This window comes from Seriola lalandi, unplaced genomic scaffold, assembly GCF_002814215.2.
Source record: "Seriola lalandi dorsalis isolate HSWRI2012SDOR001 ecotype SW California unplaced genomic scaffold, Sedor1 jcf7180002054422, whole genome shotgun sequence".
NCBI classification, from domain to species: domain Eukaryota; kingdom Metazoa; phylum Chordata; class Actinopteri; order Carangiformes; family Carangidae; genus Seriola; species Seriola lalandi.
Genome location: NW_019524975.1, coordinates 1 through 122,608, shown reverse-complemented (window position 1 = coordinate 122,608; position 122,608 = coordinate 1). Strand labels below are relative to the sequence as shown.

At 40.1% G+C, this 122,608-nt stretch overlaps 6 protein-coding genes, 1 long non-coding RNA gene and 4 other non-coding genes across 14 annotated transcripts in view; 6 read left to right on the top strand and 5 right to left on the bottom strand.

Moving 5' to 3' along the window:
• The window catches only part of actn4 (actinin, alpha 4), a 60,679-nt gene extending 53,375 nt beyond the window's left edge, over nucleotides 1–7,304 (bottom strand). Inside the window, exon 1 of one of the 2 annotated variants that reach the window (XM_023410344.2) lies at nucleotides 6,978–7,304. In XM_023410344.2, the coding sequence (XP_023266112.1) occupies nucleotides 6,978–7,103 (126 nt within the window). In that variant the 5' untranslated portion in view covers nucleotides 7,104–7,304. The remainder of the gene's footprint in view (nucleotides 1–6,977) is intronic. The other variant, XM_023410343.2, reaches the window with a different exon arrangement.
• On the top strand, nucleotides 7,305–15,673 carry LOC147818875 (uncharacterized). Its single transcript, XR_015437507.1, has 2 exons — nucleotides 7,305–7,442; nucleotides 15,526–15,673. It is a non-coding gene; the product is annotated as an uncharacterized LOC147818875 (long non-coding RNA).
• On the bottom strand, nucleotides 10,914–31,453 carry LOC111657953 (calpain-9). The gene is made up of 20 exons (XM_023410303.2): nucleotides 31,130–31,453; nucleotides 27,079–27,148; nucleotides 26,160–26,278; nucleotides 25,868–26,001; nucleotides 23,672–23,843; nucleotides 23,451–23,522; nucleotides 23,130–23,221; nucleotides 21,894–21,968; nucleotides 20,778–20,938; nucleotides 19,623–19,780; nucleotides 18,248–18,456; nucleotides 18,072–18,117; nucleotides 16,792–16,866; nucleotides 16,384–16,444; nucleotides 15,531–15,595; nucleotides 15,349–15,417; nucleotides 14,566–14,644; nucleotides 13,474–13,590; nucleotides 11,805–11,863; nucleotides 10,914–11,592 (listed from the first exon to the last, which is right to left on the bottom strand). Exons 1-20 carry the CDS (start codon nucleotides 31,376–31,378, stop codon nucleotides 11,566–11,568), a joined length of 2,109 nt encoding a protein of 702 aa, XP_023266071.1. The 5' UTR covers nucleotides 31,379–31,453; the 3' UTR covers nucleotides 10,914–11,565.
• Nucleotides 17,430–17,502, top strand: trnak-uuu (transfer RNA lysine (anticodon UUU)). Its single transcript has one exon. It is a non-coding gene; the product is annotated as a tRNA-Lys (tRNA).
• On the top strand, nucleotides 17,882–17,954 carry trnak-uuu (transfer RNA lysine (anticodon UUU)). The gene has a single exon. It is a non-coding gene; the product is annotated as a tRNA-Lys (tRNA).
• On the bottom strand, nucleotides 18,630–18,702 carry trnak-uuu (transfer RNA lysine (anticodon UUU)). The gene has a single exon. It is a non-coding gene; the product is annotated as a tRNA-Lys (tRNA).
• trnak-uuu (transfer RNA lysine (anticodon UUU)) lies at nucleotides 19,270–19,342 on the bottom strand. The gene has a single exon. It is a non-coding gene; the product is annotated as a tRNA-Lys (tRNA).
• Nucleotides 31,454–32,670: 1,217 nt separating the features above from the next.
• On the bottom strand, nucleotides 32,671–37,516 carry eif3k (eukaryotic translation initiation factor 3, subunit K). 2 transcript variants are annotated; one of them, XM_023410304.2, is made up of 8 exons: nucleotides 37,329–37,516; nucleotides 35,964–36,062; nucleotides 35,390–35,510; nucleotides 34,795–34,872; nucleotides 33,966–34,032; nucleotides 33,697–33,774; nucleotides 32,993–33,118; nucleotides 32,671–32,813 (listed from the first exon to the last, which is right to left on the bottom strand). In XM_023410304.2, the coding sequence occupies exons 1-8, from the start codon at nucleotides 37,388–37,390 to the stop codon at nucleotides 32,782–32,784; spliced, it is 663 nt and encodes a 220-aa protein (XP_023266072.1). In that variant the 5' UTR covers nucleotides 37,391–37,516; the 3' UTR covers nucleotides 32,671–32,781. The 2 variants fall into 2 exon arrangements, with proteins under 2 accessions (XP_023266072.1, XP_023266074.1); XM_023410306.2 differs by having other exon boundaries at nucleotides 34,795–34,869.
• Nucleotides 37,517–44,964: 7,448 nt separating this feature from the next.
• Nucleotides 44,965–78,992, top strand: map4k1 (mitogen-activated protein kinase kinase kinase kinase 1). The gene is made up of 32 exons (XM_023410309.2): nucleotides 44,965–45,308; nucleotides 60,451–60,508; nucleotides 61,909–61,999; nucleotides 62,089–62,153; nucleotides 63,390–63,445; nucleotides 63,656–63,703; nucleotides 64,553–64,595; nucleotides 65,208–65,280; nucleotides 65,751–65,882; nucleotides 67,138–67,200; nucleotides 67,534–67,615; nucleotides 68,666–68,782; nucleotides 69,068–69,149; nucleotides 69,575–69,627; nucleotides 70,539–70,585; nucleotides 70,670–70,714; nucleotides 71,248–71,265; nucleotides 71,355–71,394; nucleotides 72,134–72,284; nucleotides 72,853–72,953; nucleotides 73,246–73,287; nucleotides 73,778–73,856; nucleotides 73,969–74,045; nucleotides 74,329–74,389; nucleotides 74,864–74,966; nucleotides 75,099–75,157; nucleotides 75,403–75,506; nucleotides 76,385–76,562; nucleotides 76,732–76,800; nucleotides 77,535–77,627; nucleotides 77,710–77,836; nucleotides 78,308–78,992. Exons 1-32 carry the CDS (start codon nucleotides 45,201–45,203, stop codon nucleotides 78,402–78,404), a joined length of 2,562 nt encoding a protein of 853 aa, XP_023266077.1. The 5' UTR covers nucleotides 44,965–45,200; the 3' UTR covers nucleotides 78,405–78,992.
• A 587-nt stretch (nucleotides 78,993–79,579) lies between these two features.
• On the top strand, nucleotides 79,580–92,037 carry LOC111657976 (WD repeat-containing protein 20). The gene is made up of 4 exons (XM_023410338.2): nucleotides 79,580–80,431; nucleotides 83,286–83,468; nucleotides 84,259–85,668; nucleotides 86,515–92,037. Exons 1-4 carry the CDS (start codon nucleotides 80,021–80,023, stop codon nucleotides 86,560–86,562), a joined length of 2,052 nt encoding a protein of 683 aa, XP_023266106.1. The 5' UTR covers nucleotides 79,580–80,020; the 3' UTR covers nucleotides 86,563–92,037.
• Nucleotides 92,038–94,696: 2,659 nt separating this feature from the next.
• hif1al (hypoxia inducible factor 1 subunit alpha, like) lies at nucleotides 94,697–116,001 on the top strand. 2 transcript variants are annotated; one of them, XM_023410318.2, is made up of 15 exons: nucleotides 94,697–94,854; nucleotides 106,084–106,274; nucleotides 107,242–107,414; nucleotides 107,562–107,646; nucleotides 107,938–108,050; nucleotides 108,835–109,019; nucleotides 109,416–109,522; nucleotides 109,933–110,080; nucleotides 110,352–110,629; nucleotides 111,445–111,608; nucleotides 111,701–111,811; nucleotides 112,355–112,500; nucleotides 112,755–112,866; nucleotides 113,414–113,537; nucleotides 114,323–116,001. In XM_023410318.2, exons 1-15 carry the CDS (start codon nucleotides 94,820–94,822, stop codon nucleotides 114,388–114,390), a joined length of 2,040 nt encoding a protein of 679 aa, XP_023266086.1. In that variant the 5' UTR covers nucleotides 94,697–94,819; the 3' UTR covers nucleotides 114,391–116,001. The 2 variants fall into 2 exon arrangements, with proteins under 2 accessions (XP_023266086.1, XP_023266085.1); XM_023410317.2 differs by lacking the exon at nucleotides 94,697–94,854 and adding an exon at nucleotides 97,071–97,224.
• Nucleotides 116,002–122,608: the final 6,607 nt, after the last annotated feature.

The window sequence follows — 122,608 nt, the reverse complement described above, 5'->3', positions numbered from 1 at the left end:
ACCCAAGACCCATAGGATAATGATGCCCCCACCCTTTACACACATAAACACAGGCATTTAAAAACACACACACACAGCAACACACACACACAGCAACACCTAAACACACATCCCTTTCTTCTGCTGCTTTCCTACAAACACCACCCCCTCCAACTTCTTGTAAACACAGAGTCTGCATTAGAACACACGTATTGTCACACAGAAGCATGAGACAATCAGCGCAGTCACAGATTCACAACAGCCCAGTAGGAAAACAGACAGGAATGAACAAAAAACATGTTGCATTTAACTTTCTAGAGTTATTTGTACAATGAGAAGACGGCCAAGTCTGAGGGCTGCAACAAAGGATTATTCATTATAGACTACTTCTTCCACTAACTGTTTGATCTAAACATGTAAACATGCCCATTACAAGTCCCCTGTGCCCAGGGTGACGTCTTCCAATCAACAATCGAACTCAAAGATTTCAGTTTGCAACAGTTTGTACAGAAATGCAACAAATCTTCACATCTCAGAAGCTGAAAACAGCAGATTTTTGCATTTTTGCTCAGAAGTTGCAAGTAATGATCAGTTTCATATCTATTGACTAATTACCAATTGTCTCAGCACAAGCAGCAGCTCTGTGCCCTCACAATTAAATGTGAGAGATGATGCAAATCTAGCAGTGTACTTTGACTGAGGTCAACAGAAATACAAGGCGCGCACAACGGAAAATGGCAAAGCTCTTATTCCAGAAAAAAGTCAGTATAGTCCCGTAAATACCTTTGTCAAGGATACATTTGAGGACATGTGAACGGAGGACGGGTGGGGTTGGAGCCAGGGGGTGTCTAAGATTCAAGCTAAAACTATCAACATGAATATTGGCAGACGACCAAAAGGAAATTCTTAGTCCCTGTTGTTGCCAATTTCAATTCATCAGTGGGAAATGCCATTTACTAATCCTCATAACTATGCACAATAGCCAAGAAGAAAGCTTGTGAACAGCCGTAGTTAATGAGAGAGCTAAGGTTATGTCAGCCATGCACTGAATCCAGGGATTCATGGCTTCTATGACATTCGGACGCACCGAGTCCTCCTCTCTGCCCCAAAGTGCTACGCTTTCCTCACACACAAAGAGAGTGGGAGAGAAACAGACCGTGAAGAAATCTCTTTGAAAGAGAAACACATTAGACCTCACCACCTCGACACACAGGCCTCCAGTCGACCAATGTCAATACCAGCATTGGATAGCTACAATCTCTCATCTGATTGGACCGTGTGTTCAGGTTTGCTGCTCGGTGTGCTGGCCAACTCTGGCCTGCACTTTGAACTTGCCTGCCATGCCGAAAGCAAAGTAAACTATTCAAAGGTGCAATTAATCACAGGGTGGTGAAGTCTGAAAACTTTTCCGCACACAAATATTTGGAGCAACTATTGGCGCCATAACTTCCGCTACATCATAACCAGCTGGAAACTCATGCCCCACCCCCCCAGTGAGCACCCTCTGCCCCCGAGGAGGATTCTCCCTCTCGTCTTCACCGCACAGACCACATCTGCAATCCTGCAAACCCCCCCCCCAACTCTTTTTTTCCCCTTGTGGGGCAAAAAACAGGACACCCCACCCCCCTTTAGTAAAAAAGTCCCCTCCCATCATTGGCCACCAAAGGAATGTCTCCCGCTGCACGCTCTCTCGCCACCACCAAAGGCAGAACAGAGAGAAAGACAAGAGGGGAGGCTGCGCGGGGTTACATTCCTCTCTGCTCTGTCCTCTCACTGGCTGCCTGATTGACTGACTGGTTCGTTGTTTAGGTCCACAAGCTGATTCTGGATCACGGTCAGCTGAGGTGGAGGGCTTTCCCACAGCTGACCTGGAATCAGCTGGCAGTGAGGGAATGACCGAAGGCTAAACTTCCATTATCTCACATCCCAAAATATGTATAGACATCTACTGTTAGAACTAAAAGTGCAAAAAGTGCACTTCTCGGAATTCTCTTCTGTGTGAAGTAAACAGAAAGGAAGAGGAAGTTTCACCTTGAATTTAATCCAGTCAAGCCGAAAGAGCCTCTGAAAAGGCTCTTTGATCATTGATTAGGGTAACTAATGATTAATTTCATTATCAGTTAAAGTGCTGATTATTTTTACAATTACTTCACACGTTCCCAGAGCTCCTGACAATTCAATTCAGTTCAGTTTTATTTGCATAGCGCCAAATCATAAAATACATGATCTCAAGACACTTCACAGGGTCACATCGTCAAACTGAATTGGAGTCTGGGGAAGCTAAAAATGATGAAAGTTTCGCATTTTGCTTGATAAATAAAGTAAATGATTTTCTGTAATAAAATACAATAAATTGGCATTGACTAATTGTTTACTGAACTGAACTATCATAGCGGATCTCAAAACTGTGTTAAGTTCAATTAACTTTTCAACTTTTCTCCTTAATTTTTATTCTTGTAATTACATTTGCATAACCACGATCATCAAAAATATCTAATGTCAGGTGTCTAGCTTGCAACCACTTAATATCATACATTCAGAGGCTGCAACTCAGTGCATACATATCTGTGTGTGATGATGATTAAACTGACTCACTGTTCAACATGGTCACCTGAGGCAGAGAAAACAGAACTAACAATATTTCAGTTCAACCTCAGGCCCAACAGCCCGTAATAACAACTGCTTTAATTCAGCAGAAGAGTAATTTCCACTTGTATCTGCAACATCCCAGTCAGGTTGGTCCTGCTGCGCAGTACCAGCCCATCACATGCACACAAAAAGACAGACAACCAGTCAAAGCGATTGCTTCTTTATTCTCTACAAACAGACCTATTGTCTATTGTTGTTTAGCAAGCAGGCTATTTAGTCAATCTTCCTCAAACATTTTCAGCTCTCTTCATTCTTTTAAGTGTTGTTTTGGAACAGGAAAGCAAGCTGGGAGAGGAAAAAAAGTTGCCTGGCAGCTTATTATGCAGCCAGATGTTAGCCAATGTAGCAATGATTGCAGGACGCATTGTTTGGTCCATTTTTCCTGACAAAATGTCACTCACAGCTCATCCTGAGCCAACACGGGCCATCTCAACTGGCTCCGCCTGCCAGCCAGTCACACAGAAAGCATGTGAAAGTGGGCGGCAAAAGAACAAATAACATTGTGTCCAGCTGCCCACCTTGCCAGCAATGGAAAAACATTGGTGTGTGTGTGTGTGTGTGTGTGTGTGTTGCAAGTCAGGGCACTGGTGGGGTCTGACAGGCTGGCTACAAACTAATTCATGCTGCTTACTTTGAGACATAAGAGGACAAATTTACACTAAACACCAGACTAGAAAAAAGTGATTTCTTGTGTGATAAAAACAATTGGGTGTTTTTATCCAAGTAAGCACAAGCTTAAATTGCACTGACTGCACAGGTCAGGCAAAACAACAGGAAAATTATCTCAAGTTATAACAAATTATCCCATCTACCTCCCCATCTTTCCATCAGTTACAGTTGTTAAGTGAATAGTCTGTTCAGCTGTGGGTCCGCATCACCGCTCAGCTTTAATCACTTCTGTGCAAACAGACTGAGATGGTTGTCAGTATAGGAAAATGAGCCACAACTGACTCTGCCACTGTAACAGAAGAAATGTTCCACGATCAGTGCTACACCAAATACCCAAACTGTTATGATTTGTATGCTTATCTTGGGCCATTAATTTTGTTGCATTAGTTGCATGAATGACAATTATCAATGGTTTTATCTTTTTTGGGAAGTAACCCAACACTACTGCTTCAGAGGGGAACAGCGGAAATGGATCACCTCGACAAATAAGAATAATCAATCACCAGTGATGCTGACTGTTCCAGTCCAGGCCCTTTGGCTTGTGTACTTTACTGCTTTCCTTGTTAGCTCATCCACCCACCTCGCTGTACTTTCTCCCTGCCTCATGTCGCTGAGAAGCAGGATTTGCATGTACCGCCTGCCATACTGCAGAGAGTTACAATAAAACCTCTGGTGGCGTCACCGCGTACTTTGACATGTTGGAACGTGTGGTGGATCCCTGAGCACAGAGGAAGACTTAATAACATGTTTGTCAGGGGAGGAGCTTCGCCTGTAACAAACGGCACTTAACTGGACTCAACTGGGCTCAGTCCAGATACTCTGGGGTGTTGAGTAATGTAGCTCAATGGACAAAATGGACAACTGGAACACACTACAAGGACAAACTCTGACAAAGAGAGTTTCACTCTGGAGCAAGTAAAGTAATAACCTGACTGCTGTCAAATGTCCCCTTTTAATCATTGTCATTTTTAACTTTGAAAACTCTTTCGTTTGCTGAAAAGATAGAGACGGGGCATGTCCATACAGCAGCAGATAAAGCCCCAAACTTTTGGGGATCCTTGTGGCTCCATTAAATAACATGAGAACTATGCAGTGTTCTCTTTTCCAATGTTAACTGAAGCCTTTGTCACATGACATCTCACTGCCTCCTCCCTCGGTTTTTCCTGTCTATCTCTCTACTGTCAACACCAAGTAAAGACAACAATGCCAAAAAAATTGTTGAAAGAAAAAGACAGCGTTGCTGTCTTTTTCCCCTCTTGTATTACTCAACATGGTAAATGTGCAACAGTCAGCGTGATGGAAAACTCTGCCCCTGACAAACTGCTCCTGTCTTTGACCTTACGGACTTGCCCCTCACACACACCACAAGGACAAACCCATTCCCACACTCATTATATCCACTTCTCTCTTGATATTCCTGCGGGAGGCATTTGCTCACTTTTGCGCAATAACTGGCACAGTGAGCGTGAATACACCGCAGGAATTTGCCCTTGGTTCCCTCGTCTCACTGCGGCCTGCACAGCTCAAGCTTGGCAGTGGGACATGTCCCCAGCTTGTACTCTTCCCAATCAACCAAACACCTATAAGGATCCACTGATGAGTGCAGATTCAGGAATGCAGAGGAATGGACCTCACCCCAGGTTTGCACAACAAGCCCTACTCTGTTAATGATTGGCAGGTTGAATTCTCTTTAAGGAAACTTTGACCCGTGTGATTTCTAGACAAATATGCAGAGCGTCCACACAGTTCACTAACTGGCATGAGGTACCAGCGGAAGAGTCGACCTGCCAGGTTTGATGGTAATCAACGGCAGGAATGCTTGATGTTGACGGCTAAAATGCTGAGTGGCCTAATAAAAATGCACAATTCAATGCACGGCATGCTGTCACACCACTAGAAAGTATGTCAGTCATCTGACTAGTTAGTGAATAAGATGTTGCGTAGCATGGTTATCACTGCACACACACCCTCCTCATCATTCCAAACTGTTAAGTAATGGCTCTTTGAATTGCTATTCATTATACTTCCTCTCCACTCCCTTCTGAGAAAATAGAAGGTAAAAAAACTGACGTTAGAGTGGTTTAGTGTTGTATAACAGGGCCGTGTAGTCATGAGGGTATGTGTGATGTAAATGTCATCATCAGGATTACGTGTCAGTCCATTTCCAATTTGGAATATATAAGATCTATATATTTTAAGAGATTCCTTGTAGCAGGTATAACTGTTCAGTATGAACACTGGGTAAAAAGCTAAAAAAGGTCACCTTGGTCTGGTAAATATTAGTGGACGGCTTTCATTGCCATCCTAGGAGAAAACTGCACAGGTAGTGAAGTATCTCTATGCACATTGGTATCAGTCACAGCTTAAAAAACATCTGAAGCAGGAGGAAGGATTAGGGGATGAGGAGAAGATGGATGGAGAGTTGATGAAGATGGTCGAGGGAAAGTAGAGTAGTGATATCTGGTTCAAGTCTGATTTAAGCAGAATATTACTGCAGCTGGTTAAAATGTGCAGCACAGCAAGTGGGCGTTTACTTCTGTGCAGTGAAATGAGTGTGGCTGCAGAAACTTGTATGTTCCAGGGCTGTTGTAAGAATATGAGAATATGTGATTGTCACACCAGATATAACAGTAGTCTGCATATACAATGGGTTTGCTGATATAGTATTGCTCATGATAGCCGTCTTGTTTAGTTTCAAGATCTCGGACTTGTACACTGGTTTTGGTGTTACATGACTTTTCTCTTCCACTGACCTGTCAGACAAGCACAGTTACAGAACCCCTGATTTACAAATGAATCTGTTGACATGCTGTACCCTCACTTACTCTCTCTGTAATGCTTCAAATACACTTAAGGTTTGAAAAAGTTGCCAAGCATGCCAAAAATTTCTCCAGCAGATCATGGGTTTGAACTCCTGGTTTTTCGACCTGCCAAGATTTGAACCTTGTGAAAACAATCAGTAAGTCCTTTCAGTTTGATACAAATGATTAAATGTGGACATAATGAACCACAGCTGCTTTAAAGTTAAAGTAACTATATATTGGCCTTGAACACAAGGTATCGGTCAGACTTTCCAGTAGTGAGCAGCAGCAGTAACTCGCCTATCCTCCGCCAGTCTTATCGGCCTTCAACCAGCCAGTCAAGCAGGCAGACAAGTGGGACAGGGCGCTTGATAACGCCCTAAACCCGTCCAAAACACCGTTTGACGCACTGTTTCATATTATCTGCACAATGACAATTTTGATTTTTTGCAACAATGTGGCGCCCTATTTCCGCTCGGGGAGGGAAAAAAGTGCCGGGAAAAAATACCTTTGACAGAGTGAAAGCAGCAGCTAATGTTAGACACGGGCTTGGCTCTGCACACACACCCCAAGACTTTTTCATTCAGTGAATTAGAGAGGAGGTAATCAGCATTTAATCAGTGAAATGAAACAGCTTGACATTGAGGAGAGCCTTCGGACGAGCTAAGAGGAGAGCCAGGCTGGGAGGAAATATGGATGACATGAAGTGGGGCATAGGGTGCAGCTGCGGGGTTTATAGAGCAAAACCAAGGCCCATACTCGGTCTCTGACCTCCACTCCCCATCCCATCCCTCCCCTGCCATTTTCTTTCTGCCCGCCGCCGCCTCCTCTTAGCCCGGCTCGACTCGGCCCAGCTGGGCCCGACTTTGGTGGCCTTACCTTCCTCTGCTGTTTCTCCCAGGCCGGGTCCAGCAGCAGGTCCCGGTCCCAGTCATTCTCTTGCTCCATGTAGGTCTGCACCCCGCCTGCCGAGGATTGGTTATTGGCAGCGTGATAATCTACCATGTCAGCAAAAGAAACCTGAGTACGCCACAGAGATACTGTCACGGGAAATGAACCTACAAAAATAAAAAATAAAATTGAAAAAAGCAACGACGGCCCAGGTCAGAGAGGTGGGATAGGGAGCGATACACGACCGAGGAAAGTGTCCGTCTTTACCCGCCGCTTCCAGCCGTGACTATGTTTTTTAATGTGATGAATACCCGGTGTGTGCAGTCAGAAAATCCTCGCTGCTGCTGTGAGAAGAAAAGCTTTCCCTCAGAACGGTGTGGCTGCTGGGAGGAACCAGCCGCTCTGACAAGCTCGACGCACCGAGGAGCGACGCTTCCGGTGAGATCTTTAAAGGTAAAAAAAGTAATTCATGTGCATGTTTTAAGTTTATTGACCACACCACAACTGACCTCCACAAAACACATCTGTAGACATTTTTTGTGTTTAGCCTTTGATTAAATTTTCTCTATATTGTTGTTTTTGTTGTCATTGTATGTTTGTTCCACCGGTTTTCACCCTTAATGAAGTTGTTTTTTGTTGGTTTGTCTCACATTAATTTCCCACAGTTTTTGACCAAAACATTTTTATTTAACCGTACATAAAACAAAAAATAAAAATATATTTCATTAGTTAATGAATAGTCCTTATACTTCCCCATCCATAATAGCAATTTATATGGGTTCATATTTTATTATTAATTTTACAGAAGCTTTACTGTATAGTTAGTATAACGTTCAAAATTCAATTTGAGATTTCTTTTTCAAATACGTTTTTCTGTAAATCCTCTGCCTTTAGCGTTGGGAGGTTTTATTTTGAAGGCATCATCGCCTATTTCCTGGTATGAATATGTGTACTTCTTTTCATCTCCAGGAGCTTCCATAGGCCCAGACATCTCATGAATATTCATGTCTATTTGAATGTGAGCTGCTGAAACAATGAAACATTATCAATCTGAAATATTGAAACGGTGAAAAACTGAAAACAATAAAAGTGTTTGATCATCTCTTGGTAGGTTCCTACACTTTTTAGTGTCGCTGTTTTTGGAATTGTTTTGATTGAATGTTGGGCAAGTTTTAAAGTATTACAAAATTATGAAAGTTTCTGATTCAAGATTTTTTTTTAATTAATATATTTGATACAAATTTTTATGTTGGAGTCAAACTCACTGTGATATCTTCCTTAAAGGGGAAGCTATCAAATCACTTATACTTCAAATCACAACTAACCAGTTTGCAAAGTATGCTTCCACCAGCTTGGATTTAATTTTCCTGCTGCTCCAGTCAGCCACTGGTTTCCATTCATTTCTTGCCAATATGAAAACTCTTAATTGCATCAATGGGTCAGGTCATTAGTCAAAAGTTAACACTGGTTGTATTGAGAAGCTTTCAGGTATGGTTTTTGAATAAAAGTGCAACCAGGTATTTAGGCTCAGAAACCACGCCCTGAAGTGAGAATATTGGTTTCAACAAGAACTTCATCAACTTAAGAAAGTAGAATAAAATTATGTGTATTTAAGCAGCACATGGAAGAATCATAATTCGTCATGACTGTGTCACTTTGGTTAAAAGGGAGGTACAATCAGTGGTTCTCAGGGTCGTGAGCATCACAAGATAATGTTGCGTAATTGGACAGGAAATGGAAATTTTATATGGTCTAAATTATTTTGTTCTGGGTTATTCTCACTTTTTTTTCCTTATACAATATCAAATAGTGCCCAGTGGCCCTGCCTCCTCTGATAGTGAAAAAAATGAAACAACCTTAAGAGAGAAAATCAATCTTTAGATGATTCGTGTGCAGCCTGTAACCATCAAAGGTCATGATTCAAACCATTTAAGAACCACTGACCCAAAGAACTGACATCATAAAAAATGAAAGCCTGAACTGCAGTGTCATCCATTACATCTGCTGTACAGAGGCTCAGGCTGGTTTGGAGAGTGACTGTCCTGCCTGCAGGAGCCACCTACAGAAGTAGGTCATCCTCAGGCTGTCCTGGTTGATTAGCGTCACCGCAGCCCAGAGCAGCATATAGACTGTAGCAAGACCATGCTTCAGCTTTGATGCTGTCATGTGATGCCATATAGTGCAACTCTGCTACTAACATCTCTGTGATTGGTCAAAACAGGCCTGAGTCATAATTACAGTCTGGTCTGGACTCATTAGCAGGAACAAGCCACTTATGAATGGACTGTTTTAATTTTTCTTTTTTTTTTACAGAGGGGTTGAACAAAAGGAAACTGAGTCTCAAATGTAGCTGGTGATGTTTACACAGGGGGTGATGATATGAAGGCTGAAGCATATTCTCATGACTATTAACTCCAGTTTGCACATATTGTACCATATCACATTTGGTCATAATCCTACAAAAAAAGAGTTTGTTCACCCAAATTATAAAAATTATATTACCTAACTGTAAAGCTGAATCTATCCTTGTCATAAGTTTTCATGAAACCAACCTCTTCTGAAGAAATAGTCCCTATGAAAACTATCGCTAGTTAATTTAGTTAGTTATCTAGTGCAACAGGGTCACCACTTCTTGAAATAGATGCTGCTGTGTAAAATATTTAAGTGTCACGTGACAAAGCCGTGAGCACTAAAGTCAGTCCTCCTCTATTGTATTTCAGAGGCTTGACTTTAAAGAGGAACATTTAAAGCAACCAAAGGTTCTTTTAATGTCCATGTGGGCATATGAACTTAGTTTCAAGACATACTTGAAAAAAATATGAACCTATCTTTTTACAATTATAGTTTGTTGTTTTTTTGGATTATGAAATGGTTTTGGTCTTGATTTATCTCATGTTTCTGTGAAACCACCCACTGGTTGAGCCCACACAGCCTGTTATGTTTTAAATGTATTGTGAAGATGGCTTTTATTTTCATATGAACATGTGGTGGTAGACAAGAGCAAAAGAAAGACAAAAGCAAAACAAGAAAATTATCAATATTCATTTCAATAAAGCAATCTCAGAGGTGAAAGAGACAGGAAGAGAGACGGAGCGACAGGGCGGGGCTGATGTATGACTACCACATGCTAGCCTAAAAGTCAGTTTGAACTAACACAGCAATCAGTGCAACAGGATATTGAACACACACACACACACACACACACACACACACACAGCCTCTGGTATGTGTATCTCTGACTGTTCTCACTTTAAAGAATGATGCTGGAAGACGGATATTTACACATACCAGACTTTAGCAAAGAACAGAGGATCATTTCTCAAAGTATCCCCTGTGGTCGGGGGTCCCTCACTGCAGAGACAGAGCCTGCAGAGAAGTTGCAGAGGGAACCTCTACAACCAATCCAGTAGATCTAACTTTTCCATCATGGCCTGGTCAGAGGGAAAAGGCCACATCATGAGGGATTGCTGCAAAGGGAGACAGAATATACAGGACCAAAGAAACTAATAAAACTGAAACATTAACACACAGTAGCATCAGAAATGTTTGTGATATTCCTGTGAATATCTCTGAGGTCAGAGGAAGTCATCCTTATTCATGACAGAACTCATCATTTTTTGAAGTAGTTCATACACAACCAGACCTACAAAAATGGGTCATCTGATTTTATTTTAAATAAATATAATAATAATAATATTTTTTTTAATTATTATGATTATGACATACCTATACCTTCTTATACATTTGCATATCCCGTTGGACATTCTCTATGCTCCTAAAATTGAATTAATTTGAAAAAACAATTTAACAAAATATGTACATACAAAAAAATGATGTAATAAAGCCAAAGGAAAAGAAAAGAAAAGGAAAAGGCACAGAAACCTGAAAATACTGAGATAAAGAAAACTGGAGAACCACCTTACAGACTTTGACTCAATATTCTTTATTGAAATTGAATTATGCTCAAACAAAGCGCTACATTTTGTCAGAACAATCATGTATATGACATCCTACAGTAGAAATGAATCACTGTTTAAATGACAGCATGTTGGGAAGAACTGTTTTTCACTTCAGCTTTAAGGCATCACAATAATAAAGGACATAATACAGGATCATTCTGAATGATTAATTGAATAAATGATAAACTGCTTTGTATGGATATAATTGTTTGAAGCCATGATTATGGGACCATTGATGAGAGTAAAGAAATAACGTCAGAGGTCAATAAATCATTCACTGAATCACTGAGGTGACATTTGCTGAAGTGTCACCATGACAGTGAATCATAAACTTCTGTTTTCGTCACAGCAGCTCATCTGCATTCCATATTTGACCCCAGATGTTTCCATGACTGAAGAGAGTTCTTATTACTGTTTGACAATATGATGACACCATACAAGAGGGGGATTAATGGCACAAGATCTCTTAGTACAAAGCCTGTTTTTAGTTTGCTACATGTTTCTGTCACATATATAAAATAAACACAACATATTAAGATCAAGCGGGAAAAACAGAAGAGCAGAAAACACTACATTAAGCAAATCCTGCTGAATCCGACTGAGTGGACCAGGTCAGGTCAGTTGTACATGGTCATGTGGAGCCACTGGAACCAATGAGAAAACATTTAGTTGAATTCATCTGCTTCAATGACAACCCTTTATTTCAATTTACAGGACTTTATTTTCGTGTTTGAAAGGTTTGATAAAGAACGTGCCAAACTGAGATGTATCAGTTGAAACATTCATATTATAAATATATAAGAAATATATAAATACGTCTGTTTAGTGCCATATGTATGTATATCTGTGTTCATACCTGTCTGTAGCTGACAGTTACAGTTCCCATTCCCACCATGTCGTACGCTTGAAATTTGTCTGCAAAACAGGACAAAAACAATGTACAAATCAGACACAGTTCAACTAAGATGGCCAATAAATGTTTCTATTTTATTCTAGCTGTAGGACGAGGTGGATGGAGTTTACAGTGTCAGGACAGTTTGCATTAGTTTCTGTAGACTGAGTTGACTTTCAGAAGCTTTTCTAAACTTTTTCTGAACGCTCATTATACTGTCCTGTCCTGCCTGGCAGACACCACCCATCTGGCCATGATATACGCCAAAACAAATTATGTAAATTTTTTCACATCGCTGTTGCCAGGTCAAACCATAATGATAATTTTGGCATCTCATTTTAACTTTGTACATAAAAATGTACGGCAGTTTAAATGTATAAATGTCAGATAGTCAGTGACTCTTACTTTTAGTTTTCTAATGTAGTAGTAGCCAGGAAGGTTGTTACATTCTGATGAAAGCACATAATAAAATAAACTGAACCAACTCACTGTCACACATCTCACTGTCAGTGTTTGTTTGTTTGTTTTACAGTGAGACAGATAAATTTGCATCTTAAAGTTGAAGTAAAACACTTTTATACTGCTTGCTGAGCCACTTTGTTCACATGTGTTGTATTTGTGTATCATGAGATTAGCTGAGCAAGATCTGGCTCTGTGTGTTTACTCATACAGCTGACTGTCTATTATTCATTGGCCTTTCACATTAGCATTTAGTTGACAAAAAGTAGACAAAAATGTATCATATTCCTCATAGTTTCTACCTTCAAAGGTTAATGTTTATTTAGTTACAGTTTGAATGACTGTAAAATGTACATCAGCAATACTTTTGTTTTAGTTTGATTTGACAAACCTAGCCTGAAACCCTGTAGCTACTAAAATTTCTTGTTTATTTATAATTATTTATTTAAGTTTATGATTTATAATTTATAATTCATGTAACAATTTTTTTGTTTGTTTTGTTTCTAAAAAAAATTCAAAAATTGTTGAATTTTTGTTATCTCCAAAAATTGGAGATAAAAAATTTGAAATACAAGCAGCAGCAAAACCGTTTTTTAACACAGGTAGGGTGTGGTGACAAACTGTCATATAAGCATGACTAACACTGCACACATTCGCACAAAAATAATCAGTTGCAAAGACCGTGCACAAAAACCTAACTCTTCAAATATTCCTGCTTTGCAGTTTTTCCAGCTTTCAGCATCAAACATGGTCTCTGATGTTTTCTGTTCTAACTTGTACTTGAAAACATCTCTCTATCCTCTGCCATTCTTCTTCTTATCTTTTCCTCTTGTATCTGCTCCCATCTGTTTCCCACGCCTCCCCTGTCACCTCACACATCCTCCCATCCCCTCTGTTTCTCCTCTTCTGTCCCTCTTTACATCTTCTTATTGTTCATCACAGACAATAGACTATTACTATAAAGAAACTCCTTACTGGTAAAAACTGCACACGATAGCCTTATAGTGGTAATTACCAGTAGGATATGCTAGACTGAATTATTTGGGATGTGAGCATTTAAGTGAATTAAACAAGCTATTGTTTCTAATCTCCTCTGCATTTTGCATACTGTGACAATGCGCCACTTTTCTTTTTCCTAATCCTCCTCCCATCTTCCCTCATCTCCCTCCCTTACGGATCATGCTCTCCAGTTTCATCAGCAGGTACAGGAAGCCAGGGTAACTGATGGTCAGGTCAGGCTCTGTGTACCGCAGTCCAACCAGCTGCATCACCAAATCATCCACCATGATGCCTGAAGCAGAGACAGACTTAGATCAGAATAAATCACTATTTTCAACAGGTGCAGTGACAATGGGCAAGGACATTTTCTCTTGTGAGACATACAGCTGCCAGTGAACCTCACATATTAAAAATTCACATATTTACAGGCATCTGCCAGCCTGTTGTAAATGTGCTTACTGTTCAGTTCAGTTTACCTTCCAAAATGTTACCAAACAGAACAGAAAACAGAGGAGGAAAGAGTGTTATGAGTAGTACTAATCACCTCTCGATATCTTGCTGACTTAGTGTTTTACTTGAGTGGAAGTAAAGGTTTAATCAAGCATTTATTTGATAAAAAGCAAAAAAAGCAATTTAAAATGAATTCTTATTGATTGCCTTATTAGAGGTGAACCCAGTGATGAAAGGGATTTTTATGATTTCAAAGGGCTGCTAGGACAAAGTTCACACTAAATTATTTAAGCGTAAACACCAATAGAGAAAGGCCAGAATACTCTTTACCGACTGACATGTCGGTGTCTGCACACACAGTTATCCAGCCTTTGTACTGGATTTGATGTAACCTGTCGTAAGGTTTCATACCCTACCAGTTTAAACTGGATTATTCCATGCAGAATCTGAATAATCCAAACAATTATCAAAAAACTATTTTCAATCATGCTCAATTGAGAAACATGAAAAATGCAGATTGATGATCTAATTCAAACACTTCAGTATAATATGTGACTGTATCTTTAATGTGGTGAAACCAAAGTAAACAACACAAGCTACCCCCGCCTTTATTAAAGAACCATGTTAAAAAGCAGAGGAAGAGGAAAAGAGAGGTGGTTTGGCTCCCCCTGTTGGCCAAATTGTTCTTGACTGATATGGAACCTGAGCACTAAAATCATGCACATGTGACACATGAGCTGCTAGAAACAGCTCAGAAATGTTTAAAGTGTGATTGAAGTCCATATTTATTTATTTCACCGTGTGTTCTCAGTCCTACCTGCTGCCTTCAGAGCAGGAGCGACTTCCTGATACTCGAGGCGCTGGGTTTTGTTCTTGTCAAACACCAGGAAGATATCCTGAGGAGAGATTAAACACAGCATACTGAGTGCATGAAAAACTGCCACGCTCTGACATAATATCTGACAAGACAAGTTCAAGTCTGTGGTCCTGTGGTGCATTTTTGGTTGGAGCTGTGTGAAAACTTGAAATTCAACTATGGCAACCTATGAATGTTAAATGTTTAAACTACATCATGTTTTACTAATTACATTGCTGCTAAGTAATGGAAAGATTTTTGTCAACATTCATTTTGTGTAGTTTTTGACCAACTGAAAAGCACAGTGCCAGTGAATATGTTCAGTATTTAAATGATGATAATGCAAATTCGTTGAGTTTTTGTGTTCACTTGAGGGATTTTGGATAATCTCCTGAGCAACATACGAGTACAGCATGGATGGTTTTTATCCAGAACAATGACTTGTAACATGGCAGTGTTGTTGTTGTGCAGTCCCCAATACACAGCATCACAATGTTCACAGTACACAGATAAACACAGAGGGATTAGAAAAAGAAAAAGTCAGAAAACAGGAAAAAAAAAACCATGCTGGAAACACTGACACCATTTGATAAATTTTCCCTCAACCAATTTTCTGATTCACACACAACCACTCTGAACATCTATTCTATATTGTTTTTGATGATTTCAGCCGTGTTGACTGATTTGAGCCATGTTTTTTAAATTGATGTTACTGTTGTGGAATGTTGATGTTGATGAGCTTACCGTCCATCTCCTGATCTTGTCCCACATACTCTGGAACTCTGGCCAGTTTAGCTGGGCGTTGCCCTGGGTCTGGATAAAACACTGAGGTCAAGGAAATTAACCAGACCAACCAATAGACCTCAACAGTTGTTCTCATTCATTCAGTGCTTTGTCTTTTTTTGTGTGTGCTTTTTCAAGGATACATCCATGAGGACCACCAGGCTCTTGCAGTGCTCCAGAGCCAGGTTCTTCTCACTGCCGGCCAACACTGAAGACAACAAGTAACATCACCAGTGGACATTTTAACATGCATAACATCACATTAAATCATGATGATGTGAGATGATGAGATGAGATGTTACTAAAGTGTTTTTAAAGCGTGACGGTGAGCCTGTTTTCTAATTAATGGCCTTGATTTGCACACTGCGAGTTGTAGATTGCATGTTAAGGCAGGGGTGGGGTCAGCAGCTCTACCAAGCAATTAGTGTCATGAATACTTATATTCTTATGATTAATGAACCCCAAATAGCATATTTCACATAGGTGGGCGTGTTCCCTCTGAAACACTGACCTGTCTGTCACCATCTTTGATCTCCTCAGCTAATCCTACACATTTGCCATGAAACTTCAGGCAAGTGCTCTAAAAAGGTCAAAACAACAAAAAATAAATTTTTACTCATCTAAAGACATACGTTTAAGGCAGCTGACTGGAGGATATAGATTTGGCCTCAGCTCCGCAGATACATCAGATTAAAAGCTAGATGGAGCGATTGCAACAAACCAATCAGCTCTGGTTTTAACTGTTTGTTACTGGATCAGCTGTAGATGTCTGTGGTATAACATGACTCCACATGAATCCCTGCAAAACGTGATACTAAAATCAAAAGAGAAACCCTCTGTATAAATATCAAAATCAGACATTATTTTATTATGACTTTTTGACTTGTGACTCCTCACTAAAGGAATTCAATCGTTGAATACAATCTCCTGATGAAAGAAACACGACCGGGCGAGTCTATTATTCCACCCAAGATAAGAGACAGAGACATCACTGACCTCCTCCCTGTATGGCCTCAGTCAGGAGTCTGTGGAGGTGCACTGGTTTGCAAACCCCATTCTGATGACACAAACCAGGAAACATTCACAATACAAGACATAACGGTCATTGTAGCACTCACACAGACACTTCAAAACACAGGCAGACTTTTGCGGTTTAAACCAGTAACTGCACATGAGGCTGGGGTTTACCACACACAGCAGGACTGACAACTGCCATTTAGTTCAGGGAACACATTTTTAATGAATTCTTGTGATTGTCTAATCTGTGTGGGAATGAAGGTGTTTTCCAGTGCTGCAAACATCCATATGGCACTTAAAGTAGGTTAAAGCTCAAAACTATTTGCAGATGTTAGTCAGGCCAGCTCTGTTTTTGATGCACAACAGCTGCGTGGAGGTAAGTCTCACCTTGTTGCAGTGCTTCTTGAACAGTTGTCTGGTAGATTTAAGAGCAGGAAGAGCGGCCTGGTGAGGAAATGAAGGCTGCAGAAAGAAAATACAGACTGAATTTAAAAACAAGCCTTTAATTTTTACAAACCAATGGCAACTTCACAACTTTTTAGCTTTGCAGGGTTTTTTTAAAGAAATGTTTTGAGGCAGAGTCTGGAACTTAAACTAAATCAACCCTCTGCGTCTCAATATGTTGAACATTTCTGTTTTCCACACATCATTTAATTTTTGACTGCAGGGATTCAATACAAAAGCACTGTTCTGTCACTAGATCAGAATTATAGCAACTTTGTGCGGCAACACAGTGCGGGGAAAACTTCTTTTTTTTTAATTCAGTTGTCAGTTAACATCAAAATCAACTACATTTATTCACCCGTTATCTAAATCATTATTATCTGGCACTTATCCCAGCATGCACTGGGTAGGAAGTGGGCACACCTTGAAACAAATCACTATCACAGGGCTAACACAGCCTAACAGACAACCATTCACACCTACAGGCTTTTTAGAATCACAAATTAAACTGATCTACAAGCCTTTGGACTGTGTGAGGAAACTGGGGGATGAATACACACCTATGTTAACATGCATATAGAGCCTGGATAGCTCAGTCGGTAGAGCATCAGACTTTTAATCTGAGGGTCCAGGGTTCAAGTCCCTGTTCAGGCGATAGTAGTTTTAAGGTGTTGCCATCAGGTGTCACAAAAATGAAAGAACATGTAGTTAGATGGTACCTCAACATTACTACTGTACTCTACTATGTCTCACATTTGAGTTGTGACTGTAGTGGGTAACTAAATGACTTACAGAGTAGAGCTGTGACTAAATACACAGCCCAATAATGAACTTCTATACCATATACTGAATGTGTTTCCTGTTTTCATCTTCATGTTAAATTTCTCTCACCTGTACAGGGACTTGAACCCTAGACCCTAAAATTAAAAGTATGTTGCTTTAGATGATTTTATAATAAGATATACTACAACACCAATACAACAGAAAAAGTTAATGTATCTGAGAAAATGGAATGCAATGGGAACACACTAGAGCCTGGATAGCTCAGTCGGTAGAGCATCAGACTTTTAATCTGAGGGTCCAGGGTTCAAGTCCCTGTTCAGGCGACAGTACTTTTAAGTTGCTCCCTTGTGGTCACTTCTCTGACTGTTATTTCTAACATAAACTTCACTAGGTGAATAATAACTAATGGTGAATAATGTGTAATTTAACTTGTCTCTTACCTCTGTTATGTAAGAGCTGTCTTGTGGCGATGGTTTGTGAGCTGGACTGAAAACAAAGCATTAAAACATATCATCATATTTATAATCTCTAATCTTAAAGCCTCAGATCTGTTAAAAAACAAACAAACCCCTCTACCATCATGGTATGAGCATGTTGTTTTGAATCCATGACTCACGTGGCTGCGTTGCCCTGTTCTGTCAGCACCCGGAGGAGAAATGCTCCCTGCTGATTGTGCTCGGCGGTGGAAGGGATGATGACGTAGCGACCTGGTTTAAGGGAGCCACGAAGAACAACTTCCCGACGTGAGGAGTAATGAGGGCTGCAGAGGACGGGGGGACTAGCACGCAGCTCCTCAGAGGACAGGTATTTCCTTGTAGGATGGGCCTGGAGAGAGAGCACAGAATTATAACACATACATGTACCCCATCTCTACTAGCTACTGAGCTACTGTTGTCAAGTTCTAAACTCCATCATGAGCAATGACTAAACTTGAATGCCTACCTTTACATTGCCTTGTCTCTTGTTGCTGTCTGCTTCAAGCAATTTAAAACTACTGTCGCCTGAACAGGGACTTGAACCCTGGACCCTCAGATTAAAAGTCTGATGCTCTACCGACTGAGCTATCCAGGCCCTGGCCCCAGAAGTCCACATATTGCTTTCTGTCACTAATATTGACATCTACACTGTATTACTATGAGAAATTTTATAAAAGCACAAATTCTGGGATTTCAGAGGGGAAAAGGATGAATTACAATAACACAACAATATCACTTCAACAGCCACATAGTTAAACAAAGTGAATATTACACTGCTCACTGACTGAAGAGGCTAAATTGGTATTGTAGTCCACAGTGAGGCTCCAGGAAGATACTTGGAAAACAGATTAATATAGTGTATATACACTGTAAATCGGAGACACAACTCTCGAGTCTACATGGGTTTGCTTTGCTACCTGTCTTTCCTCTGCTACCTGTCTTTCCTCAGACCGTCCAACCAAATGCAGGTTAATTTGTGACTGTAAATTGCCCAGGTGTGTGAATGGTTTTCCGTATGTATTAGACGTCTGACAGACTAGTGAACTGTTTAAAGGTCTGTGTACTTCCCCATTACCAATGTGGAAAGACCAAACCTCAACGGCAGCAACGTGATTTATTTACGTCCACTTCCTGTCTGTTGCAAACAGCACAAAACTTCTCTCGCCTGAACAGGGACTTGAACCCTGGACCCTCAGATTAAAAGTCTGATGCTCTACCGACTGAGCTATCCAGGCTCTTAGAAGAGCATTTCACCATGTTCAATTGTGTCATTGTTAAATCTACTTGATTACTGGCTCAGTGATTTAGTTTAGGGTTAGGTCAAAGTTAGGGTAAGTTTAAATGGATATTTGAGGATTAAGACTTGGTTTTTTTAGTAGAATTAGCTTTAGGTTAGGATAAATTGGGGTTAGGCATTCGGCTGTGATGGTGAGAGTTATGGTAAGGGGTTAGGGAAGGTATTATGTCAATGACAAGTCCCCATAAATAAACTACAATGTGTGTGTGTGTTTGTACCTGGTATATATGCAGGGCCATGGCAAGGTCTATGCCTCTACGTCTCTGGTGTTTCTGCATCAGAGCCAAAACAAAGGAGCAGGTCTTGTGGGAGTCCGCTCTGCCACCGTCCACCTCTGACAGTACGAGGTAGAACTGAGGGTTCTGCCAATACCAACCTGCACACACACGCACGGTTTTAGTACGGCACTTTTCTTTATATAGTACTACATCAATGACAACTGGTCAGCACAAACACTTACAAATACCTTATTTATACACTAATTTCAAATCAACACAACATACATATGGGAGTTAATATGTTATCAAGACATGTAAGGTCTCTCAGAGCATGATCACAGCTTCTACAAAGACTGAACAAATGTTTGGTGGTGGGGTTTTATTTTTTCAATGTGAAAGCTTCACTGTGTGGACAATAGAGCTGGGAATTGATAAGATTTTATTGATACCAATGCCATTATCCATTCTGCTTATCGATCTGATTCTTTATCAATTCCTTTATCGATTCCTGTGGATTTTCTGTGCGGAAAAAAGTAGGCCTATACAGGTTTTCAGTGTCAACGACACAAATTTTATTATGAGTCTCTGAACACTGAACAAGTTCAATCCCTCAAGGATGGGATGCTGTTTGCTTCTTTAGGGCTGCCTTGTATTAATATACAAAAAAAAAAACTGCTCTCGGACATTGCACGTTGCGCTGTTAGCGTCATTTTGTGTTAAATTAAACCACACTTCCTCGACTCCTTCGTTATTGTTCACGCTGACTGCCTCTCGTGAAAGTGTGACGTTATGTTTTGCAAGGCAAGTGGACCTAAGTGGAAGGCATCGATAAGGGAATCGTTAAGCATAAAGGCAAATGATGTCGATGGATCGAACCAGTTGGAACCGGTTCTTGACTGGAACCGGCTCTCAATTCCTATCCCTAGTGGAAAACCATCTGCTGATTTTACCTGCTGACTGGCAGGTACAAACTTTGATTCAGTCAGAGTCAATGAACAAAGATATATGTAATTAGAAACTGAATTTGAATCATTTATATTTGAATTTGAATTGCTCAGCTTGAATAATTACAATCAACACTGAATTTGGTTCTCAATGAAAATTCAACTCTCTCGTATTTGTATTTATCTGTAGTTGTATCATCATTTGCCTTACCCCCTTGGGGAGAGCCTCCCGCTGTGACACTTGGCACCCAGTTCCCGTGATGCATTACATAGCTCCACGGCAGCACGCCGGGGCCTGGTTCTCCGAGAGTGTCAGTCAGGTGACACACCTCCATCACCTCAAATTGCTGTCGGAAGTCTGACACTGACATCCTGATTGAAAGAATGAGAAACGGGTAAGTTGAGACATTTCATGTGTATATTTTCACAATATGTTAACAGACTCAGAGTCAGTAGTGATGTAGCAGTGTTGTAGCAGCTGTGTTTGGGTAGCTTTGTATCACTGTCCATCAAGATGCCACACTGCCTGCCTGTTTCTTTCTGTCTTGCTTTGATAAATGACAATAACGCTAGAATTACCACCTCGTGGTTGTATGCCTCCGCCAACCAACCAAGTTGCAGGAAATATGATCACAAGCTTCCCTTTCTGAGGTACAGCACTGAATAATAGTTTGCAGAACATTATGATGTCACTGTGAAGTTGACCTTTGACCATACCATTTGGGTATAAAATGTCATCACTCCATCATTTTATCTTATTAGACATGTTAAATTGTGTCATAATAAATGTATGAATTTGGGAGTTATGCCCAAAAAGTCACAGTGACCTTTGACCTTTGCCCACCAAATTCTAATCAGTTCATCCTTGAGTCCAGATGAATGTTTGTGCGAAATTTAATGAAATTCCCACAGGGTGTTCCTCACATATTGCATTCACAAGAATTTGAGTTCACAGTGACCTTGACCCCTACACCACCGAAATCGAATCAGTTCATCTTTGAGTCCAAGTGAATGTTTGTGCCAACTTTGAACAAATTCCCTGGAGGCGTTGCTGAGATAATGCATTCACTCGAATGGGATATATGGACGTACTGGTGTATAAACAGACAACCCGACAACATAATGCCTCCAGCAAAAGCATGTGTGCAAAAGAAAAAGAGATGTCAAGGTAAGTGGACTTGTTTGCCCTGTTGTTCTTGTTGTCGTGGAGACTCACGTCAGAGTGTTTTGTTTCGTGTTTGCAGGAGGCGGACATTAAGATTCAGAATCAGCAGTGATGCATGTCACAGACAGATGTTGCTGATACACAATGACACCACAAACTCACCAGAACTCCCCGTCTTCCCGGCACACTCTCTCCAGTCTTCTCTGCTCCTCAGTGCTCACTGTTCTCCACTCTGGACTGACGACAGAAACAGACAGAAAAGCAGGGACACTTTTTATTTTTATGCAGTAAAATACTTATTTCCCAATTATACCACTTTCTCAGGAAAACAAAAGGTACTGCGAAGTTGGTTAATACCTTTGTCCCATAACCTCAGAGACATCTTCTGCATTATTGAATTCTATAAGTAAACACAAACAAGTGGAGCTAGGATATGAGTCAAGACGCATGGACTACAACTTTTGTTCTTTTGATGGACCAATTCTTTTTAAATTTGATTTTAAAGCCAGACAGAAATAGGTGAGACACCTGAGACTGAGAAGGCCTAGACAGGTCAGTGTACATCTACAACCACAATCACACAAACTATCTCAGGTAGTTCTAGAGGGAGAATATCTATTAATCTTGCAGGTAAACTTCAGGTTTTTTTCATTATAACATTTTCATCCCACACTTAACAAAGTCAAGTTATAAAATCAATTGAAAATCTGGCTAATTTTGGTGTGTACCAAACAGGGTAGAAATTTCATGGTGGCCACGCCAGCCATGGCCGTCGTTGCCCCTGCGTGGCGTCTGTGACAATGCTACTGCCAAAATCTCAAGGTTGCTTTAAAAGCGTCCCTGGAGCAGTCTTTGCAGCTTGGATTGGTTGTGTGCATATACTAAACTGCTAACTTCTAACTAACTAGTTAACTCTGCTCCGGACGCCAGCATCACTGCTCCCTCTCTCTCACCCGCTACACACACAACCTACATACTGATCTATTCCTGAAAGGAGCTGCTCTACTCCTGCTACAATAATCTGTCTCAAACTTTGCAAACTCACTGCGGCTCTTGCACAGAGACGATAAATCAGTGTAATCAGCTTGTTTGCTTTCTACTGCTGCCTCTTAACGCTTAGTGTGCAAGTTTTGTTTCCACACACGTCTGCGCAGGTGAAGTTGAGTCAAGGACAAGCTCCCGTCCTTGTTAACGGGACAAGGACGGGAGCTTGTCCAATAGTTTTCGATTTTCATGTGACTTGTGTAATTTTTTTGTTTTTTTTCTCTTATCAGAAAGTCAAGTTATTTAATTGTACGCACTCAATCACTCAATGGCCTTTTCCCTAAAAACATATGTGACACCGAAGGCCAAATGACCTTGTCCCTAAAATCAGGAAATTCCTGGCCTGGTACCAACCCTTTCAAGTCACTCCAGGGCCCCTCCCACTCAGTGTTGCCCCAGGGGTTGAGGATTCGTACCAAATCCACGGTGCCATGTGTTGTCTTCACCTGTCAGAGAAGGAGAAAGAATATGTGAAGCTGTGGTCCAACAACATATCAAAAGCACGCTGCTATGAGGATTGTTTTTATGATATCAACAATAGTGTTTTTGGAATTTATGTGAAGAAATTTATGGTTATGTGTTTAATTTTATCTATTTTTAGGTAAAGTCTGTGAAAATTGCCTGAGTCAAACTCTGTGAGATATACAAAATATGACAATGTTTAGGGAGAACTACCTTCTCTACTGCGGTCAGAGAGTAGGCATGTCTGAACATGATCCCTAATGCATTCCTTTGCTCCAGAGAGCCCTGGAGGGAAAAACACAGAAGTAACAGACAGTATTACATGTCTCATCACATACACATAAGCCTCAGTGCAAACATGTTTTGTTATACTAGTCTAAACTAGCCTAAAACCTCTTTCTTTACCTGTCAGGTCGCTAACCTCCTTACTGTACCTGGCTGTTGGCGCAGTTGATGAGTGCTCCTTTAGACAGCAGGTATCTGAGGAAGGCCGGCAGGTCTCTGGACAGCGAGCCAATGTTCAAAACCTCAGCCACCCCGCCCGTCATATCAACCATGGCCTCATGAGGGAAGCCCATGTCCAGAGCTCTGTAGCCACCTTTCAACCTGTGACAAAGACACAGGGGGGACAAAGACATCAGACATCAACAGGTACCTGGACAAAGGTTTATTAGCCAAAGTTTTATTGAGCATACAAAGGAAATGCATTTCCTAAAGAGCAGCATAGGTAAATAGATGTACAGCTAAACAGATTTAGAGGGACAAAAATAATCAAATCTATTCCAGAAATAAGGAGGTATTTTCCAGTATGCCTGAATTATTTCTGGCGGCATACACTTCTGTTGTGAAGACTAGAGAGGAAGATGAGTCTGACCTCTGTGGTGTTTTTCAAGCAAAGCTTCTGTGGCAACATTTTAATATGTGTAGGTGTTTCCATGCTTCATATTTTATCATTAAGATGATTTCTGGTTATGTGGTTAGGTACATCATTTCTTTCAGCGCTACATGGAATTTAATAAACCAAGATTTTAAAAATTAAGAAAAAGACGCAAAAGATGTTGAGACAACAGTGGAAGCGGTAGGCAGGTTTCCCTGTTCTATACTGGGATTATCCTGACAAAAAGCTACTTGTAAAGTGTCATTGTGATACATTCTATGCTATGTGCTAAAGTGTATACTATTTATAGTATATCTAAATCTGAAAAGAAGAATGCAATATGTTATTTTTATGTGAAAAATAGAGGTTATTATACTGTTTGTGTAGCAGTTATTCTATAGGGAGACAACCTTTTTTCTCTCTGTCTTTTCCATAGGGCAGTGTTGAGTCCAGGATGTAGCATGACTGCAAAAAGGCAGAAGAATAGGTGGAAATTAACTGGCATTTGTTTTCAGCTAAGGTGGAGTTGCCTGATGCAATCCAAAACCAGAGAGGAGGAACTGGCAGTATGCCAAACTTTGGGTTGAGGAAGAAAGTGCAGACCTGAATGGACAAGAAAGGGAAGCCATCTTGAATGATGGACAAGCATACTTGACATACTGTAAATGTCAAATGGATGAGTAATAGCTTTGTAGGGCACTACTGTTGTTGTTGTTGTTGTTGATGTGCTTAATAAAGGGCAACAGAATGTTTGATAATTTTGCCATTTTATGTGTGGTTTGGTAAAGAAACACTTAATAATTTACTTTGATTATACGATTAAGAACACAGGTAAGGTAAGTGCATTTTAAGATAATAAATACAGTTTTAACTATTTCTGCCATACATAAAATGTTGAGGCTATGACATAAAGCAGAGGCTAATTATGTTAATTAATATGTTAATATGGTTTTAACTAACTACTCCTGCCCTCCGCATGTATGCTGAGATTGCTTGCATAGTTCAAATATTTATTAGCCTCTTCAAAAGATCTTCAGGTTTACAGTACAAGTAGACACATCAGCTTCTTGTGTCATATGAAAAAAAATGTTCCATATTAAATGTCATCTGTTTGCACAAAAATACTGTTATACTCTTCAAAGGTAAATTATGTATGAGAAGTGTGTTTGTAAAAAAAAGAAAAAGACAGGAAGAGAGGAATCAACAAGCTTAATGTTTTTCTATGAACTGATGTCCCTAAGCTTCAGTATATGGACGGAGTTTATGCCCTTTTTGACAGAATAATGTGATGAATGTGTAAATAAGATACGGTTGCTATCAGAGTTATTGAATCGGTATGTGTCTACACTGATGTAGATACCCGTGTTATGTGCTACGTAGACACAATAGGCAAAATCAACATGTATGCTACATTAAAAAAATTAATTGTTTATACGTTAAAATGGTGATTTACTTACATATAAATCAACAAGAAAAGTGCTTCCAATGGAAGTGTCTACACAACAGACTGTCTTGTAAAAAAAAAAGGTTTATTCTGAGGGTGTTGCCAGAGAAGCATCACTGGCTCATTAAAAGAATTTATCTCCTTATGAGAATAAATAATTCACAGTCTTCCCATTGGATTTTGAAATTCCTTGTTTACAAGTGGATGTTTCAACTTGACAAATGCCAAAGGGGATCTCCTGTCCGATGAAGTGGCCGTGAGATCATCTTTAGATAATGTGCACACACCAACTGATTGACAAGGACTCACTTGGCATAGGCCTTCTCCAGCAGGGAGCTCCAGAACTCCTGTTTGTCTGGGGAGCTGAGGTAGATCAGTTTGTTGTTCCAAGTCGGCAGCAAGTCGTCTATCCTTACCTCCTCCCACTGCCCGTACTGCCAGAACTACAGCGACAGAGAGCGGGGGATGTTTTTGTCACAATGATTTCACCAACTCTACAAAGGCCACAAAAGTCCTTTAGAATAAAGAAAATGATTCCTACTCCTATTCACACTATAATTAGTATAAGTACGGGCGTGTTAGGCCGTGTTTAGTTATTTACCCTGAAGGTGAAGCTACCATTGTATCCATCCTGGAAGCTCTGTTCTAGAGGCATGACCTTGCTGAGGAGAGATCGGTGCACAGCGAGAGATGCAATAGCAGAAAGTAACCAGCAGTCATCTAAAGAAAGCAGATTTAGGTTATCAGGATTGTGGATCTGCATTTACACACAACACAGTCACCCATAGTCCTTTGTGCACTGGACAGTTGTGGTGCATGGTGCATGGAGTCAGAAAATATCATATGACCAAACTGGATTGAACAGGTATTTGTCCTCAGGTGGAAAATACCACCTGAGAAGTCACTGGTAGATAAATCTACTACAGGATGTAAATAATGGGGGTGAGCCTTACTGTTACCTCAATGTTTGTTCTTGTTAGCACCCTGGACAATCAAACACAAGGTTTTCATTCTCTGCAGTGCCACTGGACCATTGTATTTGTGGAGGATGTGAAGGTTCAACATAGTCTTAAGGTTCTCATAAGGACCTACCCTCATGGGCTGCACCCCACAAAGCATCAGGCCCCTGACTTTGGACACAGGTAATGTTTCAATATAGTTATTCCTAGTAGAATTGTTCTAAGTGGGGACATGGCTGTACAAAGAGAGCTGGATACAGTGCATCTGTCATCTTTCATCACCTGCTGGTGCATCAGGTTTTATTTATGTACCTATCAATGGATCTGTCACAGACATTTACCCTAATATAATCCCACTTTGTAACAGTGTTAAAGTATTGCATGTGATTCAGTTACTTTAGATATAAGGTTATATGGCTTTGTCAAACCCCAGTAAACATAAAAGCAACAAAAAATAACATGAAATATACCATGTGTTTGAATAAAGTGTACCATGTGTTTTGTGGAGTCATCAGAAAATGCTGTGTTGTGTAACGATACAGTAGCTGTCCGTCTACTTACTGAGTTTTCCCTGGCAGACATCCAGGCGTGTAGCTCCATTTGTTATGAACTGAGGTGATGGACAGAGTTCCTAGGAACAGCAGGGAGTTTGTTGATTGAATCGACACCAAAAGGAAAGAAATGAGAGAGGGGGTGGAGAGGGAAACAGTCAAATAATAAAAACGAATTTTGCACCTTTGGAAGGACCATGCAAAAGGGAGTGGCAGCTAATTATTAAATCTTAGCTATCAGAACAACATGACATAAACTTGGCACCGTGTCTGTTCTCTTGAATACTCCAGCATTGCTGTTTTACCCAGAGTCAGACAGAAGGACTGATCTTAGTTCCATCTCAAAACCTTAATATATATGATTATGACTTAGCCCATCCTATTTATTGTGATAAACAGAGAGGAGATAAGACTTGAAACAATCCAACAGCACCATAAACTGCAGCCTCTTAAGTGGACTTACAGTAATAAACCTGCAACTGAGAGTATTTTGTACATGTCCTGTTGCAGTAAATGTTTTGACCTGAACTGCTCTGTCATCGCTTCGCTTTGATGATGAACGATGGACAAATCGGTCTTAAAATCTGCTTTTATAATATGAGCTGCTCTTTTATTTATATTTTTGTTTTTGCTGATCGCTGACACTTGTTTTTCTTGTCCTGTTTTACTCACTTGGAAACTCTATAGAAAGGTTAGTATTAGTAGTGGTATGAAGAATGCAAATCAGAGACTCAGTTGTGAAAGTCCAGACTACATAAACTGGAATTACAGCGATCTCAACAGTCAGATATGTTCAAGTACCTTTGAGATTGCACAGAAACTTATGGACTAAAATGAAAAACGTGTATAGATTGTGAAATTAAAACACATGTTGAAATGACTGCAGATAAAAAGTGAGGATGATAATTCTGCAAACTGCAACCGATAAACTACAAAGTTAATTCAGTCACACTCTTTGTGGGATTTCAAGCTACAGCTATTGACAACTCACTTAGTAAACCTGTGTTCCTGCTGCTCTGTGTCTCCCTCGGTCCTCCTGCAGTCTCAACAAGAAGAAAATACCATAAAGGCAATGGATGCCCAAGTTTAAGAAAATCAATTAAATACCAAAATATGTCCTCTAATCCACAGGACTCACACTTTTGACTGACTTTTGGAATCCTGTGAACCCAAACGGTTTCCCACACTGCAGAGCAGGGGTGGGAATGATTAATCGATGATCTATAACTGATCGTTAAGAATTTTGTCGATCACGTGGAATCTGATTGATCTAACGTGTGCATCAACGAGGTTGTGTTGTGTGTAGTGTGTTTTGAAGCACTGCAATGAATTTCACTACGTGGCAGCAATTTAAATTTTCAGCAGAGAAAAATGAATAGTCAGCTGCCGCCGCGCGGGCCGCCGTGCGGGCCGCCGTAGGCATCGCAGGTAAACATGAAGAGAGCCAGGCGAAGTTGGGTGTGGGAACACTTCGAGCTATAACGATAATTTCTTATTTTTCAAGTGAAAATTTCTTCGAGTGCCCATCCCTACTGCAGAGATATTTGGCTTTGGGTCAGTAGCAGAAGGGAAGACTGACTGTGTTGTGTTACAATCGCAATCAGGAATCACAGTCCCTGAGGAGAAAGCCGAAGTTAATCCGGTCTGACACTGCAGAGGATAAAATATGTCTCCTCTGTGTGCATTGGCACTTTCGTTTTTCATTGCTTTAGTAAAATAACTTTTGAGTTAAAGTGAAACAAGTACGCAGGGTAAAGGGTTATCAGTCTAACACTTAAGCTATAAATGCAACCCACGTGAATTCATTGTTGTTGAGTGTGCGACAGACAGTTTTCGATTTCAATCAGAAAGTGCGAGACTGTATTACACTGTAATGTAAAGCGATCTTGTTGTTTTGTCCATTAAGTTACACAGCAAATAGAAAAAAATACTCACTAAACCTAAAACATTTCACATATTACACAATCTGGAACACATTGTAAAAATGTACTATTGCTCTATCACAAATAAGAGTGGACAGCTCAGTGGCAATGAAACAATAAAATAAAACTGAGCTGCCAGTTGCATTATACTTTGCACCACTTGTAACCCTAAATAATATCCTTCATTCCAGCACATTACAGGAGCTGTTTTAATTTCATGTAGAGATGTCTTCAATTGATATGTCACTTATATTTACTCAACACAGGCCTTGGGTAAATATACCAGCAGGTTTAGTCTTATCCCTTACTCTGTCCTACCTTGCCCTAATTCAAGAGAAGTGTCTGTGAATGGACAAAGCATTCCTCTTTTTCATTTAATTATTTTTTGGGAGCATTTTTATGCCTGTATTTGATAGCAGCAGGGAATACAGACAGGAAATGTGGGGAAAGAGAGTGGGGGAATGACATGCAGCAAATGGCCCAGCTGGTCGGGAGTTGCGCCAGGGACTAGCTGCCCAGGGCATTTACCCCCATGTGGTACACGCCCTAACCACTTTCACTCCTGTTGCCCTGCAGGCCTTTGTTTGTCTTCTTTATAGCACCACGTGATTTCTTTGAAACACATTACAGTAACTGTCCAGAGGACAAAAATGGAGGTAGCCTGGCCAGTTAGCCCCTCTGCCACAAACTGATCATTATAAATGTTATGTCATGTCTTGCTCACAGAGGGATTCAAATGTGATTAAATGATATTACATTTGAATTTATAGGGCTTTCAGTATCAACATCCTCATGTAAATCGTTTTAAACTATACATTACCTACAGTGTTTAACTTTGAGCATCTGCTATTGCATTTACTTTGAGATTCTTAAAACAGACATATAGTTTGTTTATGTTTGAATCTCTGAGGGAATGACAACATTACTGCTGTTATATTGTTGTGAGGACATAATAGTGAGCCAAGTATTTAGACGTGATCACTTATGACATCACACTGGTGGCCTAGGAGTTGAAGGAACCATTTTTTATGAGATATTGGATCATTTGAACATGTATTGAAATGCAACCATGTGAGAAGTTTAGATGTAAAGTCACTATCTGGTGGAGCTGTTAACAGCTCATACATCTGAAATGTGACCCAGATTAAACACTGAGTTTTGGAAGATGTGAGAAGTCAAAGTAGTGGAGTGGAAGTAAAGTAGCTTAAAATGGGAATATACAAGTAAAGTGCCCTGTTTAAAGTACTTTTAATCACTACAGGAAAAGCGTTAAACTGTAAATGTGACCATGTTACTCAGTAAGTGTTTTATAAGTACTTTATATTTGGACTTAGTTTTATCAGAAACAAAGATCTGGTTTATTTACAGAAATAAAGCTTTACTTTAATCATTCAATTTTGTCATGTGATATTTATGTCCTACTACATATTCTTTTCTACAGTGGAGTACAACTATTTCCAGTATACTCATTTTGTGCAACTGTCTATTCAGTGTACCTGATGTTTTAGAGGGTAATATTACCACTACATTTATCTGGCAACTGTAGTTACTTAGCAGATAAAGATTCACATGCAAAACGTGATCATCTCATAAATTATTAACTATTACCATAAAATAAACTATTCAAGAGCGACTGTGAAAGAAGTACTTCTTTCTAACTTCAGTAAAAGTAGCAAGCCACAAACATACTGGTCAGTGGTAAAAAAAACAAACGCTGCACTCAAATCTTTACTCAAGTAAAAGAAGCGAAGTCAAAGTACTTGTTGGAGAGTGTATTATTATGTATTGCATGTATGTATATATTAGATATTGAAATATTATTACTGTTTGATTAGAGGATTTAAAGCTAATTTGAATGACCTCATAGCCTATACTGTTTGGTACTTTCATCTCTAATGATGCATCATATTTTATAAGTTGATTATAAGTTTTATATGAACAACTGTAATTTGCAAGGTCGTTTCTGAACTACAAAGAAACTCACATAGAATTCCTGTCAAACAACAAACACCAGACTTTAGAGGATAAACAAATTCATTTTCACATCACTTCTTGCATGATCAGACTGACAACAAACAAACAAACAAACAAACAAACAAACAAAGAGATATTTAAGGTTTATTTTCATCTTGTCTTTACCTTCGGTCGTTTCCAGGTGACCCCGGAGTGCATCTCCAGCTCTCCCAGGGGAAAGTGATAGTCCACGAACAGCCCGTCCCGGCCGACCGTGTGGACGTCCACGCTGTCCGGAGGCAGATCCTGGTTCACCAGGTCCGCCAGCCAGCGGCGGGACTGGGAGCCCAACAGCTCGTCGGAGCAGACCGACTCCACATCGTCCTCCGACGGAGGGAGGGAGCACTCAGACGACACACTCAACGACTTTATCATGTCAAATCCAATATGTCCTCTCCTCTACTGAGACCTCGGTGCTCCGAACTGAGCTTCGACTTGTCTGTCTAGCTGTCACTTCAGCACATAACAAATCCACAGAGGCCACGCCCTGTGGGAAAGGTACACAGACAGATTCTCACCTGAGCGTGGGAGGAGGATGAGGGAGGAAGGTGCTGCGGGGGGATCCAGACGTATCCAGACGCATCATTGTGCTGCCACGTTTTTAAAAAAAACCCTTTGTGTCTCAATGTTTTGTGCAGATTTTGCAACCATTGAACGGAGCCAAGTTTTCCATTCTTAATGCTAAGACAATGAGTGATATCAATCTTATCATCTAACTCTACTTTAAAGCAAGTAAACATATTTCCCAAAATGTCGAACTACTCTTTTAAATTATTACAGCTAAGTGTAATATCTACATTGTAACAACTACATTATCTAACAGTGCACAGTGTTTGATGACAGTGTAGCATAGGTTATGATTCAGATCTATAGTGATTATTAAGACTATATTTATTTGTGTATATTTGATTCAACTGAGCTGGACTATAGTGAAGTATGTTTCTAATTTTTCCCACTACCTTATATGGTTAAGTGTAGGCAGTACTGGATAACATTAACACATTCATCAACAGAAAACACTTTAGACCCCAGTATCAAAAACTGTTCGTCACCCATGGAAACCAGATGTTGACGTCTGTAGGTGACGAGCAAAGATGAACCAGGAAAATCATTCTGAAATTACATCAAATCCTCCCTAAACTGCCCCGAGCTGCTCCCAAGGAGTTGCCCAGACTCACTCTAATATGAGGGGATTTCCGTCAGTCTTTGTAGGTGTGGAGAGACCGAAGCCTCGTCATCCTGACTCTCTCTCTCCAGGTCAGTTACAGCAGCAAAATTCATTTGATCATTTTCCTGGTGGACACCGGACACAGAGCCCCTGTATCCTGGTGGACACCGGACACACAGAGCCCCTGTAATCCCACTGGGCCTGTGAAACATGGGAGCTCACCCATCCCGTTATATATGAAACCACTGCACGCTCCACGAAGAGGAAAACACAATGCAACAAGCACTGTTACACTGAACGTGATGACTGACTCATGTCAATATTTCATTTTGCTGTGTACAGCCAACACCCTGACTTAAATAAACAAGGAAGTTAAATAACTTCTGGGAAGAACTGGCACATTCCCACTGCAAGGAGTTTAACATGTTACCACTCATACAACCTGGCAGCAACTATTATGTTCCCACAGCAGCACAAAGAGCCAAACACACACACAGGCTGTAAATGATAAATTACTTTTATTGAGAAAAGCGTGGTTATGAAAACAAATTATGTGGTTGAATCTGTCACAACTGATGAGTGTGTATATGTGTGTGTGTGTGTGTTTGCATCACTGAGATGTGGCCATGATGCTGGATACACCTGTGAAAAGAAAATCAGGATGAGAGGTGTAGAAAGAAGTGGAAGACAGAAAGAGACAGAACATCAACCTTTGGCTTCACTTCCAGTCACAGACAGTAAATACACACAATGTGAAACATCAGACATGGCTGTTATGATCTCTGGTATGATCTGGTATATTTCTGCTCAGCAACACTCACTCTCAAAGTCGATCTTCTCCACGATGTTCTTGGGCTTGACGCTCTCCTCCTGGTTGAAGATGAAGATCTGTCCATCCTCGTTCTCCGTCCAGCCGTACTTATTCATCCAGACCTTCACCTGTGTGTCTGCACAAACAGAGTGTCTGTTAGGATTGTCGCTGTGTGCTCAGCGCTCCCCTGTGCTCTATTATTGATAGAAAATATAAAGGACTGATTAGTGGAGCTTTAAAGTTAAATCGGATCATCTTTTCTTAGTATGAAGGTTCTATCGCTGTTGAGTTACTGTCTTCTCAAGACTCACTGAACTACACACACGTCCAACGCACACTATCGATCAAAAGTTTTACAACATCCTGTTTTTACAGTTTTTATTGAGACTTCACAGTTTGAGTCCAGTGAATAACCTGAAGTTAAAGTGGGAAACTGCCACGGGTAGAAATAAAAAGTTGAGGTCTTTAAAAAAATAAAGTACATTTCAAAGTTCCGTGTCTATCTATATAAAGTAATAGCTTAACAACTAAAAGCTTCTCTGCAGCAGTGAAAGTAAATTAAACATTGAAAGTTCATGTAAAAGTGTGTTCCTTGCTTTTATACGACACCACATAGACGTGATGGGACATGGAGGCGTTTTATTGTCTTAAAGATTCAGTTCACTGACTCTGCGGCAGGTTTGTGTTTTTCTGGACTGGGGTCTAAGTTCTTACCCAGCGGGTCTCCCAGCATCTCAGCCAGTAGCCGGTGCTCGATGGTCTGGTAGGTGATGCCCACTACATGGCAAATGACTGAAGAAGAAGAATCAAACAACAGATAACGTTAAAGTCTTGATAGAGTTTAAACAAAAGACTCGTCTTGTTCATATAATTTGCTTCTTCTCAATTGGGGTGTGTTTTTTATCCTGGCCGTTCGATGAGACCACCTGCTAGTATTGACTGTAAGGATTTCTGTCCACTGTGCTTCATACAGTGATACTCACACTTGCGAACAGAGTCCTCGAAACCAGTGATGCCGTCGATGAGCTCTCTGTTCTCCTCAAGACTCGTCTGTCATCAAGGCAGAGAAGAGGAAATGATTAATTGATGTCAAATAAACAAAGTTTATTGCACAAGTTTGGAAAAGATGACAAATGCAAAAGGCATCAGGACAAGAAGAAGAGAGATGTTGCAATAAGGAAATCAAGGAGTTCCTGGGCTGATCAGCAGGAATGCCATTAAATGATGGATTAGTTACTTTGTTTATCCCAGATACACCAGATTAAAGAACACACACTGTTAGGCTTGTGTCATTTCATTTTGTGACAGAATAATTACATTTCCTTTGGTATAAAAACAGGAGCTCTCAACATTGTTAAAATGTAGATGCTCAAAAAAAAAGAAGTGGGTGTCAGCTGTGTTAATGTATTAACATGCCGTCGAGTGTCTTCAGGCTACGTCGTTATTATTTTCTGCACATCCACCTAATGTCACCACATCACGGTCTCCTCGTGACCCAACTGCTACATGTCTTTAAACAGTCCATTCAAACAATCAATCAATTCATACACCCAGCTTTCTGATCATTTACAGATCAGAAATTGTGTGCAGTCTCCCTACTGTTGTCATTCTGTGTCTCCAGTGTAATGTTCTGTTGTTGCTTCTGTCTGCTCTGTGCACACGACATCTGTAGCATCACTGAAGAAGAATTCCTCCTCTGCTGCTTTCCCTCAGGTTTTTTTCTGTTCAAAGTTTGATTTGTGGAGCTTTTCCTTATCTAGACTGAGGCAGCCAGTGTGTGTGTGTGTGTGTGTGTGTGTGTGTGTGTCGTACCCAGAAGCTCTGGAAGTGGCATGTCTCCAGCAGGTTCCCCAGGTAGAGGATCTGTCTGATGGGGCGTTCCTCTTGCTGCGACACTGTAGTCAAGGAAACACCCCGACCCCCAAGACACACCCCTTCAGACCAATAGCCCCCCCCAGCCAAGACACGGTGGCTCACTAACAGTTTTCTTCTACTTCTTATATTTCTAATCGCGTCTTTGACAGATGTGGATACACTCCAGGTAAGGAGGAGTCTCGATGTAAATAAGGCTTGACAGAAAAATCATTTAGAGGGTTAGCGCCCGGTGGCTCGCCCCGCCATTAGGGCTCAGTCCTACCTGCGGCGGCGCTGGGTTCCAGTCCAACCGGTGGCCCCCTCTGCTGCATGTCATCCCCTCCCTCTCCCTGACTTTCCTCTTTCTCTCTCTCACTGTGGCTGTCAATAAAGGCAAAAAGAAAAACCTGACCAAACACTAGGCGCTCAGTAATAACAGCACACAGAGATTTCTAGAACTGCTTTCAGAGAACAGTGCGACTTTAAAACTCGGCCTGAGTGCGACTGTCAGATGACATCACTGTAGACAGATGAACAGGCACCAAAAGGATACGTGTGTCTGGTCGATCATGCACTTGCAGAGAGTGAAGTCGGTGTGTGGCAGGTTGGTCAGAGCCTTCAGCAGAATCTGTGAGGTCACCTGAGTCTGGAAGTAGGCGGGGTTAAACTGGTACCTGCAGAGGGACAGAAGTAATGATTAGAGCTTTCTTCACTGTGTATTTCACTCCACAGTTTTGTTCAGCTCAACTCTTTTCCTGGTCTTTTTCTTTTATCCTTGCTTTGGTGAGTAAGTATGAAAACTGTACTGGAAACAGACAGAAGAAACTAAGGGCAACAGAAAATAGTTAGACACAATCACAACCCTTTACTGTTGATGCCAAAAATATCACACTCAAATTAAAGCAACCAACCAGATGTTCAGTCATTGAAAAGGTGGGGAAAACGAATTAATCAAACCACCCAACATTCTGGTTCCTGTGACGGTGCACAGCGTGTCTTAAAAGAAGCTCCCGTTAACTCTCAGTGTCTGGTCGGTCAGACGAACTCTCCCGAGTCAGCTAATGTTATTTGCCTGTGTTTGAATGGCGTCTGCTGTTGGGTGCCCGCACAGTGACAGTGTAACTTACAGCTTCAGGACAGCAAGGTTGGCTTCCAGGTCGTAGGAATTTTCTCTAGCTTGCGTCTCCACGTAGCGCTCCAGCGTTGCAAGGTTTTCTGGGTTGTACCTGAGAGGAGACACAAGAAGAGACTGTTACCTACAGTATGAATCAAGTGTTTCTGTTATTAAGAGGTTTATTCTGCACGACAGGGCAGACGATTACTTCCACCTTTTCATTTAACCAAATGTGGTTAAATCCCATGCAAAGCAGTCACTGTAAAGTTTAAAACCATGTAAGTTAGGGGTGAAGATAAGTGAAGGATTGAATCTTGATCACTTTAATTAGTAGCAGACAACTAACTATACAGTTGCTCTCAGTACTAAGACGAGAAATACTGTAGGACTGAACAAAGTGCCGATATATGATCAAAATCACAATATCCATATCACAAAAGCTGCAATTTTTTTTTTGATAAAGATAAAATGTGTCACAACACGCCATAAATGAAGCGCTGTGGTGCTACAGAGACGCCCCGGCCGACAAATCATATTCTCCACATGTAAAGGAACATTCTTGTTTGGTACAAGCCTCAACAAAAATCACATCATCATCATTTTAATATTTTTTTTAGGGAAACAAAATGCAAAAATGACCATTATAGCTGAAATTGTGACTTATACCGCAGTCACAATGTCTGCCAAAAATAATCACAATATGATTTCTATCATTTTGTCCAGCTCTAATATTCTGTCTGTAATTTTAACACAAGTGTGCAAGACAGTTAGAGTTCTTCCAGACTTCTGTACAGTTTATTTAGTGAGTAAGACAAGGGTTTTGCTGCTTAACTTTGTCTGTAAGACAATATTCCTGCCCACACTGACACCATGTCTTATCTCTTTGTGAACTCATGTCTGTGCCCATCCTGTCCCACTGAGCCATCAGTTTATTCCAGGATCCATTCATCAGCAGTCCTTACAGACGTCTAAATACTGTTTAGTTAAAGGCAGGGCGAGTGGAATTGCCATCCGGGTAAACCTCTGTATATATGTATGTAGTAAAATCTGTCAACATCTGTGTAAGAATTCCACGATGTGAAAGCAGCTGTGAAAAGGAAAAGCTTCAGTCACTGGCTTTCACCACAACATTTGACTGCCGGTGAAGTATTAACCTTCATCTAATCAGTAGGCCACGTGGCTCTTTATATGTAAATATTATTAAGGCACAGAGGTAAGAATGTCTTATCGTGCAACCTTTCAATGTCTTAAAAGGGGGAAATGTTTGTAGTTAACTCGAGACAACCAAGCTAACGTTAGCTTGAATATTAGCAAACAGGCTAAGCTAATCGTTAGCTTGTCAGCCGGGTTATCTGTCTGTTATGAGGATCATCCCTACCGATCGATTCCCCGCAGGAGCTTCCCCACGTTCGCCCTCATCTGCTCGATAGTCGACGACATTTGGTCCAAACTTATATGGCAAATTTTAAGGTGAAAACCGAATTTAATCCACACGTGGGCCACGGAGTTGAGAAGGCACCGGGGCGGAGGGAGAAAAAGGTCGGAACGGAAAGAGCGACGCACAGGCGGACCGGAAGGAGTACGGACCCAAACTATCCAGGGACCGCTATGCTGAGCTGTGCTATGTTGTTAATTGTTACACTGGTGATGCAGAAGTTTTCACGTAACCCTCGCCTCAAAGTAAAGCGACGTTACTGTGTTTTATAATCGACCATTCCACGACATGCCATATGTTCGTTTGGATCGCGTCAGTTTTTTCGCCGTATTTTGAAATTATGTACCGGAAGTTGTAGTATGCTGTCTTGAGGATTAATGCTAATTTTACTATTTTAATTGGTTGCAGTTACAATTGTGACCACAGGGGGCGGTAAACACGACTAATCCTACGGTCTAAAGTCCAAAAAAGTCAACGTCAATGCACACATGATAGCAGACTATCACTTCCGGAAAATACTTTCATAGTAAAAGGACAAAACTGAAATCAGAAATCTGAAATAGTGTTAGAAATGATCAGAAATTATCATTTAATCATTTTATTAATTTCTGTTATGAGAACTACAACTCCACATTGTGCTATTATTCTCTATTAACGTATATATTAATTTCTTTATACTATTAACTTTTGTCTTTATCATTTGTTCTTTTGTTTGTGACCACATTGATTTACCCTTTTTCTCTATTTAACATTCATTATGGAGGAGACATTAAACTTGGAAATCAAGAAACTCTAATATTATGTTGACATTGAATAACACACCGACATCTACTCAATAAGGTACTCACATATACATTATAAAATAACATTTTGATTCAGATAGTGACAGGAAATTAAATACAAAAATAGGCTAAATGGTGTGAATAGTATAGAAAAAGAAAGGATATCCTGAAAGATTTCGTCATAGTAAAAAGTTTTGTGTGTTTTATTTATTAGTATTATTATTCATTTATTTTCTTATGTTTATTTTATTGGTTACTGCTTCAATAAAATAAAAATAAAAAGTTCAGTTGGTTGTGAGACAGATGTTTATCTCAGGTCTCTACTTGGTCACTTTCTGGAACTGCAGCACATTATATTCGTAATTGAATTGGGCTATTTCAACCCACCAGAAACGAGCTAACAGAAACACTTCCTCTTAATCTACTGTTACACCCTCGTAGCCAGCCTTAATTCACGCGAAGACCATCGAGGAACCCCTGTTGGTCACAACTGTGAGTACCCGTTCAAACTGTTAATATCTGTTGTGCTGTAAAAAGAAGGTGATGCTAAGTGCTAACATAGAAGACCGCTTGCTCAGGAGCTAGCTTGACTTTCCCCATTCACAACGCAACCCTTGCTTCCTGTAGTAGCAGTTGTCCAAAATGTATTTCACAATCAACACAATAATTTCAATGTCACAGTGTTTTGAAAGTATTCTTCGTACAATTATATTTGATCAATTTAATGTTGTGCGGTAGATACACAGGTGATTCTCCATAGCAATCATCAGTGTTTACTGCCCTCTGGTGGTCATATGGAGGAACTGTAAAGTAAAATTAGCGTCAATGTACACAGGGTAGCATTCTAACGTTTCCGGTGAGTACTTTCAAAATACAGTAACAAAATGGAAGCAATCTAAAAAATAAATAGGCGATTATTATGAAAAGATGATTTAAATTTTTTACTGGTCACATTCAGTAACTACAACTTTATTTTATTCAGTGGTGGTTGCACAGATATATCATACCAATTATTTGTAATAAGCTACACTTAGTAATTAAACAGTATGAAGCACTTATGTAATACTGTAAGCCAGTAAATGGCTGCAATGTACTGAACGCCTTAAGTTTGTGCGAAGATAGCAGTACATAACAACCCTGATCACTGCCCACCTGTTTTTGTTTTTTTTTATACTGATCATATATATTTTCTCTTATTTATTCTTCTTGTACTGTATTATTTTCTATTTTTGTGTAATTTAATTTACTTCTGGTATATGTATTTTATGTTACTTCTGCCTTTATGTTGGTATTGGCTAAATAATAACTGGCCAAATATTGTCCCCCCTACAAAAATTGGGGGAGCAATATTTGGATGTATTGTTATTGTTACAGAAGCTGAGAAAAGTCTGAAAATATGTGAAAAATTCTGGTCATTTTTCACGTCTTTTCAGCCCTAAATTTTGTCAGATTGAGTTTTTCTGTCAGTTGTTAGTGGCCTGTGCACTTTTTGAAGATTACTAAAGCCAACAGTATCTGAAGTAAGAAGTCACTGACTTGAGCTTCTTCAGGAGATAACAGCTGCATTAATAACAGCTCAGAAGTGCTAAAACATCAACAGACCATCATGATTGAAGGGAAGTGTGAGCCGCCACAAACCACAACAGATCATCAAGTTTTCTCGATTAAAAGAGCGTTTTTGTTTCTACTGACTCTTCAAACCTTGTGGTAACTTTCAGCAGCCAAATGCTCCTCTGAACAACTGATTGAGGATCTGAAAATGAAACAAACTGATATTTACAAAGCAGGGGATGCTATAAAGACATATCAAAGTGCTTCCAGCTTGAAATTTTCACTGTTGGAAATGTCATTATGAAAAGGCCGTCAAGGGGAACTGTGGAAGTCAAGACCAGATGCGGAAGATCATGAAAACCAGAAAACCAGATAAAACTGCACCTCCGCCAGGTGAAAGGTGAAGCAGATATCCCCAATGACAATGTTTGACCTGCTTTACAAGTCCTAATGAGTCAGGTCAGGCCTAACGAGTTGGGGAAGTTCTGAGTATTTTACAAGTAGAAACCTTTGCACATGCCGCTGATGAACTTTTTTTCTATTTCTGAAGTTCATGAATTAAACAGTGCAATAATGATGCACTTTAATGTCTGTTTGCTGCAGGGGGTGTGTTTACTTCTTTTCACTTCAAAAATCAATAAAACGTGATTGGCCCAGAGGCAGCCAAATTTATAAACAACTTTATACCTGCTGTTTACAGCCAGTATATGTTATAAAGGGACACTTCCGGCTTTCTCATTTGCCATTCACAAGTTGGCTTGTTTTACGCCCTGACGCCTCCCCCTTCAACACAGAAATGAAGAATCACCTTTTATTTTGTGTTTTGAGTGGATCTGACCTTTGCCCACAATCAGAATAATGTCACGACAGCAAACTTTCTCTTTCCACCTAACTCCAGCCAGGGAGGTCAGAGGTCAGGACCAGCTACAGAGAAACCCTGCTGGAGCCTGTGAGGGTTCAGTGTCTTGCACACGAGCACTTCAGAAGAAAGCTGCGTGCTGATAGAGGTGAGTGTAACACCGTCCTGCAGCTGAGGCATGGCTCAACTCTCACTGAGCGAGTGACCGTGATGTCAAATGTAAATGTCATATCACATAATGTAATGTAACATAGCATGAGGTGACATAATATAAACATGACGACACCACGTGTGTGACGTGACATAGAATAGTCCACTATAACTTTAAATTAAATATGTTTCTGGACAAAACAATTTGAAGATGTCAGTTTTGTTTTTTTTCACAATCTGCTGTCATTTTATCAATCAGATAATTAACCAGTAAACCAAGAAAGTAACTGAAAGTTGCAGTCCATTAACATTACATTAATAAGAGGACATAACATGGTAGAGCATAGCATCACAAAACGTGATGACAAAACATAACATAGGAGCTATCCCAACATGCACTGGGCAGGCGTTTGTGCTCCGTGTTGATGTGACTGCATCACATCATGTCTGTAGATTTGTCAGCACATTCATGCTGCCACATCACAAAGGTTTTCTCCTGGATTCAGATCTGGTGCCTGGGGAGGCTGGAGCGGTGAAACACAGCAGACTCCATCGTGCTTTCAGTTTCATACTTCATACTACACTCATTCAGGTGTTAAAGATGTTTGAGGATGGTTTATTTGAGCATCTTTATTAATAACCTCTTCAGCCCTTCTCCTGTGGCAGTTATTTGTGGTTAATTGGCCTCTATCGTCTGTCTGTCACTTGTGGGTGGTTCGCGAACCATGTGATAGATATGAGAGTGTAGGCAGAGAACCTTTAACAGCTGGGTCGTCTGCAGAACAGAGAGAAGAGGGTGGATAAATGTCAAAGGTTGAAAATGGTGGTGTCATATAATGGCAAGAGAGATGTTATCTTTATTTTGGTTTGTTATTATATTTAAGCCTTTAATGAAGAACTCACTGAGCTGCTTTATTTTGCTGCTCCTTATAATCTTCATAATGTCGCTCAATGAAAGAGGATCTTTTTAGATCAGTGGGTTATTCATAGTACCCAGCAAGTACGCTTTGCATCTGGGTTTTATTGTCTCTCAATAAGACATCTCATCTTTCACAAGATGAGATGGAACTTCAAAGATCCTGCAGCAGCAACTTGGTGCAGCAAACAACCATGTAAAGAAGCACAGCATCAAACAGGAAACCATTGAGAAAATACAATCAATATGTTCCCTCCAACAGTTTGTTCAGACTGAAATATCTCAACAATGTCTGGATGGATTTCCATTCATGTTGTCCAGAGAATAAATCCTAAAGACTTGAAGCCACCCTGAGGGTCACATTTATGGGTTTCACTGACACCTATGTGCTTGTCATTACACTGACTCACACATTCATCCAGGGTGATTCTATAACGTAGATCTAGAGATGTTATCAGGTTTTAAATACCTGCAAAATGAACGACATTCATCAGCTTAGTGCTACTTAGGAAACGTTAGCATGCCAACACGCTAATGCTTGATGATGGAAATTGCAAGTATTATACCTGCTTAGCATCAGCATGTAAGCATTGTCATTGTGAGCGTGTGTTGCCAGTGTTCTTCTTCTCTGGTCCAATAGCTTGAAGAACATTTTACACATCAGATTTGGGGGGAAATTTTGTGTCTGACCATTTCTGTGACTTTATGAAAATGACAATCTGACATTCAAACTGACTTCTGGTCAGCTGTATGGAGGTGAGAAGGGAGTCACTGTTTAAACTTCAGTTTGTTCCTGTTTTTAAACAGTATTGCTTCTCATGCCTTTTCTGTGTGGGCCGGCCTTTCACTCTTTTTATGTCTCTCTTTAAATGTGTTTGTGTGAGGTGCTCTGCTGATGCATGCTAACTTTGTCCATGCTCCTTCTCACTCAGGTGCTTGAATTAACTGTTTTAGTTTTTTAAAATCAGGCTGGTGAATGAACCTGCTGCAGTGCTGTAAGATGCTACAGATAATGAAGGATGCCAGCATGTAACCACAGTATTCAGTCCATACACATTTCATTTTTTTTATTTAGTCTTTATTTAATCAGTCAGTCTTATTATTATTCAGATCTCATTTTCAAGAGAGACCTGAGAACAAAAAACAATCCCAGAACACAATTATCAAAACAAAAACTGCACAATAACACAATACAAGCAACTGAGAAAAAACAGTCACAAGAATCATAAAAAAACATCAGATAATAAAGTTGTATAATCTCCAGGGGAAATGTAAGACTCTAGTTTGAAGGCAGGTTGCAGTTTGTTCCGCTTAAATTGTGCCTAGTATTGATCAGGAACAATTGTGTTCTTTATGTATATTGTAAACAGGGACGGACCAAGGATCGACCCCTGTGGCATCCCACTGACTGAGAACCATGAGCAGCAACAGTCTGAGTTCTGCCTGTGAGGTAAGACTGAAAACACTTCAGCGTGGCTTCATCGAGACTGTAGTTTGTGGAGCAGGATTTTATGATCAATGGGCCTCATTCACCAATATCTTCTTAAGTATTTTCTTAAATTCTTTCTTAAGTTGTTCTTAAGAAAGCCCTTAAGAAAAACTCTTAAAGAATTGTGCACACCTGTGTTCTTAGATCGATGAATGCCAATCTCTCAATTGAAAGTGTGTGACATTTGTGTGTGCCAGTTGGCCCTAATTGGGCCAACTGGCACACACAAATGTCCATATAAGGGCATGAGACTGAAGGGTCGTGTGAAGACACAGACAGAAGTCACAAAGAGATACCGTAAGGGAAAGTTGAGAAAATCTAAAGACAGAGCACCAGAATCAAAACGCAAAAGGAACTTTAGTAGTTCTGAAGTGGAGAAACTGCTGAGGAGGTGAGCCGCAAAAAAGCGGTTAAGTGTGAATGTAGCTTTCATTTATTTTAAAAGACCATAATGCTTTGTAAAACAACAAAATTTTTTTTTTTTTTTAAATGTTATAAATGTGAAAAATATTGTATTAATTTAAATAATATAATATTATATAACTGTAGAACAGAAGAAAATGCAATAAGCACTTATTTTGCTCAAACATGTCAGCACTCAAATGTGTGTAAGAGAACTCTTGAGTGTGTGCAGATTCAGTTCTGGGAACAAATCCCAATAAGAAAACATTGATCAATGTCAGAATCTTTGTAAAACGTGCATAAATGGGTTTTAAGAAGAAATTTCTTCTTAAGAGTGGTTGGTGAATGAGGCCCATTGTTATCAAATGTCCTTGAGAGGTCAATGAAGAGGGCAGCATAAAATGTATTTTTTTGTTATTAAGGTAGAGGAGACAAGGTTATCAATGAGTGAACCTGCAGCTGGTATCGTGCTGTGACCCAGGTGAAAACCAGCCTGCTGTGGCTGTATATGTTTAGTGGGCCAATAAAGGGCTTAGCTAAGAAAGGCTAAGAAAGTTTAGATATTGGACAGTAGTTGTTGAGATCAGAGACAAGAGTACTAATGAGGCGCTTTTCCACAAAGCTGGAATCATGCCTGTTAAAAAAAGCCAGGTCTCAAGTTATTAGCTAAATGTGAACAGATTACTCATGTAAGTCAAAACGATTTAAGTTCAATAAATAGGATCATTTCCAGACCAGATACACAGCTGATAAAGTCATTTTGACTTGTTAACAGGATGTAACGGGTGCCCCTTATTTATCTGTGGGGAAATGCTTCTGAACAGGAAGCTTACAGGGAGCTCCAAGCACGAGTGACTCTTCTTGCAGAGCTGCAACACACACTCACACACGCACATGCGCGCACACACACACACACACGCCAACACACTCACACATTTCAGTAGGCGTAAAGCTGAGACTGAAACTTACGCTGAAAACCCCAAACAGTACAACTGCAATTAATCAGCTACAAGCTATGCAAACACAGGTACCCATACGTTCCCAAACACACACACACACACAGAAGTCTTTGTGTTGCTGCTGTGAAGATCTTAATCTTCAATCCTAAACTTATCTCTATGCCCTATTAGCTCTAGAAAAGTGGCACAATTTCCTCATTTTAAAAGACCTGTAAATAGTTTTTTACGTTGATCTTCACAAGCGCAGAAACACAAGGACACACACAACAAAAACACTAACTCTGTAATACATTCATGCTTGTCATTGTCTATTTCACACAGACACACACCCAACTAGAAACTGGATTTATGCAAATGAGCTGAGAAAAAAAATGTCCGCGAGAGAAGAGAGGAAGGTGTGAGAGATAGAGGGAGGGAGGATCGATAGCAGGCTGAGAAACAGAAACAGGAAGGCGTGTGTGTGTGGTGTGTGAGTGTGTGTGTGTGTGTGTGTGACAGCAGCTGAACTAAACGCAAGTCAGACAGACAAAGAGAGAGCGAAGTCTTTTCTCAGCAGCTCATGTCTATGAGAGTTCTTTAGTTTTGTTGCCTGTAGATGTAAATGTTTCTGAGTGTGTGAGTGTGTGTGTGTGTGTGTGAGAGAGAGAGAGAGACAGTATGTGTGTGTGACATGCCTGAGGAGGAATAGTAGTAATCTAAACATCAAAATGGACTTCCAACACAGGGCAGCTCTGGATATCTCCACCAGGAACCCTCAGGACGATTTTGAGATCCTGCTGAGAGTCGGAGGAGGAACTTATGGAGAAGTCTACAAGGTGAGAGCGATCAGCTGCTGCTTTTACTCTCAGTCTGCTCTCGTACTGCTGCTGAATGTCACTGATCGCTGATCTATGTGTCACTTTAGATCAGAAAGTCATTGAGCTTGTAACAAATCAAAAAATTGTATTTTTCGTGAACATTTTACAATCAAACACAAATTTAAAGCTGTTCACCAGATTAAATTCATTAGTATGAGGCAGATGTTTGCCGCAGTGGCTGTGGGCATCTTTTCATCTTCAGAACAAGTCAAGCGTGTCTTACTTTTGCCTTCTGTACAAGTTGCTCACTCGTGTCACTTCAAAGTTTAACATACAGTAGTATATGATTGGATATTTGGTTTCTCAGGGCTGAATATGTGCTGGTGTGCTCCTCGGGAATCTCTTGAGTTTAGATGGAACTACGGATTTGATTGATTTTATTTCAGTGGTTCTTTGCAATCACAACCTCAGTGCAGGCTCCAGCCCTACTGGAGGAAGTGGTTTTTACAAAAAGTGAAAGTATTCTTCTCAGTAGCAGATAGCTTTTTCGAGAATATTACTCCAACTGAAAGAGAAGACGGACTGAACGCTGCTGCGGATGCTGTGTTGTAGATCCACGGGAGATGATTTGATCAGTTAAGACCTGAAGTTCTAAGCGAAACAAAGCTTTGAATGACAGTGATGTCCGTATGGTGATTCCGCTTCAGTGTGGCGTCAAACACACTGAGCTTTCTTCACATTTGATCTAACCTGACTCATGACCTTGACTGGGTGACCACCCTTCCACACTGTCTCCCTGCTCCTTGTCTGGGATTTTATTTGTATTCTGGTTGATGTTTCCTCTTTTGTGATTTTTGTTTGTTAAAGTCTCTCTTGAAGAAGAGATTTCAACATAAGTGAAAAGTCAGACTTTGAGCTGCTGTGTCTTTGACTGAGAACTGGCTTCATAACAAGGTCACTGAGGTCTGAGGTTTATATAGTATATCTTATTTTCTATACACACAAATAGACATTATGTAGTTTGTCTGCATGTTGGCGCCAAGAAACGTAATACAGCAAAAACCTTGGTTGTGTTATTGCTTTTATGTAGAATTCAGAAGAAATATTTTATTCAGGGTTAGGTTCAGGTTCAAACTTGCGTTAATTGTTATTTCCACACAAATGCTTGGCATGCATACAGGGAAGTGAACTGTTGTTCCTCATGGACTCCAGCGCGACATAGAACAGACATACAAACACCACATACTCTTACAAGCAAGAGTGAGGACTCTGACATCAGCAGCAACGACCTGGATGGAAACAGGGTCCAGTGTATTTTTATTTTCTTGTTGGTGACATTTCAGCAAATCTGTTCATCTCCAGAAGTTCTTTGCGGCTGCAGCTGAATTTCGCTGCATGAAAGATTTTTTATTCAAACCAACGAAAGAATTCAAATGTTTGGTCCAATATATACTATTTGAAATATTTCATAATATAAAAGTATGCATCATATACATATAGAATATACAATATATATATATATGAAAAATATTTGATTCTAATTTTTTTTGTTGCCATCTACCATCATAGAACCTGCCCCCCCATTGCTGAGCAACAACATCATTTGCACAGTTCAAGATGAAGCGTAAGGTGGTAAAAAGTGAATATTAAATATGAAGGACGTAATTTTACATAACAGGGACAAGTTATGGAACAGGACTCACTCTCGTCTTTATATATTGCTCTGTGTTCAAAGGATCAGTTCACCCACATCATAAAGGAACATATTGTCCTACTTACCATTAGTGGTATCTAATCATGCAGATAATTTTGGTTTTAACTGCTGAGGTTTTGAGGTATCTGCCTCTGAAACTTTTGCTCCCACTCCAACACAGAGAAAGTAGAAGTGGCATTTTGTTTGTAGTTTTCCAAACATAGAAAAAGTGCGTTTGAAAACTCTAGAGAAACTTGCCTTTCCAGAGCCAGTGTCTCTGTCACTCTGGGAAATTCACAGACCTTACTGACATCTGTTTTCATCATAGCAAGATATAGACAGCAATATATCATCCGATTTTTAAAAGGCAAAGAAATCCACAGGATCTGATAGTTTGACATCGGATCTCTATAAAATACTCGAGACTGAATTCCCTTTCTTTTTGTCTTGTTACTCCGTAAGGAAGATGTAGATTCTCTGCAAAAAAAAGACTCAGCAAGAGAATAGTGGTGCCTCCCCTAACAGCACTGCAGACAAAACAACAGCTTAACTTGGATTTTACAAAGTTGTTGCCAGAAAAATGCGTCAAACAAAAATTCAGAATGTGTCATCCTGTCAGTGTGGTTGTGATTATAACAGGGTTTCTCAACCTGCTTTTATGGCCGCAAATAGTCAAGACGACAGCAGTGACAGAATTATGAAGTCGTCATGTGAATTTGATTAGGTTATACTTTTGTATTATACTATATGTTCAAGAGCACGATATATTTAATATTTTCCTTTTTAAATACATGTCAGAGAAGTAACTCTGTGTCGATATTGGAGATTTTCTTCACTCTGTCCGCTACAAGCAGGCTGAGAAACAGTAGAGTAGTCTCCACAATAAATTGAATCGTCAATCTGAATTGTGGTGTTAGTTTGTCTGTGCCATTAAGGGGAGCAAGGATGATAAACTGAATTTGTGACCTGTCATGTAGGTGAGCAGTATTCTCAGGATTCTCTGGTACTTTCCACAAAGCTACTCACACCTCAAACAATCATGTATGGAAAAGCTAAGTAAGTTGTTACAATCATAGCTCACCTAAAGAGGTACAGTCATTAAAAGTGGACTGTTTCTCTCTTTTCTACTGACTGTTTCTGACTATGAATAACTCTGCTGTCACCTGCTCTGCTGCTGTTGTTGAGTGTCAGTCACTGACCAGCACAGATGTGTTCACAGAACAGTCGTTAAGAGACGTGAAAAAGAAACGGCCACGGTAAGGAGAGTTGGTGCAGTGCCAAACCAACCTGCCAGAACTTCTCATTTAATAGAAATGAAAGGTTCATTTGGCACTTTCAGGAGGATCCATCTCCGCCCCTCACCCGGGTCGTGAGAAAGTTGTTTGTCAAAACCTGTTTCCTACATATTACGTCCATGTGCAACTCATTTGATTTACTGTGGCATTCGAGACTGTGGGGGTCAGGGTGGATGAATGGACATGCAAAGCACTCGACTCGCGTCTCCTCTCACATTTCACGTTAGCTTTGACACATTCAGGCAACAAACCTTTTCAGTAGTCGCGCTTTTTTCGTCTTTCCTCAACCTCAACCCTGTGATTTTATTTGCCGAGACAGAAACCTAAAACCTTCATCATGCTTTGGGTTGAAGGAGTTGACATTGTGGGAGAAACAGATTACATAAGGTTAATCATGGTGCACCGTGGTGTACTGTGGTACTAAAAAACAGTCATTTAACACAGCCTCTGTTGGCCATATTGGACATCTTTAGCGCTTTACTAACAGTAGCTGAGAATATCTGAATGTTTTTGTGATTTGATGTCAGCTGTTAGCCAGTCATAGCGTAGGGACAGGCTGGACAGGCTCAGTGCACCACTGTGATGTAGCATGGTGATAACCAAGACGTAAACATTGAGCAGTGGTAGTGTCATGGTACAGCAGCGTAACGGTCACCATTGCACTGCCTTTGCAGTCAGTGCAGTTTTGCAGTGGTGTTGGTGTCATTGTACATAGGGAAATAGTTACTGTTTTATCTGATTAATACCATCGAAAATTATGTTTATTTTTTATTTCAAATGTAAAGTCATACAGATTATCTAACATTCAATCTCCTGTAGAATCACCAACAGGTCCGAATATCACCTGGCACAATAAATGTTATTTTATTTTAGTTTATTTATGGTGTCTGTTTTGTAGACTAGTTGTTTTGTATTTATGGTAATTTGGGTAATAAAATTTGATCTATTCTCTAGAAAGTTACTTTGAAATCTCCAGACTGAGATGCAGTAGTTCAGCAGTGATGCAACTTAAATTGAATGATCTGGGTCCTAATACAGTGTTTTCCTCTAGTAACTGAAAAAATCATTTTTGTCAGAGTGAGGATTAGCCATCAGGTCATTGCTGTGTATTTTTAATAACCTTTAATTGATCAGGTAATCTCACGGAGATCAAGTTCCCCTTTCCATATCACCTCAAAAACACCTGTATAGATTTTTAATACTCTAAGAATATATCCTACTGTAGACTTACAGCAAAAATACTCTCCTCTGCTATCTGTGCCTCTCTCCTTCATTCTCCACTGTCCCTCCATGATGTCTCCAGATGTTTTGGCTGGACAATTCAAAATGTTTCGAGCTTGACTTCAAAACTGACTGCAAAAATATAAGAATAAAACTTTAATAGTAGCTTTGGTCTTTGGTTTGGGTCATTTATCTTGAAGTGAGTGTTTGCTGACAACTTTGGGGAACATCAAGCTTCACAGAGTCAAGCTGTTCTGTCAAATAACATGCTAATCTAGCTACTGTGCTCAGACTGCTCTGCTGTGAAATACAGTCAACTGTAAATGTAACTGATGCAAAGCAGGTTGGCTGTAGAGTGAGCACACTTCCTCTAAACAGGTCAGTAGACCCCGCTGTGCTGTTCTGCAGAGAGCTATAGAGATTTGCATAGTTGGTCTTCCTACACACACACAGACACACACACACACACACACACACACACACACACTTATGATCAAACCTACACATGCATGCACTTTAGTATGTGTTCGGCTACGTGTTGCGGTAAGAAAGAAAAAGAAGAAAGTAGATCTTTTATTTTTGTGTGTCTGTGTGTGTCTTTCTCTGTGTGTGTGATGACCAGTATTCATACCAATATATTGTATCCGTATCATTATATCGTAGAAGAAGGGTCAGAGGAATCAAAATAACCTCACAGCACTGTAGCGTTTATCCACTCTCTTTCTCTTTTTGAAGGATCAGTAAAAGGAGTGGACACACACAGATGAGACATGGGATGAGTCAGATTTGTGTTGTACAGCTGTATGGCCACATTTTTATTTTCTTCTGTATAGTTTATGTTCAGGTGGTTTTTTGTCCTAAAACATAAGATACGAGTCTCTTGGATTCTGATGTTAATGTTGTTCTCACTGTTCATGTCAACTACTCAGTATCCAAAATTGGATATAAAATGCATCACGTTCTGTGTCTGAGAAGTTGTTTTTGTTTTTATAGAGCTTCTATATCAAGTGTCTAAATCATGCCAAAACTGTCACGAATTAAATATGAGTAAAATACTGGAGTGTCGTATCAGCCAGCAACACAGAGCAAAACAGACAATTATGCTGTATAGGCTGTACGGTAAAGGGCGGTTTTTTCCCTTAACTAAGTCAAACTGCAGTGAACATCCTGCTTTGAAGAGAGCTTCAGATCATTTTATATAAAAGCAACAAAAATCACACAAAAGTTACTAAATTAGGAAGGAAACCGAGAAATTGTAAATGAACTATTATATAAACTACTGGATACATCAAGTGGTTCATGGTGACATTTATTTTAATTTAGACAGGGTTCAGTGTCATCATTGGTGGCATGCACCCAAACAGCATTTCTACCTGCTGATACGTCAATCTTCCTTTATTAACTCCACCATTGTGTTGCAAATAGTACCTTGTTTTACTTGTTGGACAACATCAGGCAGCTGATGTGCAACAACCAATTGCTACACCTCAAAGTATGTGCATTTTTTTCTATATATAATATTATATATATATATATATATATATATATATATAATATATATATATAAGTCAAGTTGAATTGAGTCCACTTCACTTATTTCATCAAAATAGATTTATCACATCCAGAGAAGAGAAATACCTAATTGTGTTTTGATATGAGGAAGTATTTATTTTCCTAAATAAGTCATAAACCCATCTATATAAATGCTCTAAATGCTAAATTCATCAAAAACACAAACTAAGCAAACTATTGTATGTTTGTATGTGTGGGCAGTATGCAGATAACAATCAATAGTTTGTATAAGGTTGTGGTGATTAAATCTTTAGTCACGTCTACATCCCACTGACATCAAGTGTGTGATCAACTCACTGCAGCTGGGTGCCATTTTCATTTTCCTAAAGCCATGCTAGTGGCATTAGAGGCTGTACTTATGCCAGTGTAGTACTAAACACAGAATACAGCTGAGGTTGGTGGAAATGTCAGTATTTGGTCTTAATCCAAAGTACTGCACAAATTGTCTGTAGAGTTTCTCAGTCACCCAGGACATGGTGTCTCTACAGGCTTTACAAAGGGGACTGAACTTGCTTGATCTGAAAGGCTTCTTCAGTGGAAGAGAAGAAAACAACAACAAACAGAACAACATTTCTTATGTTGCTGGAGTATCTAAATCCCTGTGCACTTCAAGCCCAGTAACACGCTGAGGCAGGAGCTTGTCCACCAATAAGCACAAAACACCTAGGCACAAGCAAAGCAATTCAGTGTACACAGTTAAATGCAACAGAAAAAGCACACACTTGAACATTGGGGAATCAAAACAAACACATGGCACAACGCAGAGCCCACTCCTCAGGTCAGGGCTCAGCAGTCCACGCACATCTAAAGGACAAGGGAAACTCATTTGAGGACACCAATGTACACATTTTGGCAAGAGAGTAAAAGAATGTCAAACTGGGACGTCAATCATGAAACACAGGAGGTAATCTACGTGAGTGCTCCGGTGGCTCACGCACCACTTAGGCTCAGTCCTTACTGCAGCAGCTTTAATGACTCACATGATGATCACAACTCACCTCAACAACCCGCAAGGTGTTAAATTTCCAGGGCTCCCCACTGCCCAGCTGTGACTGAAGAGGCAATCTGTCTCATAGTTGTTGAGATTTGTCACTAAACAATAAAAATGTCATCCTGCTGGTAGTGCAAGAGGAAAACTCTGGAGGTCACCGAGGTCAGTAGGATTCATGCTCTGGGGACCATGAATATCTTTATAAAATTTCATGGAACTCCCTCCAGTATTTGTTGAGACGCAGCACAGTGGTGTTGTGGGTAGCACCTCCTCGCCTCACAGCAAGAAGGTTCTGGGTTGTGTGGAGTTTGCATGTTCTTCCTGTGCCTGCGTGGGTTCTCTCCACGTACTCCGGCTTCCTCCCACAGTCCAAAGACATGCACATAAGGTTAACTGGCGACTCTAAAGTGCCCATAGGTGGGAATGAGAGTGTGAATGCTTGTGTGGCTCTATATGTCAGCCCTGCGATAGACTGGCGATAGACTGTCCAGGGTGTACCCCACCCTCGCCCAATGTCAGCAGGCTCCAGCCCTCCCACGACCCTATAAGGATAAGCAGTACAGATAATGGATGGATTTGTTGAGACATTTTAGTTTGGACCAAAGTGGTGATCTTACTCAAATGTCTGTAATCAGGTGTTGTTTGTGTTTAAAGGTTAAATTGTGTTAAGTGATGAATAAATGCGATTTCTTCTCAGGTGTCACACAACTACAATATATGACCCTGAACACATCGTTGTCGATGGAGTATCTTTAGGTTTCATTCAACACCACTCGCGTAGTTTCAGAAACGTATGGCTGTCGTTGCAAATCATTCTTTTATTTTTCAAAGATCTCACTTGTGAGAATTTTCTGTTGATTAAATGGGACTTTTTCATCATGTACTTGTAATCTTATTTAACGTCCTCCACATCTTCTATATTCACGTACCACCATCGGGTTATTTGTTTGGGTTTCTTCTTCTTTTTTGATAATAGAATGTGAGTCAAAGGGTTTAGACAAACAGGATACCTCTGAAAGTCATTTTAGGGATTTTTGTGCATGTTGTGTTCTCACATGTAACTGCACTACATTTATTTTCTCGCTTTTGTTGGATCCCCCACATATGAATCAGAGAATCATGACCCACAGAAGCCATGTGTTCTTGATCAAATTACTCACCATAGCATACTCTGTAAGACATGAACATCCGCTATTTGTCAGATGTATAGTGGAAGTTGAATCTGACTTTCCTCGATGTACTGCACTCCAACTTTGTAGTGAATATAAACACAAACATTCAGCGTAATTTCTTCAGAAATACTATCTGGTGTTTGCATTTTCATATCAGGAGGTCACTTCCTGTTTACAGTTTCATTTGATGATGGTCAAAAAGTATCACTCTTTAGTCATGTTTTTGCCGTCTTGGGAGTTTAAAAAGAAGCCTTGTCAGTTATGCTAATTTTGACTCATTAGCTGCTGAGTCAAAATTTCTTCCCTTCCTATCTCTACATTTCAAATATAAATGTCTGCTTTTATTGATGTTTGATTTTTCTTTCACGGCTGTACACCCAGTTTAAGATATGGGTAACAGTTATATAAAATATGTGTAACAGTTCTTGGGAGCAAAGTTTGGGAATTGACTCAGAGTTGACTAAACTGCAACTCTGCATCTGACCATGTCAGGATCTTCATCTCCTAAAAAGCCTGACTCTCCTTATCTGATGTGGCTTGTGCTACTAAGCTGCAGTTGGTGCTGCAGTTCAACATGGTGCAACTCTAGTTTCAGGACTGTAGCCTCACAGAAGCTGTGGGCCGCACCTGGTGTGTGTGTGCAACCTCAGAAACAAAATGAAGAAGTGAGATGAATGAGCAGCGGACTACATACAAAATCTGCCTGCTTAGCTGAGTTAACTGTGTCAAGTTTCTGCTTAAACAGTGTGGTTTTGTGTGTGTCTGTCAGTGTGTGTTTTACACTGAAATGTGCTTGAATTTTGTTTGGTGTTAATTTATCTTTAACCCAAAAAAGAGGAAGTGGGATCATTTACAGTGCAGAGAAAATCAAACTAAATGCAGCCGAATACCAGCCTCTAACTGGCGTGTGTGTGTGAGACAGTGTGCTTTAATACAAAGGACTAATCCAGTGTTGGGAGTTGGTGTATTTGCTCAGTTACCCACAGTCTAATGAGATGATAAATGATCAATTTAATATCTGTGTATTCCTATTCCTCCTAAATCTATGAGCAAATCATTGATTGGATGTGCCTGACCCTCCTTTAGCTAAATACAGACAAAACAGAATTGTCTTTAGTGCAAAAGAAGAAGAATCAGTCAGTGCTCATTTTGACTCTGGCAAGTAAGAAACGTTTGTGTTATCATGGAGTCAGAGCTAAAAACTTTCTTATGCACATCAAATCAAAAGTAAGTCTGCATACTATCATCTTATATTATTCCAAGAATCAGAGGATTCATATGAAAAATATGAAACTTTTTATCTTCCAGCAGGTTAGACTGCCATGATGTTTGTTTTCTGAGGTGTCAATTGAATTCTTCAGTTCATTCAGAACAAAGACAAGGAAAAGTAAATATATCACACCAATTCACAGGTCACTACACTGGCTTCTAGTGTGTCAAATGATAAAATGCAAAGTGCAGCTGCTTGTCTATAAACCCCTCAGAGGTTTAGGACCAAAATACATCATCTACCATTTGGACACCCTCTGCCTGTCAGATTATAGCAGACTCTGAACACAGTTCAAACTAAACACCGAGAAGCAGCCTGCAGTCACTTTCTACCACAGAGCTTGAGCAAACCTCCAGAACATACCTCTAATTACCTTTAATCCACTATGTTGTTCTCTACCACTCTTGACTGAACCCTGAGCACTTCCTTGTAATGATAACCTATGACCCCATCTATAACCTCTTTGTTTTTATCTGTTTCCTTTTTAAGAGGCTTATTTCAATTTGTGTTTTCATGTTTCATATTATATTTCCTATTTGATTTCTTATATTGCATATGTAAATAATGCATGAATAACCTGTGTATATGAAATGAGCTATACTAAAAAACTTTACTTAGTAGACTGACTGTAAACAGGATGAAAAGCTACTCTCCAAAAAGTGAAATATAAATGTAGTGGAATAGAGGTATAAAGAGAGAGAGTGAGAGAGAGGAGATGTCATGCAGCACAGGCCAGTGGGTTGGACTCAAACCCATGGCCGCTGTGGTTAGGATTAAGTTCATGTGGTATGTGCTCTACAAGGTGAGCCACCGAGGCGCCCCAGGTTGAAGTATTGTTTAATGGAAATATTGGAAGTACTTTAAATTGTACTTAAGGACAGGTTAAACATGTTATTGAGGCACCTCTGTATGAAACACATAGAGGTGAAATAGATTTTTCTCATCTCTATCAGTAAGACAACAAGATGGAATTTTGCAAAATATATTCCTGTAAAAACAGGAATAAAAAAGCTGGTAGTAAGGATGGTCGGTTATATGTTACGGGTTCAGCCTAGTTTTGAGGGCAAGGATTAGAATTAGGTTCAGATGTTGGGGTTATGGTCAGATTTATATTAGGGTTATAGATTAAAGTTGGGTTTAATTCAGGGTTGTGTGTATGGGTTTATTGGTATATATCATGGTTGTAGAAATGTGTGAACAATATAAACCACTTTGCATTGTGTCTGTTGGTATTATTAAACTAGCTGGATTAGTTTTTGTTTTTTTATCCAACAATTCTGAAATAGGCCAAAGAGGACAAAACACAACAGTCTTTAAAGGAGCTATTTGTTAGTTTTGCTATTGATTCATTAGCACTAACAGCTGTTTACTACTAGTCAAGAAGAAACTTTGTGAATTCAGCATCAAACTTCACTCCTTAATTTACTATGAACTGTCTCCAGTGGTATAAAGCAACATCAGTGTTGACGCTCGTTTTGCTCCTATCACTTTCTTCTGATGAAGTCAGCATGCTAACCAGATAGTGGCGGATAAAACAAATAGCTCCTTTAAAGCGAATGCATTATGATGGGATTTCCTGTGTGGACCATTATGATGTCTCAGTTATCAGTCCCTTACCCCGTGACCTTTCATGTCAACAGGTCAAATCTCAGTGATTTATAGTTAGAGGAAGTAAGCAGGGTCCACTTCTTCATTTCCATTCATCTTCTTTCTTGTTTCTGTTGAGGTGGATTGTAAGCGTGATTAAACCTACTGGTTTCCAGTGGCTTTAGCAACGAATCCAAGTATTATGATGTTAGTTATTATCTTGTCTGTATGTACCATCACAGAGGTCAATGAAAGGAAAGACCCCTACTTATAGTGATCAGAGGAAACTAGTGAATACACTCTTCAAGATGGAAATGTTGTTGTGGATTGGCCGCAACTTCCGCTGTGACGTTAAACTCGTGTGTGTGTTTGGTTGTTTACTGATGATTTGTTGGGTGTCTTTCCTCTCAGTGACCTCTGTCATGTCACATACTGACACACACACACACACACACAGACTCTTTCAAATGAATGGAGTTTCCATTGTCATTGTTGCTGTCATTATACTTGCCTTTCAACCACTAACTGCTTTTGTTTGTCTCTACTGTACTTCACATGTGAGTACAGACATGATATGACTAGACAGGTTCTACTGCTTCCCAGAAGATATTTACCTTCTATGAAACTTGTGTATGTCTCAATTTTAACCAGAAGTGTTGTGTAATCATATCCAACAAGATACTGTACAGGTTCATGTAATCTGAAGTCCTGTGCAGTTTACAGCCTCCACTGATCACACAGAGAACACCGTGCTGTCTCGAGCTGTGCAAAACTCTCATGCACGGTGGAGGGATTACAGTGTGCAAGACAAATTAGGCATGCCATGGTAAACAAATCTACATAATCTAACAGCGTGAAAGAGTCACTTTCAGAACTAAACCTAGAGAACATTAACACCTTGCTTCTTAGTCGCTTTTATTTGTGTTTAATTCATTTCTCTGTGTTTTCAGCCAGCACATACAGGAGCTACGTAAACTGTGACTCTCATGGTGCACATACAAGCTCACAGAGGTCAAGTATATGTAAAGAACTGTAATGGCGAGAACACACTGCCTGACACTGACGTCGTGTGTTCCAGGTGTAAGGTATTCAAAGTAAACAAGTGTCTGGTTGTGGAGACTAGACCTGGAGGAGGAATTACTGTAATTTTCTCTGCTGACTAGAGACGCGACTCTGATGGGATACTCCGTGTCTGCTGGATGTGTTAGTGGGTAACTAAATCAAAAATCAAATCAGGTTCAAATTCAGGCAAGTAAAGCAACTTTGGTGAGGCTCAAAGTTAAAAGATCAGTTCATCTAAATCACAAAAAACCCTTATCTTTCATTCAGGCCCAGACCGGCTGTTGGGTGCACGCTGAGAATTTTTACGGTTTTTGAAAAGGTGTTAAAAAATACAAAATGAAATGCTTTAAATCAATGCAAAAAAAACAGCCAGCAATTGCTATTATTCTGATCTGTGGATCATCAGCAGCCCCTGCTTGCTTTAACCTGTTGGTATGATTTCTGCTGTCATCAAACCTGGAGCGCACGTGGCCGAGCAGTGTGGAGAAAAAATGGACAGAGACAAAGAGAGAACAAGAGAAACAGAAAAAGACATAGCTGAGAGCGAGCACATTGAAAAGAGAAGATAACTGAAGGAAAGTGCTGAAATTACACATTTGTTCATGAGCAAGGGATGTGGTTAGTGTTAGAAAACATATTAGCAGGGCAACTCTCAATCAGCATGTCATAATATTACGAATACACTCCTGGAGCTCAGTCTTAAAAAAACTTGTAAATGACAGGAGGTGGAAGTACCTCCAGTTACTCAGAGCTACCAGATCTTCATGATCAACACAAGTTCGCTCAGAGCTGAGAAATTACCAGGTGTAGAGCCAACACTCTAAAAGTATGAATATTTATTCCTGTAGTCTTAATTATGGAGGAGCAATTGACTAACTCTTGAGACTGAAGACACACACACAAGCAAAAGCTATGATACTATGATGAAACAACAAAGAGAAAAGTTTTTCTCAACAAAGCAGTTACACTATACATGGTCTGTTGTGACTCCGTGTAGGTTGCCCTGGGCTGATGTTAGATTCCTGGCCTGAATTATTATGCCAGTCGGGCCCTGTTTTTATGTTTAGGTTGAGTTTTAGTTAGTATCTGGATCTCAGCAGTCCAACATCTCTATTCAGGAAAAATAAGTCTGGATTAATTTCAAAGGGACTTCTTCAGTTGAAAGTAGTTCCAAAGAACAAAAGAAGTTAGTGTCTTGTCCTGAATAATAGGGACATTGCTTTTGGGAAGACACATTCCTGTTGAGTTTTTAAATTTGTTAAAGCTGTTAACAAACCACAGACCAAATTTTATTCACTTCCACTATATTGGGACCATGACGGTACTCTCAGAGACTTATTTTAATACCTCAGCATGTAAAATCAAAACTATCTGACAGTACAAGGGGGACATGAGAACATTTTTTTTTGTGTGTGATGCTGTTTGTGAAATGGCAGCGTTAGGCTTTGGCTTTGGTTAAATAAGGAAAGTGAAATAAAAATGTCTCTCATAAAGGGTCTGTTGTTTATGACCACCCTCCACTGTGACCACAACACCCTGACTTTCCACTGTGCCATTTCTAAGTCAAATCAAAGGCCCGACTTTTGGTTGAGCAACAGAACACCACCAGCATTAAAACATCTCCACCCATGAAGTGTCAGCTTCCATTACAGTTCATTCGACGGTGGTTTTAATTTTCTGACAAAATGAATGTAATGCTTTGACAGTGGCGGCGGCCACTGCCTGCTGTCTGGTCGTGTCTTTAAAAAGTTCTCTTTTCCTTTGGGGAAAGTGTATTTGTCATTTAATTTGTATCTTAAGAATCCTTCTTTTAAGATGAGTGTGAAGGACACGTGTAAGTGTAAATATTATATACATTATCTAGTAGTTTATGCTTTGATCGTAGTCCTAACCCTGGATGGTGTTGAGGTTTCAACCCTCCCGTCACTCTGCCTGACAGTGACTTTTTACCATATTTGGTGCTTTGGACAAAAGTGCCCATCAAATATCCATGAGTCTTGTTTTTAAAACTCCCTCTCTGAGGCAGTGGAGTTTCCATTGTCACTGTAAACTACCTGGTCTGCCCTCATCGAAAGAGTAGACTTATGACTATTCTATTTCAGGAGGGAGAAAATGTGAATGGGTGTTTCCTTTTAAGAGGTGGGTGGGCCGTCATATCTCAGACTGGAGGCCTGTATGTGTGAAGTCTTCACCCCTCACTGAAGAGCCTTTCTACCCAATGAAAAGAGGAGCTTATTGTTAATTGTCTACCTGCAGATTAACATTGCTTCTTTCTTGTTTTGTTGATCTTTGTTGATTAGTGCTGTGGTGTTTCCTTGATGACCACCTGTCGGTCAGACAGTGTGGGTGGGGACTTTGACGTCTTTTAACTTTGATTTTCTGCTAATGAAGTCTGAATTTCTTTAGTTAGCAGCCATTATCGTTGTTGTTGAGCCATTCTGCCTCTTGCTGCTCAAGCTAATTTAGAAATCCTCCATAAAGTGGGAGTAGGATTAATTAACCAGTGTTAGAATAAGCCACATCAGTCTCTGGCTGAGAGAATGAACATGAGCAATGAACACACAAATGAACCAAGAAAATGAACCAATCAGTCACCAAGATGATGAACAATAAAGCATGAGGTGCCCCCAGCCAAGCTGCAATCTCTCTAAAGCTGAATCTTGTAAATAATACCTGATGGGGTAAAGTACCCTGACTTACAACATTAGAACGGATCATTTTAACGGTGGCGTATTTTGATATTTGGCAGCACCTTTTATGTGTGTGATGTGAAATGTCTCTCTCAGCTCTATACTGTAGCACGAATCCTTATAAGGATAACAGAGTGCAGTGCAGAACATACTATCAACTTGGACCCATTTAGAAAATCTTTATAAGGAAGTTATCTTTTTTGTGGTTTCTGTTTATAAATAACGTGGATAAGCAAAGAAATATGTCACCACACTCTGGTATCACACCTTAAAGGTCAGCATGTGCGTGTATGTTTGCCTTCTTGTGTGCATGAATACTGTAATGCTGTGATGTGCATGTGAATGCTGTAAGTGTGTGTGTGCATGCGTGTGTCTGAGCGTGAGCTTCCGTACATGTATTTCTGTGTCCTTGATGTCACAGTGGTGAGGAGGGCTGTTTGTTGCACTCCACTGATCTGGACAGCAAACATGCAAATGAAGCTCTGCTGGCACACAGACAAAAACACAACTCAAATACACCACACTTACAATGTAGTACTGTCATCAAATGACTAACAGCTGCAGTGTGAAAATGTTAAGCTGTTTTTTTCTGTTCTTGTGTTTTCAGGCACGTAACAAGCAGAACGGAGAGCTGGCAGCCATCAAGGTCATCAAGATGGAGCCAGGTGAAAGTTTCTCTTTTCATTTGATTTCATCAGGAAATAGCACAACCCATGTTCATCTTTGCATTTCCTTTGGCCACATCTCTAATCTGTCAGTGTTCTACATTATATAATTATAATATTTCTGCAACGTCAGAGGCTAAAATGTTAAGACAAGGCGCTGAGAAACAGACCTGTAGGTCAAATGTAAGAAGCATGCTGCTTATGGCAAGTGCATAGTCTCAGCTTCATCTGATGAAAGTCCCTAAACTTGTTTTAAGGCAACACAATTACCACCCTTTACTCATTATGATTCCATTACAGGAGGTTTTAACAAAACATTACACCGCAGTAAGCGCTAAAAGGCAGAGCTAGGCACACACACAGTGAGAAAGAGAGAGAGTCATTATTTCCCACAGTGGCACAGCAACAAAAATCATACAACTCAAAGCTATGACACCCAGCTCATTCACATCTGTTTTAAATTCTGGTTGCAGACTTATTCATGCAAGAAACGGAAACATAACTCATTTCCTTAACCTTTTAATCCCCACTGACCTGCCTATGGGCCGGGCAGTACAAACACGTGTGAGATGTCAATGTTTCCAACGTTTCAAATATGTCAGGCCTAGTTTTGAAGAACTTAATAGGAAAAGGGTCTTATAGTATGTGCTTCTTGTTTCGGGTATATTTATTTGTATTTACAGGAAAGCAGCACATAACACAACAGCTGAGTGAGAAGTGCATATATCAGTATCTATGGTTACAGATGTTTAGGTTGGTGGACATATCACAGCTCATCTGTGCATTGATATACGCTCCTTATTAAAGCCCACAGGTGTGAGTGTGACTTCATGCAGAAAGACACTTGGTGATGACGTTCTAGAGGAACTGGATCAGTTTGATAGCAGGTTTTGAGACTCCTGGATTGAGATGTTTCACATTTCAGAAGCTTTTTCCCTTTTCCTGCTATAAAACTTGAATTTTTGCTTCCTTTAGCCTCATAAATAATCTGAAAAGATTAGCAAGAAAAGTCAGCATTGATGACAACCTCAACAACAACCGTAGTCACAAACTAGCTTATCACTGACAATCAAAACCAGTGATCATCTATCTTATTTCTGTGAGCTTTTCAGAGGGTTTAGTCTGATGTTTGCATTTCTGCAGAGAAAATGTTTTTCCAAGATCGCCCAGCTTGCATCATTTTCTAGCTTAGTCAGTTTAATGGATATGCCTCTTACACACATGCACACACACAGACACTGTAACTGTGCAGGAATAAGTAATTATGCTGAAAACAGGCACTGGTTTTGATCTATGTATATGTTAACTGGTATACGTATAATGACTGACTATACATGTGTTCATATTTGATGTGATGATGATAATAAACATGCATCTTCTGTCTCTGTCTGGTTCTACAGAGGATGATTTTTCTATCATCCAGCAGGAGATCGTCATCGTGAAGAGCTGCAAACATCCCAACATAGTGGCATATTATGGCAGCTACATACGGTAAGCTGTCTGTTCCTGTGTTTACTCTCACTCTCTAATTAATCATAGATACAGCAGATAACAAATAACTTTCCCTCTTCTATCTGCAGAGCTAATAAACTGTGGATCTGTATGGAGTTCTGTGGAGGAGGCTCCCTCCAGGATATCTACCATGGTGAGGGAGTGTGTCTGTATGTGTGTGTGGCTAATATTTGAACCTGGCGTGAAGAAACTGCCTTTATGAGTTTATGGTTGTATTAATCTGAACAGTTGTATCTGTTTATTTCTTTGATGAAGCAAGAATGCTTAGAGTACTTGTAACACATCTTAACACGTCTTAAACAGCACAAGCAAAAAGAAAACTCAATGAAAATTGTTGAAACCAAAACAACATGTAACTGAGAAGAAATGAAATCACAAAGCTGCAAACATCCTGGAAAGCTCAGAATTGTGTGTTGATAAGGGATTAAGGGGGAATTAAATATTAAATTTATGACCAATTAACCATAATAAATATAATATCTACAGTGTGCTAAAAAAACAAAAAAAACAATGAGCATATGAGTATTTTGCATTATGTTGAGATTAAAGCTTCCCCAGAAATTCCCCTCCTACTCCTGCCAGCTGGTTTTCACCTGCTCACTCAAAGACGGAGGGACTACTGAGAGTGACTGAGGTCAGGAGATAGTTGAGCCAGCCTCATTCTAAAACTTTAAGAAAAAAGATGTAATAGTATTACTGTTACAGTATTTTGGGGTTTTTCCTCCTCCCTTACTGTCTCCTGCAGAGACAGGAGATCAGTGCTAAAGATGTTGATGCAGACAGATGAAACATTTCAGTCACCACTGTAGAGACACAGGGCACTGAGACACTGGTACACACAGTTTTACAAGTAATTTAGTAACTAATTGTGCAAATGACATTTATTCCAAGACAGTACAGGTGCCATAAGGTTTGTTTTCAGATCCAGATAATGGTTCGGATAATTTGGTTAAACTTGACCTGAAGTTAGCATTAACTGTGGAGTCGTTTGTAAAGTGGCCTGTCGTGTTCTCCCCTTTGAACCACGGCTGAAAAATCTAAACATTTTGCTTTAAGTCAACTTTTTTTCTCTTTGTTCTTCTAATATGTATTTTTGTTTAAAATTTTGTTTAAATTTTAAAAGTTACTATGACTGATTTACAAATGAAAAAAAATCAATTGTGCAAACAACTCTGGAGTCTTTTTGAAGCTGAGACACCAGTCATAAACTGTTCCAGTCCACAGTTCTGATATGCAAAATTAACTAAAGAAAATTACTGTTGTAATGAACCTTGATCATTTAATCTGCTTTCTTCTTTCTCTTGTACAAGCTGTAAATGCTGTTTCTCCATTAAATTATTATTTATATTTAACAAATTGTGTTTTACAGTGACTGGTCCTCTGTCTGAGTCACAGATAGCGTACATCTGCAGGGAGATGCTACAGGTAATTGCATATTAATTATTCATTTAGGTTTTCTTAATAATAATGTAAAACACCTTACTGTTGATAATGATGTTCTATAGGCACAAAACCAATTTATTCTTCATTTTCCCTTGCTGAAGATCTTTTAATGTGTGAAATGAATATGTTTTTATTTTGGTGAGACACACATCTGTCACGTTTATGATGTTCACTGTGTGTGTGTGTGACCAGGGCCTGGATTACCTGCATGCACAGAAGAAAATCCACAGAGACATCAAGGTCAGCATGTCTTTTATTCTTCAAGTTTGTTTGCTTGCATCTTGCATTTTATTTGTGGTAAAGCACAAGAATCTACAAAAGATTAAACGTTCAGATTGCTGTTGGAAAAACTGGGTCACTGCAACAACAAAGAGTAAGATGTAAATAAGAGCATGGCAAACAAAGTGCTGAAGATTAGGGTTTGACTTGTTTGTATTCATGAAGAATAACAGTAAAATAATGTGTATGTTTTTTTTATTGAAACATCTGATAGACAATATGTTGTGTCTCAGACTTTCAACCCTATATATTTATGATGAAAAAGTAGTTTATAAAATGAGACGGTAAATGTTTACATTGAAATCTGGGATAAAAAAAAGATTGAATCTTACTGGAGATGCAACAGAAAATTAGCAAATTATATGGAGAGCCTGTTTACAGAGAGTTTACACTAGTTAGTTATCTGAGTTTTTGTAACATTTCACTTACCTTTGTTGAATATCTGAATCCTCAAATAATGTTCAACAATGTACTATATACAAATATTCAGCCAACGAGTAAACCATTAAATGGTGAGAGTGAGGGAAACAGTTGAATTGTTGAGTCTCAACCAATAACCTTTAGATATGTTACACATGTGTGAACTCTGTAGGCAGACTATAACAAATAAAGTGTTACCACTTATCAAAAGAAAACACACTACAACAATAAATAAAGTTCGTCCAGTGAACCAGAGTTAGCAGATTTTATTTCCATCTTGTGTGGGTTCAGGTAAAGATCAGTGAGTGGGTAAAGGAGAGTCTTGTTATAATAAGAAGTGTCTGTGGTTGTGTCTGTGTTCATGTTTATCTTGCTCTCTCTTGCTTCTAGGGTGCCAACATCCTCCTCAATGATCAGGGCGAGGTCAAGCTGGGTACGTGGATGTTTGCACTGTTGTGCACTGTACCAATGTGGTTAAGATGAGTCACTCGCTGCAAGAGTTACGGCTCAATTAAAACATCTCTGCTGTCTTGTTGAAACATAGCTGATTTGTACCTTATTGAAGGACTCAATGTGTGTGTTGGGAATTTATCTTGTGGTAGTCTGAGTCCAACAGTTCAAAACATTGTTTCATTTACAAGCAACTATCGATGTTTCAGCTTCCCATGAATACACCATGTTAATCCAAGCAGGATCAAAGAACACTGATGGACCTATTTGAATTTTTCCTCATACATTAGAAACACAAACATTTTCAAAATTCAAAAAACTAAAGATCTTTTTTCAAAAAGTTGGGTTTATGCACTGAAGACAAGTTTTAGCACATGTTGCCTTTGTAGCAGTTTGCAGTAACTCTGTAATAAATGTTTGTCAAATAAAAAAGTACAAATTTATTTGATTGATCTTTGATTGTAAGATTATTACAAAGGCTCACTCTAGATTTGCAGAAACCTGTCTTCCTGATTTGCAGACCTTCACATATGACAGGTGTTGAATGGATGGCTGTTGTTTTTTCACACTATTATTTATTTCCTCTGTTGTGTAGCTGACTTTGGGATCTCAGCTCAGATCACAGCCACTCTGGCCCGGCGGATGTCCTTCATTGGGACGCCATATTGGTAAGGTCAAAACCAAGAGACCACTCTCTCTGCAGCTTTGAGTTTTCTCCTGTAAACACCCGACGCTGAACATTTAGGGACAAAATAACTGCAGGTGGCTGATGGGAGCAAATTGATATGAACTCTTTTACCACATTATATATGCATATCATGTGTCCTGCATGATGCCATTACTTTTCAAGCAGCTCTGTAGCTAGTGCAAACATTTGTGCAATTATATTCAAAATATGTCACATATAGTTCAACATGATGAGCCATTTCCTGCTTGTCTGGCAAACAGTGAGCAACATTTAAAAGGTATATTCTAACCATGATCATTTAGAATAATCTTTTGTTGTTTTCACAGAGCTGTAATCTAGGATCAGAGCAGCTGCGTCTTTGACAAAAGTGATAGTATAACTACTGATCTGTTCTGCTTGGTTGTGTTTTCTATGATGTGTAAATCAATGCTGTTCCCCTCCCGCCCTCAGGATGGCACCAGAGGTGGCAGCAGTGGAGATAAAAGGCGGTTACAATGAATTATGTGACATCTGGTCTGTGGGCATCACAGCTATAGAGATGGCAGAGCTACAGCCACCAATGTTTGACGTCCATCCGCTGCGGTAAATACACACTGAACCCCATAAGCATGTGTTCACCTCTCCACATACACACAGATATCGGTCAAAAATAACCATGGTCATTATCAACTATGACCACTTACCACAAATGACTTAAGTTCATTCTTGTTTTTAGGGCATTACAGAAATATTAGTTTACTACACCATGAAGCTGTTGTCTAGCAACAGCTAAAAGCAGTAAATGTTCTGCTGTGAGTATTATGGTTATTCAAACCGTTACTTCTAATATTGTAATATCCCATTTAATTCTAATATAAATGACCAATAAAACCTGGGCCCTGTTGGAGTTCACCTACACCCGCCAGCCCCCACCCTTTGCAGACCCTCTGAATTATTTACATTAAAGGGTCAGTTCAATGACAAAATATGTCATATTTTCTCACTTACCTCTGGTTTTACTTGTCCAAGTTTTGAGATAACATTTCTGAGATTTCTGCTGCCACCCAGGTACAGTGGAAATTAATTTTTAAAAAAAGTTTAATTTGTGCTGCTGATAGTGATGGAAAATTAAGCATAAAATTTCAACACCTCTTTCTAGAAAGGGTCCCAGTTATTCTGGATAATGAGCAGTTTTCAGACGAACAATTTCATCAGTAGAAAGTAGTTCCACAAAAAATGCTAAAATTAATGTTCATAACAGTAAACATTGTTCAGTTCAAATCTGGCAGATGATAAGAAGAGGCCAGCACCACTTTGTGTTAACTGTCTGCGTCTTTGTTGTTTACTGCTCCCTTGGACAGACCTGCACATATTGATTGATTGCATTTTTGCCATAAAAGACCCATGAAGAAATCTATTCTGCCTTGACCCCTGTCACAATCACGCACACACCAAAAATGCATGACAGATCTTCTCAAACTGTCTGGAAACATATTCACATGCTACACACAAAAAACTTGTGTTTCCCCATGCGTGTGGACACATGCATCCAAAGTCCTGTAATTAAACACATTCCCGCCCATGCTGATTGGTTTTGTTATCTTTCAAAGAAAACAAACAACAATTTTTTCCACCACCCACACGTCCGGCAAACGGATGTTCATGCACGCTATCGCCCAGTCACACAAACACCTTCCTCACTCTGCCAAATGAAACACACTATAGTTATGGTCCAGCCCACAAACTATATCAGTCATAGGACTGACCAGGCCTGTGCAGATATGTATGTGACATCATGTACATAATTTAACACATGCAGATTCTTGTTGATTGTGGTCAACTCTGTCATTTTCTGCAGCGTCCTGTTTCTCATGTCCAAGAGCGGCTACCAGCCTCCGAAACTGAAAGACAAGTCCAAATGGTAAATAAAAACTATTATTACTATTATAAAATATATTATATTTTTTCATTTAATCATGGGAGCTATTTTTTCCTACAGTATCAATCAGTCTGTTATGATCAGGTGCAGTTTTCTGGTCTTGTATATTTGTTTTCTCAGTGTATGTTACATAATAAGAGGAAATAAAAGCAAGCACACAAATACCTTCAACTGGTGTATCAATATGAACTGATAAAAAGGATCTAAATACAATCAGTTCTTTATGTCTGTATACTGTATGTATTTATGAAGAACTGTATGTAGATTTTTTTTTTTCTATTTATAAAATGCTGCCAACATATCTCCTGTCTGCAGGTCGTCCAATTTTTATAACTTTGTCAAGGCCATGTTGGTGAGGAACCCGAAGAAGAGACCCAGCGCCTCCAAGATGCTCTCAGTCAGTATTTCTCACAAAATCTTCTCTTTAAGTTTATATAGTGTCGTTTCTGCCTGGAGTTGACTGATCAGTTGAGCCAGAGAGACTGACAGACTGTGAATGTTTAAGAGAAGACAAGCTGTCAGTTGAAGGTCGTAACTACTGATTAAAGCTGATACATTCTCACATTATTTTGAAAATGTAGTAATGCTGATTTGTACGGGGCAGTTGGAAAGAGGGTATTACAGCTTAAAAGCTATTTTTTTATGATAACTTATCTAAAGACAATATGACAGGGTTTGCCCGTGGTGAGAATCTGCAGCTCCCCTTGACTTTAAGGAGCTTCATAGCCAAAGTTAGTGTTCCTCTGTAACTGCTGGATCTTTAAACGTCCCATGGAGTATAAAGGTAGATGCCCATGTGTTGTTTGATTATAAAGCAGGTCTAGGTTCTATAGTAATACTCTGAAAGTATCAAAGCCTCAGTCCACAGAGAAATGCACACAGCCTGTATTCAGAGACTGAGCCTTAAAACCAGCTGTAAGGACTTCTGGAACTTTGTGATGTCACAACAAGCAGTCACTGCTCTAAGCCCTGTCCCAAGCCCCGCCCACCTGGACACACCATTCAATCTTGCAAGATTTGGTTTCTCTGAGTGTTTACCTGAAATCGGCTCAGGGCCTCCTCTCTTCTGATTGGCTCATTGACCTGTTGTTACCAGAGCTCCAGGGAGAAGCCTGAGAGAGGAGATGTAGAACTACACTCAGATGGTTTTTGGTTCTTAAAACCACAAATATATCTTCTTATGGATCAACACTTCAAATACAACACTGGAAAAGTGTCAAATATAGGACTTTTAAATGAACAAGTCAAACAAGTTCACAAATTGTTTCTGCTGCCTCCATGTGGCCAAAAACTATTATTTACCGGACTGAGCTGGTGTTGACCACTGCACTGCTGTTAACAGTCTTCTTCCTCCAGTTACCTGCTGTTTCTGTTAATCTGTGCTCACTGTCTCTTCCTCCATTCTTTGTGTCCTGTGTCTCTTCTCCACCTCATCCCCTCTCTGCAGCACGCATTTTTGACCCAGCAGTGCTTGAACCAGGAGCTGACCCTGGACCTGCTGGAGAAGTTCTGCCACCCTGAGAAACTGAAGACCTGCCTGATGTCGGAGGACGAGGACATGGAGGTCTTAACCAGATTCTTATTCAAACTTTCTTTGATAAATTGAGATTAGACTCTCGGAAGATATGAGGAATCTGTTTATGTCATGATGAATTGCTGATTAGTAAAAAAAGATATTCAATCTATTATTTCAGTCTATTTTTTCCATTTTAAATAAATACATTTAAATAAATTAAATGGATTTTCCACTTTTGGTGGGTCTAATTTGATTTCACATTATAAATTAGCTGTAAAATACAATTTTCTAGCTGGTGGTGGGGTTAACCATAGGTTTTGTTGTTGATTTAAGGTGGCAATTCCAGGATCTTTAAGGAGGATCCAGTCAATCAACAAACACAACCGGGCAGAGAGGACAAACTCTGACATAAGCTGTAAGAAAACACACGCTGTCACTACAAGCCTTCATGATTTTTTATCATTTTGACACATTTTTTTCAAATATTCCCTGCCAGAAATATTTTCTTCATCTGCGGAGGAAAACATGCTTTAATTTGCTAAAGCAAAAATGCACTTCTGCAGCTTTCTGCACTTAACTTTTGGAAATATTACCTCACCAAAAGCACAATAAACATATGCAATATACAGTCTGTGTATACAGTACATTTGTTTCAGCCGTGTTGCTCACTATTTTTTAGATGATAAAAATGCAGGTGAAAGAATGCAAATTTATTCTGCCTTTGCTCTTATTTAAGTTTCTCTGGGTAAGACATTGTGGACAGTGGCTGAAATGTTATGACATTAATTATTAATGTGGAAAGTGTCAGTGTGTTATATTGTTTTACTTGTGTTTGCTCAGTGGAACAGATTTACACTCAGAGGCCTGTGAGGAAAGATTCGCCAAATGTAACGGTAAGCTTATGAGACATTTAATGATACATTTCATTATTTATACATTACATACTTACAAACAACTTACTATATATTTATATGTACATACAAACAAAACATGCATATATGCAAACATATATACAGAGATATGTGTATATATTTGTACTGTATGTTGAGTATGAACATACAGTACATACTTATACATACAGTAAGAACCTGTATATACATATTATTGTGTATGTATATATGTGCATACGAGCAAACATACACTTAGTGCATAGGATGCCCTGTACATAGGGCACAGATAGTGATGTGTCCAGTCTGTCTTTATCTCTGTTAGTATTTCAAAATAAATATTTCCTCTTTTCACATTGGTGGTATCACAGTTTGTAAAAAGTCAACATTGCTGATACTGGGAAAGGCAGACCATAATTAACAGTGATTCACTCTTGTGTTATGTCCCGTAAATGTCAAGAAGAAGTGCAGGACTCATCAGAGGTGAACTTTGTGTGCAGGAATCCCCATTCGTTTTCTCCATTGGGATCTCAAATTTATCATTATATTTATCATAAGCCAAACAAAACAATTCACTTAACACAACACGAGGTGACCGTGCTTTTCAGAGACTGCTCTGCCCCTATCCTTGCGATCCATAGACACCTGCGACACCTTGAAGCAGCTGAAAAACATTTTATTCACACAGGCTTTTGGTTAGTCTGTCTGAATACCTCCTCCATTTTATTTTGTTGCTTTTTATTCATTGTGTTGCTTTTTATGGTCCTATTTCTTTGTCTTTAACCTTTGTACTTTTTATGATGTAAAGCACATTGTGATTTTTTGTGATCTTTGTGACTGTGGAGTTCTTGTTTTATACATCTCTAAACTGTTAACCTCTTTTAACATATTGGTAATGTCATGTGTTTTCTTTACAGTTAAGACCTTCACTAGGATCAGCTGGCAGTAGCAAGAGTCCAGTGAGGTAACTGGATGACAGATCAGTCAGAGACATGGAGTCACATTAAACCGTAAAATATTGAACCTCTTTGTTCTCTTTCTCTCTCAGGGATGAGGACACAGAATCAGATGATGACTATGATGATGTGGATATGTAAGAAAACCTCACACAATGTTACCAAATCCACATTTAACAAAACACCACAGCTTACGAATGACTCATTCCAAAACACCACGGTAGCCTGAATTTAAACTGTTATGTAATGATCACAGCTGATTGAATGTCAAATGTTCTTATTTGCTCATTTGCTGAAGCTTAGGACCTGAGCCCCTCATAGATATTTGAGAGTGCGTTTGACTTTTGCCAGCAGTCATTACCTGCACCAAGGAGGTTATGTATTCACCCATTTGTCAGCCTCATTACGCAAAAACTGCTGATCTGTTTTACACCAAACTTGGTGGAGAGGCGGGGGCGTGGGCCAGAGAAGATCCAGATCATTTACTATGAATTTGAATTTTTTCCTCTGAAGTGTGGTGTATGTTTTTTGACATTGGCCTTGGTGGAGGTCTGCGCTGTCTGATGGCCTTCTAGTTTCCTCGTGTTTTTCTCTTTATATACAATCAAGCCTATGCAATTATTTCAATAGACTGCACTGACACCGTCTCTTTGTCTTTTGTCCACCTCAGCCCTACGATAGCCACTAGGTAAGATGAATAAACACAAACTCACATGTGTATTAATGTGTATTTGCATCATTTATGCACCACTGAAGCAACTGTCTCTCTGCCAACAGTGACATAGCTGATGAAACCCCGCCTCCACTTCCTCCAAAGGTGATTACTGAGTGGACAGGGAAAAAATGTATTTGTGTATTTATTACAGAGCAATGTCTTTTAAGACAACCCCTTCTTAAAAGTGCTTCTGCATGCTATTTACATCGTTATCATATTATCATGAAGTCATTTTTGGTTATAACAGTTGTAGGTAGGTAGGTAGGTAGGTAGGTAGATAGATACATAGATAGATAGATAGATAGATAGATAGATAGATAGATATGCGAAGGCTGAGAATTGAATGTCAGGTTTCAGAATGAAAAGTACCTTTCTCCACATATGTTCATAAATTTTTCAGAGGTTGTGCTACATTTATTAACACATTCCTGAATGAGTGACAATATATATGCATTTATATTATATTAGTATTAAATATTAGTTAGTATGTTATCTGACTAATTAGTAGTTTATTGTGTTAACTGGAAAACATTACTCAGTTAATAGTTTATACACTTTATCAGTGTATGATGAAAATAATGTCCAAGATCAGGATAGAAGAAGTCATTTATGACTGATTGGTTGTACATATACAACTGCAGAGGAAGTCAGTGTAATGGCTTCAGAGATTCAGGTTCCATGTTAGCTAATGAACCCTGGAGCATGTCAAACCTCTTCCCGCTGTGCCATGTGTAATTGTTTTGGATAAGAACATTGGGCAGTTTATATTATTTAAGATATAAAGACATTCAAGATTCAGTCGGTTTACAAAAAATATTGTTTTATGTTTCTGTGTTTGCAGCCTAAAGCACGCACCAGCTCAGAGGAAAGCATGGCGGGAGAAGATGAGCGGGCAAGGAAACCATGCTCCCTGTACGCCACCGCCCTTCTCAGGACCTCCAGTGGGACGCACGTCCGACCCACGCCCCAACCACGATCCTCAAGACACTCAGGTGAGCTGCCTCACCTTTATACTGTACCGAAGAGGCACAGTACTGAAGGAATGAATGGCCCATATACACAATATAGAAGTCAACTTGAATATGTTTTTTTTTTCCTTTGCAATATTTGCAATGTTTGCACAATAACAGCAAAAACAACAAGCTTGATTCTCAACCAACAGAAAATAAGCTCCCCAGCATTGAGTCAGTATAAACATGATGCTTTAATATTGTTCAAACACCATATTATATCCTGATGATTTAAAGCAAAAGTTGTATGTTATATGATACATTCTATATTCTTCAGATAACTTTAATGTACTGGACTGACTAATTGATCCAAAGGTCCGATCAGGACAGCACTGCAGGGTATTCAAACCAGTATTCAAGATTGTGCTTTATTAAACAGGAAATATTGCAGGAGTTAGTTTGTCCAGTTTCCTCCTCAGCCATCACCCTCACAAACACAACTACTGTTTGGAGAAAAATGACTAATAATCAGTCCAGAAAGTTCAACTACAGAACAACTTTTTCATTTGAATTACTTTTCTTATTGTATGTTTGTGTGTGTGTGGTTCAGACCCTATGTCCTTACCCGTCCAGTTGAATGACAACCCACTGGACCTCCTTCCTCCAGAGCTTCCTCCTAAAGGCATACGCAGACGCCAACCCCCATCAAAGGTAGAACAACAGATAAAATTGAAAAGAGATTTACTGTATTTTTCCTTTTTTTTTTGTACTTAGCACTACTATGTCTGAGATCATCTGTTCACAGTCTACTATTGTAAGTGTTGTGTGGTAGAAATATTCCCACAAGACACATGACCTTCTTTGAGAGAGTAGAGGTGAAATTCAGGGATCAGCGCCGGTGTAACCGAAACAAAATGTTTAGTTGATGGTTGAGATTTACTTCTCTCCTCCGTCTCGATGTGTCCTGACACGCTCATCATTGACTTTTTCTTTTTGTTCTCAGGACCCCGCTGAGTGCGTCAGTCCTGTCATGAAGAAACCTCCTGTGAGTTTCTGTTGCTTTGCCACAAGTTCTCCTCCCTTCATATCAAACTCCACCGCTGGGTGTCTGAGTGAGATGTGGGGTGATGTTTGATGTTTTCAGACTGTCACACACTTGTGTACAGCATCGTACCCAAGGGAAACAGCTATTTAAATTCAGCAGGCTCCATATTTATTATTATATGTTGAGTTTAAGATTATGAGGTTGGATCTTGAAGTATTTATAAATATTAATCAACAGGTTTTTTTCTATAATTTAACTCCTTGGTAAGCCTGTTGTCTTAAAACTGATAATGATCTCACCTCATTGACCTTTACCATTAAAACAGCAATCGTTTTCTAGGAGTACTGCCTGTGTTTATCTGCAGATAAATCAGATAAATACATTTAATCTGGTATAAGAGTTCATGTAGTGGTTTGAAGTTGTATCACTGATACAAACGACTGCAGAGAGGCCAAAGTGAATAATTGAACGTCTTCCCCTGTCTTTCCAGGTCTACTTTAAAAAGATCTTCCATGGCTGCCCTCTTAAAATAAACTGTTCCACCACCTGGGAAAACCCAACTAACAAAGGTTGTATCATTGAAGAAAGCACACAGTTAATTCTCTGCTCTGCTTTCTCTTCTTAACAAACGTCTGTTTCATCTGTCTGACCAGCCTGCGTCTCTTCTCTTCTCCTCCTCAGACCAGCATCTGATCCTGGGGGCAGAGGAAGGGATCTATACTCTTAACCTCAACAGCTCAGAAGCCACAATGGAGCTGGTAGGATCTTTATCTTTACTACAGATCAATCTGTGGGTTGTAAAAAAGGAGAGAGAGGAGATTGAAGTGAGCCCCAAAATTATTCTGGCAAAACTCTGGGTCTGATTTAGTTGGTAATGTCATTGTGGCCAATTTCTCACCCCTTTGGTTGTTGTGACAGTTGATTAGAAAATTTCTCACAAAAGGCAAAAAACACTTGAAAATCCATTAATGTGTTTTTGAAAGAGACACTGCAGCTGTAAGGAAGCAAAGAATGAATGGATGTCTTCTCTTTCTCTTTCAGTTGTATCCCGGGAAGTGTACATGGGTCTACACCATTAATAACGTTCTCATGTCTGTATCAGGTAAATGAACAAACTGTTCATTAAGAATTAGCCGTTTGTCTCTATTCCATGGGGGCTTCCTGAAAAACATCTCGCTGGAATTTAAAGAACATATTGAGGAGCTGCTACGAAAGCAGAGGACATGTTTTAATTAACAGGTCAAAGGATTTCTGGCTGTCTGCTGTGACCCTTAATGTATTAACCAACTGGCTTAGCAACAGTAGCCAGCTTTATAAACCACATTAAGATGTCAGTAGGCAAGAGACCAACTCTACACATTAATCCTGCTAAAACAGAGCCATTCAGTGCTCATCATGCTTGCATGTTTTCTGCACATTTACATGGATTAAATACTAAGTCAGGTGGTTTGGAGCCGTAGTTCGGAGCGTGAGTGTTTGTGTGTGTTCACCCTGTGAAAGCTGCAGCTCTCTGAGAATCAACAGGGAGAAGCAAAGAAGACAAACTTTCAAACTGCGTCTGATTCTGTGTTGACAGGTAAATCGCTGCAGCTTCACTCCCATTCGCTGAAGGAGTTGTATGAACAGGCTCGGAAAGACCAGAGGATGGTTGCCTTGCCGACTCACAGACTGTTACCTAGGTAACACTGGACTCGCTGCATTTCATTTTGTGTCTCTCTCCCTCCCCTGTTTGATTTGAAAAGTTTGTCTCAAAAAACTTACCAACATCTGTTCATGCCAATCAAAAACTGATTTATCTATTTTATCTTCAGGAAATATGCAGTGACGTGTAAAATACCTGATACAAAAGGCTGCAAGACCTGCTCAGTTGGTGAGACCAAATACTGCATTATAGCAAAAAAAGACATATTAAATTTACACATCAATTTCCTGCAAGTAGTGAAATAGTGTCTGAGTGTGTGTCCAGATATAGTTTAGATAGTTGGTGTGGTGAAGCAAAATTACCTGCACACTAGTTTGTGAATTTAAAGTACAGTAGAAAGAGATTCCTGCAGATTCCCGTACAATTCAGAGAGATGACCAACTAAAACGTGTATCCTGTCTCGTCTCATGTAGCAGGTAGCATGCAGAGAGGCTGTGTGTTCCTGTGCTGTGCTCTGGAGTCCAGTGTGGTGCTGCTGCAGTGGTACGAGCCCATGCACAAGTTCATGCTCATTAAGGTATGAGTATAAAAAAAAGCATTCTCTACTCTAATGTTTTAGTCCTCAGGAAATAAAAAGTGAACCAGTTTATTTAGGTTAATAGGTGTAAACATGTCAGTAAGGAAGTGTGGCTGTCAGAGTTCCCCTGTAGAGTCTAAAAAAAAAGAGAGATTTTCCAACCCAGAGGTTTCTGAGATTTTATTTGACATCAGTGTTAATGTGGCAGAACATTGCAGAAGTAACACAACATTAAGCTTCTTCTAACGGTCCATGAAATGTAAAAAGCATGGTCTCATGGTCTGTGTTCTATAAAAATGCATTTTCATGTATAATTACCAGCCTTTCTCCTCCTGTAAAGTTCACAATGGTTTTTTTTGTCTTGAAGGTTTTATATATTAAAAGACTGAGTAAAAAGAGCAGAGGAATTACATACTGTGATGCAGGAAGACCCATGGATGATAAATAGGATGTAGACTGTGAAAACGCAACAAAAATTATGTGCGAATTGAGATGATGTATGGTGTGATGCCATGGGCTCCTCTTTGTTACTTCTCTGTCTTTTACAGTAGTTTTTACCATTTTTATTGGACTGTGAACACTGACAGCAGCTAATAACATGACTGCTGCCAGCGAAATAAAGTATTTTATTGTCACCATTAAATTTATGAGTTAGCTTTAGCCCTTTGACCATAAAGTGGTAATGGTTTTGGGAATAGACTCACTGATGTCCTCAGTTACACGCCATGCTGCGGCTGAAATGTTGCAGGTTTAAGTGTCCTTGAACAAACTCACTGCCGTGTTCGCTGCCCTCTTGAGATGAAAAACCACAGCTAATTACCCGAAGACAATTTAAAGGACATTACTTCACTTACACCTTTCCTCTTTCATGCATGCAGCATTTTGACTTCCCCCTGCCCAACCCTCTGCGGGTGTTTGAGATGGTTGTGGCGCCCCAGCAAGAGTACCCGCTGGTGTGTATCGGTGTGTCTCGGGGGTCCAGCCCCAGTCTGCCAGTCAGTGTAGAATACATGAACCTCAACTCCAACACGTCCTGGTTCACCAGCATTGGCCTGGGTAAGTTGGTACTGCGTTATTATATGTAAAACTCAAGGGGCTACAAATGCAACATCATGATCTGAATTCCCAGCCAGTCTTCTGCATTTTACATGTCACACCATTGTTTTTGTTGTTGCTGATGATGTTGTTGTGGTGTCTGTGTTTGTGTGTGTGTGTTTTCTTGCAGAGAAACCTTGTCCAGACGTTGTGCAAGTAAACCAGTTGGACAGCAGCTCACTGCTCGTCCTCTTAGAAAGTAAGTAATGCAAGTTTCTTTTAATACGTCTCATCAATATTTGACTGACAATACAGAATACTTTCCATACATTATACAGAGATACACATAACAACACAAATATCTCTACATTATCGCCCAGTGCAATAAATCAAGTACGGCCTCAAAAATGCCACAGAGCTGAGTTCACACCGAACATTATCAGCTTCACAGAAAGACCCTTTGCTACACGAATAATGTGTGAAGTTGCATTAGATTGTACAGGTTTGTTCATATAAATGTGTCCACTCCCAACATACTGGAGATAACACTCACCCTGTTATGGCACAGTATATCGCAGTATTATGAAACTCTGTATATTATGGTATTACTAGGTTGAATTTTTTGTCATCAATCATCAATCTACATAATGGGAAATACCAAAAGAAATTATGCGATTGGTGTTTATTCTTAAACATGTTTACGTTTTAATATGGACAATTACGTAACCAGAAGAAAAGGCAGTTTTTCTTCAACAGGAAGAGCCCCTGGGGTTCTGATGTTAAAACTACATCTTTAAGACTACAAGAGTTCAGATAAAGGCTGTGCAAGTATGGATCCAGCCACAGTCATGTGATCTGGATGAGAAACGAAGTGTATTCAGAGATTGTGAAGTTGTGAAGTTCAGGTGTTGGTTTATCCACGGTGTGTACAGAGACTTTCAGCTCTGCCCAGCTCAGCTGCTGATAATCCAACACTAAGTCTCTCCTCCACAGAGTCAGTACATATAGTTGATCTGAAGGGGGAGCTGAAGAGCAACAGGCCCGTGACATATGAGACCACCTTCTCTCATGATGTTGAGTCTATAGGTGAGAAGATTCAGTCACAACCCATTGATGGTTCATTTTGTAGATGATTACATCTTAGCACTGACTCTGTCTGTCTGTCCAGTGTATTTTGAGGACACGCTGTTGGCAGTGTGGCGTCACGGCTGGCAGAGGAGAGGGCAGAGTTTCACTGAGGTGCTGGAGGAAACCACTGACCACAGGAAGATCTACAGATTGGTGCAGTCAGACAGGTACAGACTGTCTTCACTCATTGCTGTGGTGTTAAATGTCTGGGGGCTTATATTGCTGCAGGTGGTGCTGTTTTCTTTGTCTGTTCAGACACGGTGGCTTTTGTTGCTGCTGCCAACTAATAAGTTCAGCTCAGCTTCTGTTTATTACAAACAATTGGGAAATTCAAAACACATCACTCTGTACACAGCAGAGAACCCCCACCCCCACCCCACCACACTGCACTTAAACCGAAGTATCCAACAGACAAGCATTTTGAGCTGATGATGGTGCTGCAGGATAAGTCAGAGACTCACCACAGTTATTACCATGGGCAGAAAAATGAATGAGACCCCTAGCCATTCATAACTTACATCAGATTAGCATTGTTATGGTGCATCCAATGTTTACTACCATTAAGATTTTCTTGGCGTGTAAGCAGGTTTTCAATTCCAGATATTTGTGCTTGACAATCTGTGACCTTCTCACTGCAGGATGGTCATTTTGGAGACACATCAGACTGAGGACCAGTCAGGCCTGTCCAACTTGTACGTCCTGGAAATTGCTGAGAATTACGTCATGCTGCCCTGACTCTCCTTCCTGCTGGCATAGGGCATCATGGGAAAGTCCCAACTCCACTTCCATATGAATGCCTCAACCCAGGATTTGCAGCATTGGACAATTGGACAATTGGGCAGCGACATTTGTTTATCATCATCTGTCACCATTAACTTTGATGGGCATGGATGCGTCACTGCTACAGTGTTTTATTTTCTAATGGGAGATGAATGTCAGGAGGATGTAATGGCAGGATGTTGCAGATTCATACTGGCCTGAGATGATTGATGTGTTGTAGCCTTTATCCCTCAATCTGGGGGGAGTGTGCTCTTATTTATGCTCATTTCTACTTGATTTGTGAGATGCAGAACAATCTCTAGAATCTAGACAGCTGAGAATGAAGGGAGGTTATCCTCTAAAACAAAAGTGTCTACTTTCTCCTGCCACAGTATTGTTGATCACAGAAGCAGCTGAAATATATGGCTTTTCATGATACCATATACAAGAATATAGGACTGGAGCAGAGCAGCATTGCTGTTGCTTGTTTTTCTTATGTCAGTGTTGGATCAAAGATACACACTTCTTACTGCCCTTACACTGTAATAAAGTTAATTAACACAAGATGAGGTGAACTGTATTGACCTTGGATCATCTTACTCAAATCCCAACAGCAGTGAATCCTTTCTTCACTGCTTTATGGAAAAGCACAGAAGGAGATTAGCGGGCACAGGTTGTACTTGAGCTACAGAAATCTGTCATCCTCATGTTGAGCTGCTGAATGTAAAACAGCCGTCTGAAGACAAATGTAGGGGCATAAGGGTGTTGGGCAAACGACAAATTTGAATTTAAATATAGTAAATAATATTTGCATATAATTGCAAGCCACTGCATTCCGTTTTAGAGTGCGCATTACACGTCCTTAATTTTAATTCATTTATTCGAGAAAGCAATTTTCTTTTTAATATTAAACAGCTCAGTGCGAGCATGACACTGTCAGATTTCTGCAATTCAAATGAAGCCATCTCTGGTGGCGCTGATCTCTTTCCATAAAAAGACGCCGAGTAATTACATATTGCGTTTTAAAGAGGCACCAGCAAAACTTTACGCCCCGAGAGCAACAGAGTTGTATCATGAGGGCGGGGCTTTGAAGGAGCACACATGATTCTATACCATGTCTTTACGGTGGTCCTGTTGGGTGTCACTGGGAGGTTAAATTAGGGGTAAATCACACAAGCTGTCCAGGGCCGGATGCCCTCTCTTTACCCCCGACACATTTGCGGGAGTGCGCAGTGCCTAGCCGGGCCAGCAGCAGCAACAGCAGCAGCAGCGGCAGCAGCAGTCGACGCATCATCACACGTACTTTACGCACACTGGATGAGCAGAGGCAGAGACCGGTGGAGGATGATGCTTACGCCGGCTCAGAAGGGCTTTCTCTCTGGGTTTATTTACCAGGTAGCAGCGGTATGGTCGCCGGTGCTGGTGTAAAATGCACTGGAGCAAACCGGGTGTGCTGGTCGGCCTAGCTGAGCTCGGCTGCTGCTGCTCGCCCTCGCCTCATCTCCCATTTCTATTCTAGTACTTTTTTTATTGCACCGTTATTATTTCCAGGTCAAAATCTCAGTTTCCTGTGCGGCTTGTTTGTACTAAAAATGGCCGGAGATGGCGGCGCTCTGAAGGATATCAATGAGATTAAATCCCAGTTCCGGACCAGAGAGGGTTTCTACAAGCTGCTCACCCTCTCGGACTCGCAGCAGCGGGGCGGGCTGCCGCGGGGTCCGTCCGCCGGAGCCACGCTGGGCCCCGGGCCTGGACCCGGTCCGATACCCGGCGGAGGGGTCGGGCTGCTGCAGGGGCCCGGGGCTGCCGCCGCAGCTGCTGCCGCCGCCGCCGCCTCCTCTTCTTCGAATGCCGCAGCCAACTCCTCTCCGGCGGGCTTTCTCCCGCCGGTCCGGGTCTCTATGGTCAAGCTGCAGCCCGAAGACCCGGGCGAGGAGTCAGAGCGGGTGTGCTTCAACATTGGCAGGGAGCTGTATTTTTACACATACACCAACATCAAGAAGGTGAGTCTGTTCTTCCCCTCCTCTCTTGGCCAGAATGACAGATTGGTTGGTCAGGCTTAGCCTAGCGTGCTAGCCTGCACTGCTAATTTGATGCTGTTAGCTCGTATTTCGTCATCTTTTTAAACCGAGCCTCTTTGGCTGCTGGTGCTGGACAGAGCTGGCGAACATGCACATATATCATTTCTATTTGTTATGCAATGCAAAATGGAGAGGCGGATAATTTGGCTGAGTAGACAGTGAATGGTGCATCATCCAGACGGATGCACTGTGTCTGTGGACGCTACAGGAGGGCAACTGTGTTACTACACGAGCAGGAAGCAGCCTGAAAGGCTCTGACAGCACAACACTCCCTTCACTGCATTTTCATCTGAAACCATGTGAACTAAAGGCTGTTTATTCTCTCTGCAGCACTCAGTACTATTAAGAATCTCTGCTGCTAGTCCTCAAATCATGTTTGGAGCAGCTGTAACTACTCATATTGAAGGGGGTATTGCAAGGTGAATTAGTCACCAGCAGATGGTTTGCAGTTTATTTTAATACTGAAAACCATGTATATCACTCACTGCATCATAGACTTTACTGTCTCCCTGTCCCTTTATGGAATAAATGATGTATTATCATTAAAAGTCAGAATTCAGTGTAGAAATGATGTAAGACTTTTATTGCCAATGCTTTTAATCTAATGAGTTAACAAAATTACTGCTCATATATGACAGACATGACATTTTGAGCCAGCTGTTTTTCTTGACTAGACACCTGACATGATGGAAGCAGTAGTGTCAGTATTTGTCCCCCAGTTTCTCTTTACAGAGCATGTTTTCAGCATCGCTAACATTCAAGAAATCCAAGGATTTTTGTAGAGATCTGAAACTGCTTGCAGCTAGCTGTACTACCTGCTTCTTTAAGAGGAATGCTAATAACCCATTTAGGAGGAACTGGAGGACAAATGTAAAAAGCTTCTCCTCCTCTAACGTGACACGGATCAATGAAGGAAAATGTTTTAACTGAGCACATTTTAAAATGTCATGGCCTCTGTTTCACTGCACACCATCAGTCACACCTTCAAATTCATCATTTTCTCTTCTCTGGGTCATAATAAAATTACTCTGCAAGTACCACTACTGCAGTTAATTTGACAGGACTTTTTGTCATATTACTTATGCAGCTGTGTGTAGATGGCTAAATGACTGATGCAGTATTCAGGCTCACATGGTTTCTGCAGGAAATCACATGCAAACATATTCATATGCAACTGACAGTTAAGATACATATCACAATCAATATACTGTACATTCAGCATTTAGTCAGGATGTGCATTCAGGCAGCATGACGTGCAGTAAATTACACCCCACATCCTCAAAATTCAGGGATCCCTAACCTTCCTTATGTAAGGGAACCTCAAGAGGAGTGTGAACTCAGTCTTCCCTGCTGAAGAGTGAATGATTTATCAGTGTATTTGTAGGTGAAATTACATTAATATAGAAAAAATAGGGATGCCAATATAAGTTTTCCTTTCCCGATACCGACTCTGATACCTGAACTCAGTGTGTCTGCCGATAGCAAGTACTGATCTAATACCTGTCATGAAGTCATATACCAAAACTGCTTCATAAGGTAATTATTGGTGCCAATACCAATTTGTTGCCTGTCTAATAGAGGTCAAACAATTACTCGATGAATTCATTAATTTATCATCAGAAAATGAATCGGTTCTTCAGTCATTTTTAAGCAAAAATGCTTCACAGTTTCAGGTTCATCTTGTCCAGTGTGATGACGTAATCTATTTCTTTGTCACATATGACAGTAAACTGAGTATATCAGGGGTATGGACTTTTGGTCAGATTAAATGAGACATTTGAAGATGTCACCCGTTGGCTCTGGGAAATGGTAACAGGCAATTTCCGCTGTTTTCTGACCAACTATTAATTGATTCATCAAGATTAGTAGAGTAGATTAATCAGTAATGAAAATTATGGTTTGGTGCAGTCCAAATATCTAATAGTCTCTAATAATAGTGTTGTGCATAATGTGTTATTTTATGATGAAGTGTTGTAAGTTATTATTTGGGTGTTCCTGCTTTGCCTACATTTCCCAGCCAGAATGTTTTTATTGATTTGCACATCACAGACACCCACTGCTGTCTTTTTTTGGCTGAATTTGGTTGAAAATGTTTTTTTTAAGACGTCTACATTGCGTACAGCAGCATTTCAGTGACTGTGTTCCAGTATGAAGCAGGTCTTCAGCTTCAGCTGTTTCGCTTCACCAAGGCAGCCTGTCTTTATCCTTTAAGTCTAAATGATGATGAGTACGTTCTTTCCCTTTGTGTTAAGTTAGTTAGTGTCGTGGTTTGTGGTGAAACCATGTATGTTTAAGTCTTGACAATAAGGACTAGCTACAGTGTAATCCACAATGACTCCAGCAAACCCTCAGAGATCAGATGTGACCTTCCAGTGTACTGTTGGTGGGCAGACCAATAACATCAGCGTCTGGATGACTCCTGTATGGAGTTCTCCCTGTGTGATTGTTGAATGTCTGAGCACAAAGTAGCTTTTGACAGACACTTTCATTCTGACACTAAAATCTGACGTTTACTGCTGATCTCTTGGTTAGATGAAAGATGTTTTTCTATTAAACTCTGTTGTAGCTGCTGTGAAAATATCTCAGTGTAACATTTTGTCGTCCATGAGTGATGATCATTTGTTTTAGTGTAGCTCCTTGCTTTCAGATGAATCCCCCGGGATAAATAACGCCAGATCTGAACGTGCCTGAAACTCAGTTTGTGGTGCTTCGCTCTACTTGGCTGATGTCTTGCTTGTACATCATGGTTTTCTTTTTCCACTTTGTCTGTCTGCAGGCTGTAGACCTCAGTAAGCCAATAGACAAGAGAATCTACAAGGGGACTCAGCCAACGTGTCACGACTTCAACCAGTACTCTGCCACGGCAGAGAGTGTAGCTCTCATCGTGGGTTTCTCAGCTGGACAAGTCCAGTATCTCGACCCCATCAAGAAGGAAACCAGTAAACTCTTCAATGAGGAGGTATTGTACTTGTCTGCATATGTCTGCATATTTTAGCTTCCTCTGTGTTATGGCCAGTGTTGCAGCTCCTTGTGTTACTGCAATTAGAGCCCGCTATAAAATCACAGAAGTAATTTGTCATCCTCTGTATCAATTTTTATGCCCTGCTGTGATGTAGCCTAGAATTTCAGACTCTGTCTTCTGTGTTTGTCCCTCTAACACGCTTTGCCATTTTCACACTTTTTCTGCGTCTTCTGAACTGGCTCTTTCTGTTTAATGGGATTTTCTTTAATGGGATTCCCAATTAAATTTAGGAGAATGGGGGTGTAAGTGTGCACTACCGCATGCAGACGTTGTGTTGGCGTGTCTGCTGAATCTCTTCACCTCCCTGGGATTTGCTTCTCTAAATCTTTTCTTTCTTCATCTTCCACTCCCCTGGTTTTCTCTCTCTGTTGGTTTCAGTCTGTCTCCGCTTCCAGTTCATGCTTGTTTCTTGACCCCTATAGACTCTCTCACTTCCCATGCTTCCCTTCTGCGTGTGTTTCTCTCAGTAGTTCACATTTAGTTTTTTCAGATCATGCGTTTTGCTAGCAATGACGTGATTTTATCTATCTATCTATCCACATAACCCCCCGAAAAATCAAGGTATTACTTATATCTTTATTTCACCTCTGTTATTCTTGTGTCACCAATTCCCCTGAGTCTACTCTACTTCCTGTTCCCTCTTTCCCATTTTCACCCAAATCTGTTCCCTTATCTTTCTGTCTTCCTCTCCTTCCCTCCACTTCCCCTCCCCTTTCCTGTTTTCCAGAGGTTGATAGACAAATCCAAGGTGACGTGTCTAAAATGGCTTCCCAAGTCGGAGAACCTGTTCCTGGCCTCCCATGCCAGTGGCCACCTCTACCTCTACAACGTGGACCACCCCTGTGGCACCACGGCCCCACAGTACTCTCTGCTGCGGCAGGGTGAAGGCTTTGCTGTCTACGCCTGCAAAACCAAGACGCCTCGCAACCCGCTGCTCAGATGGGCCGTGGGTGAGGGAGGACTCAACGAGTTTGCTTTCTCCCCGGATGGCGTGCATGTGGCGTGTGTGGGGCAGGACGGCTGCCTGCGCGTCTTCCACTTTGACTCGATGGAGCTGCAGGGGGTGATGAAGAGCTACTTTGGCGGACTGCTGTGCGTATCGTGGAGCCCTGATGGGAAATACCTCGCCACAGGCGGAGAGGATGACCTGGTTACTGTCTGGTCATTTGCAGAAAGCAGAGTGGTGGCGAGGGGGCACGGCCACAAGTCCTGGGTCAATGTGGTGGCATTTGACCCGTTCACAACCTCCCTGGAAGATGATGAGCCTATGGAGCTTAGCGGCAGCGAGGAGGACCTCCACCAGGGGGCGCAAAACAACTCCATGCACTTCGGCCGGGTTCGAACAAGCAGCACTTTGTCGCGTCTTTCTCGACACAGCTCTAAAGGCGGCGGTTCGGCATCGGTCACGTACCGGTTTGGCTCGGTGGGGCAGGACACTCAGTTCTGTCTGTGGGACCTGACGGATGACGTGTTGTACCCACGCCTGCCGCTGTCCCGCGCCTTTACTAACACTTTTGGTCCCTCACTAGCCAACTCTGGCAGCGGGGGGGTCAACAGCACCTCAGGAGTGGGAGGAAGTGGAGGGGTTGAAGGGCACCATCACCCACCCAACACCAACACTGGCACCTCCAACCCACCAACACTCCCCTTACCGCTCCCTCGCTCCCTCTCACGCTCCAACTCTCTGCCCCACCCTGCCGTGGCAAACACCTCCAAGAGCCAGGGTGCCTCAGAGGGCGGTGGGGGAGGTGGAGGAGGCGGAGGGAGCACCGGCGGAGGAAACAGCACCCCATTCAGCATCGGCCGCTTTGCCACGCTGTCGCTCCAGGAGCGCAAGTCGGACAAGTCCGGAGGCAGTGGTGGGGTGGAGAAGGAGCACAAGCGGTACCACAGCCTGGGCAACATCAGCAAAAGCAACGACAAGATCAACGTGGCGCCGAGGAGCAACCGGCTGGACGCTGCTAAGGTCCTGGGCACCACTCTGTGCCCACGCATGCACGAGGTGCCGCTGCTGGAGCCGCTGGTGTGCAAGAAGATTGCACACGAGAGGCTGACCGTCCTGGTGTTCATGGACGACTGCATCATCACGGCCTGCCAAGAGGGTCTCATCTGCACCTGGGCACGGCCGGGGAAGGCGGTACGTCTTCAGTCAACTCTGTCATTAGAAAATCACCGGATCATCAAAGACATCGATACAATTATTTTCATTATTAAAGATGAATCATGTTGATTATTTTTCTTTGATTTATAATTTAGTTGATTAAATGTCAGTAAATTGTGACAAAAGTGCCCATCACAAGTCCTCAGAGCCCAAAGTGACGACTCTGTTGTTTAAAGATATTTAAATATACAAAGAAAATTCTCACATTCTAGAAGCTGGAACCATAAAGGGCTTTGCCCCCCTACATGCAATTAACTATCAAAATTGTTGAATACATTTTAGCCAATTAAGTTAAAACACAATGATGAAGACAATGCAAACTGAGACCAGATGAGGAGAACTGAACCTGCTTCATGTCCAGTTTCCTACAACGATTTTTACATTTCTGAATGCTCCTTTTCAGTCTCATATTTAGTTACTCATAATAAGTGGAGGATTTCACCCATGGAATTGGGTCATTCTGCTTTTCTCTAATGTGGTTTTACTTATTTCAGGACATTCATTAGGAAATGTTAATTAGCCTCCTTACTATTAGTTGTTAGTTTAATATTACTGCTTTGTCAGTAAAACTAAGCTCAGTAAAATTCTGCTTGCGAGTTTATTTCCCTGCAACTCAGTATCAGTTTGTTTTGAGCAGATTTTTCAGACTGCACCTCCTTGAAAAGCTAAATAGATGAGTCAACAGTTGGAGAGGATTTCACCTTCCTTCTCCTCGGCAACAACGGCTTTTTATCTTCCTGCACTTTAAAGTGAAGTATAGATTTTCTTAGTCTGATTGTCCCTGGACTCTAACTATGTTTTTTCTTTGTGTCTCTCATTCAGAACTTGACAGCACAGAACGGGAACTCTCCGAGTGGCACAGTAGTATAGCTGGAGGAGAAGCTTTGCACTCATCCCTTCCTCCATCTACTCCCCTGTTCTTCATCCTCTTCTCTCTATCAGTCATCCTCCCCATTGATTCTCAAAAATGTCACATCGTACCCAACCTACAACTGCAGTATTATACCTTCACTATAACTCTCTATACATGCTCTGACCCAAAACCTGTTCCCCATTGATTTTACTCTCACGGCGGCCAAGGTTTCCAGGGAAACACTTCTGAAACTAACATTACTTCAACAGATTTCTGAAGCTCTCAATTAAGACTTAATAGTTAAAAAGTTAGCTGGCAATTCGAGAACAATTACAAATACTTGAATAAAACAAAGATGCTAGCTAGCGCATAAGCTAGTAAGCCATTAGTTTTGCTCAGACAAGGTTCTAGTCGCTACCAACAGTGGACAATATATACAACATGGCCGAAAGTACGTGGACACCTCTTTGGTCTGGAGCTGTTTTTCACAGTTTGGTGTGTAAACTCTTGACTGTCCCATCCAACACCTCTGAGATGAACCTGGGAGTGAGCAGACTGTGAACCAGATGTTATCACCCAACATCAGTGTTGGATCTCACTAATGCTCTTGGATGTGAGCAAATCCCTGCAGCCAGGTGCCAAAGTCCCAACCTTTCCAGAAGAGTGGAGGCTGTTCCAGCAGCAGATTAAAGCCTGTGGTTGATGCTCAGCAATCACATATGGGTGATGTCCTGCTCACTCCTGTCCACATACTTTTGGCCATATAATATACTTAAAACTTGAACCGTGATTCTTATCTGTCCTACAGCAACAACAGTAATAATATTTTTTTGTACTTTGTTCAAAATTCAAATGTTATGACTTAGTCGCTCTTAATAACAAAATTTAGATCCACAGATTCTTCTGTCTTTCAAAGCCTTCTGCAGCTCTACCTTGCCATTTATAAAATGTTGTTTTCATCTCCCAAAAACCGGAAACAAATATTTTGAGCATGCTGTAACCTCAGATTTATAGGGCAGCATTTATTCCTTTACATTTGTGGTAAGAAATTTGAAAAGCTAAATGTTGATGGGTTGTCAGTGGGAAGTAAGAGCTACACTGTACTTGGTCTTCAGGAAGAGTTTCCCATCTCATGCCACCATGGGAATAAAGTTTATTTAATAAATTTTATTCCCAGTGCTTCAGCCCGTCTGCCTTCACCTCACCCCTCCATGTTTCACTGCAGAAAGACTGCATCAAACAAATCAGTTTTCCTCTCTGTGTGTTACCCTGAGGCAACGAGGAGCGAACGGCAGGCCAGGCTCGGTCTGCATTTGTTCTTCAGCCCACCTTCATCCAAACCCTCCCCTTTCCCCTTCATGTAAAAGACACTGCAAAAGCCACGGCCATTGTATTTAAGTTATTTATTTTATCACAAGACTGTGTAGTAATTTATACTGTAAATACTGAAAATACTCTATAAATAGAAAAAGGACAAACGTGTATGGAAATAATGACTTGACAGCAAGGAAGCGAAGAAAAAGCAGGAAAGATGAAGAATATTAATATATGAAGATCCTTCTATTGTACATAGCAACCACAGTTAAAAATTGAATGTCTGCTGTTTTAGGGAACTTGAAGATGTCAATGTGTTTTTATTTCGTGTGATAGAGTTTCTCCAGTTTGTCCCTGAAAGTGAGCTGGGTTTAATCCGTCAGCGGAGGCGGAAGCATTTCGGGTCCAGTATGACTTTTCAGAAAGACCGAACCCGAGTCGAGCACAGAGAGCAATCTTCAAAGGGGCTGCTGGCTGTACATTTCAGCTGCCTGTCCGAGTTAGTAGGTCCAAATAATACAAACAGCAACAAAAATAACCTGCTCACGAACAAACACACACCGTTGCACATTCCAAATGTAACACACACACACACACATACATATACACACACACACACACAATCCCCTTATGGTGTAGCATCATATATACTGTGTCTTGGACTCCATTCCTGTTGCACCTGAATTGCCTCTTGCAAGAATTTGCACATACAATAAATCCACAGTCCATCCTGAGTTGCCATGGCTGACATTAGAGGGTGTTATTGTCTTGTTTGATCTGATCTCTGTGCAGAAACAGCTCCCATAACCCACCATTTACTGGATACGGAGGATCTAATAGGTGTGCATCTTGAGAGGAAACGGCGCTATGTCCAGATAAGATTACAGTTACATTTGTTTGAATTCAGAAATTGCCTCTGCGTTTGTTGGGTATCATTTAGACTGATTCTAACTCTGGTGCTTATTAACTCTTTGTTCAGATTCCTGGCACATCATTTGACCAGATATGGTCTGTCTGCCATAAACCTGCCAGAAGGTATTTGGTGATTATTTTTGGTTAAAAGGTCAAATAAAAAAAAAAGAAAACCTTCTCATATTGGCGTGCACAAGTTCAGTGTTTGCAGTTTTACCTTTGTTTAACTGGAGATGGACGTGCAAAGATGAGCTGATTTTGACGCATTATAAATATGACAGGAGACATAATGCTGTATCATATTAGACGGACCTCTTCTAATGATAACCAGGTTAAATATCCATTTTGCTTTAAACATCATTATCCAGTCTGACACTGTGCTCATGTCACCTGATTTCCGTTTGGGAGGGGTTGTTATTTTTGCTCTAACTGACATACAGTATCTGTCAATAGAAAAGCTGCAGTAGCAGCTGCTTGGAGCAGTCAATGTTTTTTATGTCTGTCCCAGTTTAAGAGTTATAACTGATGCTAGCAGCAAGGGATGGCATCGCCTGTCTGTCCGTTTGTCGGGCAATTCACCACTTTGGTTGAGACTGAAAATGAACAACTATGCCATGAATGACTTAATCCTCTGTGAGATGGTGCACAGCCCTGAGGTGCACACCCCTGTCCACCATGATGTAAACATGATACTTACTGTATGTTATTAGACCCAAATGTTTTTCAGGATTTGATATGAGGAATTGGAAAAGGACGTTTAATAACAAACTATTATTAAATTGTTATAAATTTGGAGCAGGTTTGAATTCACAGTCAGTGAGAGTCGGTACCCCACTCGCCCCGGCTGATAGTCAACACGTCTGCATGCCAAACTGATTCTGTGCGCTTCTTAACATTAAACCAGACACAAAGGGCTGCTGAGGTGTTTCTGAACAGGATCGATGTCTTTTGTATTGTTTTTTGTTTTTACTTTGTTTTGTTTTTTTTCCTTTTGCATGCCTCTTATTTTGGGCCATAACAAACTACTGACTCCTGTCTTACATGTGTGATGTCTCAAAGCCAACTGAAGCAGTATTTTTTTTATCAGCGTTTGTCTTTTTTCTTTTCCTGTGTGTGTGTGTGTGTGTGTGTGTGTGTGTGTGTGTGTGTGTGTGTGTGTGTGTGTGTGTGTGTGTGATTTATAGAGTTACCTGTCTGACAATACATCCTATAAATAGCAGAGCTACTTCCAGGGCTGCAGGATCCAGGGTTATGCCCTTGGAGCAACAGACAAACCACCAGTTCCCTTGCGGTGTATTTGAAACGGTGCAAGGGTATTGTTGCAGCCCATATACTCACTTTTGTTGTCATAGCAACAGCATTTCTTACCGAGTGTATCTCGAACGCCCTCATGGGTTTTAGGGTTCAGTCTTGGCTGTAAGGCTAAATGAATGCTTCAGATGTTAAAGGAACAGTTCACCACAAGATGAAAATGATCCATTTCAACCTTCTCCTGAAATACTGAAGTACATGCGGGCAAAAGTTTGAATTTCAGGTTGTGCAGCTTAATCCAAGTATTTTATAGCCTCGTTTTTTGGTCCACTGTCTAATGTTTACTATTATTATACCATCTATTTTAATGCAAGTATGCAAGACATAATCAGGATGTATTGTATTTGAATAAGGGAACTCACAGTATACAGCACTGTAGAGCATTGTCTGTGAGTTTCAGTTTAATCTTTTTCAGCCATAAAGCACTTGGCTTCTGCTGCACAAGCTGTTTGAAGGAACTTCAATGTGACTTTTTAGTCTTCTGACAGAGAGATGTAAAACTTGTGTGTGAACTTCCATAGTTTAAGAGAAGACCCGGGTGAAATACAAGAGACAACTGACTGAGAAGACAGTAACTAAACTCATTTCTAATTGTTTTTTAATATTTCTTATTTACGTGCTAAATTTGTGAGGCCTCTACAAATTTTCCAAGACACTAAAAAAACAAAAGAGGTGTATGAAGGATGAACTGAAGGGCTAAAATAGAAGTGACTGCAGATGTGAAGAGATTGCTTGGCATTGATCACTGACCCTTTGCTTGTATGTTTGTATGTTGCACTCAAAGATTATCAATCAAACTTTTCAGGAAAAAGAAAAGTTTTCCCACAGAGTATATGTTTTTTGTTTTTTTGTGTACAACCTCACATAAAAACCTTCCACTAACATCACTATTTGACATTTTGAAGCCATGACGTTTTTAAGCTAATGTTAGTGTAGGTTAATCATGCAGAGAACATGACACAAACACACAGGCTGCAGTAGATGGTAGGATGATGATGATGATGATGATGATTACAGTGAAAGCCGCTGTAAAAAGATGAGTGAGGATCCTGCTTCATTAAATGCTGTCCTTCACGCCATTTCCAAAAGAAACAAACAAAACAAATATTACTTAAACACTCACTATTGTAAACTGTGTTAAGAGTATTAGCAATTTGTCATCCAATGATTTAAGTGACTTTCTGTGATTTCTAACCACAATAAGTTTGAACTTAGTCCTGAGAAAGACATGTTTGGATGTTTCAGATGGACTCTGAGCATTTAGCCTCATTCTGGAGCAGATATATTTCTGGTTTCCAGAGCTAACTGAGAGGTGAAGTGTGAGTGAAAAAAAGCTTTGATCAAAGGAACAGCTGTAGCTCCACACAGCTGACAGCTGCAACCTGAGTAAATTCAATAATTCACCTCTCACCTCTACAAATCCTTGTGTCCAGGCTGTTGACAAGCAGAAAGTACCAAAATAACCAGTGCCGCGTCAAGTGAGGCAAGAACCTGGGCCAACACAATGCTGAAATGCTGAAAAAGAACAGTTCAATGAACTAAAATCTCTGCCAGTGTTTTCCTCTTAACGCCTTTTTCTGCACAGAAGCAACTCAAGCATTCAGAACCAAGCGAATCCCTCCAAACATGCTCACTTTTTTATTTGACATTTCAGTCTGAAGGAAGACAAACAGACGCTGTTTAAAGGCCTGTCATTTTTACATTGTTTTTCTTATTTCCCGCTGTGTGTATGTGTGTGTGCAAAATGTGTATGTGTAAAATATGCATTCTCCATTATCACCATACAGTTGCCACATGCATGGACCGACACACACACACACATAGACACACACACACAGCATCAGACACGCTTTCACACACTTCATGCCTGTTCTGGTGGAAGTTATAACGGCAGAATGACGTCACTGTATCTGGTTTGTATATGGAGATCTGTTATTAAAATGTTAAAGCTGAAACAGTCTCGTCTGGTTTTCTGTGTGTGGGTCCTGTGTGGTTGAGCTCTGAGCTGCAGCTGGACCGATATAGATCCAGATTGTCCATATTGTTCTTATTGATCATTATAATAACATTACACTGGTTGAATATTGTTAATACTGTCAATTTGATGAAGCTTCCCCCACAACCACAGCCACAGAGAAATAAGATGTAAAAGCTTAAGTTAATGTTTATTTCACATTTTACTTATTTTTAAACTATTCATTATTGTTATGAGTTATGCTTTATAATATGTGTGTAGAGAAACCAGTGCGTGTTTGTGTTAAAACAATTTCATTGGAGAGTTTTGGTGTAAATACTGTTTCAGATTCTTCTGCAGGAAAAAGCTGCTTCAAATTCAATTCACAAAATATGAAATATAACCACTTTATCCACTTAGCAAGTGAATCTGTAGTGAATATAAAGAGGAATATCAAAGGGCCATATCTGTGCTTTTGAATTTAGCCCTATAAAAACAAACTTTACATTAGAGCTAACCATTATGCAAACCGTTGCTGAGACTAGAACGTGTTTTCAACTGTCCCAGGGACCCATTGGTTTCCATTCATTTCCACATAGTATGAAACTGCTTGAGTCGTGTTGAATCAGGTTTACATCAGTCACAATTATGTTACCATTCAACCATTTATTCCAGACATGACTGTAAAACCAATGGATCTATGGAATACTTGAAATAAAAAATTCTGCAGAGCCTACATCTGAAAACCGTGTGACAAACTGCGTTAGCTGTGAAGAGTTTGTGTTTCATTACAGCAGCGTGTCATGTTTGCACAGGCTACTGCTTTTACAGTGATTCATCACAAACAATATGTCCCTCTGATCATCGATAGAGGGCGGTGCAGAAAAACACAGGCACTCTCACTGCTTCTCTGCACCGGCGGAGGAAGAAAATCACCCTTCAGCCGAGAAAACACGAAGGTGGGCGACGTGACGCGGGGCGTGGCGTCTGAACATCTGCGTCGATTCGTACGCGACTAGAGGATTGGCTGCGTCAAATCAGACAGTCAGTCTGACCGGAACCTAAAAAATAAAAGCTCTATCAAGGGAGGGGAAAAAAAGGATTTTTGTGATCAGGTGACCTAATTTCACCACGGGGATTCACCCAGTGTCATTAAGACTACAACTAGTTAATACTTCCATTTTAAATTAATGATGCAAATATCTATTCCATGAAATTTCAAAAAATAATGATAAATGTCATCATCAAGAGTCAAACAACTTCAACTTACCTGTTAAGTGCAGGGCAGCCACTTGTCACAAACCTCAAAGGTTTTTGATTTATGATCTTGTAAAAAGGTAAAACGCATCAACAGGTCTTCACATTTGAGAAGGACTGGTAAAGTTCCCAGATACATCACTTCAACAATTGATCAGTTAACAATGGCTACTGATTAATTACTGTTAATAGATTAATCAGTTATTGACACACTAAACTTAACTTATGTTTTTGATAGATATGGATATGGACACATGTCGGCTATGAGAAGCACACTCAACAGAAAAAACAACCGCAGCATTGATAAATAATGATAGCAGAAATACAAATAATACACAGAATGCAGATGAAAGAAATAAGATTAAGGACAAAAGAAAGGGCAGACAACAGTGAACAGTAAACACTTTAAATACATTTAAAGAAGGAAACAGTAAAACAAGGATTAATTATTGTAAAATTCTAAAAGTGAGCAGAATATCATTTTAAAAAACCTGCAGAGGAGTAAAAAACCTAACAAAGTCTTGGCAAAAGCAAAGCTAAAATAATTAGTTCAAAACAAGCATTTAAAAGCCTCATTCGATTCTTCAGAGCCAAAGACAATACAGCTGCACAGGTTTGGTCCAGAACTACAGAAGGCCGTTTCATTTCCGACATACATCCTAGATTTTGCTACAGTACGTGGCAGAGAGTCTGCAGATAAGGCCTCAACTGGAACATATCTTATGAGGCATATCAACCAAATAGCAGTGATGGAAGCTCAGGTCTGTAAAAATACTCTAATGCAAAATTACATTTTAAGTATGAAGATGCTGATTGGAGTGTTACATGAGTGGGTTGTTATCTATCTCAATGAAGCAGCATTTTAATGTAACAGGTTGAGTTTATTGGGTTGTTCAAAGACGCTGCATGAGCTTGGTCTCTGCCCACAGGTGATTTTACTCATTTAGTGTGTTTAAACCTTTTCTCAGGACTGTGTGGGCTTCACTGACATCTCTCTTTGACTGCTGTCAGTTTTGAGCTGGGACAAGTTACAACCTCATCCATCACCCTTGTTAGTAAATGGAGTTTGGCATAAATACCAATAGTATAACTTTGTAAAAACTAAGTTATGCTACCTCAAAACACCTGTGTGTATACAGGAACTTAAATGTATAATAATATGTCATGTTTTATATGCTGATCATATGTCTAGTTATGTAATGTTATTATATATATTTCCCTCTGAACGGCAGCAGAGTAGAAGCATAGAGTGACATAAAATTGAAGTTGTAGTCAAGTGCAGCACTTTCTACCACAACTAATTAGCCGGTGGCAATTATCTGAATACATGTGTAGAGAAAACACTTAGACTTTATCGTAGCACAAACTGGAAGTCTGCTGTGAGACCTTTATTTTGAACATTAACGGAAACAGCCTCTTCTTACAGCGGCGCCTTGACAGCGCGGGGTCTTTGGGTATCTGCGCTCTTCTCATGTCAGAATAAACAATAATAAAAGCAGGATCGCAGCTCGGCGTTCAGACTGAACATGGAGAAGAAAGAGGAGACTGTCGCGGTCAGACGGTAAGACTCGTTCATAAACACACTCAGTGTGTCTTCTGTCGTGTTGTGTGTTCTCTGCAACTTTCCGACACGAGTCCCAGTGAGCCATTAAAACAGACTGTGGAAAATAACAGCGACTGTGTTCATGATGCAGACTGTGCTCTGCGGTGCTGGTTTGTCTCGGGGCTTCCGCGCTGACACTGTTTCATATAGATTCTCTGTTAAAACATTCAGTGTTGCTTTAGGGACATTTCCTCCCGTATTCTCGCGTACTGTCTGATCTCTGCATGAAATTCTGATTTTGAGTGTGAAAATTCACGGTACATCACTAACAGGGGTTGATGTTCATTTGTGGTTCTCAGCAGTGAAGCAAACACAATGTGTGGCTTATATTCATCACATGTGATGTTCCTACAGTTTTCCTGCATCGTGTGGCTGTGATATCTGCTCAGTGTCCTGTGTTGTTGTTCTAGGTGGTCAGAAGTCCTTTGTTCATACATCACACACTGGCCACTAGTGTAACCACAGGTGATGCTTTGCCTCATTTACTATGACTCATATATATGTTTCTTTCCTATGTCCAGCAGCCACAGACACATTAGGACAGACGGAGTGAGTTCATGTTCATGTGTTTACACAGTGTGACTTTGTGTTTTAATACTTCTTCCAAAATATCACAGCCTATAATTAAAAAGGGATCCTGATGCAGTGGTGAAATGCAACCACTTCTAGTTAAAAAAAAAGAAGTAAAGCAAAGTATTAGTTCCTCTTATTCCTCTGAAGACTACACTTCAGTAAAAGCCAAAAGATGAAAGAGTCTAGAGTAAAGAGCGCAGTAGTTTTAATACTTCACATTCTAGTACCACATTATAATACAGCCTGTAAATGCATGTTTAGTGTGTGTTTGGCTTCATGTCTTGTGTGGACCTGCCCCTCAGTGGGATTTAACAGGGTGTTACACAGCCTGCTACCACTCTGTTGGAAATTATAGACCATTATCATCCAGTCAGAGTGTGTGGTGGCCAGAGAGGACAAAGTTTGAACATATAAAGTTTGTATAGAAGTGAGCCGTGCTAGTGTTACTGTCTTAAAGCGTAACTGGCAGATGACTTTCACAGATTAACCCACTTAAGAAATGAGGTCTTACAGTTTTCATTAGATGCTTTGGTCTGTGATCGTGTCAGTTCCAGCTCATCCATATTTGGCTACAAGTCACTTTTAACTCTAACCATTAGTGTTTAATGCAAATACTGCAGCTGAAAATAGCCGTGGGAGTGGATTCACTTCCTCCTGTCCAGACAGAGGGGCCAACATGTGGGAGAGGCGTCTGCACATACACAACCCGAGGTGACCCCCACTCAGCCGGTGGTGATAAAACCAGCTGCTCAGCTGAACCAAAGGGGAGGTAACAGAGCACAATAGCACAGAGCAGTTTGATCCACTCTGGTGTTTATTTAGATTGATCTTGAAAGATGTCGTCATTACAAGTGGCTCAGGGTCGTAATTCATACTGTGAGGACAGATTGCTTTATTCTTGTTTGCTTACTTTTAGGCCCGAAACAATAAGTCAATTAATCAGTTGTTGATATATAAAATTATATATATTAATAAGTCACAGTTCAAGATTTCCTTGTTCCAGCTTTGCCTTTTTTTGGATGGATATTTTATGCTATATGTTGAATTTAGTCCTGGATTAAAGAAATGATGATTTAAATCAAGGCAATAAGCAAAGAAGACTATGAAGCCAGACATTCAGAGCCAGGCTTTGGTACATGATAGTTTTCCTCACACCAGTTGTCCTGAGTGTCTTCTGATCTGTGTCGATCTGAGACTCAAAATGGAGGAGTGGGGTGTTCGGCCAGATCACATTCATTTCTAACGTGAGTTTAACAACAGATGTTTGAAGTACTTTTTAGAGCAGCAAAGAAAATACAAACCATGTGATGGACCAATAATGTGTGTGAAGAAACAAGAGGCATGAAGATTGAGATTAAACTGATAATTTCCTGCCTTGCTCATTTCATACCCACTGTCAGATTTTGACCTCTCTGTGTGGTTGTTATCTAATATGATCAGTGTGAGGCCATTTTGGTTTTTGCATATTTAATACACAGAAGAATTAATACTAAAGTCCTTTGTGAACCTGAAATGAAATATTGTGTTTGTAGGATTCCCTGCAGTTGTGGTGCTATGTAGTCTTAAATATAGTTTTATGTGTGTTCTTATTCAAAATGTAAAATGTATGAACTGTTTTTGTTCCTGCAAAACATCTTGCGAGTAATGTCCAAGCAAGCTGCAACTAATGATTATTATGGCAACATCATCAAATGAGGAAAAAAATCCAAACCCAGAGATATTCAGCAAATCATCAAATGTGGAAGCTGGAACAAGGTAATGTTGAAATTACTTATATACAATGTATGATCAACTGATTATCAAAGTAGTTGCTGATTATTTTTCTGTTGATTGACTAATTCATTAATAAACTAATCATTGCAGCTCCAGTGTTCATAGACTGCAATAGTTTTTCCATAATTCCCACTGTGCAGTGTCTTTACCTTTGAGATGTGTAAATCACAGTTTTGTGACTGTTATGGTGCCAAATGAAAAGAATGCGCAAGTGTCTGCTCACTACATAATTATAATAATTAATATATTTATAATAATAATAACTTTATTTGTCTAGCACCTTTTAAAAACAGAGTTTACAAAGTGCTTAGACAACAAAACAACTACAACAATATAACAACAGAAAGCCAGACAGTAAGGCCAGACAACAGCAGAGAGAGAAGACGTGCAATACAATATTCTTCAATGTAAATAAAAACAATAAAGGAAAGTAGAGCCAGTAAAAAAAAACAAAACAAAAACAATAAGAGGGTGATAAAAAGGCATCACATAAAAGAAAGTCTATAAAAACGGGTTTTAAGAAATGATTTAAACGAGGTCACTGGTTCTGCCTCATCTCCTCCAACAGGTCGTTCCAAAGCCGAGGGGTCCTGAAGGTCACCTTCAGATTTAAGCCTTGACTTTGGAACGGCCAGAAGGGCCCGACCTGAAGATCTAGCTGCGAGCTGGCTCATATGGGGTTAGCATTTCTGTTATGTAGCTCGGGGCTAGGCCCGGGCTTGCTAACATAGTCCAGTTATGATGGTTAATCCTGTAGAGAACAGAGAACTAGCGATGAAAAGTGTCTTTGATGTCATCTCAATCTCTCAGATGCTTTTTTCCCTTTGTTTCTGGAGATATTATAATAATAGAGAGAACAATTCTTACTTGTACTATTACAAAATTTAAAGACGCTGAATATCACAAGATATTGGCGGTTGGCAAATTGAGTCCAGTCCAGTTCATTTGAACGTGTGAGGTTGTGTTTGTGTGTTTGTGCACACGTGTGTGTCTGACAACAGTGGTGCAGTGCATGCCGTCACACACTGAGTTGACACAAAGGTCCCTCCTCGTTTCGACACACTTTGTTTGGTGAACATTATGTTCCAGCTGAAACAAAGCTGAGTTTACTTTGTTGTTCAGAGTGTAATACGCATGTCAACAGGGATAGGAGACGTCTGTGCACATTAATGGCGGGAAAAGTGTATGTGTTCAAGAGGGTGCATCAGGGTCTTTGTGTTAGACTTCCTCTTCACTCTCTCTTTCTCATCTACTGTACGTCTGTACGATCCGGTGACACACTGAGCATCTTTCTGTCTCTCCTCTGCCTTCAGGTTGAGGACAGTAGAGGACATTGTGTTCTCTGCATGTGAGGTCGCCATACTGGTTTACAGTCCAGTTTACACACACCTACTGTACAGATTACAGTGTGTGTGAGAGTGTGCTAGAAGAAGCTGGAGGCGTGTCTCTGCCTCAGTGTCCCTGTTTGGCCTCGGCATGTGTTTTTCCCTCTCACACACTTTGGTGGGACGTTAAGTAACCACAGTTTGTTCTCCAGCATGCACACACACACACACACACACGCACACACGCACGCACACACACACACACACGCACACACGCACACAAACTCACACATACTTTGGTGTTTGGTGCAGAGCACATTCAGGCCTTAATATGCCTCCCACACACACAAACACACACTCGTATTGAGCAATAAGAAATGGTGGCCAGCATGCAGCTCTGCTCTCTGACCAAGGACACTACGTTCTCTGAAGCTCCTCCCAGCTGGCTGACTTCTCGCTGCTGTGTGAGACTGACTGTAAGGTTGTACGACTTTGACGGATTATTATTAGCAGCAGTGGCATCAGTATTATAACTGTGGAGGTAGTGTTATTATCAGGAGGAGCAGTAGTATTATAGCAGTGGTTGTGGTGGGATGTTGTACAGATTGTCAAATATCTGAGACAAACGTGACGTGACAAACCTTCTAAAACAAAGACAGCTTTGTTCTTCTCAGATTGTGTTATTTGAATATTTTCTAGAGGCCCTAAGGACGTAAAACTTCCCAATAATTCTCACCAATGATTTTATGATTTAAATCATCTGTCAGTGAGTCCTTTGTCATAAGGCCACCCTGCAAATAGTCAGTGGGATCATGTCACATCCATGGATGAAGCCTCAGTGATGTCACCCACAGGTCTCTGAGGATCGGTTTTGAAGCTCAGAGGGGGTTGTCGCCATCTTGGCAGTGCCTGCCTCCACCTCACTCCCAGCTACGTCAAAAATGGGCAAAGAGGTGGGGCGTGGGTGAAGCTGAGACTTTGGTGCGTGTGCAGTTTAATAACATTGGCAAGCATACACTCATGAATATCCCCTAGGGGATAAATAAAGTATCCATCCTTCCATCCTTCCATCCATCCATCCATCCACCAATACCTGCTAATTACTGCTAACATATAAATAAATTAACACTAGAATTTCACTCACCTCATGTTCTGTCAATTAACTACAACACGACACCAACACCACACACGGCCGAGAGCTAACGCTCAGTGACATGAAGTAGTTGAGGTGACACCGAGCAAACAGCTAGCGGGACTGTGAGGGCACCTGCCTGTCACTCAAAACGGCCACGCCCTCAATTATTCACACTTTAAGCTTAATAGAATTTAAACAGGTGAGTTGAGTAAAAAAGCCTTTTGTGTGTAATGTGACAAAAGCTGCAGTTTGAGAGTGCAGACTTCAGCCGGCCTCCTGTGAACGAGCCAAATGTCCAGTCCCTCAGCAGCAGCTTGAAGCGGGTCCGTCTGTTTGTTCTTCCTGAAGAGACGCCGCACGCTGAGAAATAAGAAAGTTGGCTATTATCTGAGCACGACGGTTGATGGTTTTCTGGATGACGGGCAATTGTGTTTGTGTTTATCTGGGTGTGTCTGCACGCCAGCATGTGTCTTGGCATGCAAGTACGTGGGTTAGAGTTAGGGTTATATCTCCGCCTGTGGTCCGCCTACGTGTGTGTGTGTGTGTGTGTGTGTTCAGATCCACTTCCCCTCAGATCTAACATGACAATCCTCAAATATAAAAATACATTTGACTTGCGATGTTGTGTCAGAAGCTGTTGACATGTTGGGTATCAAAATGCAGATGACCTTTGTATAAACTATTTGTAGTGTGGCGGTGCCTACACTATTATTTACACAAAAGATGTTGAGGGATGTTGTGCTGACAGGTCTGCCTGTGAGGACGGCTCAACTGTGTGTGACACTGAATAAGTTATACATAAATAATGCAACAAGATTAAAAAAAAGTGTGTATTCTTGCTCTCAGCATGTAGTAGTAGTAAAGTTGTAATAGTCAACACATGTTGAATGGACAACATAGCGACAAGTCTTCTGTTTTAAAGGTTTAATCTCACCAGAATTAGGGAGAATGTTGCCGTATGATTTGGTAAAAAGCCGGTGGAAGAATAGACCCAGTTTGTTCCTCGTTTTTACACCAAAATTAGGTAAGGATCCTTCTCTCTGACGATCTTTCACCCACAAGGTCGTTTAGCAACACTTTAACAGCACTAACTGCTGTCTCTGAATGTATGTCCAGAATCCTCCAAGACATAAAAACATTCAGGCTCAAGGTTTTTCTTAACACTAGTTTTTCACAGGTAGAACACAGAACACACAGATCTTTACAAGTGAGACGATACAAAATTATAATAGCAAGTATATGTGATACAATAAAATTATACACAACATACAAAAAGTTTTAACCCAAACCAACAAAGAAAAGAAACAGCAAATAAATACAATAAAAATAAAACAAACAAATAAGAAATTATGTAATTAAGTACATTTCTTTAGCTCACATAGAGAAGGAGGATGTAAGAGAGAGAGACATTGTTTTTGCTGTCAATAACCGTTGTTGATAGGAAAATGAGTTAGTTAATGTTTTACTGTAACCTATTTCAGGGATTCATGTATTGTCTTGCTCAATTTGTCTAAAACAAGAAAAATATCATTTATGAAAATATAGAATAATTGAAAGTAAAGTTGGTTAGTTAGTTAAATATTACATCACAAATACAACTGAAAAAGAATTAGTTTGGATTTAGGTGTAAAACAATCAGCAGCCACTTTTTAGCTGTTCTTCCCCCTGGTGATGTGACAGATTAAACATAGTCTGTGTGACATCCTGAAACCTGCATCTTATCTTGTGCACAGGCAGCCTACATGCAGGTATGAGCATGCTCAGACTGAGTTACAGGGGCTGATCTACATCTACATATCTTCTCCACAGTCTGTGGTGAGGGTTGACTGTCTGTGTGTAGCGGGGTGCAGCAGTGTGTTCTCTGAGGCCTTCAGGATGTTTGCAGGTAGATACTAACATATGGAGGAACTAGACTGTAATACGTTGTGCAGCAGTAACAGAACTTTGCCTAAAATAAAATAATTGTCAGTTATTTTGAAAATCAATTAACTTTTACCAGCAAAAGCATCAAACGTGCTCTGGCTTCAGATTCTCAGATGAGAGGAAGTTGTGTTTTTCTTTGTCATAAATGGCAGTAAAACTGAATATTCCTGGATTCTTCATCTCCATCATCTCCTTCAGCAGCAGAAAATTATCACAGCAATCTTTTGTTTTATCACCCTAATAAGAAGAGAAATGGTTAATTGAAAACGTTTTCTACATTAACCAAAACATCACATAGAAAATCAAGAAAATCACATCATGGTTCTGCCCTCACTGTTTGATTGACAGGTGGACTCTGGTAAATGTGGGACAAAAATAGCACTGCAGCGACGAGGACGCTAAGATGGAAGAAAATTAAAAACAGAATTTCTGCCAGTATTTAGTTGTGCTTTTGGAAGTAATTTCACTTTGTCACCTGAAAACAAGAAATCTTTCCCAGCACTAGTGACAGAGAAACCAAACCCCTCTGCAGTGAAGGCTACATGTAATAACTGAGGTCCAGCTGCCCTTTGTACAGCAGTGTGACCATCAACTATAATGTTCTCTATGTCTTTGCATAAATACACAAGGACCTGGCAGCTAAACTGCCTCTGAAAAAAAACTGTTGTTCCTTCCAGCGAGGAATATCTTGGCTGCAATAAGTAGGTTGGTGACACACACACACACACACACACACACACACACACACACACACACAGACTGCGCTCAGTGTGGGTGTATGTGCATGTTGCATTGCTAACCTTTGTGTAAAAACCATAATGTGGTTAAAGATGTTGCAATAGATCTGTCCCCTCTGGTTTTTATTGCTCCAGTAAAAAACACTTGTGCCACCTCTTTGTGCTGAGTGGAGTCCAGTCATAAGAGAGTTACTGTATTATTCTCTTGATGGAGCAGCTTTGAAAACAGGCATGTGTTTCATAAACCCCATTAATCCCAGCTCAGATATTCTCACAGAGATCATCAGCATTACAGGTGGGTTAGTTGTTACTGCTAAGTGTCATCCAGGCTGAGGGTGTGTCAGAGTCTGCCACAGTTTGCAGGAACATTGTGTGCTACTCTCTGAATAATAAAGCGTCCACACACTGTGAATGGTGTTTGTTTTCACTGCACCGATCTACATCTCGCTCCCAACAGGTTCAACAAGTGATGGATGGTGTTTCCATGTGTCCTGCTGTTGAGTTCCTTCCTCAAAGTGTTTTCTCGGTTATGTAACATTTTCTGATTGTGAGCAAGTCGACTCTAATATGATATCAGACCGGTTCATAATGTGCAGGATACGTGCAAAGCTCCCAGTTTTCCCACTGTAGGTCACTGTTTCACATTTAATCATACCATTGCAGTCAAGACATCTGCTTCATCTTGTCAACTTGTGACTGAGTCAACAAGTGGCACATGGTGTTGTAAAGAATTCACTACCTTCACCTATCCCTATAGATCTGTTAACGAAAAATGCCACAAAAAAACCACTTTTAAATGGAAGAAACAGAAAAACCTTCTGGAGGAGCATCTTGCTTCCAGGACAAACAGCCATGTAATAAAATGGGAAAAACCGAGAATACAGATGATTATGTAAAAAGTTTAAATATCATATTAATATTAATAGTAATAGCAACTTAAAGAGTTTTGGAATGAGACGTGGATCAGAGAGATTGTATTGACTGACTGAAGGCCGTCTCGGCACGTGTTCACATGGTTGTAGTTGTTGTGTGACGCTTTATTCAAATAAGTGAACAATGCAGATAAAAGGGTTGTTTGTGAAGTAGAACTCAACGGATACTGGAGACCAAAACTGATAACTGATATTTGGGAGTTTATAAAATCTGATAACATCTTATTTTTTCTGGTAGACATAAACACATACCATAAACAAAGTGTACAGATTAGAAGACTTGTGTTGAAGTCACACGCTGTGAGCAGTGTAAATCAGTGCTCTGTGCTGCAGCCTCTGTGTAATGTTTCTAAATGACCTTTAAGCTTGTCTGGCATGTCTGTGCTGCCAGCATATACACTGATATCTCTATATCTGAAACAAGATAATATTATGGCTCATTAGCTCCACTGTGAAGTGCATTACTTTTCCTTTTCACTCTGTCTGTGGAAGTGGATCATCATTCTTATACCGTGGCCTCTTGTTAGTAAGTGGGCCTACGCATTTATATTTTGTGACTGTACAACCATTCAACCAATACTTTGTGTTTGCTTTATCAACACTGGAATAACTGTACACTAGTGTGCTGAAATGTTATCTTAAAAAAAGATAATGTACAGCCATCACACAGCCAATCAGATTCGAGTATTCTCCTGGGCTGTTGTATAAAAGCGTGATAAAGCTGAGGGAGGTCAGACGTTATTGGAAAACGTTGTACCATTTGATTTAGTATTGTGACATACTGTATAGGATCGGTTGACATTGTGTTTGTTTGCTTGCTGCAGCTGCAAAGTTAACTGTGACCTGGCATTCAGCAGGGCTGAAGTCAGTCAAAGAAATCCTTGGGCAACTGAAATCGTACCTACTTTCCAAACAATCGACATGTGACAAAACAAATCTGCATGTTCTCTCTGGATTAACTAAATCGCTTTGTAGCATTATTAGCCTAAATGAATTATGAATAAACAAAAAAGCTAGTATTTGCAGCATATTAAATCATTTATTTTGTACTGGAATGATAACAATAGGCTCATAGGATTCCTGAAAATAGAAAGATATCGACTGGTGATCCAGAACAGGAACTACTGAGGAATGTACAAAACCACTTCAAGATCATTGTTTTTATCTTATTTTATAATAATGAAGTCGTTTCAAAGGGAGCATGAACATGCTGTTAGATTTCTGTGTCTGATCTGATGTGTTGCATATCCACCCACTGTGTGTGTGCGTGCATGTGTGTGTGTGTGTTTGTGTGATTCTTGTCTTGTCAGCACATGTTTTTTGAGGCCAAAGCAGTCCAGGGCGGACTGAGGGATGGATGAAGAGAGAGGGAAGAAAAGACAGCGAGGGCGAGAGGAGGGGGAGAGGAGGGAGGATCTGGACAGTTTCCCAGTAGCTGAAATAAATAACATTCTGTTCTCTTCAGTTTTGGACATTTTTCCCTATTTTTGTTATCAGTCCTGTTCCCACTTTGGCCAAAAAAAATAAAAAATACAGGAATGTTTATAGAGCTGAACTCTAATCATGATCACCCGTATAAAGAGATGGAAGTCACTATGTGTTCCCCCTTAAAAAAGAGCTGGGATGAATTTACGGGGGGGGGGGGGCACAAGAGCTCTACTGTGGTTTCACTGTGCAGAGTTGAACAAAATCCCTGGGGGAGGCAAAACATGTTCCCAGAACATCCCGACTCCAGTAAAAAGAAAAAAATGCAGCTTGTAGATGAGACTTGAGAAGATGTTTTTATTGTTTTAAAACACACAGTGACATTGATCATAGTATAAAGACTCTGTGGTGGGTTTATTATATATTTGAGGGTGGGCTGGTGAGGCATTTCAAGCAGCTGGTCCTGAACCATCTTTGCAGGTGTTTCTAAAATCCAGAGATCTGGAAGATGCAAACTTTGTCCCCAGATTTCTTCACAACAAATCAGCACTGCTGATTTTATAAACTGAATATACAGCTCTGAAAATCTTACGCCCTGATGCAGGGACAGTTGGATTTGTAGTATTTGTAGTATTTGTATTAGTATTTTATCCGAAGGACTATCATTTTCTGTAATTGTAGTTTTGTTTTTGTGACTTCCTGAGGTAATTTTAAAAGGCACGTAGGAGATGTCAATGAGTAATGCAGCTTTACTGATCCGTTCCACAGAAGACAGTATTATGGAACATTACATACAAGTGGGGGTTTTTACAGATTTATAATTCGTTTTTTTTTCTTACCACATTGAGTAACTGAAATGCAGCTGTGTGTAAAGTCAAACTGAACGTTGAAAACAGTCGGTCTCAAGCAGAGGCAAAGAGAAACGTGGAGATGTTGGATCAGAATGTGGGAGTCTTGTTTTTGAGGGAAGGTGGTTGTAGAGCTCAGAGAAGAATGTTAACAAGGCAGAGACGATGTGAAGTCAAGAGCGTGACAACCTTTTTTGTTCTCTGTTGATCCTGGACTCATCCCACTTAAACTCTTGTTTTCTTCCCCACATTCCCACAATGCCTTTCTGTTCTAAACATCTTTTTTTTTTCCTTCTGCTCTCCTGTGATCCTGCACACACCCAAACCGCCCTTCCTTCTCCTATTTGCTTTTTATTTCCGTCATGTAATTATCCTCTCATCCTTAATACGATACACCCCCCCCTTCTTCTTTGATTGTGTTTCCTCTCTTTTTACTGTCTTCCTGTTCTTCAGTTCCTGTTTTCATCCTTGTTAATCATGTCTTATCCTTCTATCCTTCTCCCCCTCCTCCTGCAGAAGCAGTTCGGAGCAGAGGAAGCTGCGTTCTCGTGATGCCGCCAGATGTAGGCGGAGTCAGGAGACAGAGGTGTTTTATGAGCTTGCCCACACTCTGCCGCTCCCCCGCCGAGTGTCCACCCACCTGGACAAAGCTGCCATCATGAGAGTCACCCTCAGCTTCCTGCGCATGCACCACCTCCTGGCATCTGGTAAGAAGCAATGATGAGTGCAGCTGCAGGGAAAGGTTTTGAAGGGATAATGTTGTGAATGATGAAGTGAAAAATGCACCAAGATTAAATAAAACATCATGTAAAAGTTTTTAAACCATGAAAACTGCTGAGTTTTGCCTGTTCAGACCTTCATGTGGAGGGAAATCATTAAAATGGAATTTAAACGTGTATTCTGGATGACTTACCTGGACTCGAATGATTAATGGATTAATTTCTACTTTGCTCACAGTTAATTGAAATCTAATGACAGTGGTAATATCTTTGTCAAGGTTACCTTTAATAAAGATATACAGATGAATTTCTGCAATAAAAAAAAACGTCAGGCTTTATTCAGACAAAAACTCTCCTGTAACTGCTGGAAAACATAAACAAATGTTAAATGAAGAAATAAGGAAATGTTTTTTCCTTTTGGTATCTGTCTGTTGTATAAGTGTAGTGCAGTGCACCTTTAAAATACTCCCGTCACGTGTCTTTCACCTTCATGGCAGTGAAATCAGTCCGACATCACACGCTGTAAGATTGGAAAAAGCAGCTCTCTGACACTTTGCACGCTCAGTGTGAGGGTGTTGTGTTACTCTGATGATATGAATTGGCTCAGTGCTGTTTTGCTCCCTCGGGTGTGAGTAATGAACTCATCAGCAACAAAGGGAAAATGTTGAATTCAATGTGTCTCATCTCAGGGCGTCGGATGTGAAAAATGGATCAGGAGTGTGGTTCTGCTGACAGACGTTTTCATACCTGAAAATGGATTCACTGGGGGAAAAAAGAAAATAGTTTATTTGACTCAAAAGTTAATTGCAAGGTGTGAAAATATGGCAGCAAAGAGTTAGTCAGGAAGCTATTAGAAAAATATCCAGGCGATTATAGACGCACTCTGAAATATATAAAAGTTTGAACCATGCCTGCTCTGTCTGCTGTAATAATCACCTGCTCCTTTTCTCAACAGGTGAGAATCAGAAAGAGGAGTCTGAAGAGGAGGAAGAGGAAGAGGAAGAGGAGGAGGATCCAATGGACGCTTTCTATCCTCAGGCGTTGGCTGGGTTCATCATGGTGATGACCGAGGAAGGAGACTTGATCTACCTGACGGAGAACGTCAGCAGACACATCGGCATCACACAGGTACAGCGTGATATCTAAAATACATGTCTGTACGTGAAATCCATTTACAAAAACATGTTCATTGAATGTTAATTGGTTTCAGTCTCAAAGTGATGCATCAGTTTTTGTGTGGGAGTGACAGTTCTGGTTGTTTTTTGTTGCCTACAGCTGGAGCTACTGGGTCAGAGTGTTTATGACTTTGTTCATCCCTGTGACCAGGAGGAGCTCAGAGACCTGCTGGCTCCACGTCCAGGTCAGACATACCGACCATTATTACAAGAGGAATCCTAGTTGTATCATAAAGCTCAGAGTGGGGAAAGTGTTTGATTATTTGGTCCCATCAGAAGAACAGTAGAAGTTTTAATTCTTTTCCAGCCTTGTACTGTTTTTGTGCTAATGTTTAAGATTTTGTTTTGAATCATTTTATAAATATAAATAAATAAATAAATCATTTTTATAAATATGTATAGTTTAGACTTCTCATGAATGATAAATGTGCTGTTTGGAGAAGCTAGCTGAGTTAGCTGAGTCATGTTGTTTTCAGGTCTGAGTAAGAAGTCGACAGAGCAGCGGAGCGAGAGGAACTTCTTCCTGCGAATGAAAAGCACACTGACCAGCAGGGGGCGCACAGTCAACATCAAGTCTGCTACCTGGAAGGTTCACTATTACCTATGACACCAAGGCACACACACACACACACAAACACACACACACACACACACACACAAGCACAAGCTTATCTCAGTGGTAAAGTCAAGTGCGGCTAGCCAAGAGCCGCTAATACTTATTTACTATGACACACACACACACACACACACACACACACACACATTATATACAATACATACACACTCATACACGTACTGAAGAAGCCACAGATGTTCAGTCTCCATTCAGTTCCTTCAAACAGATATTTCTGGGCAGCAGAGCTGCAGACCGGAGTCTCGGACTCAAGTGTCAAAAGTGACGACTGGAAACTCAACCTACTTTGATACTTGGCTCAACTTGAACATGTTGTATAACATCCCTGACATACAGCTTTGATATTAAACTATTATGTCTATACGTTGAAAAGACTTTGCGTAAGCTGTAAGTTAAAAACAATATTCATAGTTTTAAATGGAAAAGGTTCAGACGTCATTCACAGACCTGAAAGACTTGAATTACAGTTTGTCTGTGAAGAGTTATGAGTTGACTTAAAGATTCTTTTATCAGATATCTCCCGACTTTAATCAAAATTGCATTGATTGTATTGTATTGTGTACAACGTTGAGTTGTTATTGTTATAACAACTTTAAAGACTGCCACGTTTGTTGAGTTTGAACTCAGTCAATTAAGGAATCAGACTATTATTTTGAAAGTGCATCTGAAATGGAAACAACACTCTGCAGAACTCCTCCACCTTAAATGAGTGTTCCTCTCTCTCTCTCTCTTTGTCCAGGTTCTCCACTGTACAGGTCACATGTGTCCCTTTGGTGGCAGCTCCACGTCGCCCCCTGCAGCCAGAGTGATGACCCTGCTGTGTGAGCCCATCCCTCACCCGTCCAGCGTGGAGTTCCCTCTGGACACCTGCACCTTCCTCACCCGCCACAGCATGGACCTGCGCTTCACACACTGCGAGGGCAGGTAGGACGAGTCCTTGTCGTTATCCTACTTCCTGTGGAGGAGAAACAGAATATCATATCACAGATAGAAACACTTCTTAAATCTATCATTATATCAAAGTCATTCTCCTGTTTCTTATTTCATTGATGAATTAAATCATTCTAGAATGTTTTATCTCGTTTTTACTGAACCTCATTCTTGCAACCCCCCCCATGTCTTAAAACCTTTAAACTGTTTTTAAGTCAGTTTATGTTTTCATTTATTTTTATTGTTCGTCCTGAGTTTTATCTTGTATTGTAAAACACTTTGTGCTATATAAATAAACCTTATCATTATAATTATTACTATAATTAAAAGAGAGAGAGTTTGTCATCTTGATTCTTCTGTTTATCTTTTCTTCCATTTTTTTGTTTCCAGGGTTACAGAGTTGGTGGGATACAAACCAGACGATCTGATTGGTCGCTCAGCCTACGAGTTCCATCATGCGCTCGACTCTGATCACGTCAACAAAAGCCTGCACACATGTGAGTGTGTATGTGTGTGTGTGTGTGTGTGTGTGTGTGTGTGTGCACGACCAGAAAAAATCGATCTAGATGTAATTCAAATCAGTACTAACAGTGGTTATAAACAAAGCCATGCAAAAGGAAGATTTATCACTAATAGAGGTTGAACTTTGTGTCTCCCAAAATGTAAAAAAAATTCTGGTACTGCTGCAAGAAAATTAGCATATTTCATGATTATATTTGCATGTCTGAAGGCAGTCAATAAGTTTTTTTATTCTTTTCAAGGGCTGTAGATTTCTTAAAGTCTCTTAAAGTCTATTAACGCACATGAGCCGAATTTTCAATGCTACAGTCTCCATGTCCTTCATTTAGATGGGGGTTCATCCTTTTTACATCCATCTCTTTTCTGTTCATATCCCTGTCTCGTCTAGTGCTGTCCAAAGGTCAGGTGAGCACCAGTCACTACCGTTTCCTGGCAAACAGCGGCGGCTTTGTCTGGGCAGAGACCCAGGCGACCGTCCTCTACAGCAGCAAGACGTCGCAGCCCGAGGCCGTCGTCTGCCTCAACTTCATACTGAGGTACTTTAAAAAGCAGCAAGGTCGTGTCACATAACTTGAGCTGCGAGCCCTGCCAGGACAGAGCTGCTATTTTTAGGAGTAACAGGAGAAGTGGGAAGTGATGTTGAGTAAATGTAATGGTCGCATAATGGATGATGAATTGGGAAATATAAACTACAGAACATACTGCAAATTCCTTAGAAATAATAAAAAAAAAATGATCAGAATGCTTGATTCAGCTGTTTCATACTGTTTTCAGCTTTTCCCTCGTCTCCATCTTCTTCCTCTGCAGCGCAGTGGAGCAGCCAGACATTGTTTTCTCTGTCGAGCAGACCCGCTGTGGCCAGCTGCATAAATCTGAACCTCCATCACCACAGCTTCCACCAGAGGACTGTGAGACTGCTGCTGCCTGCGACTCTGACGGTGAGCAGCTTGCCAGCTCCAGTCAGACTGAGGACGCAGGTTCAAGTCCCAGCAGCGCTGCAAATCTCTTCTTCAAACTGAAGGAGCCAGAGGAGCTTCTCCAGTTGGCTCCTGAGGCTGGAGACGCTGTCGTACCACTGACAGGAGGTGAGACGGATGAGAGACTCAAATCAAGTCAAGTCAAGTCAATATTTATTTGTATAGCACTTATTCACAACAGAAGTTATTTCAAGGCGCTCTCCAAGTAGAGCAGGTCTAGACCTTCTCTTTATAGTATTATTTACAGAGACCCAACAATTCCCACCCAGAGCGAGCGCTAGGCAACAGAGGCAAGGAAAGACTTCCTTTTCAGAGGCAGAAACCTCGAGCAGAACTGAACTCAGGGTGGGCGGGGCCATCTGCCTCGACCGTTTGTTAGAGAGAGAGAGAGAGAGAGAGAGAGAATCATGGGGCAGTAGGTGGTTTGCAATTGCAGATCCAGACTCTACAGCTGCAGCTCTGGAGGCGGGAGGATTTTACAGTGATCTCGTCGGCAGGACAACCTGGACTATACTGTACTGAGAAAGACATTCATATGTACATGACCACCAGTGATGGCACCTCATTACCTACCCACAACAGAATTAGCTACAGTATCTTACAAAATATGTCATAAGAAGTGAATCAGTAGTTTGAGATGCAACGTCAGTTTCACTCTCTGCTGCTTGAAGACAAAATAAGAGTCTGGGACTGAGGTTTACCATGTTAACCTACTTTAGTGACTTAGCATCCAAACATTTGCTAATAGGCAGTAAAAAGCAAGTAGAGCTGATGGGAATGGCAGTTTGCATAGAATCGATTTCACCATATAATAATATTTAGTCCATCTTATTTAACATGAGGATCATCTTTTGATTTGGTTTCATTTCATTTTCTATTCAACAGTTGAAATCAGTTTGCTGTGCTCTTTGTGTCTCCGTCAGGTTTTGTTGAGCTGTCGTTCATCAGTCCGCCCAGTCCAAACTCACTGCCGGACCACCCTCAGGATCTGTGCACTCCACAGCTGCGACAGCTCCTCACGCCCATCTTCAACCCCATCACGCCTCCTTCCTCATCCTCACCAGCCTCCTCACCTGATCCTGAGCCGGTAAATACCAGCCTTAAATCTTTCTAAAACATTGAAGGTATTAGTTTCTCTTCCTGATTTAACATCTTTGTTTGTCTGTTGATCTCCCTCAGAGCATCCGTGAGGAAGAGGAGGAGGAAGAGGAGGAGATGGACACAAGCAAGGTGGAGAAGTTCTTTGCCATTAGGCCAGAAGAGGGTCAGAAGACAGAAGAAACACTGGAGGTGAGAGCAGAAAACATGACAGTCTTCACTTAAAAGAACATGTCTGATTGTCTGCTCTTATTTCTGATTGCGCGTCCGTACAGCTCTTCATTTTCAACTTTTATTTTTCAGATGAGAAAATTAAAAGTTTTAAAAATCTATACCAAAAATTATGGGTGAAAAGAAAAATTTTGTGAACTGTAATTGCCACAAGTTGGAACATAAATCTGGGAGAAAATTTTGTGTGTATTATAGATTTAATTTAATCTGTTTTATGTCAAAAAGCCAAGTATGTGTTGTTTAAACTGGTCAACACCAAAAATCAAGAGCATTAAACTCTGTAAATCTAAAAACTAGTGAAGTCAAAAGTCAAAATCTTGATGCTTGACCTTGAAATATATTGAAAGGAAAACTCACAAAGTTTCTTGCAACATAGAAATAACCTCTGGTCATTTAAAAGAAAGTGAAAAGACACACGTTTGGATGTGGACATCTTGGCCTTGTAACAGTCCAATGGTCCCTGTTTTTCTCTCTGACTTTAATTTCCTGTTTGTCTTTTCTCAGAACATGGAGGGGATGGATCTAGACATGTTGGCTCCTTACATCTCTATGGACGATGACTTCCAGCTGACCTTCCTCAGCAGTCTGCCGGAGGAAGCCGACAAAGCTTCGTCCTCCTCCCCTGAACCTTCAGCTGTGAGCAGGAAGCGGTGAGACATGCTCCTAAACTTCAGGGACTGTCGACAGCAGTTAGCTGTCAGAAGTGTAAAGGCTGTGATGACCCTCAGGCCTTAAACCCACCGACAAACAGCTTGTTGGATGATTAAATGAAAGCTCTGATGTTTGTCCTGAGGGTGGCGCCAGAGGAAAAGTTGTTTATTAAATCTTGAATATAAGTAAACAACAAAGGTTTGGTTGGTTGGTTAGGGTTATGGTTTACACTCTCACTGTCTCTCTCCTGTAGGACCCATAACCCAGACGAGGAGCTGCCGTCTCAGCTGATGGTGCAGGACAAGAGGCAGAAACAAGAACCTTCCTCTATAGAAGAGGAACTCCTTCTCAGCCACAGATTACTGGTGAGTGGAAGGAAGAAGAATAAGTGGAAGGAAATGTGTTTATCTAGCACCTTTTTATGAGAAGTTCACAAAGTGCTTTAGAGAATGAAAGAAACCAAATATGTGTGACCTTTTTAACACGGCTGTGTCAAATGAAAGAAGAAACACTGTTGATCTGCTCTGAACCTTGACTCGGTGCAGTGTGGTTGTTTTTAGACTCGAACTAGTTTACATCGAAATCCCAAAATCGGATGAGTTGAATATTAACAGATCACAGGCTGATCATTACACAGGTGTTTTTATCCAAACCATCACACAGCGCTCTCAATGTTTTCAGAAAGCAGCAGATGGGACGCACAAAACATAACATTAGTGGTGTTTGGTGAACTAATGAGCAGATTTACCTACATACTGAATTACACTTCTCAAATGAACCGGTTTACTAGAGTTTAGAACTTCCTCAGAAAAATTTCAACCCAGGTCATGAAGACTGATAAAAATGTTTTCAGTGTTATGAAGTTTAGGCCTCTGTCATTCCCTCTGACCATCTTTTAAACTTCATGTTCAGGACTGTCTGGAGGAAACCAACCAGTCAGATCTGATCTTAGACCCGGGCCCAGGGGGGCGGAGTCAGCTACTCACAGACAGAGACCCTATTTTAGGAGGCATACAGGGACTCTGTGATACTGCAGGTAAAACACTCACGCTTATATATACACACACACACACACACACACACAATCAAAATAGTCTAGAGTGTTTATGTGGTGCAGTTGTTATTCATGTGTACGTATTACTTATATTTAATCTTTTCATAACATATGGCGCAAAACAGTCCATTTGTAGCACATAGAGCACATTGTGTACGTATGTACATCCAATTCTTTAATATGTGCATATACTGCCTACATACCGACCTGTAAGCCCATTTATACCTCATATTAACATGTGATGTATATGGATACTTTATCTGCATAATGGGCAGTTTTCATTTACACCAAGTATTAATGGTTTTTCTTGTTATCTCGATTATGACTGTACTGTGATTGGATCTCAATTACATTATTGAGCAGATTTTTGTCTTAAGAGTGTGGCTCACCTGTACAGATGTTATTTACCTCTGGCTGATAACTGACCACAGTGGCCCCATGTTCACCTGGTATCTACATGTGATCACTATCTGGATAAACATTCCCATCCCAGTGTGTTGTGCTTTTAAACCTCTCCAGATACAAATCACATTTTAATGTCAGGTGTAGATGTGATTCAGACCACATCTGCAGGGTGTCCAGTCATTATGAGAGTGATCACAATCGCACTGTGCATTTACAGCTTTTTATTTCATCATTCAGCTCATATGTTGAAATCGAGTGTAAATGAGATCTTAAAGTGATTATTCCATCCAAGCTCTACAGGTTAGAGAGGAGGCTGTCATCACACGTGTCAAAGCGTCTGTCTTTCTGTGTCTCTCTCCCAGCTCTCATGAGGGACATATTCGTATCCCGTCCACCTGACCTGTCGCCGCCTCTCTCGCCCATGACTTGACGGATCTCCCGCCAATCGAGAGTTGGCTCGACTTCTTCGAGAGAGTCGATGCCGGATCTGTCTGCCAACACAGCAGCCTGAGCGCACACATACAAACGCAACACACCACAAACATGTATGCACATGAATATAGAAGCACACACGCTGCATAACCATGCTGTAAGGTCGCCCCGGACCTCGTTGCTTGTAGCTGAACCAGGACAGTCACTTCTGTTGTGTTCTCTCATCAGTCTCTCACTGTGAAACAAGAGCCAATGACGTGTTGTAGGTCAGGCAGGAAAAAATTCAACTGGCGGTGCTGCAATCCACTCTCTTTAACCTGCTGCTGCTCAGTCCTTCTGTATTTACACTTTATTACTGATTTAATGTGAGAAATCATCATTGTGGTCAGTCTGTTTTATGGAAACAGCAGGTGGTGCTAAACATTTTTTTTCATGCAAAGGGTGAGAAAGATCAAAAATCCTACACCAGTGAGATGAATCTGAAAAAGGCATTTCTCTGTGCAGCTAAATTTAGCGCAGCTTTCAAGTTTATCACATTTAATCCGTCTGTTTCAGTGCTTCTAGCATCATGTAACGCCTGTGCAGGAAACTCCCATAATGCTCTGCTTTGACTTTGAGCCAACAACTGTCGAGTACGAACAGTTATTCTTTTCATCCGTGTTTAAACAATCTCACTGCCATGTTCTTCTAAACAATTACACCAACAAACAGACCTGCGAATATCAGTGGCATCGATTATTTCAGTGGCATATTTTTACATCTTTTTATACACTTGTGCTAAACCTTTTTTTTTTTTTTTTTTTTTTTAAATGATGCATTTACTATAAAGTTCTCAACTGGGAATGTTATCACTGTTTATCTACAAATCCTGAGTCAACAATCATCTGCAAATCATGGTGTGTGTTTGTTTTGCTGAGGTGCCAGATGGGTGGGGTTTCCCTCAGCTAACACTCCCTGTAAACTAACCAGCGGCCATCAGGCACAGAAGGAGTTAAACATATAGACTTTCAGACACATCACTGTGTTTCCTCTGTGGTAAACCCACTGACTCAAACCATCATCACACCATGAAACATTTTGATCCCTGCAGATTTGATGCAGTTTGATTTGTCCTTTTATCATATTTTTAAATGTCTAATCAGATTAACTTGCAGTATGAGACAAACGGGAGAGTCAGCTTGTTATATACTCTGTAGAAATGTAATGAAACACTAGTTCTCACACGTTTGTCATGTGTAAGTTTGAGTTTTATGACTTGTAACAAACTGTGCCTCAACTCAGCTGATGATCGACTTGTATGTTTCAGCCGCAGTGTTTGAAATACTGTGATGTTTCTATGCTGTCTGAGTTTTTATTTGGCCACAGACGTCTGTTATTTCCTGTTACGTAGCTCTTCCGAAGCTCTCTGTGCCTTTGATCATCCAGGAAAAGACATGTCAATGGAAGGTTTTCTCCATCCTGTTTGTCCCGTTATCCACACACAGGATCTGCTCTAAATGTCCCCAGTGATTTAAAATGAGGGAGAAAATTAAATACTGTAATGTTTCCTTTTATTTCTACTGTTTATCCTGTATGCATTCTTGAGCTAAATAAAGCTGTTGAAGCAGAAGCGGGAGCTGCTGTGTCATCTGTGTGCAGAGATAAAGCGTGTTTCAGGGAGGGGCGGCGGCTCTGTCTGTAGGTGATTATCAGTGAATGTTTTTCTTCCCACAAGAACTTCTATCCATAGAACAGCAGGTCTGATCACCTCAGCACTGTTAAAACAGGAAATCACTTCCTCTGTGTCCATGTGCACGTAGGCGTTCGGCCTGAAAGTGTTTAGAACAATCACAAAAACCCTTCTGTTGCTGGAAAGTAACTCAACACGTTGTTTATGCACATTAATAAAGTTTCGAGGGACTTGAACTTCTATTCAAGTAATCGCATTTTCTTCTCCTTGTTGCGTTATACTTCTACTTCACTGCATCTCAGAGGCAGATACTGAACTGCTTACCACATTATTTATCTGAAATGTGCAGTTACTTGATGTTATGGCTGTACATAAAAATATATTTTAGTTTATAAAATCAGTGTTTATAAGTTTATAAAATATAATGTATAGCTAAAGTCTATATTAAACCAGTGGCTCCAAACATTTTTTGACAAAAGATGTCAACGAAATGAAAACAAATCCGTGAACCAGAACTTTGTTTTTAATTAATTCCTATATTTATTATAGTTTTAGTTACTAGTGACTTTACAGATCAAGATTTTACATATAAAACATCTGATGTGCTAATTAAAGATGCATTTTTAAAAGCTAAACAACCCAAAGTTATAAAATAGTTAAAATTAGCTCCACCTTGACAGGTCAGATCTTCTTCAATCACAAGTTTGGTTTAAGACGTTTGCATCAGCTGTGACTCAGTAAAAAATTCTCCCTGTTTGCACAACCTCACTCTGGTGTCCCACGCTGAAGAGCTCTAAATAACAAATCTGACCTGAGGAGGGAAATCCTCCAGCCCCTCCCTTCTTCTTCATTTTGAAAGAGTGAGATTTTTTGAGAGGAAGACATTAAGTTCTTTCTGGTAACAATTTCAGCTTCACTCTGTGTTTCCCCTCTGGTTTGACTTGTGTAATTCAATGACAGCTCAGTCACTCTCTGTACTCAATGTTTAGGGACTTCCTGCTGTCCTCGAACACTGGGCCGCGGAGGTAAATGGCTCCTGATTACATAATGCTGGTTGATGTGTGACTCAGGCAGATGAGCACAGCTGTTCAGAGTTCATCAGTTTCTCAACTATACAAACCAGAGGAGGAAGGACTTTACTTGGATCCTGTGGAGTATTTTTTTACTATGATGTAATAGAAATGAAAAGTAAATAGAGAAGCGATCAAGTATCAAATCATCAGAGTGTTATTACAGAGTCATCCTCCACTAGTTTTAACTACCTTATATACAGTTTGTTAGGCCAGTAGTTCCTAACCTAGGGGTTGGGCCCCTTCCACAGTCACCAGATGAATCTGAGGGGGTCGTGAGATGATTGATGGGAGTAGAAAGAAGAAAAAACAAGGTTCTGTCATAGATTTAATTTTTTACTTTTCTCTAATCTGCTTTTAAATTAAAGCCATCTGAGAGGTTTAGAGGAAAGCAACTCGTAGACATGTGAAACATGAGAAATAAACAGAGCTTTTTGATATGAGGTGATGAGGTTTAATGTTTAAAATGCAAGGTTTGTAACAGTTTTATCTTGTGTTTTGTAAAAATCTTGATCTGAAAAGTACGTGTTAAATGTTGTGGAGTAAAAGAGACAATATATTTTCTGAAGATGGAGTTTAAGTAGAAAATGACAGTGTTAATGGAGGATAAGCACCTCAAGAACAGTACCTTAGTAGATGTGCTTTAGTGTCTTCAAACGTTCTTTCTTTATCGATGTAATCAGTGATCACAGCTGACTGCTTACAGTAAACAGCACTGACTCTTCCCCTTTTCATTTCCTGACAACAGACACATCCAACCAACTTCTCCCTTTGGTCTGACTGGATGAACTCCTCGAACACACCCATGATTCACAATGAAGCAGGAAGTCTGACTTGAAATTATCATCAGTGCTTGAAATTATTAAGAAGTGATTCATGATGTTTTTCTGTAAAGGAATTACACTCCTTTATCCTGGGAAAAATCCTCAGCCTCACATTCTTACAGTTTTCCAGAAACTTCAGTAGTTCAAGTCCAGTGAATAACCTTAAATGGTACAAAGTGGTAAACTGCTAAAAAAAAATTTAGGTCACCAAAACGGAAGAATCATGTGGCATCAAGTTCATTGAAATCCGGCCTCTTTCAGGATGAAGGAACTGGTTAATGTACAGCTTCTCTGCATCAGCAAGGGAATGCAAACAATTCCTACAGGTTGATGACTTACAAACGTCTGTCTGTACAAAGACAGTGTCGTAACAAACTGCTCCTACACCCTCTGATACATTATCAGGACAACACTGTACTGCAGGAAGTAGTTCTGTATATTACTGTCAGAATGGTGAGAAAAAGTCAAGGCTGCACATGATGACTTGGAGCTGGTTTGGGATGAACTGAACAGAAGGTGAAAGCAAAGCAACTGACAAACTTTCTAAACAATGTTTGATTTTCACGTAAGCAAATTAAAAAAAAAGTTTGTTCAGCAGCTGGATGATTCAACAATTTAGATTCAATGTAGGATTCCATGATTCCTTTCTTTAATCTTTATCATTTATTTGCTCTATGCTTTTATTTCAGAAACACTGACAGTGAGACACTGAGATTACACTGTAAATTATTTACACTTCAATAACAACTGGAGAAACTGAGGCGTGCTACACCCTTTGACCTGTAGTGCGTGTACTTTAACGTTCTCTAATAGTTTCACAACATGCACAATATGAAAACTAAAGCCTCATCTGCAGGACTACGTCCTGAAAAGAGTGTTACAAATATTTAATGTCTGGTTCTGCAGTAAAGATTCCTGCAGACTTTGGTCAGTCTATATACAAAACATTATTTCTCACATTCACACCAGCTCACATTCAAAAGTCTTAATATAACTCAGCTGGTCATATGGAGCTCATTTTACAGGCTTTTATTCTTTAATCTTTCATCTCAATCAGGTTTGTGTGTGTGTGTGTGTGTGCGTGTGTGTGCGTGTGTAGGTGTGTGTGTGTGCATGTGGGTGCATGTGTAGGTGTGTGTGCATGTAGGTGTTTGTGTGTGTGTGTGCGTGTGTGTGTGTGTGTGTGGGTGTGTATGTGTGTGTGTGTGTGTGTCTGGTGTGTGTGTGTGTGTGGGTGTGTGTGTGTGTGCATGTAGGTGTGTGTGTGTGTGTGTGTGTGTGTGTTTTTGTGTGTGTGTGTGTGTGTGTGTGTTTTTGTGTGTGTGTGTGTGTGTGCTTACATGCAGCGGGTGGAGGAGGAACAGTTGATCAGATCAGGAACAACTTTGTTTTATGTGGAACTGGTTTATCAGCAGGATGTGAAAAAAACCACAGAACCACATTTTTAAAGACGTCAGAGACAGACTCTGCATCTGATGTTAACATTTTAAATTCAGCTTTGACAACGATGTTTTTTAATCTGAGAAAACTGATGAAATATATGAGAATCCCAACTGTTACAGTCAAGTCTGTAAATCAAGATCTTTAAAATGGTGGTTAAATTAGTATTTTATTCTTTTAGCAGCTTCTTCTTGATGCAGAATGTGCAAAATGAAATAAAACAAAATATAAGAAGAGTTGGGATAAAAGTCCTGAGAGGATTTCTTGACCTTTCCATCACAAACCAGACCAAAGACCAGGATGTGAAACAAAGAAGCATCTCAACATTTATTAGTGCCACGGGTGCTCAGCTCCGAGGCATCTATTAATATTCTGTTTCGGGTTTATTATTCTTCCGCCAAATTTCGGCGCGTAACTTGTCCCGCAGCAATTTTTATGCAATACTATACTATGAGGTTTTTTTTACATTTTGACATCATACTATCCGATGAATTTTTTGGGCATTTTTATGATTCACTATATCATGACGTTTTATGCCTTACTATACTAAAACTTTTTATTTACATTTTTATACCTTAGTATACTATGACGTTTTTTTAGCATTTTTATGCCTTATTATAGTATGATGTTTTTTGAAATTTTATGGCATACTATACTATAAGGTTTTTTTTACATTTTCACACAATACAGTATGATGACGTTTTTTGAAATTTCATGCCATACTATACTATGATTTTTTTTTACATTTTAACGCCATATTATACAATGAAGTTTTTTGGCATTTTAATGCCTTAATATACTATGAAATTTTATTTCTTAATATACCATAATTCTTCTGATATTTTTTTGCCTTGCTATGCTATGGCGTTTTATACCTGACCATACTATGATGTTATTTGACATTTTTATATCTTAGTATGATATGACGTTTCTTTACATTTTCATGGCAGACTATATGATGAGGTTTTTATGAAATATTATGCCATCCTATACTATGAGGTTTCTGAGATTTTCACGCGATATTATACGATGAAGTTTTTTGGCATTTTTATGCCTTACTATACTATGACGTTTTGTGCCTGACTATACTATGACGTTTTTTGACATTTTTATGCTCTACTATAATATGACTTTTTTTGGCATTTTTTTGCCTTACTATACTGTGACGTTTTGTGTCTGACTATACTATGACGTTTTTTGCCATTTTTATGCCTTATTATACTATGACGTTTTTTGAAATTTTATGCCATCCTAAACTATGATGTTTTTTGACATTTTTATGCCTTACTATACAATGATGTTTTCATGACATTCTATGCCTAATGGACAATAACCTTTTATGATATATCATGGATTAGTATGCTAAGATATTCTTAATATCTTGCTATACCATTAAATTGTGATGCAGCAGCATCATGGTACAATGGTTAGGATTGTTGCTTCACAATGAGAAGGTCATGGGTTCAAACCCTAGTTTGGGTCTTTCCTCTCTTATGATACTTTTTGATATTTTCACACCACAGTATACGATGAATTGTTTTTCCATTTTTATGCCTTACTATACTATGATATTTTATGCCTCACAATACTATGATTTTTTATGATATGTCACGGAGTAGTATACTGATATTTTATATACCTTTCTATACAAGGCGTTCATGATGCAGCAGCATGGTGGTAGAATGGTTAGGACTATTCCCTCACACTGAGAAGGGCAAGGGTTCAAACCCTGGTTTCAGACTTTTATATACTGTGACATTTTTGCGCCATCTTATACTATGATGATTTTTGATATTTATATGTCTTACTATACAATTATTTTTTCATGACATTTTATGCCTAATGGACAATCTTTTGTCATATATCATGGATTAGTATGCTAAAATATCCTTCATATAATGCTATACAATGAGCTTGTGATGGAGAAGTGTTGTTGTACAATGGTCAGGACTGCTGCCTCACACTGGCAAGGTCATGGGTTCAATCCCTGGTTTGGGGCTTTACTGTCCTATGGTCCTTTTTGGGCATTTTTATGCCTTACCTATGACGTTTTTTGCCATTTTTATGCCTTATTATACCATGACATTTTTTTAAATTTTATGCCATACTATACTATGACGTTTTTTGCCATTTTTATGCTCTACAATAATATGTATTTTTTTGGCATTTTTATGCCTTACTATACTGTGACGTTTTGTGCCTGACTATACTATGACGTTTTTTTGTCATTTTTATGACTTAATATACTATGACATTTTTTGAAATTTTATGCAATACTATACTATGATGTTTTTTTAAATTTTATGCCATACTATACTGTGACGTTTTTTGGCATTTTATGCAATACTATACTATGACGTTTTTTTAAATTTTATGCCATACTATACTGTGACGTTTTTTGGCATTTTTATGCTCTACTATAATATGACTTTTTTTGGCATTTTTTGCCTTACTATACTATGAAGTTTTTTGAAATTTTATGCCATACTATACTATGACGTTTTTTGCCATTTTTATGCTCTACTATAATATGTATTTTTTGGGGATTTTTATGCCTTACTATACTGTGACGTTTTATGCCATACTATACTATGACGTTTTTTGGCATTTTTTTGCATTACTATACTATGACGTTTTTTTGCCATTTTTATGCCTTATTATACTATGACGTTTTTTGAAATTTTATGCCATACTATACTATGACGTTTTTTGACATTTTTATGCTCTACTATAATATGACATTTTTTGGCATTTTTTTGGCTTACTATACTGTTACGTTTTGTGTCTGACAATACTATGACGTTTTTTGCCATTTTTATGCCTTATTATACTATGACGTTTTTTGGCATTTTTATGGCATACTATACTATGACGTTTTTTGCCATTTTTATGCTCTACTATAATATGACTTTTTTTTGGCATTTTTTTGCCTTACTATACTATGACGTTTTTTGCCATTTTTATGCTCTACTATAATATGTATTTTTTTGGCATTTTTATGCCTTACTATACTGTGACGTTTTATGCCATACTATACTATGACGTTTTTTTGAAATTTTATGCCTTATTATACTATGACGTTTTGTGCCTGATTATACTATGAAGTTTGTTGCCATTTTTATGCCTTATTATACTATGATGTTTTTTTAAATTTTATGCCATACTATACTATGACGTTTTTTGCCATTTTTATGCTCTACTATAATATGTATT

Coding starts and splice junctions, on each gene's coding strand:
- LOC111657953 (XM_023410303.2), bottom strand. CDS start 31,378: ATGATAAAGTCGTTGAGTGTGTCGTCTGAGTGCTCCCTCCCTCCGTCG. Junction 27,149..31,129: donor TCACCTGGAAACGACCGAAG/GTAAAGACAAGA, acceptor TGCTGTTCCTAG/GAACTCTGTCCATCACCTCA. Junction 23,844..25,867: donor CTGGAGAAGGCCTATGCCAA/GTGAGTCCTTGT, acceptor TCTTTGTCACAG/GTTGAAAGGTGGCTACAGAG.
- eif3k (XM_023410304.2), bottom strand. CDS start 37,390: ATGTCGTCGACTATCGAGCAGATGAGGGCGAACGTGGGGAAGCTCCTG. Junction 34,873..35,389: donor GCATGATCGACCAGACACAC/GTATCCTTTTGG, acceptor ACTACAGTGTCG/CAGCAAGAGGAACGCCCCAT. Junction 32,814..32,992: donor GGAGAAGATCGACTTTGAGA/GTGAGTGTTGCT, acceptor TTCTTTTCACAG/GTGTATCCAGCATCATGGCC.
- map4k1 (XM_023410309.2), top strand. CDS start 45,201: ATGGACTTCCAACACAGGGCAGCTCTGGATATCTCCACCAGGAACCCT. Junction 64,596..65,207: donor TCAGGGCGAGGTCAAGCTGG/GTACGTGGATGT, acceptor TCTGTTGTGTAG/CTGACTTTGGGATCTCAGCT. Junction 67,616..68,665: donor GCGCCTCCAAGATGCTCTCA/GTCAGTATTTCT, acceptor CCCTCTCTGCAG/CACGCATTTTTGACCCAGCA.
- LOC111657976 (XM_023410338.2), top strand. CDS start 80,021: ATGGCCGGAGATGGCGGCGCTCTGAAGGATATCAATGAGATTAAATCC. Junction 83,469..84,258: donor GTAAACTCTTCAATGAGGAG/GTATTGTACTTG, acceptor CCTGTTTTCCAG/AGGTTGATAGACAAATCCAA. Junction 85,669..86,514: donor GGGCACGGCCGGGGAAGGCG/GTACGTCTTCAG, acceptor TCTCTCATTCAG/AACTTGACAGCACAGAACGG.
- hif1al (XM_023410317.2), top strand. CDS start 97,136: ATGATTATTATGGCAACATCATCAAATGAGGAAAAAAATCCAAACCCA. Junction 107,415..107,561: donor GACACATCGGCATCACACAG/GTACAGCGTGAT, acceptor TGTTGCCTACAG/CTGGAGCTACTGGGTCAGAG. Junction 111,812..112,354: donor AGACAGAAGAAACACTGGAG/GTGAGAGCAGAA, acceptor GTCTTTTCTCAG/AACATGGAGGGGATGGATCT.